Consider the following 131,439-nt stretch of genomic DNA (forward strand, 5'->3'; position numbering starts at 1 on the left):
CGTATGGTACGTATCGTGTGTGCTTGCTGCACAGCATGAGGACCTGACTTCAGATCCCCAACACTCAAGTAAGGGGCCGGGTGTGGTTGTGTGGCTATGACAGCAGTGCTTTAGCTGGAGACACGAGGAACCCAAGGGCTTGCTGGGGCTTGCTGGCCAGCTAATCTAGCCAGCTGTTCCCGGTTCAGTAAAAGATCCTCTGCAAAAAAAAAAAAAAATAAAAATAAATAAATAAAGTGAAGAGTGACAGAGATGAGCACCCAATATTAATTCCAGACTCCAAGTGTGCATATGTGTGTACACCCAGGTACATGTGATATATCATGCACATACACACACTTCTGCCACCACAGCAAAATAATTTGTGTGATTTATTTATTTATATTTTAGATGCTGCATGAGGTTACCTTTTCCTCAGAGTGGAAAATCCTGTTTAGTTTTTGTTTGTTTGTTTGTTTGTTTTTCTTTTCTTTTTTTGTTTTGTTTTGTTTTTGTTTTGTTTTGTTTTTTGTTTTTTTGAGACAAGTGTAGCCTTGACTGTCTTGACTGTCTTTGTAGACCAGGCTGGCCTCAAACTCACATCGATCCACCTGCCTCTGTCTCCCAAGTGCTGGGATTAAAGGCATGCACCACCATGCCTGGCTTTTTTTTTTTTTTTTAATGCTAAAAGATATTTAATTTAATTCCTATTGACCAAATAGAATTTAGATGTTTGAAATAGAATACATACATGTTTTTCCTTTCTGTGAAAAGACTATGTCAGAGTTTTAATTACACTAGGGATTGCTTACACTGTGTTAGGGCAAATGGCCAGCAAGATCAACAGGAAGCAAGCAGCCTTTATTAGGAGCCAATAAAGTGTGAGCATGCAGTTGGCTGGATACAAGGAAATAAAGAAAAGATGGTTTGTAGGCACACGGTTACACCATGGCGGGGAAAGGTCACACTAACATTCTGTAATGTTATTGCACTCAGTAAACAGGAGGGAGGGTGCTTCTAAAACTTTTAATTAAGGTGTGGATGGGAAACGGCCTATCAACACCTTCCTCATGACTCATTTCCACACCCACACCATGCACTGGCACTAACAGGAACAAGTATGACCGAGACAGCACAACTCTAAAATGATCATTCTGATCTTCACAGGGTGAAAGTCGTTTGAAGGAACTAAGTTCTACCAGGCTGGAGGGAAGGTGCAAAAGGAAGAGAGGATGGAAGCCAAGTAATGCTTTGTCTTTAAAGGGTTTAAAACTGGAAACTGCAAAATGGGTGGTGGCAATGGACATGCTGAACACAGCTGCCCAAATTTGCTCCCTGTCTCAACTTGAGATGCCCCTCCTTTCTTTCCAAGGGCAACTCCGTTTCCATCCACCTGGCAGGCAGCATCATTCATCAAGCTGTGCAACCTGAGGCTGTAGAAATGGATAAAGGTCAGTCATGATTCTTGGAGTCTTTAGGTAGCCAGTCCTCGAGCTGTGAGCAGTGGGCAGAATGGGACCAGCTGGGTTGAGACTTAGGAGACGTCAGAGCAGTTGGATAAGGAGAGCAAGCATGTGGGTGGGTTACTGGCACTGAGGGAAAGCCACAGCTGACACTTGGATGGTTCACCAAGAAGGTGACATGTGCTAGTCATCAGGAGAAGAAATGGCAACTATGGTAACAGTCAGGGCTACCAAGTTATGGAAGACAAGGACTGGCATTTTGGAGGGATCAGGGAAGAGCTAATCATACACACACACACACACACACACACACAGCTTGAAAAAAATGAAGCATGTTTAGAGGGTGAGTGCCCCTTTTTAACGTTAGCATATTCTAACTTTGTGTGGGTTGTGTTTTTTATTAATCTATGATCTTTAGGTATAGCCTGCATTCCAAGAACAGCCAGTCTTCTGTGCCCCACCCTTAAATATCACTGTGAAAGCAACCTGACTTAATATTCCAGTTTAGTCTAATCATGGGGAGCTAAAGAAGAGAAAATCATAGATATCAGTAACACCAACTGATGGGAATTTATGAGTGGCATAGTTAAACTGCTTCCAGCATCACGGTATTTAAGTCTCACAATGACTCTGCCAGCTAGGTACCAAACCTCTTTATAAGTGCAAATATGCAGTCCGGAGAGGTTGGGCATCTTGTCCAGAGTTATAGTAGTGAGCTGTACACCTTGGTTCTAACCCAGACAATCTGACTAAAGGATCCTAACTCTCAGACAATGGGCTATCCTTCTTTTTTAAAAAATTTAGTTGGCTTATTCAGATTACATCTCAATTGTTATCCCCTCGCTTGTATCCTCCCATTCCTCCCTCCTTCCCACTTTTACCCTACTCTCCTCCCCTATGTCTGTGACTGAGGGGGACCTCCTCACTCTCTATGTGATCATAGGCTATCAAGTCTCATCTTGGTAGCCTGTTATCCTTCCTCTGAGTGCCATTGGGCCTCCCCATCAAGGGGACGTGTTCAAATATGGGGCACCAGAGTTTGTGTGAGAGTCATTCCCTGCTCTCCATTCAACTGTGGAGAATGTCCTGTCCATTGGCCAAATCTGAGTAGGGGTTCGATGTTTACTGCACATATTGTCCTTGGTTGGTGTAGTAGATTAAGCAGAACCCCTGAGCCCAGATCCGCCAGTTATAATGTTCTTCTTGTAGGTTTCTATTACCCTCTGGATCCTTCTATTTCCCCATTCTCCCATATGTCTCTCATCTAGAGTCCCAATAGGATGTCCTCTCATCTATCCCAATTTCCTGGTACGTGAAGTCTTTCATGGGACATGCCCCTTAGGCTAGTGTCCAATAATAAGTGAGTATATACCATTTTGAATCTTCCTGCTTCTGGGTTAGCTCACTCATTATGATCATTTCTAGTTCCATCCATTGAGAAATGCAAATCAAAATGATTCTGAGATTCCATCTTACACCCATCAAAATGGCCAAGATCAAAAACTCAAGTGACAGCATATCCTGGGGAGGATGTGGAGAAAGGGGAACATTCTTCATTGCTGGTGAGAATGCAAACTTGTACAACCACTTTGGAAATCTATCTGGCATTTTCTCAGAAAACTGGGAATAGGGATTCCTCAAGGCCCAGTTATTCCACTCCTTGGAATGTACCCAGAAGATGCTCCAGCACACAACAAGGACATATGCTCAATCATGTTCATAACGGACTTATTCATAATAGCCAGAACCTGGAAACAGCCTAAGTGTCCCTCAGTAGAAGAATGGATAATGAAACTGTGGTACATTTACACTATGGAATACCAAGTGTCAGCTGTGGCTTTCCCTCAGTGCCAGTGACCCACCCACATGCTTGCTCTCCTTATCCAACTGCTCTGAAATCTCCTAAGTTTCAACCCAGCTGGTCCCATTCCACCCACTGCTCACAGCTGGAGGAGTGGATACCTATAGACTCCAAGAAAAACAAGGAAATCTCTAAATTTGTGGGCTATCCTTCTTGAAGGTGGTGAAGGCATAGTCACAACAGGACATGCTCTGAGCATCTCTCCCTCCCTAATGCTTTGACTGTAGCAATGAGAACATCAAATACCATGTAAGTGGGAGATATTCCCAGGATGGGCTGGGTCTAATGGCTGCTCAGAAGAGTGTCCAAACACCTAGCCACCTAGACCCAGTCATTTTTCTGGGCCTTGCTAGTCAGAAAGCCCCCAGATGGGTAGGCAGTGGCCATTGGGAACACACTAATGCATAACTTCCCCTTCCCCAGTTGCTTCTGGGCCCCTCCACTTACAGGTGCCACCTGGTAAACAGGCCTACAGAACATTCTGGCACTGTGTGTCACACACAGCCTGCTACCTTGGGAACCACTATTGATTTCACTGATGGAGTGTCTATATGCTCCCACTTGGTCTCCTTTGTGGCTTCTGTTTTACCAATTTCTTTTGATTTTTCATGCTCCAGATGAACATCTAAAACAAAGTTTATGAAATTCTCAAAGGTAGTCTACCAAAAACGTCCAACCATTCCTTGTTAACAGTGTTTAGTTTTTAAGTGTAGTTCTAGTTTTACATTAAACCAAGAAGAGGATGGAGACCAGCACCCATTTTCCTTGGTTTGGCAAGGAATGCAGATGGTGGAAAAGCTCTTTACAACCATAACCTCTATTAAAATAGTTTACACAAATTTGTGATGGTTAGTTCTAGCTATGCAGTAGTTGGTCAACTTAATTTTAATACACTTCTGCACAAGCTATTGAAACATTCCTGGTTTGGTGTCACATCTCTAAAACTGGCATAATAACTTCTAGGAGGATTTATATAATATATCTGAGCTCCAAGCAAAGTGCCTGGTGCTTAATAAAGATTCAGAAGAAAGGCATTTTGTATACAGTTGGCACAAGTCAGGATGCAGGGTGCCACAGATTCATAGACCAAAACAACAAATGGATGCCTGCATCTTTAGAGGCCTGACATTTGAACTCAGTTTCACTAGTGTAGTCAGCTTCTAGGGAGGTTTCCTCCTGGGCCCTTCCTGCATCTGGTGTCGCCCTGCCTCCTGCTTGCATTACTCCAGTCATTGGCTCCCTGGTCACATAATGTTCACAACATCATGTTTTACATTTTTTCTCTGCCTTCCTCTCATAAGTGTGATTGCAGTTATGGCTCACCCTGGCAACTCAGAAGAATCTCTCAATCAAGACCTTCATTTTGACCATATCTGCAAAGATGCCATTTCCCTCCCCGGTAGGTTCTGGGATTAGAGTCTTGATATATAGGGCCCCGGCATGTGTGTGATTTGTTAGTGTGGCCTGCCTCTCTTCTTCTTAAAAAAAAAAAAAATTTAAAACATTATTTTATGTGTGTGGGTATTTTGCCTCCATGTATGTCTGTGTACCTACTATTTAGGTCAGAAGAGGGCATTGGGTCATCTGGAACTGGTGTTAGAGCCAGTTGTGAGCTGTCCTGTAATTGCTGGGAATTCAACCTAGATTCTCTGGAAGAGGAGCTGGTATCTCCAGCCCCCTAAAAAGGGGATGGGGATGAAGATGGCAGATAGGTAAAGATTCTGTGACATCTCAGTATTCTGGATGTTTCCAAAGTTTACAGTTTGCAGACACCTCTGACTCCCTCTATAGAGCTTTGTTGGAGGCGTGTGTGTGTGTGTGTGTGTGTGTGTGTGTGTGCGTGTTCCAAGTTTTTCAGGATCTCAGGGGATTCTTATTGGTCCCATCCTGGAAACGTTGATTCAGTTCTTCTATAAAGTCCTGGACCAGACCTTGGAAATAGGGTATTCCCCTTCCTGTCTTATGGTGTGTCATGGGTACATGATTGAATTTTTTACTGGAAGGGTGGAGAAAAGACCCCCCCCCTCAAAAAAAAAAAAGCGAGCCTGAAAAATGAGCAATCCTGTCTGTACAGTATTCATTGAGACAGTTCCCCAGCGGGGACGCTTCCAACTCTGAATTAAATGATAATGACTGTCCGGATTTGGCAATCTTGCATCTGTCATTAGTTCCGGACCTCGTGGGTCTGGCAGATCAAGCTAGGTCATGCCCTTTGCTGCAGGCAAGGCTTTTCCTCTGCGAAAGCAACTTCCTTGAAGGGACCGGGTGGTGGCAAGTTGCTCAAGCCACCCTGCCAGTGTATTTTGGCGTAGGGTGGGCTGAGGATTGGCTTTCAGGGTTGCTTCCCCGCCCCCTGAAAGCTTCAGCCACTCTAGAATAGCGTGGGCAGAAGGCGTGGCCAGACCTAGGTATATTTATTCTGGCGGGTGAGTGGTATGCTGGGGCTGCTCCAAGCTCCCAACCGAACAGTGTGAAGCCAAGAGCACGTTGGCTGCTTCAGCGGGGAGGGCTACGAACCCAACTACTTTGCTGGCCAGGTGGGGGCAGTCGAGGAAGGGTGGGGGACTTGTGGGATATTATTGGTGGTGGGGGGGGGGAGGGAAATAATGCGGTGCCGAGTCAGCTTCATTCGAGAGCGATGAAGGATGTTTAACTCAGCTATTGGGTAATAAAGGAAGAGAGGAGAGCTCAACCTTGGGGTGGGGGTAGGTGGTAATGGGGGTCCAACAGCCTTGTCAGACGGGAGAAGATGCAGGCTCAGTTTTGAGTGATGGGGGCCGCAGGCTCATGCCGGCCTTGTCAAGAGGTGACAGGGATGCAGTATCAGATTCAGCCATGGGTGAAGAGGGCAGAGGAGCCAGCTTAATCCTGGTGGTGATGGGTGTCCTGTAGCGTGCTCAGATTGCTACAGATGATGGGGCTGCAGCCTCAGGTTGGCCGGAGTCGACGGAAAACCGAGTCAGGCTCAGCTAAGGTTCCTGAGGAGTGTAGACTCAGGTTCAGCCCAGCCGGTTCGCGTGAATTCCCAGGTAGTCGCCAGCGGCCAAAGCCCAGGGTGTCGCTAGGGAGCTCTGGCAGTGCGGGCGGGCGCTCTTCCCGCGGCAGGCAGATGGAGGCGCTGGGCAGTCGTCCGCAGCTTTGTGGTAGGAGGAGCCTCCGCTGGTCGCGTCCCTCCGACAACAAGCCCCGCCCACTCGCAGGCCCCGCCCTTGCGCCCGCCTTCCTAGCTTGCGGCCGCCAGCCCAATCCCCAGCACTCTCGGCCCAGCCGAGCCGGCGCTGGTGTGGCCGGTGGCTGCTGAGGGGGACCCTAGCGAGCCGCGGCGCCGGCCGTCCGGGGACCTGCGCGGCTCGGGAACGCGCCCTGTCGCTATTGTCTCGGGGCCGCACGGGCTCGCGCCGTCCGGACGGCGATTCCCCTCCTCTTCCTCCGGGAGGGGAAGGCACCCAAGAGCGCCAAGCCGGGCTGGCTGGAGGAGGTGGCCGCGGAGGCGGAGGGAGGAGCGTTATTCCCCGGTCGCTACTGCTTCTCCTCCGGCGGAGGCTGCCGCTGCCGCTGCATTCAGAGCGGCAGACGGTCGCTGGTTTCTGGCCATGGAGAGGAGATCTACGCGCGGGCACTCCAGGAGCTCCGCTCCTGCTTCTCGAGCTACCGCGTAGACACCTGAGTGTCTCCCGACGCCAGGAGGGGGAGGGGAAGGTAAGGCTCCTCTAGTCGCGAGTCCCCAGCCCCGCCTCCTTGGCGGTCCTTGGAGCGGAGAAGGCGCGGATCCGATTTGTGCACCTTAGTGTCCTGGAGGCCTGGCCGTCCCTGTGCTGGTGTTTTGCACAACATCCTGTGAGTCCCAGAGTCCGTCTTCGTTGGCGCCTTCCCGCCGGGGTTCTCCCAACTCTTCCCGAAACTCAACCTTTTTTTTTTTTTTTTTTAAACCAAAAAGGGTCCTTGGGAATAGGGATTTGCTCCTTTTTCTTTTCTCTCACTTTGCGTCCCCGGGGAGGGTAACAATGGACCTTTTAATGCCGGTGTGAACAGCCCTAAACTTTCTGGAAAGACTGCGTGGGGGACGCGGACCGCAGTGGAAGATTGATGGAATGTGCATTGTGGAGCCTTGGCGTCTGCGAGCGCGGGCGCTTGTGTGAAGTTTCGGGGGCGGGGGATCTTTGTCTCCTACTATTCCCTTGGGTTAGTGTGACCCTGTTCCTTGTGGTGAAACGCGGCGTTAGAATCTGGGCATCTTTAAGTCTGGTGACCAGTTTTAGCACAGGACCCGGTTCCCAACTTCCCCCCCCCCCCGCAGAGTTGGGAGGTCCTGGCAAAGAATGGGGTTTTCATTGCGAGTGCCCTGAGGTGCTGCACTTAATACTACTACTTACTAGGCTCCAGCAATAAAACCAAGGTTCTGACTTGCCTGTGGACCCTCTGCTGAGGGTTGATGTTTGTTGCCAGACTTCTCTCTGGAGGAAACACCTCACTAAAAATCCTTCTCCGAAGGTTAGGAAAACAGACTTTGATATATGTCTGCTTTCATCAGCAGTTGGGGTTAAAGATAGAGTGCCTAGTATTTTAGGAACTTCCGTTCTGCTCCTCAACTACTCTTAGATTCCTGCCGCAGGGTTGCACATGCTGAAGGTGTGCAGAAGTCTTGAGACCTCTTGCCAGTAAAAAGAGAATTTAAAGGAGGGGGGGCAGGGGACGGGGGGGGGGGGAGAAAAGTCTCATCCAAGCTGAGAGAGGCCTCACTCCCCGCTGCAACCAGGCACATGTTGGAAATGGCCACTAACCCCAAATACATAAAACTTATATACACCCCTAAAGATTTCAAGGAAGCTTGAACCTTTAGCACTGGTCTGGGCATCCTGCTCTGGTGTGTCCCTCATTGTTCAGAGGGTTCTTTTGAGTTTGCCTTTCTGGGCAAAGCAGAAAGTGCACCAGGCATGTTGTTCGGTTAGTAAACACAGGGCAGGTTGCGTCTTGTGTCTTCAAAATAACTCGTCTTACTTATGTGTAGGGTGGTGGCTTGGACTGGACATTTGTCTTCTGACTTGAAATTCACTCTGTCCCATACTGTTTATCTAATTTTTGTCCTTACAGGACAGAAAAAATTAAGGCTAGAAGTGAATTCTGAGCCACCACCTGCTCTTTGTTATAGCCTGTGGATCAGTTAGCTGAGAAGTGGTGAGTGTGTCCATCTGTGTGTGTGAATGTGTGTACAGCACATTAGCGTCTAAGTTTTTCACTGGGCTCCTGTCACGTTCTGTGTAATTGCAATAGCACGTCCATGGCTGCTTGTCTGAGGAGGGTCTCCTCTCTTCATCTAGCCTAGAGCCGCTGGGTTTCCTGAGGTGTTAGAATGAATCACAGGAAAGCCGAAGTGGCAACGCCTCAGTTAAGCTCTAGGGGACATAGTTAAGTCTTTCTCCACAACTCCCTAGAAAATGGGCTTGCGGGCCCTTTTGTAACCCAGAGGATGCCACTTACTAGCTGTGTGTCCCTGAGCAAGCTTCTGAAATGGAGATAGATGAGACACATTTCAGAAGAGGAGACCGTTACTGAATGTACAGTTGGAGCCCCACGTTTGTAAATTTCTATGTGTTATAAAGTGCTCTGACGTAGTTACTAGTCATGCACCGGCTGCCATGGCTCCATTGACTGAATACTTATAAATCACTCACCATGTGCCAGACATTCTGGAAGCATGCTCTGCGGTGCTTTCTGTTAGTGGGAGAGGGAAGTGAAGGAGTGGCTGCAGATGGGAAAGCCAGAGGGTGGGAGATCCCAGTGGTTTCCATTGACAAAGATGAGTAAGGCTGCAGCTGAGGAAATGAGTGTTGCTGGGGGACCCAAGCAAACTAACAATACTGAGATCTTATCAGCGTGTGAATGGGAGACCGACTGTGTCTTTGCCTCTTTAGGAGGGCGGCCTTACTGGAGGTTGGGCAGTAGGAACAGTTTCTGACACTATTTGTTAAATCAGGCAAAATAGTAGAGACTGAAAATTGACATAAGAAGTACCACCTTTTTTCTTCTTTCTTTTAGTTATTTATTTATTTAATTTATTTATTTATTTATTTTTTTTGAGACAGAGTCTCACTGCATAGCCTAGGCTGGCCTCCCTTTGCTACAGCCACCATGACTGTTACTGGCCTGAACGTCACTCAGTAAAACTGAAGGTGGGAAGTCAGGCATAGGTTTGAAAGAAGGCTTTGGCAGCTGATAACGGTTTACTACTGGGCAAATCACTACATTTTTCACCTGTGGGATAACTTTTAAAATGCTTGATGAATATACTGGAGTCAATTAAGTTTGCAATTGATATGCAAATTATTGAGTTAACACTGCCAACCCGAAGGTATTTTATACTGTAGTTTGAAACAAGCTATATAAATACATATAAATTATAGCTTAATGAAACTGGCCTGCACCACAGATTTCCATTTATTGGCCCCTTTCAGAATGGAAGCAGGTGTTCTGGACTGCAGCCTGGCTGATGGATGTTCAATGATGTGCCTCGTCAGGGCATCTGCCCACCCCACTCTCGGGAATCTTATCATTGGTTTTGGCTTGGGATCATAGACTGGAGGGATGGGCTGTCTGGTACAAGACATCACTCAAGATGTCTGAGTTTGTCTCCAAAGCCTTTCACTCTGATGTCCCAACAAGGTCAACATAGGAATAGGTGTAGGTGGGGCAGCTGCATGGTTGAGACTATGAAACAAAAATTCACTTTTGTCTTCTCCATTTGTAAAGAGGTATAATTTTCAACGAGACTGTTAAAGGCTATCATCACAGCAGCTGTTGTCAGAGTGAAACGGGAAACCATAAGCCACACTTGTGTTAGTTCCCCCGCTTGAAGTGGACACAAGGTCAGCCGACATTTCAGATATCGCGTTTGATGGAAGTCCAGACTCAGATACTTAAAGCTATAAAGTTAACTCTGGCTTTTGCGGATGATGCGAATGTGAGTCACGGTGTGGACACCGCTGTGCAAGCCAGTCCTGACCTGTCGCTCCAAGGGATTCTAAAAATACTGATAAAGCATGGAAGTGGAGACCCCGAGAGGCTCACTAATTAGGCAAGGTCATGTAGTAAATTAATGACTGAGCAGGGACAAGAACCTCTTTGTCCTTATTTCCAGACAGCAATTACCCCCACTTTCCCCATTTATTCTTTTATTCCACTTTGCTTTCGTTGGCAGTTATTTAAGTGTTTAAGTAGTTTTCACTTAAGCTTAGAAACTTAAGCTGTACCTAAGTTTTAATGGGAGACTCATGTCTTTTCATCTCCCATATTCATTTGCCCATGCTCTTGTGCACGTAGTAGGGTGGTGACTGTGATAAAGGTCTGTCAAATAAGGAACTCCAAGTAAAAAAATGTTAGCTTCACTTGCATTTTGTGTAAACAGGATGCAAATTTGCAATACTGTAGAAGTGTACTTCTTTTTCCTTAAGAAGCAAGTTTCTGGAAACATTCAGATTTCTTTTTTGTGAATTATAGAATCGTTTGTGTGTGTGTGTGTGTTTTTTTTTTTTTTTTCCTCTTTGCTTCTTTTGAGAAACCTTTAATGCTGGTCAAGAACTGTGTTCAGCAAATGTTTTACTGTTTTTATAGTCTAGATAAGGCATAGGCCATCAGATAGATAAATGAGGCATAGAGTCTTCAGTAAAATGTCTCTACAAAAAGTAAAGCAGACTCAGAAAACATAATTACTGTCTCCTTACAAATTAGTCCTTTGATCTATGAGACAAATCTGTTTTGAAATTATCAGTAGATTCTTCTGTAGACAGGTTTGTAACAAGACATTTTCTTCACAAGGAGGGAAATGGTGGACTTTTTACAGGAGGCATACCGGGATTGCCTCTTAGTTCGGATGCAGGTTAAGTTGTGTGTATTAAGAACTTTCCTTGTTGTTTGCCATGTGTTTCATGTAGCTCAGGCTGGCCTTGAACTTTGGGGCATTGTTGTTGGGAAGAGCTGCAATTTGAGACAATTCATAGTGAGTCACTTGAGAAAGGATCTGCCCTTATAGACTCTGAGTTTGATGAAGTATCTTAAAAACAACTTACTGCACCACAAAGCAGATGTCTTCTTGGTCAAGTCTGGACTCTGTGTCTCCTCAGTGAACCAGTTATTGATTTGGAGGCTTTTACCTCATTAGTGGCTTTCACTTGGGAGACAATGCTGTCTGCTGTTGGTTCCAGTACTCTTTCCTGAAGAACGGGTCATCTGGCAAGTTTGAGTAACAAGCAGAAAAACATGCCTGTGTCCCATTTCAAAAGAAATGGGAAAAATTCATTAATTTTTTTCCCCCTTCTTTTGAAAAAGCCACTATTATACAACCAACTTTGTTGACTAGGAAGTCTCCCCACTAAGCTTAAAGGATTTTGTACTCATGAAGTTAAAGGTGTGGCCTTAATTGCTCAAGGGGAATGCATGGATAACCACTTCGCATTGATAATCAAATATAAGTCAGTGGTGAGGAGCTGGTACCTTGAGAGGAAATAGGATGCATTTGAAGGTTGTCTAGGTCACAAAGCCAAATGAAGGATGTGAAGTCTTCCCTGCAAGGTTCCCAGCATCCTTTTGCTTACGAACAGCTGCTGCTCATTTCACAAGTGCCTGGTCCTAATTTATTCACTGCCTGACCTACAGTCATTTTCACCAGTAGCTAACTGTAACCAACTCTTCCTAGTGGTCCAGTGAGCATCTTTTCTTTTCTTTTCTTTTATTTATTTATTTGTTTATTTATTTATTTTAAGACAGGGTTTCTTTGTGTAGCCTTTGCTGTCCTGGACTCACTTTGTAGATCAGGCTGTCCTCGAACTCACAGAGTTCCTCCTGCCTCTGCCTCCTGGGTGCTGCGATTAAAGGTGTGTGCCACCAAGTACCTAGAACCTTTTAGTCTTTTTCCCTTTTGTTGCCATTGTTTTGAAATTATCAGCCACACTTAAATTGATGATGCCTCTCAGGTTTTCACTTCTCCCTGGCTTAGCTACACAAAGCCCAGCCACCATCATAGTGCTGGTAACTGCTTGCTCATCGCCAGTACCCTGTGGTCTTGGTGCATATCAGTGCAACTGCTGACAAGGTGTAATATGGACGCTTGCTTGGCTGAGGTTTCACATGCTCTGGGAGAAGTTGGAGTGTGACCTGTAGCTTGGCTTAGAGCTCTCCTGCAGGTGACATCGTGCCCTGGGTCTGCTGTTTCCCCAACCTCCTTGGTTGTTGGGGAGTGCACTGTCATTCAGAGCTAGAGTTCAGAGGTGTATGTTAGTGTACACTGACAAGGTAAAGGAATTGGCAGGAGTGGTCCTGTGCTCGACATTTGGGTGAGCCAGTTTGATAGGGCTTTTAGGAAATGCACAGTGTGTTATATTCCTGGAAACTGAGTAAGATGGCATAAATTCAGATCCACCAAACTAGTTAACTTTGGCCCACCATGTACTGCAGTTCCGCTTGACTCACACTTGACTCACACGCTCCAGTGCCCTTAGCTTAGCCATGAACTTGGAGCTTCTTGCTTCTTGATTGGAGGGCCATCTATGCTGCACGCGCACGTGTATGTGTGTGTTAAACACCATGTTTCTATTGTGAGGCAGAACCCTCGTGTCAAGAGTTGGTGGCATACCCCTTTAATGCCAGTAGAGAGGCAGGTGGATCTCTGAGTTTCAAGCCACCTGATCTGCATAGTGAGTTCCAGGAGGGCCAAGTTGCATAGCGAAACCCTGTCTCAAAAAACAAACAAACTAGATTTTGTTCTTGCGTGCTCTGATTAGAAAGCTTCCTTTTTAGGGGAAGGACAGTAGTATGTATACTTGGGTTCTGGTCCCATGATTGAGTAGCCTGGATCATTTTTGCTTGGGCGTCTTTGATAACCCTTGGTTTGAAAAACAGTACAGAAGATAGTCTTTATTCTGGGAGTCACAGCATTTCAATGTTAGCGTAAGGCTAGAGCATGACCTTGCGCATCTGCACTATTCAGTCAACCGCTCCTCTGGCTTTAGCCCTTTTCTTACCTTTGAGCGCCACCAACATAATTTCCTGGTGCTTTCTTCTTAAGCAGCATTTTAAAGGGTTGTCCTAGCAGTCTCCAGAGAATGCGGCCAACTAATACAGGCCGCTGACAGCCTTGCCCTTTGCTGTATTAATTAAATCAACCTCCTTCGGGTCAGACCTGGGCTTTGGGTCTCTCTTTGGAAGGTCAGCTGCGAGGATATGACGTGCAGAAGCCTCCATTGTGGGCCTCTGCACAGCCCATCTGTCACTGTCAGCAGGTTGGAAGCCTCTCTTATGTCTTCCTAGCCAATGGGAACCAAGGGGGGGGGGAGTGGGGTTGGGTGTGTGTGTGGGGAGATGGGGGGATGGGAGAGTGGAAGGGTAGGGGGGATGGGAGGGAGGTGGTGGGGGAGTGGCCCAAGGAGCCTTGGAAGGGCTTGGGGGCAGAGCTTTTTTAAGAGAATGAATAAGAGGAGAGGGAAGAAATCTGAGGAAGAGTAACAGGATAAGAAGAAACAGGGCAGAGATGCAAATGACTCTTCCCCCTTTGTCTGATTCTTCAGATTGAGGAACCTTTGAGATCTATCAGGAATAGGAACCACACAGAATACAGTTGTAGATATGTGTGGCTTTTCTCTGGGATCCCTGAATGGGGGCAGCTCTCACTGTGCAGAAAGGCAGAAGCAGGACAGTGGGCTTTGTAAGGTAGGAACAAGGAAGCAGAACCATTTGCTTTTGTGTGCTGCAGCAGACAGCTCTTCCTTCCTATGAGGACTCAGAAAGACTGCAACCCCCTGTATTCAGGGCAAATTTTTGTTTTGAGATCTTTTTCTTTTACTTGCAGTTTAGTTCTGTGGCACTGAGCACAAGTGACCACATCCGGTTTGGTTTGGTGTGGTGTGGCGGTTTGGTCTGTTGCAGGAGCTCATTCTGGAAGAAAGCCAGTCACAACAATTGATGGTTCCACAGACCCACCAGGAGGCCTGTGTGCTCTGCTCCCCTTTGCTTTTTGTTTCTGCTTGGGCAAGTGCTATTAGCTCTACTCATTGCTACCTCAGCCCCTCAGTCCATAGGCAGGCAGTGTTTTCCTGATGCTTTGGCTTCCCTCAGCTCTTGAGGGCTTAGGGTTGTCACCTTGTCCTGCTCCTGGACTTGGTTAGCATAGCTGAAAAGGCGGGGCTGTTCAGTATACTCATTGTCAGACATATGCCTCATCCTGTGTGAAGGACAGAGACGTAAGAATTAACTAGAATGCTTAAAGGTCAACTACTTTACAGTTAGGAAGTATTCACTGACTTTTGGTATCAGATGTTTAAAAATATCCCTTTAAATGTTTTTAAAGGATTTGTTTGCTTTGTGTTGTGACTGTTTTGTTCACGTAGTTATCTGGGCCCCTATGCATGCCTAGTGCCCAGGGAGGTCAGAAGAGGGCGCCATATCCCTAGAACTAGAGTTGTAGATGGTTTTGCGCTACCACGTGGGCGCTGGGACTGGAACTTGGGTGTTCTTTGTGAACAGCTGCCACTCTTAATGCCTGAGCCTCCCCTCCAGCCCCTAAGCATCTTTTCCTTGAGGAGTTGAGGGGTGGGTCTGACAGAAGATTACAGAGTAAGTTGCTAAGGACTTACTTAGTGAAATTGCACCTAAGTTGCTAATTTCCCTAGGAACACTTCCTGTTTGAAGCATAAGCACCTGCTGTTTTATTATCTTCAGGGTAGCCTCTCATTAGTTCTAAATTTTGTTTTTCGAGTGTTTATTATATCATGATTGTATCTTTCTAGGACAGTGTAACTTAATTAAAAAGTGATTTTTGGAGTAGGTTAAAGTAATTTTAAGTAAAAATACTATTCCAATGTAAATGATTGGCAGTGATTCCTTTTTCTTTCTTTTTCTTTTCTTCTCTTTCTTTTTTTTTTTTTTTTTTTTTTTTTTTTTTTTTTTTTTTTAGTGTAGTTAGTCTCTTTAGGTTGTGTATTTGAAAGATTCCTTATAATATTCCTGTATTGTATCTTAATAAACGTAGTATATTTTAGGGGAGTTTTTCTTTTTGAGGAAGAGAATGTGTGTCTACATTGATCAAGTGGAGAAAGCAGATAGGGAGATAGACAATAATTCATATCTTAATCCCCTATCCTTTTAGTTGATGGGAGAGGTTTGTAGTTAGGGCTTAGTGTACCTCTTGTACCCAGAAAGTTGGCTAGGGTATATGGTGCTTCATGAAAGTGAACCGGGGTCAGTATAAATAAACTAGTTTTTAGCAAAAGTCAGCTAGTATGTTAAAGCCACACAGTTGCAGGGATTGTGCCATTGTGCCGCACCCTGATGCTGAGACTGGAAAGAGAGAGATTAAGAGGCGAGGTGTCCTGCTGGAGTACGTGCTTGTAGCAGAGCACATATGGACTAGGCCTTCAGTTCCCTGGGGGCGTGCTTATTCAAATCTCAGATCTGTAAGGAAAGGCCAACTCACTTTCTCAACCTGCTCTTTTCTCCCTTAGCCATTATGTTTGTAGACACAGGATTCGTTCTGAATGCCTCCCAGCAGTTATTTTAGGAAAACATTATATACTATATGCTTTGGGAATGCGGTGTGTAATACATCTCCCTAATCCACGCCCCCCCACCCCGCCCCTACCACACACACCTTCCCAACCTCTTTGTTCCACAGATGTGTACATGTGTTTGCACAAGTTTTTTTTTGACATTGATCACATTTAAGTATTTACTTGAAAGTTTGAAAACAAAAAGGGCCTAAAATGTCCCCAGTTGCTAAGTTTATTTCTTATTGAGCAGTGCTGTGTGTGCAAGCTCCTGCTTATTGCTTATAGCGGACACAGTCTCTCTGTCAAGAAAAACTAAATGGGGCACCTGACATTATCTCTTTAAACCAAACCAAACTACGAACCTGGAAGTCACTTCGATGTTATGCTCTGTTGTGTCTCTCTCTAAAGCAAGAGGTTAAAGATACAGAATCTTGCCTGGAGGTGGTGGTGCACGCCGTTAATCCCAGCACTTGGGAGGCAGAGGCAAGCGGACCTCTGTGAGTGAGTTCGAGACCAGCGTGGTCTACAAAGTGAGTCCAGGACAGCCAGGCTACACACAGAGAAACCCTGCCTAGAAAAACAAAACAAAACAAAATCTTGAAAATTTAAAGGAGCTAGGAGCTAACAGTTCGATTGGGTCAGCTGCTTGGATAACTATAGTAAAATTATTCTTTGCTTTCTTAATTTGTATGCACCTCTTTTCTGCAGTGTCTCGCCTTTTGTTGCATGTTTTTACTTTTTAGACACAATTCTGATCACATTGTGAAGATTTTCTAAGATCTTAACAAAAGAGAAAGCCTCGCCAAATTTTAACCCATTGAACAGAATCCTTAGAAGCAAAGATTTCAAAGTATTCAGTTGATTTTTGTTTCAAAATGTACTACTTTGCTCAAAAAAAAAAAAAAAAATCCGCGATTAGATCATGCTGATATCTTCGCTATTTGTACAAGCCTGAATATTTCCATTTGAGTTCGAGGCCAGCCTGGTCTACAAAGTGAGTCCAGGATGGCCAAGGCTACACAGAGAAACCCTGTCTCAAAAAACCAAAAAAAAAAAAAAAAAAAAAAAACCCAAAAAACCAAAAAAACAGATTCTCATAAAAGGTATAGGAGGACATTGTAAGAGTGTGAATGGGACAGAAGGATTGGGCTCTCGTTGGGTGTTCCGTATGATGTGGAGCTGTGCGTGTCTGAGGAAGGACTGTGGGAGCCCCACAAAGGGTGGTCGGGCTGGGTCATTTGGAAGACTGAGATGCACGACAGGAGCGAGTGGCCTCCGTCGCTCTGTATGTCATAAGCCCCTGTGCTGTAGAGGGCTTTCCCTCTCATCCAGCTCATCCCTTCTCCCTGTCAGCAATATGAAGTGGAGGGGAAGGTTCGCCATGTCTGCGGCGGCATTTCCTCCCGTGCGACTGAAACCGTGACAGCACTGTGTGGAAGGATGAAGTTAGCCAGCTCGCTTGCTGTGCTCTCTGTAAGACTTCCTGCTTGCAGAGGTGACTCAACAGATTGCAGTTTAGAACTATATTTTGTAATAGTTAAACAGGAGCTGACTTTTTAGTTCTAGCTGACTTTTCTGAGAGCCTCTAGAATATTGAAGGGTTAAATGACAAGTTCCCATGGTGAGGTGTGGAGAAAAGGCAGGGCCAGCAGTGGGAAACACAGTGGAGGGTGAAAGAGGAGAGAGAGGAAGAGAGAAAAATGGAGAAATTTTGTAGTTTAACAGTTTCTTTGGGACCCAATTAACACAAAATTACACAGATTTTCACCTGTCTCTGTTTTCCTTCTATTATGTGTGTGTGCACCTGTATATATATGGAGTGAATACGTGCCACATTATACTTAGATCTCTCTCTCTCTCTCTCTCTCTCTCTCTCCCCCTTTGCCCCCCCCCTCACCTCTTAGCATAGCATTTATGATGAATTCTTTTGCAGGAATTTGTGGTCTAAGTACAGCAGCTGCTTATTGAGAAACTACTGTGTATAAAGTCCTGTGAAAAACACCAAGGTGAGGCGGATGGATACATACATAAATTAACTGAAGCATAAGGCTCAAAGCAAGACTTTAAGCAGTACAGCAAGAGCAAACGGAATAGGAGCTTAGGGACTCTTGAAAAGCCTCCTAGACAAGGCAGTGTAGTGTTTGGGAACTGTCAACTATTTAAAAACTATAAGCAATCTTCTCAAAGTCTCACTCCTTCTTATAGGATAAAACCCATGATCCCCTTTAATATTGTCATAATTAAAAATGATTGCATTCTGTATTAATTGGCTGTACTTACACCACATAAATTAATTTGTGGCTCTTTATAAGCTGTATGTGTTCCTCCAGTCTTGCTATTTTTTGGAGCATGCATATGCCTGTTTCTCAAGAAAAATATTTTATTTAAAACAATAGTGAGGTTTTAGGGCTATTTTGGTGGTGGGTAGGGGAAGAGATTGAGAATTGGAAAAAATATTATACATTACATATTTATTTGAATGCTTACTTTTCCTAACATTTGTCAGCATTTGTAAGTCAGGTTTTTATAGTCTTAGACATTTCTTTAGGTACCTTCCTTAAATATTTACTCGTCTTACTGATGTGAGAAATTTACATTATTTGTTGTTTGATTTATAACTAAGTCTTTCGAGCTAATATTTTAAAGGCCTCAGGTATATATTCAAGGACTTTTGAAAAATTATGTTGTAAAAACTGTGGACTGCTTTTCTGATCTGTGTGTGGCTTCAGGCACTCCTTGGTCCCTACCTGCTACAGGGCGTGGTTGGCATACCCTGCCCTCTACCCTGGGTTCCCTAGCCCAGGGGAGGGGCTTTTCCTCTCCTGGGGCCCTTCACTATATAGTCCAGACAGTTTGGTTCCCACCTCCTGCCCCCTGCCCCCGCCTCTGCATTCTCTCCTTTCTCTTTTTGTATCTTTCCTCTAATCCTTCTCTCTCCTCTATTTCAACGGCGACTGAGAGCTGCTTCCAATAAACCTGCATTTGTATATAACTTCATCTTGCAATTAGCTCATTTTACCATTTCCGTCATCTGGTGCCGTGCATGAACAACTTGGCTGTTCCCATTGGATGGCATGTTTATGTCAGGGACTGTGCCGTGCTGTAGTAGCCTTTAAAAGGTGGAGTAACAAGGATGAACCTGTTCATTGTCATCTGATTTCCACTACAAGAGCGACCTTTAAAAAATGACCAGTAGCCAGGCGTGGTGGCGCACGCCTTTAGTCTCAGCACTTGGGAGGCAGAGACAGGTGGATCAGTGTGAGTTCAAGGCCAGCCTGGCCTACGAGAGTCCGGAACAGCCACAGCTACACAGAGAAACCTTGTCTTGAAAAACCAAAACCAAAAAAAAAAAAAAAAAAGGACCGGTAATGCTAGCACACACCATTAAAGTGAAACATGAGGCCCCAGTAAGCCCCAGATTGTACCTGATGTTTGAGTGGAAGCTAGGACTCCAGTACTCTTCCGCTACAGGATTTTCAGGATTAAACAGCTGTTGTTGAGAGCTTGGGAAGCTGAACAACATTTCGGCAGTCTTTCCTTTTCCAAACAAGTGGTTTAAACAGAATTTGGGAGCTAGAGTTCTTGAGGAGGCCTCAAAGCTTTTGTCTGAACCGTGCATGGTTTCTGCTACAGCGCTCTGATGATGCTGAGCACTGCTGCCTCCTCGCTTCATGACACGCCTTCCTCATGAATAATTTAGACCTCTAAGTGGCAATCTATATTTTGAAAGTTATGTGCTCATCCTAACATCTCTAAAGTAAATCCGTCGATGTGAAATAAAACCCATAGGAGGCATGTTTCTGTTTTGCACTTTTAGTGATTTTTATGAATTGAAAATAAGGTGTTTTTTGTTGTTGTTTTGATTTTTTTTTTTTTTTTACAATGTTTACTCTAAAATATCATGGAAGTACTATTTTAGTTTTGAGGACAACAATGGTGGTTCATTTGTCATTTTCAGCCAGTAGGCTAATGGACTCAGAAGGATTCATTTGTGGCAGATGCCTTCTACATTTTCTTGTTAAGTTGCCATTTTGTGACACTGAGTACATTATTCTGTTATTTCCAGTGGATTGGTGGCTCCCTGGAGCCTCTTACTGCTTTTTATTTTATTTTATTTTATTGTGGCTACATCTGGTGTGACACATTATCTCCCCCCCCAAGCCCCTCAGCCTGACAAGTAACACCAACCCTTCTCACCCTGAGACAATGAAGCAAAAAGACTGCAGCTCAAGGGGCATCGATCTCACCCCTGTCACTGCAGAGAGCGACAGTTGTGTCCCCTCCCAGTGAGCCTGGCATTCAGGGACATTCCCTCTACCCCTTCCTTTGTGAATGGACAGCTGTTCTCTGTTGCACTCTGTTTGGCTGTGTCCATTGTTTGGGTCTGCTGCTTGGCGAATACGGCAGTCTCCTCAACAGCACCTTGGTGCTGTTCTTTCTTTGTCTGCAGTCTTAGCTTTATTTAAATAATGACTTTCAGCTTCATCTGAATAATGGCTTTTAGTCATACCCCACAGACCTAGTCATTTTGATAGCCACAGGACTCTGACATTGGTCTGTGCCTCTTGTAAACTCATGATCAGTTCCTGACCACACCCCCTGTGTGTTCTCCATTAATCTCCATGCCATTTGGGCCCGGAAATATTTACCTGTGAGCCATTTTATGTTTCATGGGTTTGCTGATTGTTTAGAGCACTTAGGAGGCCCCTGTACAACTAGATGATTCTTCTTTATTTGGTGGTAGACAAGGGGGAATGTATTGTGAGGGTATTGGATCAAGTCAGGTGACTTGGGACACTCTGGTTATTAAGGAAGGGATATAATGGGAGAGGTGGGATGTCCTGAAGCTGTTGAACACATCATAGTTATCAACAGTCACCCTAGCAGTAGCACATTATGATAGAGCTGGCTGCCTCTTCCGCCATTCTCCCTTCCCGTCTTTATTCTTCCTCTCTACCCTCTCTCTACTAAATTTTATTAAAAAATTGTTCTTTTTAGTGCTGACATTGATGATCATAAAGAGGAGGGTGTGTGTGTGTGTGTGTGTGTGTGTGTGTGTGTGTGTGTGTGTGTGTTTCTTAGTAAATGAAGAATCAGGTATCATTAGCTGAGTGAATTCATTCGTGGAAGATTCCAGAGCTTAACATACTGTTTGAGGCTAGTTAGGTTCCGATTCTGTCCCAGGCTGAAGTGTGGATCTCTTTCTAGGGTTCAACTCTTTCATGAACCAAATGGGAATAATGGTGCCTACATGTAGTTTTGTTGGATTAAATGTATTTTAGCTTAAACAAAAACCAAATAAAAACAACATCCAAAACAATGGAACCGTAGTTTGATGTTTACTTTGAATGTTTCAGGATTTAAAGAAAGAAAAACTTAGATTCTTTTTACCTTTGTGTTTGGCTGGTGGTGGGGATGGAGGGGAGGGTAAAGTGTACTGTAGTTCATGTTGGCCTTGTAGTTGCTATGTGGCTGTGGTTAGCATTGGAGTCCTGATCCTCCTGCCTCCATCTTCCACATGCTGGATTATAGGCACCTGTCACCACATGAGGCTAAACATTCACTACTGAATGCATTCAGCGTCTGTAGGTAAGTGAGGTAACATAGAGAAACGGTTAAACTGCTTAACCACGAGATAGCTCCAGTGGGGGAGATGGAACATCCAAATGTGAATGCCTATGTGTTAGAACATTCTAGGGCTTCTGTGGGGTTCTCCTGTGATATGAGGACTTGCATCTTCAACTAAAGAGTTTAGGGTTGTGAGGCTCAAAATGTGATCGCTTGCTTCGTTGTCACCAAAGCATGTGCCACCAATATATATCTATATATTAGATCACTTGCCCCCTCCTTTCAAAGTATGTTTTTTAAACCATGTGGATCTGGAGCTCTCTTTGCAGCATTTGGGCGAGAATCACAGGGACTAAGGAAGAGCCCAGGAGTCTGTTCCTAACAGGCTTCTCTGATGACTCTCTCCCCTCTTGAAAGCTCCGAACAGTTGGCGGGAGCAGTCGGTTCCAGGCCCTCATTAGATAGACATTTTTTTACCACAGCTTTGGCCCAGACTCACCACCCTAGCTGAATTGTGCTGGGGTGTGGCCCTGCCCCCCCCCCCCCCCCCCCCCCCCCCCCCGCAGCTGTAGGAAGTGATTATGTAGTAATCTGCGGCGGGGTGGAGAGGCAGTGGCTTAGAAGACAGTCGGTGAAGGTGGTCCTGGTGGCGATGGTCTTGCAGTTACTGAATCGAGGATGTAACTGGCGTAGTATTTTCAGTCAGTAGACTGGTACCTGGCTGGGGTGAGGATGGGGAAGTGTGTTAATGGTGCTGATTCTCAGGTCATTGAAGAATTCCTGAAAAAGGATGGTGCTGACAGCCACACAACTGTATGGATATATTTAATGTCACTGGATAAAAACAATAAGACATATCAGATCTGGGCGTAGTGGTGCACACCTGTAATCCCAGCATTCTGGGAGGCAGAGGCAGGAGAATGAATCTCTGTGAGTTCAAGGCCAGCCTGGTCTACAAAGCACGTCCAGGACAGCCAAGGCTACACAGAGACCCTGTCTCAAAACCCCCTCCCCCCAAACAAAAATAAAAACAAAAACAAATTTATGCTTGCCTTAGCATACTCCTCATTGCATGTTTTATAGCTGGGGTGTAGCTTAATGGTATAGTGCTTGCCTCACATGCACAGATGACTAGGTTTTATCGCACTGAAATTTTTTTTTTATAAGCTAGGTTCATGCCTCTAGACTCAGTATTTGGGAGGCAGGGCCATTGTCATGAGTTTGAGGCTAGCCCAGGTTACATAGTAAGTTCTTAGCCCAGCCTGGTCTACAGGACGCTACCTCAAAACAAAGTTTTAAAGCCATTTCAGTATACATGTTCAAAACCTTTTCCTTTTCCCAGTGACAAGATATCATGTATGCCGCTAGTTCCAGGGGACACTCCCCTGCTTTCCTGCCACCTCAGAACGGTAACGGCCATCGCTCACCTGGTTATGTTCCTGGGAAGGTAGTCCCCTTACGTCCCGCTCCTCCTCCAAAGAATCACACTTCAGCCAAACTGACCTCCAGGAACCAAGAAGCCCCAGCAGCAACCTTCGCCTTCTCCCCGGAGGAGCAGCGGCCGCCGCCCAGGGAGAGCCGAAAACAGAAGAGACACAAGAACACCTTCATCTGTTTTGCCATCACCAGCTTCTCCTTTTTCGTGGCGCTTGCAGTCATTTTGGGAATCTCCTCAAAATATGCTCCAGATGGTATGTACTGCATGTGGATGCAAATGTATGCATGTGGGTGTAGTTCAAAAGAGGAGTTATGGGGAGGGCAGAGAATATATTAAAGAAAAAAAAAACCTCTTTTGTTGCCTAGGCTGGCTCTAGCTATCCAATGCACAGGTAGGAGGTGGCGTAACTCTTTATGAGTGAGAGCGGTTATCTGAGGAATCTGTAGCAAGGCATAGTTTTCTTTCTCTTTTTTTCCCATTCTTTCTTCCTCTCACTGTGTTTCAGGGCTCAGGTTGTTCTTGGTGCATCTCTTAAGATGCTTTCCATGGGCTCCGCTAATCCCCGTGGGAGCTGTGGGTTTTGGATCGCAAAAGGTTTATTTGGTCCTATGACTAGTGAGCAAGTAAATTTTATTTAAAAACAAACAAGTGACTTAAAAAGCACTGCTTTGTCCTTGGTGACAGGCTTGATAAACAGTGCAAACATTTTTTAAAAAATGCTTAAGAGTTATGGAGTGTTCCTTAAAGAAAGTCCTGTGCAGGTGCGCACGTTGACCCATTTGGCCGGCCCCACCCATTCTGTTCGTAGCTGAGTATCATGTAGGGAAGCTTTAATTTCTTAAACAATATTTGCTTTTCAGGAAGCCAGGTCAGAAACTTAATGATCGGCGCTGAGGAGATAATTCAGTTGGCGAGCACTGTAGGGTTTAGTCCCTACGTGTGGGGGGGGTGGGGGGGGGGGGTGGGGGGGGGGAATAGTCGCCCAGAACTGTGGGGCCTCCAATGCTCTCCTCTGCTTTCCTCAGACACCTGCGTTCACCAGTCAGACATTCACAAACAATTATATGCAAGTAAAATTTAAAAAGGAAATCTTATAAAACAAAACAAAAACATAGGTAGGTTTGGTCGCATGTGCTTGTGATCCTGGTGCTGGGAAGGTAGGACCAGGCAGATTCCAGAGGCTGAACTGAGCTGGCCTAGCCTGACCGAGGAGTGACTCTCAGGTTGCTCTCTTGCCTCCACATGCTTGTATTACTCACTCCCTACTCCACAGACAGACAGACAGACAGACACACACACACACACACACACACACACACACACAGAGGAGAACTTAATGGTAATAGATTTACTTTGACTGGTTTTGAAGAAACTTGTTGCCCATCAACTTCAGCATGTTTTCAGCAAACAGTAGCTTCGTAGGCTTGCCCATGGATCAGTCAGAGGCCCTGGGGTGTAGAGGACCAGACCATTACCACCTGAGTTGAGCACACCTTTGTCTTTTGCCTTTTTTTGAACAAAGTCTACTACAGATTTTTGTCTGAGTAGATGCCTTTTTAACTGGATATAACAGTGTAGCAGTTATATCCTTTGGCCTTTTGTAAAACTTACAGATGTTGTTTTATTTTGATTTTGGGGGTACTTTAGGGACGTTGTAAATCTTAAAGTCCGGAAGGAAGAAGTTACCAACATTTCTAAGAGAGATGAGCCCGTCCACAGCTTTGTTGACGAGCCAGTTGACCACACCGTGAATTTCTTTGATTTCCCTTGTATGTAGTGCTGACTTTCTCTTCCCAGTTCCAAGCTTAATAACCAAGCTCTGATTCATATTTCCCACATAATCTTTAGGGAAGGGAAGCCAGACTAGTGGGAAATCGGAACTGGGATCTGTGGCTTTCCTGCGTGTTTTCTTCGTCCATCCGAAGCACTGGGCTGCAGATACAGTTCCTTCAGTCAGTCTCCTTCAGTTTCATGTGTTGGCAACACAGGTGCGGATGACCGCTGGAAACATCTGGTGCCCTGAAATGCTTTATGGTCAGCCTCAGTGTGGGGTTTGCTGTTACAATTACAAATGTGCTTTACTCCACAAGTGGGCCAGCCTGGAAGATGGGGCTGGCTGAGTTGATTTTTAATGATTTCTGCACATCAGCCATTTACTTTTTTCTCAGTTAAGTATATTTTACTGGAAGGAACCAGGTTTTTTTGTTGTTATTGTTGTTTGCTTGTTTGTTTTTTGTTTTGTTTTATCTCGTGATGGTTCTAATAAAGTGTGTCTCTCCAGGAATTGATTGCAAGCAATTAAGAGGAATTGCATAGCTATTCCAGTGGGCTCCAGGTCTCCACAGACTGGAATTCCTTCTCAGTAGCCTGTGACATGGGACACACATTTACATCTTGTCTAACACTATGGAGAATTCCAGTTGTATGTTTAATGAGAAAATAGGGAGGTTGAAGAAAAGTCAGTTTATTTTATTTTTTTGTAGTGCTGGCCTTCGAACCCTGGGCTTTGTCTATCCTAAGCAAGATCGTGCCAGTGAGTCACACTACCAGCCCCAAAGATAATGATCGCTTAGTAATGTGAAGAGTTAAATATTAATTATGAATCTGCTTTGAGAAAAATAATCCCCTCAAATAATTTCCAAGGCCTTCATGAGACTAATTTAATTCTAGTTGCTCTCACTTCAAAGTGACAGCTTAGGCTACTTAAGTGCTTAGAAATAGGAAGATGACAGCATTGGGTGTGCAGGTTCAAAATGCAAATATAGAGCGCCTTTCTTCTTTATCACTGCTTCCACATGTGAGCCTTCAACCTAGACACAGTATATCTTCTTATTGTCCTCAAGCTTATGCCACTCATTGCTACCTTTGCTTAATTTAAATACAGGTGCTTAATTTAAAATATAGGTGCCTTGGGTGACAAATGGATGAGGATGACAGGGGATACACATCTTCCTTCTTTTTAAAATAGGTTTAACTTGAGAAGAACAACGGATTAAGAAACAATAAACATTTTCTAGTCTTAAGAAAGACTGGGAATACAAGCTTGTCAGATCCCAGCTAGGGAGACAGAGAGGGCAAGGGGACACAAAGAGGTAGCGAAAATGGCAAACTTCTAGTTTCTTTCTTTCTTTTTTTTTTTTTTTTTTTTTCGAGACAGGGTTTCTCTGTGTAGCCTTGGCCATCCTGGACTCACTTTGTAGACCAGGCTGGCCTCGAACTCACAGCGATCCGCCTGGGATTAGGAGGCCTGGCGGCACTCAGAGGAAGGATAGCAAGTTACCAAGAAGAGACTCGATATTCTAAGAGCATATATAGGGGGAGGAGGTCTCCCTCAATCACAGACATAGGGGAGGGGAGAAGGGGGAAAGTGGGAGGGAGGGAAGAATGGGAGGAAACAGGGGAAGGGCTAACAATCGAGATGTAATATGAATAAAATAATAAAATGGAAAAAAATACAAAAAAAAATAGATTTAACTTTATTGTTTTCACTAATGTGCATGTGTGTGTATCCATGTGAGGGAATGCCTACATGTGTGGATTGATCACAGAGGCCACATGAGGATATTGGATCCCTTGGAGACTGCAGTTACAGGCAGCTGTGAGCTAGATGTGGGGACTGGGAAGCGAATCTGGGTCTTTGACTCCCTCAGTGTCAGCATTTCTTGTATTCTTGTCTCCTCTTCACGCTCCTCTTGGCTATACCGTCCATCCTTTGGGGCCTGAGTCTTTGAAGCTGCCTCAGTTACCCCACCTCTTTCTTCCTTTGCACAGTATTTATCACTTAATGATTTTGTACATGATGGATTTTTCCCAGGATAGTTTATTGACTTGAAGGAAGATACCATGTCCCCACTCATCCTTTACAGAACTCATAGTATCTTTTACAGAGTGGCAATACGGTCTTTGACAAGTCTTGATTTTGCTAGTTGATCAGAAGTGAAGCTATGATTTTTCTCTCCCCTATAAATGTTTCACACACTAACAACAGCTGTCATCTATTATCTACTACTTAAGAGGCAAGCTACAGGAGGATTATACGTAACGGACCTGATTGCTTCAGGCAGAGCTTCCATGTCACTCAGCTTCCTAACTAATCTTTGTGCGGCTTCTCCGCTCTGTCATTTTCTCATCTGAAAATGAGAAGTCATGGTTTTGGCCATGTGTGTTTGGTAGTTTTGTTGGGAAAGTGTATGTGTCGGGAGCAGGGGTGGAGTGCTTTTGCTGCCTACTTTCTGATTCCCTGTGTTTAGGAAGGAACTTGTGATTATCTAACTTGCATGCTAGAAAGTTCTGTAATTTCTGCTTATGATAGTCAAGGTGGGGGTGGGGTGAGAGGTGTGTGTGTGTGTTTGTGTTTGTGTGTGATGGGAATCAAATGCAGGACCTCAGGCATGATAAGTTAGCACTATACCAGTGAGCTACATCGCCAGCTTATTATTTTCTTTTTAAAACAGTCTTTCTAGTGTAGTTCCAAGGGAAATTCACCCTTACTGTTGTTCATTTACAAAATGGATAGTCAGGGAAACTTCATTTTTATCTGGTGAAGTTGGACCTGAATTGAGTGCTGATGACTTAATTTTGTGCTACCTTTTTTTAAAAAAATATGTTGAAGTAAAGAATTGATACCTTTCACATTTGAGAAGGGATGGGATTTTCATCCCAGGGGCAGGAAATCAGTGTCTCTGTAGCTTCCATGCAGATCTGTGTTCGGCGACAGTAATTCTTTGTCTTGGCTGGTCTTGTTGTGTTCTTGCACTTTGTTAGGCTGGATTCTATACCAGGGTTTTGCTGTTTTGTAGAGAATTGTCCAGATCAAAACCCTCGTCTCAGGAACTGGGATCCAGGACAAGATTCTGCGAAGCATGTTGTTATCAAGGAGGGGGATATGTTCCGCCTGACCTCAGATGCTACAGTGAATTCTATAGTCATTCAGGATGGAGGTACGTAATAGTCCCTGTCTGTGGGGGCCACGTGGATGCTCTATAATGTGGGGGGCATTTGCTCTTCCCTGTGTAGAATATCTATAGTAGACTTTGTTCAAAAAAGAAAGACATAAGACAAAGGGGTGCCCGCTTATTTCTTCATTGCTGGGATTGAGAGAGGAATTTATTTTGACTTAGAGTGCCAGAGGGTGTGGACCCCACTGGCAGGGGAGGCAGGGACACTGGTGCATCTTCCTCTGAGGAGCTTGTGGCTTGGTCACACCATGGTGGCAGCCAGGAAGCAGCTGGGATTGGAATCAGAGGGTGCTTATCACAGGCCACCCACAGGGTCTGACCCCTGCTAGCTAGAAGAACACAGTTCCAAAGGTTTAAGTAGTGTTGCTCCTTTCAGGACTGCTTGTGTTTGGGGATGATAAGGATGGATCCAGAAATATAACCTTGAGGACTCGATACATCCTGATCCAGGATGGTGGGGCGCTTCATATTGGAGCAGAAAAATGCCGCTATAGATCCAAAGCGACGATTACCTTGTATGGCAAGTCAGACGAAGGTGAAAGTATGCCAATATTTGGCAAAAAGTTTATTGGTGTAAAGGCTGGCGGGACACTGGAGTTACATGGGGCACAGAGGACATCGTGGACGATGCTGGCGAGGACTCTGCATTCCTCAGGCCTGCCCTTTGGCTCCTATACCTTTGAAAAAGACTTTTCCCGAGGCCTTAATGTGAGAGTCATTGACCAAGACACAGCCAGAGTTTTGGAATATGAGAAGTTTGACACCCACGAATACCACAACGAGAGCAGGAGGCTTCAGGACTTTTTGAGAGCGCAGGATCCCGGCCGGATTGTTGCTATTGCTGTTGGCGATTCAGCAGTCAAGAGCCTATTGCAGACAACCATCCAGACGATCCAGGAGCGCCTGGGAAGTAAGCTGATCCATGGGCTGGGCTACAGGTAGGCGGATTCTTTCTTGTCTTCTCTTTCCAGCTCTGTATTAGAGTCTGTTTTCTGAGAGCCAAGAACCACAGGCTGCGGCTAATTTAGCTGGCTGTATGGCCAGCCTATTAAAGCCTCCCACCCCCCCACCCCTGTTTTTGTTTTTGTTTTTTTCTTATGTTGGTTCATTAGATTGCCTCTTGTTTGAACATGGGTTTAACTACTAGACGGACACAGAGCAGTCTTGGCTTTGATTTATGAAGCCCTTTGTGAATTGTTTCTAAGGCCAGTGGGAAGCACAGAGATGTGCTGCTTCTGAAAAACAATGGGCAGTGTGAAGATAATTTGTCTTTGAATGACTTCTGCCTACCATTATCTTCTGAGCCTAATGAAATGAAGAGTCTGAAGCCTAGGCTAATGGAGGCAGCTGAGGAGCTTGAAAGGCTAGGGCCCAGTTCCACGGAGAGCCTGTCAGGAAAGCCCTAATGGGTAGGCATGCTTAGGTTCTTCTCTTTTCCTTTTGGAATCTTTTGCATGATAATTTGATGATTGGAATCCTCCCGTGCTAGTTTGATTCCATTTGCTTTTCATTGGCTCAGGTCTGGCCCGATTCTGGCATAGGAGAGGCAGCCAAGAGTTGGAGGGCTAAGCTCATCATCCTTACAAAAGTTGTTCTTGCTCTTAGTTTCTCTATGAATCAACCATGATTTCCTAATGCTGTCTGAAAATGGAGGGATGTAACTGGCTCACCATCTAGTTAAAAAGAAGAAGGAGGAGGAGGAAGAAAGGGAAGAGGAGGAGGAGGAGGAGGAGGAGGAAAAGAAAATAGAACCCTGACTTTATAATTTTGCTGGATGTTCATACAAATGGTAGCCGACTAAATAGTTTGTGTCTGGCTATTTTGCTCATATTATGAGTGTTATCCACATTACTGCACATAGGGACAGAGTCTCACTGTTGCTCTGGCCGTCCTGGAACTCTCTATGTAGATCAGACTGGCCTCAAACTCACAGAGATTCACCTGCCTCTGCCTCCGAGTGCTGGGATTAAAGATGTACACCACCAATCCTTGCTTCTACCATTGTTTATTTTGTATTGAGTGAATAAACTGCAGTTTGTTGGCTGTGGACATTAGGATGGCTTACTGGCATAAACCTGTTACAAGCTGTGTTTCTGTAACTCTCACTTTACTCATTCACTGATGTGCATCTGCATGTATTCCTATGATGCAAAGACCGAGGAGTGAGAGCACGTTCTTGGCAAAGTTAGCTGCCTTTTCTGTTAGTCCACTTTCAGTAACATGGTGCCTAGGATGCAGAGCGAGAAGAGGTGGGGTCTGGGGTGCCATTAGCCTTTTCAGGGTATGCCCCTGTGACCCAGTGTCTTTCTCCTAAGCTCAAGTTTTTGTTTTTTGTTTTTAAAAAGGTTTTACTTTGTGTCTGTGCATATGTGTGAGTGTGCCCTCAGAGTCCAGAAGAGGGTGTCAGATCCCATGGAGCTATGTTGTGCCCCACTTCACATAGGTGCAGGGTACTGAAGGCTGGTCCCCAGGAAGAGCAGCCAGTGCTATGAACTTCTCTTCCGCTCTTAACTGGCTGCCCCAACCTCTCTCTCCCTGCTACCTTTTAAAGATGCAGTACCAGTAGCTTACCAGTACCAGATGCTTACCAGTAGCATCATAGGCCTGGAAACAAGCCTTCACTACATGGCCTTTGTGGGGCCATTTAAGATCCACACCCGAGCGCGCCTCCTTTGTTTCCTAGTGCAGCAGGGGCAGCCTCTCTTCCTTGATGCCATCATCTCTCCGATCTTGTGTCACCATTGGCTGTAATTGTTTTGACCGTGCTTCTTCCCTCCGCTGAACTGCTTTCTAGATTCCCCTGAAAACATTGCTACTTCTTTAATGGTGCGATTAGACTGGTGCCCAGCAACCTTCCATGTCCAGGCTTCTTAAACAGTCACCGTTTTGACGACTGCGTTCTAGTGCATTGTAATTTCCCACAAGTGTAAGGGGGGATGTAGGAGTGCTCTTGTGATAACGTGAATAAAACACAGCGTCATTTCATAGTTGCTGAGGCAGTTCTGGTGAGTAAAGGGGCCTCTGCCTTCTTCCTCTGTTCTCTGCTGGGAGATACTGTCGAGCCGCCTTTTGTTTGATCCTTTCTTCTTGCCGTATCAAGGGATAGAAACAGCTTTGACCGGATCTCAGCCCCTAAGCCTCACAGGGGCAGCTGCAGGACTTGGAAGGCTGGAGGTTTGCTTTAATGAACTTTTATGTCTGAGTATCTAGCCATCTGTCTGGCACAGATTATATATAGTTGTTTTTTTCCCCCCTAAGTAGGAAGTTCACATTTTTTTCTTTTCATGTTTTGAACCAGCAGGCTTAAGGCAAATTTCCTGATACACTTTTTTTCTTTGACTAACTTTGGACACAAGCTTGGGCAAGTCCCTGGGATGTGTTATTGTGGAAGTCAGATGGCATTTTTAAGCACATTGCGCTCTGTAGATAATCCATTGTAAAACTGAAAACCTGTTGGAAAGCAATCCTGTGGCTTTAAGGATGTTTAGAAACTTCTACGGTGATTCTCAACCTTGATGAAATTTACAAACATTAAAAACTCTAATGCCTAGGGTGTCTTGGATGAGCTTTTCAAAGGGCAGGAACCCAGTCAAGAGAGTGATAATTGCTACTGCAAACTGTGATCTCTAAGTTAGCCTGTCCTGTCCCCCCCCCTTCTCTCTTTCTGTGTGTGTATGTATCTGTGTCTGTGTATATCTGTGTGTGTGTGTGTATTTGTGTCTGTGTGTATCTGGTTATGTGTGTATGTATCTGTGTCTATGTGTGTGTATATCTGTGTCTGTGTATTTGTGTGTGTGTGTATGTATCTGTGTCTGGGGTGTGCATCTGTGTCTGTGTATCTGTGTGTGTGTATGTGTGTGTGTGTGTATGTATCTGTGTCTGGGGTGTGCATCTGTGGCTGTGTATCTGTGTGTGTGTATGTGTGTGTGTGTGTATCTGTGTCTGTGTGTATCTGTGTGTGTAGGCCCTTGGACAACCTTTAGTGTGTCTTTGAATTGCTCTCCGCCTCATTCTTTGAGACAGGATCTTCCACTGACCTTGGAGCTCCTAGATTTGCCTAGACTAGCTAGGCAGTAAGCTAGTGATCTGCTTGTGTCCACCTCTGGACACTAGGATGTGTGCCACTGGCCCCTGCCTTTTATGAGGTGCTGGGATTCTCAACTAACGTCTTAATGCTTTTCCAGAAGGTTCTTCACTCTCCCTAGACCTTATGATTCTCAGAGTATGTTTAGTAGCATCATTTGGCATCACTGGGGAGTGCGCTAGCCTTGTGGATTCTTTGATCCTGTGACTCTCAGGCCATGGTGGGTGGAGTGGGGCCGCCATCTGACTTAACAGTTCTGCCCTCAAGTCATCCTGATGCTGCACTTTGAGAGCCACTGTTCAGCTCAGTGTTGAGTTGATCTACCTGCACGACCAGGTACCCTCCGGGCCCCCAGCATTTATAGCTAGAATGACACTTGCTTATGTGTGTGATGTGTCCAGGAGTTCTATGATTAACTGGAGCCGTTGTCATCACTGTTTCACCTGTGAGAGAGCTGGAAAAACAAGTGATTGAAAATCAAGTCCACTTGCTTCTGGGCCATCAGCTCGTTTAACAAAAGCCTAAACTGCAATCTCATGGGAAAAGTGAGACATGAAATCCAGATGTGCAACATCAGCCTACCAGCATATCCACGTCTCGGGTTTGGGCCATTTCTATGACAGATAACCAGATGTGCTTGTTGGTTTTTTTTTCTTTATAGGCAAGCCTGGGCTTTAGTTGGTGTCATTGATGGTGGGAGTTCTTCCTGCAACGAATCTGTGAGAAACTATGAAAACCATAGCACTGGAGGGAAGGCCCTGGCTCAAGGAGAATTTTATACCTTGGATGGTCAGAAGTTCTCTGTGACAGCCTATAGTGAATGGATTGAAGGTACGCAAAGGTAGTTTAAACTCTGTGAGACTAGGGTAAGTACTGGCACAGGTGACTGTGGGGCATTACTGTGTCCAAATCATGGTGGATTTGTCGGCTAGTTGAAGTTGAAAGTGATTTCCCAGCTAAACTTATATCTTGTAGACTCAGGAAATCTAGGCTAAGTACTGACCTAATTTAGTTTAGGCAGCCCTACCTGGACTGTGTTCTTGATCCTGAGTCATAGTGTCTGGTTAAGTAGGGCGATCTTGGTTGTTAAGCTTGCTGCATTCTACAACCCCCTGTCTCCTGGGCATGCGAGTGGGTGAGGGATTCCCTTTATTGAGGTGAGAAGACTTTCCCACTGTGGTGGCACCTTCCCCATCCAGTATAAAAAGGAGAAAGTAAACTGAGCCCCCTCTTGTTTCTGCCTACGGGCACAGTGGGACCAGCTGCGTCATGATCCCCCCTGCCTTGACTTCTCCATCACGAGGGATCATACTCTTGAATTGTGAGGGAAAACAAACCCCTCCTCACATTTGTTAGGGTAGTTTATCATAGCAACAGAAAGGTAATTAGGACAAGTAATAGAAATAGCTTTATTTTTTGGCGTGGAGCACCATCCGACCTGCATGGTGTGCTTGTGACTGAGTGTGGTGATATGCTTGGACCCTTTAGACAGATGGCCAGCAAATGCTATGCTTGGTCACATGCAGAGGGGAAAGAATTCCTCACCTTGTTACTTAGTCGTCATTGTCGTGTGGTCATGTCCCCATAATCTACCTAAACATTTATATTGTGGGCAAATGGGCAGTGCTATTCAGAGAATTTTTTTTCAGCTCACAATATCATAGGTACGGTGTTAGAATTTTAATCTGCGGTTCCTCCTTTCTGTTTTTTGATCTGTTTTCCTAAATCAGTTATTTTTAAAATCAAAGCGATGTGTTTGTTTTTATTTCTGTGTATGTGTCAATGCGTGTGTGTATGTATATGCACTACATGTGTGCCTGGTGCTTGAGGAGGCCAGAGGGGCCATCAGGTCCCCTGCAACTGGAGTTACGGGTGGTTGTGAGCTGCCATGTGGGAGTTGGGAACTGGACCCAGGTTTTCTATAAACCAACAAGTGCTTTTAACTGCTGAGCCTCTCTCATGCTCCTAAGACAGTTATCTTAATTATTTTTTAAAAAATTTTTATTTTACCTTTATTTTATGTGCATTGGTGTTTTGCCTGCATGTATGTCTATGTGAATGTGTCAGATCTTGGAGTTACAGGCAGTTGTGAGCTGCCATGTGGGTGCTGGGATTTGAACCTGGGACCTCCGGAAGAGTAGTCATTGCCCTTAACCATAACCACTGAGCCATCTCTCCAGCCCCTTATCTTAATTCTTTAAATTTTTTATTACATACGCTCATTCATTCATTCATGATTGTGTACATGTGTGTGCACAGTGCATGCACAGCATATATGTGCAGTTCAAAAGACAGTTGAGAGTTGGTTCTCTTCTACCATGTGGGACCCAGGGATCAAACTGCAGGCATCAGGTTTTGATGGTAAGTGCTTTTTTTTTTTCCTGCTGAGCCATCTTTCTAGTTCCCCGAGACTTTAAATCTTCTTTAGTATAAGTTTTTATTGTAATCCTTAAAAAATTGTTTTTCTTTAAACAGACTCTTACTCTGTAGCCTTGGCTGGTATAGTTTGTTTGACTCTGACTAGTATCTGACTCTGGCATGTCCTATTTTACCTATTTGCTGCCAGGGCTTTTTTTTTTTTTTTTTCCTTTTCTAACCAAGTGTGATACCCAAATTAATGTGAACTGAGCAAAATTACATACTTTACCATAGCTGAAATGAGCCAACTGTTTATTAATTGCACTGTTGTTGACATAATGCCTGCCTGGTATCCCATCCTGGTCCTTTTATTTCCTTTTTGATCATAGACAGTGAATTCATTAATTTCTTAAACCTCAGTCTTCTCGTTTGAGTAATGAGGATAAGAAGAGAAGCACTAGATAGGGTTGTCTTAGGTATCACATGTGAAGTTTTCATCATGTAGAATGTATATGCCATATGTATACTCATGAATATAGATACTAAATAAATGCCAATACTTCTGTAAGCATGACTTGGGTTATAATGAAATCTTTTGAATGATTGTGATTAAACACAGTGTTCTGCTTTGAAAACTAATAGTTGGGAGGGCAGGAGAGATGGCTCAATGATTAAAAGCAGTGGTCTTCCAGAGGACCTGGGTTCAGTTCCCAGCACCCACATGACAATGTACAATTCTCTGTAAGTTGGGTTTCAGAACATCTGACGCTCTCTTCTTGCCTATGTGGGCACTGCACACACGTGGAGCAGATACACTTGCAGACATAACACCCATACATGTAAAATAAAAATAAATAAAATATTTTTAAAAACACACAAATAAATGGAATCTCTGGGGTGTGTGTGTGTGTGTGTGTGTGTGTGTGTGTGTGTGTGTGTGAAGAACTTTTCATGCATATGTCTAAGCAGTGTGGGTCTAGGAGAGGAAGTGGTGTCTATGATGGATGGTGAAGCCGGCCACACCCTGTTTCCTGCTTCCTTGGTCCTCTCAGGCACAGGCGGTAAGCATGAGTCCTGTGTGTGTTCAGTGGTCTAGTCTCCAGGAACATTCCTGGCAGAGAGTGACTGCCTCTGCGTGTTGAGTCAGCTTTTCCCGTGAGGACCTTCGTTTCCACATCACACTGGCTGCTCATTTCTGGAAGAGGGAACTCTTGCCATCTGACCTGGGCTTCCTGCTTTCTGGAAAGGGTGGAAGTTCTCCGTTGGAAGCAAAAGACTTAAGTTACTTCCTTTCAAACTTGAGTGAGGAGTGCCCGGAGGAGATTAACATTGTAGACAGGATTTTCTCCTGAACCTAGAAAAATGTGAAGAATTATTAAATGCTAAAGTGTTCTCAAGGCCTTTTGACATTTTTTTAAAAAGAGAAATAAATTCTAATGACATTTCAAATAAAAGTTTATGTGTTTATTATCTTGGAAAAATATAGGAATTTAATGTGACAAATTGAGCATTTCCTCATTGCTCCCTTTTGTGGAGTATTTCATTTTACTAAAACCTGAAATTTGGAGTAATGATTTCTTGTCCTAGGATTTCTGATCTTATTTTTAAATTGCCTATTTCTATTTTTAGAAGGTGATTCATAATCTCATTGTAGATGATGAAAATCTATTATAAGCAAAAATTATTATAATTGCCGGAGTTATTTATCTTAGTAAATATGAGCCCAAGAAACATACTTAAGAGATATATAAAGTTTACTAGGTCCGTGCATGTGTGTTTGTGTTTCCATATATACATACACATACATTCTGTGCAAAAAATACACAGGCAGGGCAACTGAGTCTCCAGTAACAGCCCCCATGACTTGGCCAGGTTAGGTTTTATGTGGGCAATTGACTAAGATAAGACTGTGAAGCCACCCGTATTGTTTCTGTTCCTTGCTCCCATTCCCTGTCTTTTTATTTTCCTCCCTCAGGTAGACATGTTCTTCAGTTCACTTGAATCAGTATCACCTTGCTAGTTAGGATGATGCTGGTGAGGCATTTGTTCAGCAGGAACCTTTGAAGAGGATGGTTTTCCTTGGCTACTGATGCTCGTCTAGCCGCTGTCTGGTGTTCTGTTCACATTTCCCTGAGATCAGCTGTTTGCTCAGGGCGTTTTTTGTTTTTGTTTTTGTTTTTGTTTTTTTTAACCACCGCTATTGGTTTGTGCTTGAAGGAGTGCTTCAACACTGCATTGAATCCAACAAACCAACCAAAGTGTGAGCCAGAGGGAATCTGGATTGCCTCTTCATTGATTAGGAACCCAATTAGCCTTTCAAAGGCAATATTTAGAGAGACCCTCTTTTTTTTTTGTTTTTTTTTGTTTTTCGAGACAGGGTTTCTTTGTGTAGCCTTGGCCATCCTGGACTCACTTTGTAGACCAGGCTGGCCTCGAACTCACAGCGATCCGCCTGCCTCTGCCTCCCGAGTGCTGGGATTAAAGGCGTGCGCCACCACGCCGGGCCCCACCTTTTTTTTTTTTTTAAATTCTTTATTGTTAGGATAAAACGCTATGGCCATAGCAACTTCTAAAAGCAAAGCACTTGCTCTGGGGCCCACAGTTCCAGAGGGCTAGAGTCCAGGCCCATCATGGTGGGGAGCATAGTGGCAAGCAGGCAGGCTAGAGCCGTAGCTGAGAGTTCACATCCTGAGATAACCATGAGACAGAGAGGTACACGGGCTCTTGAAACCTGAAAGTCTGTGACATATCTCTCCCACACCTCCTAATCCTTCCCAAACAGTTCCACCAACTCCAGGAACTAAGTACTCAGGTATATGAGCGCTCAGGGGCCATCCTCGTTTGAACCTCCATGCCACCTGTTAGTCATCAGGACTTTCCGGAGTTGATAATACATCACCTTTCAAAGCAGCTGAGGTAGACAGGTCAAATCATGTCCTCGTAGGTCACAGTGCATCACACTAGCTATAATTATGCACTCGGCAGACCCCTGGGACCTACATTGTGAAGAGGAGAAAGAATAGTGAGTACCTGAGAGGTTCTACCCTGCTGTCTTCACAGATGCCCCTTGCAAGGATGAGGAAGGTATAAATACCGTCAGTGCTTGCTCAGGCCCAGAACAGAGGTACAGAGGTTACTCGCTTCCAGCAGGGATGTTGCGGGAGTCTTTAAAGACTTCTGTGGCCTCAGGTTGAGGACCAAATCTTGACACTGATGTCTGGTAGGCTGGTGTTCTACTCACTGAGCTTCTTCCCCAGCACTTTGCTAATATTTTGTAAACACGCAGTCAGTGATTTGTGTGGTGAACAGGAGTGGACACGCATCCCAGGCAAAGAACGCAGACAATGTTTGCTCTTCCACTGCGTAGAACTCAGAGAGAAGGCGGCATCCATGAGACGGCCAGCTGTTAGTGCACACTGACTTTGCAGGTGCCTTGACCTTGGTCCTTCCAGTCTCCAGAACTCTGAAAAATAGATTTCTACTGTTTATACATTAAAAAAAAAAAAAAAGATAAATAAAGCACGCACACAGCGCAGAAATGAAGCATGCTTGGCAGTATGCTTTCATTCCTAGAACAAAGATGCTTTGTGTGCTAATGTGCTGTTGCTCCTGATGTTGACTTGGACCAAATAAAGTCCGTGGGCGTTTATTTCAGACCTATCCTTTGTCTGGCCACTTTGGTTCAAGTGTGATGGGTTCCTGATACATCTGAATATTGGACGGGGCACAGCATTACACTGCTTGTACTGAGATGACATAAGCAAAGGATGCCAGCATTGAGAATTTTCAGAATTGTAAAGACTACTTTATTTTGATGCAACAACTTGTATCATGCCTAGTGGGACATGGGCTCTCTTTCTTTGGGGGCCAGAATCCATATTTTGTTATTATTCAGAGACAAATGACTGGCATATCCTTAGTATTAGGAAGGAATTGCTGAATTGTATTTATTTTAGCTTTTGATTTGCAAATCAGGGATATGTATTCCTTTATTGAAGAAAACACTTTTGCTAATGCCTGTTTGTCTGTCTGTTTGTTCGTTTAGGAATTTCCTTTTCAGGTTTCCGGGTAGAGACTGCGGATGGTGTGAAGCTTCACCTGTTGGATGACGTCAGCAGCTGGGAAGCCGGAGACCAGATTGTGGTTGCAAGCACGGACTATTCCATGTACCAGGCAGAGGAGTTTACCCTTCTCCCCTGCCCCGAGTGCAGCCGTTTTCAGGTCAAAGTTAAAGGTACAGGACTCCTCTCTGTTCTGGGGAAACACATTCTTTTCACTCTTTTCTTGGCATTCCATTTCTGCAGTCTTTTCTCTGATCACCCCCCACCCCCCATCAGCGCGGCTACCACTGACGGTCTTAGTGGTGAGCGCACCGAATGCTAGAACCCAGAGGGTGGTGCACCGAATGCTATCCTTAGAGGCAGTGGTCCTGCCAGTAGTGCGCCATAACAGGTGGTCCCTGCTCCTCTATCTCCATTTCCTTGTTAAAGGAAAAGGCGAGGACTAGGCAAACTGGGTTCCTAAAATCCATTCTAGTTTTTGTTTTTTGTTTTTTTTTTTTACTAAATGTTTAGTGTCAGATAATAGTAAACTTGTCTAACAACTAATGAATCTTTTACTATTAGTCTTTCACAAGTACAGAAAGTATTTTTTGAGTTCTCACTTGGTTAATAAAAGAAAAGAGATCTTCAGTCATATTTAAAATAGAACCAACTAGGATCTTTTCATTAGACTTCCTCTCTTGCTGTAATGGTGAGTAAGGCAGTTTTTGGAAGAGGACAGTTCACAAAGACTCTAACTCTGAGCCGTGAGTAGAAAGAGTGGTGGCCATCTGCCAGGTACTCATGTCTACTCCCAGCTCTGCTCACCGGTCCTGTCCAAAGCCCCCCAGTACGTGTGTCTGTTGTGGGCTTTAGCATACAGTTCCTTTCACAGCGCTTTCTTCCTCTTGTACTCGTGACTGTTCTGTGCTGCCAGGAATCAAAAGCTGCAGACACTTTCCAAGAAGTACTTGCCTCTTTTGAGTAAAGAATGTGGAAGCTTGACATTTTTCTGCTTTAGTAGAACGTTAAGAAGAAGACTTAGATTAGAGTTGTCATTTTTCCCCCTCTATGTTTTATTCAGTTTTCTACTTTTCTTTCTTTTGATGATATCAGGCACATGCAAAAAAAAAAAAGGAAAAGCCCAAGTCACGATGGTACCATCCATCATTACTGTCTGTGGAAAGTCCCACTCTCCCTCCTTCCTAAGTTTAAGAGAAAAGGGAGAAAATACACTTCTTCTAAATTGCTTGCAAACTTCCAGGAAAGAGACATATTTAAAAGACAGTATGTGGTGGCTGTGTGGTGTTGGCACACGCCTTTCAACCCTGCACTGGGGAGGCAGAGGCAGGTGGATCTCTGTGAGTTTGAGGCTGGCCTGGTTATAGAGTGTGTTTCAGGGCAGCTAGGGCTCCACAGAGAAACCCTGTCTTGAAAACCAAACAAGAACCAAAAGCCAACCAAACAACTACAAAAAGACAGTAATAGGGAAGGAAAATACGGAGTTTCCATTGATGAGTGTGCAGATGTTGGTTACCTAGTTTGAAGTCAAAGCCCAGCGTGACAGGCCCTAACAAGAGCTGCAAAAGCATGTGTTTCCAGTGCCCCCTTGCATTTGGTTCTTCATGTGTCATGAGGTGGCCGCAGAATGAAGGCAAGAACTGGGGCGAAGGTGTTAGGCCAGTCCCAGGTCTTTAGTGCTAACTACAGAAGGGTGTTGTGAGAGCGGTGTGACCCCGCCTGGGGAGGTGAGCAGCAGCAGGAAGTTCCAGTGGGTGGGCCATTGGAACAGACAGTCTTTAAGATCCCCGCCCCTGGGCGTCCATCATGCCTGAGGCGTGAGAGCTGTTTGGTAATGTGTTGAGATCGTTGAATGAGGAAGAATGCCCTCACGGATGGTTTCATGCGTTCTTTTCTTTGTTCTCACGTGACCCTTCCTTTATTCACATCACCAGAGACCCCCCAGTACCTGCATGTCGGGGAGATCATAGATGGCATAGACATGAGAGCTGAGGTCGGAGTTCTCACACGGAACGTCGTGATCCAGGGAGAAATGGAGGACTCCTGCTACGCCGAGAATCAGTGCCAGTTCTTCGATTATGACACCTTTGGGGGACATGTCATGGTGGGCAAAGGGGTTTGATGATTTCTTTGAAATCTAGTTGGAGATTTTTAAGTTGCTAAGGAGCTGTTTAGTGATGGAATTAGGTTGTGTGTGTGTGTGTGTGTGTGTGTGAGATCTGTGTATATGGCTATTGAAAAGAAGACATAATTTTTTAATATTAGAAAATGTTTTTAAAAACAAAAACTAAAAGAGATCAAGATGTGATGGCGTACACCTATAATCCCAGAACTTGAGAGGCTGAACCAGGAGCATCAGGGAGTTCAAGGCTAGCCTTGACTACTGTGTTGGGCTGGGTCGTATGAGGCCCTGTTTTACATACACACAAAATTAGAAAGTTGTGCCCTTAAGTCGCCGGGACTGTAGTTCATCCATTGAAGAGTTATTCAGTGAAGAATTACTAGCTTGACACACTGGGAAGAACCCAGTCTCAGAGGGAGCACCATGATGACTTTGATATCCAAACTAAACATCTGCCCACATGTGGTGGAGGATGTAAATAGGAAAGAAGACAAGACCCCGAATGACCAAGATATAGACAACCTCTGATCTGATTTAATAATTACCTTGGCTTCCTTATGATGCAAGAGTAGTGTGCATCGAGAAGTCGCCTTGTACCAAAGTCAGGATCTGGATTCTTCTCCCTGTGGAGGGCTAGTCTCGCGGTGATGGCGACAGAGTGCACCTTCGGATCCTGATGTTTTCCGTTAACAGTGATTTTTATGATGCTGTAACCTTATTTACAGTGTTGAGCCTTATCCGTATTTGAAGGAAACACAGCCAGGTGCACTGGTGCACGCCTGTCATCCAGGGCTTGCAAGGCCGAGGGAGGTGGATTCCTATAAGGATGGCAGTGAGGCCAGCTTGAGCTCCGTATCGAGTACCGGGCCAGTCAGGGCTGTATAGCAAGGACTTGTCTGAGGAACAAAACGTTTCAAACACACCCAATCTGACCCCGTAACCACCTATCCTGCCCTGTTCCTCCTGTGCCCGGAATCCAGCTTGTGATTTTCCTTGTTTTGTTTTTATTTCCGATTAAACGTTAGTTCCGTGGCTCTATGAGGAACATGTGCCCATATAAAGAAGTATTTGCTATTGTTTCCCCCTTTTCACAGTGCTGGGAATCAAACAAGTCAGTCAAATACCATTACGTGCTGAGTTATTAAGTGAGGTTCTGGTACAAAACAAAGGAAAAAAATGTTCTTATTTTATTGGTATGTTTGAGTGGGGTGTTTGAGTGTTTGTGTCGGGGGGTGAAGGTACACATGTGTGTGTGTATGTGTGTGTGTGTGTTTTATGTGTTGCATGTATGAAGTGATCCTCAAGAGTTGCTCTTCAGAAGTTGTTCATCTTGATTTTTGAGACAGGGTCTCAGTGGGACCATCTAGCCAGCAGGCCCCGTGAATCTGCTTGGATCTGCCTCCGTAGTACTGGGATCACAGACATTTTCCTCCCCCCCCTTAGCTCTTTACGTGGGGCTAGAGATTGGACTCAAGTCCTTCTGTTTGCATAGCAGACATTTTATCAACTGACCCATCTCCCCAACTCCTAAAACAATATAGCATTTTCTCTGCAGCTACTGATCTTCTGTTTACATAGTAAATATGCATGCTTGTTGCATCTTTCCTGTCCTGAAAAGATTCACTTTGTCTTGTAGATAGAGAAGAATTTTACTTCCGTCCATCTTTCTTACGTGGAATTGAAGGGCATGGGCCAGCAGCAGCTGGGCCGCTATCCCGTGCACTTCCACCTGTGTGGAGATGTGGATTCTAAAGGAGGGTACATCCAGCCAGCATCCGTGGATGGCCTGTCTGTTCATCACAGCTTCTCAAGGTGCATCACGGTGCATGGGACCAACGGCTTGCTAGTAAGTAGCCTCACACTGTGCTGTCATGCAGCCGTTGTCACTGACGTGTTAGCTCTCCTTCATTCTCATGACTTCTCCATTTTGCACAAGTCAACTGTTTGGCCACATGCCGTGCTTAACCTGTTCTTACTGGAGATTCTAGTTTTCCATCTGTAGAAGCCTAGTCTTTTTTTTTTTTTTTTTCAATTACATAATCACCTCATGGTCATGGAAACTCCAAGCACCCTTGTGTCCAGTGACATGATGCCCCTACATTTCCACAGATCAAAGACACCATTGGATTCGACACACTAGGCCATTGTTTCTTCTTGGAAGACGGTATTGAACAGAGAAATGTTTTGTTCCATAACCTGGGGCTTCTTACCAAGCCGGGCACTCTCCTCCCCACGGACAGGAACAGCTCTGTGTGCACCATCATGCGTGATGGAGTGTATGGAAATTACATCCCTGTGCCTACCACAGACTGCATGTGAGTAATTGGTGGGCAGGGTGCTGTGTGATGGGCAGGGCCTTTGACTTTTTGGAAAGCTGTTGTCGGGGAGATTTTAATGGACAGGTTTGCTTTTTTGTTTTTTGTTTTTTGTTTTTTTGGTGAAGAATGTTTTAAGTCACCTCTGACAATTCCTTGCAGGGCCGTTTCTACTTTCTGGATTGCCCACCCCAACAACCATCTGATCAACAATGCAGCTGCTGGCTCACAGGTAAATCACACCCTCGGGTATCTTCACATTGGCGACCACGCTGATTTATAGGGGCGTGATGCCACATGTGCTTGGAAACCTAAGCCCACTGCTGTTTTCTGGTACTGCTTGTCTCACTGAGACCAGGAGGCAACGGAATGGTTCTTCCATTTCTTCTAAATCCGTGCCAGTTAAGAGCCATGAGTCTAGAGACAGACAACAAATGAAGGACCAGAGGTGAGTGGTCTCTAGGATCATGCCATCCCCATGTTTCCGTCTTCGGTGGACAAGCAACACATCACTTCCATCTCTAGTGCTGAAGAGCAAGGAAAGCCTTCTCATGCTTCTATGGGAATGGGTCCGCGTGTAGACTACTGTGTCATTCTGCCTGAGGACCGCACCATTTTGGTAAGAGCAGGATTAGTTACTTATAGGGACATCTGATAAAGCAGCTAAAACCTCAGGTACGATTTGTTTAAGATAGGTAAATAGGCACATAACCACACAGGAGAACAGTTTCTAAGAGAAACAAAAAGGTTAGTTTTAAATCCTTATAGTTGGATGTAGTTCAAAATTTCCTGATTTATAGGAATGAATTTTTGTTTTGTTTTTTGGAGACAGAGTTTCTCTGCATAGCCTTAGCTGTCCTGGACTTGCTTTGTAGACCAGGCTGGCCTTGAACTCACAGTGATCCACCTGGCTCTGCCTCCTGAGCGCTGGGATTAAAGGCGTGCGCCACTGTGAATTTTTAATGATACCGTCAAGATTGTAACTGGGATGAAAATTACAGTGCAGGTCAGTGACTACGCAGTAACCTAAAATCGCTATATCTACACATCACAGTTGTTAAGAAGGACAGAGATGCAGACCATGATTTCTGAGAATTATGTAAGAGGGCACCTGAGGAGAGCATTTCCTTGAGCAAACCAGAACACAGGCAGCACCCGGTACCTGCTGAGCCAATACCTGTGATTTTCTATAAAACATAGAGCATTGGCCTGACCTTTGAAGGTTGTCATTGACTGGGGAGACAACGGACACTGGATGATTTCAATTTCCATTCATTTGTTCTCTACTGAGTATCTGAGGGGCTTGTGCGGGTTTGTTTTCACGGTTTCTTTTTCTTTTTCTTTTTTAAGGATTTATTTATTTATTATGTTTACAGTGTTCTGCCTGCATGTATGCTTGCAGGCCAGAAGAGGGCACCATATCTCATTACGGATTTTTGTGAGCCACCATGTGGTTGCTGGGAATTGAACTCAGGACCTTTGGAAGAGCAGGCAGTACTCAACCTCTGAGCCATCTCTCCAGCCCTTCACTGTTTCTTACTGGAAATTAGGACAGAGAGGCAACGCTGCCTGCTGCAAACCAGCAGTCAGATCACTGCTTCGCCTGAGCTTTGCCAGAAGCTAGGACCGCAGAGGAGAGCAGACACATATAGATAGTACATAAAAGCCTAGGGCAAAGCTGTGAGACGCCCTCCTGATCCTTAGCAAGAATAATGAGTGTGTCTCATGCATGGTCTTCTGGTCATTTTAGAAGTTTTTTCCTTCTCTCTAGAAAAACTGCTTCAGTAAAGCTAGCATTTGGCAGGGACTTTCCCCAGACTAGGTGAAGCCATCTCATCCCACCTCACCATTGCCTTTTACAAAGCTGCCGTTACCTGTTTAGGCATGACAGTGCCTAACAGCAGACCACTGCTGTTTTCCTGTACATCCCCACCCTGCCAGCCCTTGGCATCTTCTTTGGAGGGCTGGCTTTGGCCTCTGCTTGCAGGGGTGTGGTCTCATGCCTTTTCTCCAGCCCCTTTATATTTTCTTCAGCTGTCTGAATTACATCCAAACTGTTGAGGTGGCCAACAGTTTCTTTCAGAATAGTTCGTTTTATTAAGACCCGTTTGTAAACTTTGATCATAGAAAAATGTTGACATTGCAGTCATTTGGCTGTGTAGGCATGTATATTTGCCACACTTCCTGCTTTCTCTGTGTATCTTAGAACCTTAGTAACAATTAACGGTATACCACATATGTCATATTTTAATTATCTTTTTCTCCATTGGACTGTGAATTACTTGACGGTAGCTTACTACACATAAGCATGTAGTGGGAATATAAACACGTGCTGAATTTGAACCAATAGTCTTTTTTTACACTGTATTTTAAGTTTTAAAAGGCTGCTTTATCAATGTTCCATAGTGTGAAGTTGTCCTTCACAATGAGCTAATTTTTAGTCCAGTTGCCAAATAAAAATGGGAAATGGAGTTAAGAACTGTTATTTCTGTTTTCCTGTCTCACTTGATGTCAGAAACCTCCGAACTGTTCTGTTCCTGTGAGGGCCTGTAGTCCTCCAATCGAACAGACAGTGTCCTCACTGAGAGACAGCACCCTGATTCATACATGTGGCGTTCCCTGGCCCCCGACACCCCCCCCCACACACACACACTTTGGCACAAACTTGCGCGAGAACAGGAAGGGCATTGGAGTTGTTTGAAAGAAGCCAGTGAGCTCTGTGTGCCAGCAGACAGTAGTTTAATAGGCAATGACTCATCTATTGATCAGGTTTGGAGGTAAACACGAAAAACCACATTGCTTAAAGGCTGTGCTGTCCTGGTCACACAGAAGGCAAGCAGGCTTCGCCAGCTGCAGAACATTTTAGACTATACAGTGATGGGAAAGCTGGGTTTGGGCATTTGCCAACTATGCCTTTTGCCCAATCCTGTAAGCAAAATTGTATTTGCTTTGAAAAAAATAACCAGATACAACTGCTTGGGGGATGCTCTATAACGTGGGTTCCCTTTTGCATTCAATTCTGAACTTAAAGCAATGGAAAACATTTGTTGCAGCGTGTTTTATGAGAGTGTTTCACATGGTGGCTTCATGAAAACCGAGGCTTTATATACGTGAAAGGTCAATGTTGCATATTCTCTCTCATACTCAGAATCTGGATATAATACAAATATATGTCTATATCACATGGAAGTAAGAGGGGGTGGAGTCCAAGGAGTTGGGAAGAAGGAGTCTGTGATGGGAGGAAGGAAATGGAGACAAGGAAAGGAAGCAGGGGCAAAGACAAAAATGACACATTTTCTTCGTCGGAAGAATCTAGATTGTAATATATGTATGTGTATGTCCGTGTATATACTATCCAAGCAGAGGGGAGCTGTTTGTGGGGGAAATGGGGAAGAGGAGGCGCTGGCAGGAGGGCCAGAGGTAGATGGGATGAACATGAGCAAGGCGGGTGCTATGTATGTATGAAAGGTCATAATGAAACCCATTTTTTTTTGGGTACGTTTTAATGGCCTTCCCCTTTCTTTTGCAGGACGCTGGAATATGGTATTTATTCCACAAGGAACCAACTGGGGAATCCAGTGGACTGCAGCTCCTGGAGAAACCAGAACTCACTCCACTGGGAATATTTTATAACAACAGAGTTCATTCAAATTTTAAGGTAGGCTTCTGACCTGAAGTGCCCATGGATCACAGGGTGGATTGCACAGCTGTGATCATCCCTTCACACTCTGTGCCCCCGAGACTGAGGAGCGGTTTACAAGGAGCAGATCTTCACTGGGCTCAGGGTTCTGGTGGTTGGTACTCCTGACCTAGGGCCAGCATCTGGTAAGGGCTGGTCTAAGTCACATTATCCCAAGGCACAGCATATGCTTGCATGCATCATCTGTTTAAATGATCACAGACTTGCTGGTCAAGCTTCGTCTCTCTTGTCCTTGCTGCCCACCTGCCCAGCTGTCTGCCCTCCTTCCCTCCTTCTCACCTTCCTGTCTTCAGTGTCAGGTTTGTGGGACTGTGCACACTAGAGGCTACCTGTCTGGAGTCCAGGCCTCCTGCTTTGCTTCCTTGCCTCTCTCCACAGTGCTGGTGGAATACCCTCTGGCCATTCATTACTACCAAGTATTTAAATGGTGAAATACTGTTTAAGAACACTGCACTTAGTTTAAGTCAGAGTGATTCAGAAACTCCTGTTTCTGTGGTATTTGTTACTCACCCCGCCCTTTCTTTTTTTTTTTTCACCCCGCCCTTTCATTGTGATGAATATATTTGGTTTATTTCCTGCTCCTCAGTCACTTTAATCTTTTGTTAAGTATGTGGTCATTTGATCTTTTCCTGTGTTATGAGTCAAATCAGACTTCAATTAACATTTCCATGTATGACCATCGGGGGATCCTTTAAAAACCTAAGTTTTGGGGGTAGAGAGGTGGTTTAGTAGGCAAGATGCTTGTTATGGCAAACACAGGACCTGAGTTAGGATCCAAGCATCTGTGCAAAGAGCTGGACATGGCTGTGTGCGTCTGAGCTCTAGGGCTATTACAAGCAAAGACGGGGTTTGCTGGCTTTTGCTGGCTGCCAGCCTAGTTCCAGGTTCAACGAGAGACCCTGCCTTGAAAGAACATGGTGAGGAGTGAGATAGACAGGACAGCTGGTGCTGTTCTCTCACCTCCATACTTGTGTGTACAGATCATACACCCCCACATTCATGTGCAAATGCAACACTCAGACATGGAAATCTAAGTTAGGAGAAGCTTTGATCATTTGACGAACTGAGACAAGAGCAACACTGCCATGATTGTTCTGAGGTGGGTAATTGACTAAGGCTAATATTTGGAAAGTAGCATCTCAAAAGAGAAAAAAAAAAATCTTTAATTTTTAAAAATTGCATTTGTGATAGGAAAACTATCTCTAATTAATTCTTAGTGTTGTATGCCATGACAACATTCTTTTTTTTTTTTTTTTTTCATGACAACATTCTTAATTATAAGAGTATTACAGGGGCTGGAGAGATGGCTCAGTGGTTAAGAGCACGGTCTGCTTCCCCAGAGGTCCTGAGTTCATCCTAGCAGCTACATGGTGGCTCACAACCATCTATAATAGGATCTGATTTCCTCTTCTGGCCTGCAGTTGTATGTGCAGATAGAGCACTCATACATGCATGAAATAAATAAATAAATAAATAAATAAATAAATAAATAAATCTTTAAACACAAAGAGTACTACAGGATATAATCAGATTGTGATTTGTTAAATTTGGGAATGATTATGCAGTGTACCCTTGGAGTTCTAAAAAGAAATGTGCCATTTTGGGGATCACTCATTACGCGCACGCATATTTTGACCAGCCCCTGTGGCTTTGCTTGTTGAAGCTTCCTGAATCTTAGCCCAAGTTAGTCATGGTCAAGTGGCTACTTAGTGAGTTCTACTTCGATGTCTTATAGACACATTAAAAGCATTCGAAATGGACACCCTTCATTTTATACTTGCCCTATTTCTTCTCTAGTTCTGCTTCAGAGAATTAAACAACTTAACTCCATGTTTGACCTAATCAAAACAACCTAAGCTTCTCTTCTTGGCCCATGTATCTATCTCATCAGCTAGCCTTTGCCATCACTCTCACCCTGCCCGGAGACCTGACTCATTCCAGTCTTCTCCTGAATGGCTGACAGCATTTCTGAGTTCTTCTCTTTTCTGTCCACTTTAACCCAGCCTTAGCTGCAGTATTTTTTCTTGTTTATAGTATTGCATTTGAGGCTTTTTTTTTTCCAGATCCCCAATGTCTTATATCTTCAGCATACTGTTTTAAAAATTATATTTATGATACGAAAACTAACGCTTAAGTAATTCTTGGTGTCAAATGCCGTGACAACATGCTCTTATCTTGTTAGTTGTAGGAGAATTAAGTCTGAGGGTGTTAATCTGCATTGCCTGATGCGCACTCATCCCTTTGCTACGCCCTCCTTTGTTCTTGTTAGTCTGTCTAGGACTTGTTCTCAAATATTTCCTGCCATCTCTTTTCTCTAGACTTTGTTCATATATGCTTTTTCTATGAGTTCTCTTCTCTGGGATTTTCAGCTGCTTCATGCTCAGCCCCAACCCATTCTGCTCAGTCAAATCCTCCATCCTTGAGGATTTGCGTATCATGGAGGAGACGCATCTGGAGTTCTCTCGCAGCCCTGAGGAAGCTTCGCGTCAGTGTCTTCTTGCCACCAGCGTCTCCTACTTCCCTGTTCTTATGCATGTTATATTAGACCTTAGCTGTTTAATTTGCATGCCCTTCACTTACAGTTTTTTATATCAGTAATAGCAGGGAATGTATTTTACTTGTTAATAAACTTGTAACCACCATTAAGCATATAATAAATAAATGTTTGTTGAACGTCCAAAAAGAATAAGCTAAAAATGTGCAGGAAAACTGTTGGCTTTTCATAGCCCCTTTGCTTTGTGCATTCTGCCTCCCCCACCTCCAAATTCCCACCTTTGGGTGAAATGATAAGCTGAAAAGTATTTTCACACTTCGCTGTTCATGTGGATGTGCCTTAGGATCTGTATTTATTTTAGTCCACTGTTGTCTATTTCAGGCTGGCTTATTTGTTGACAAAGGTGTCAAAACAACCAACTCGAGTGCCTCCGACCCAAGGGAATACCTCTGCTTGGATAACAGTGCAAGGTAGGGCCGCCTCTTCAGTTTACAACCAGGCTTGTCTTCCCAGGGCAGAACATTCAGATTCAAGTGCACCGTGTTCTTTTTGACGGTGGCCTATGTAGATGAAGTTCTGCAAACTCATCTCAGAGTTCTGGGAAATCTGTTGTCTCAGTCCTGAGCCTGCGCACTTGTCTTTCTGAAATGCCTTGCCTCTGGAAATCCATGTGAGAGGGAGTCAGAGAGAGAAGCAGAAATAGAAGAGAGAAGTTAACAAAGGTTTCAGATTTTAGACCAAAAACCGACTCCCTGAAAAACAAGCCAGTCCCCTAAACCTAAGCATATGGAATTTATGGAGAGTGCTAAAATGTGATATTGCAAGAATGGTCCCAGATTTGATCATCAGGCTGGCTCTGGTTTTCATTGGTAGCCTTGGGTTAGCCTCCTGGCAGGCTGTGTTACTGTCCCGTGTAAGTACATAATGTGTTTGAGATGTGGATCAGTGTGCAGCTCACTCACTCATGTGCTGCATGCTAGCCAAAGTAAACAAAACGTCTCCGGTGGAAATAAAGTGTTCTAGGTAAGGTGGCAACCTGACGTCATATTCAGTATGGACCGTAGCATACTGTTTTTCTGTACTTCAGATTTATCGGCCAGATTATGAGGTTGAATGGGTGAAAGACTGTAAAGGCTTTCGCTAGACATCTGAAAGAATGACTGGCCCAGTTGGTACAAGCACACAGCCACACTGGAGGTTGGGGACTCTGACTTCATGTGGAAGGCAGGATTCTTGCCATACATTACTAAGATGTGAGGTCAGGAGAAAACTGGGGAAAGTCCGCTTGGTGAATCATGCATCAGGATTCTTCAAACGAAACCGTTGAGAACAGAGATCAGGGAACATTTAAGAAAGCCACAGAGCGAGCACTATGTAAAGGAAACACAAGGAGCTATATGCACCTTGTTGGATGATCATCCCAAAATAGGAAAAAAGGAGAAAAACTTAAGAAAAAGGAGCAGATAGATGAGAATAAAATTATGAACTAGAAATATTGGCTGTTCTAGTTTGCTTCCTGTTGCTGTGGTAAAAACATCATGACCAAAAACATCATGGGCAGGAGAGGGTTTATTTCACTTCCCTCCACACTGAGGGAAGCGGTGACAGGAACTCAGGGCAGGAGCCTGAGGCAGAGCCCTGGAGGAACGCTGTAGCTTACAGGATCTTGCCGCTTGCTTTCTTACACAGCCTCTTACAGGTGTGGGTCTGGGTGATAGTGCCACACACAGTGGGCTGGGCCCTCCGACACCATTTACCAACAAGAAAATGCCCCACAGACAGGCCAACAAGCCAGTCTGATCTAGGAAACCCCTCAGTTGAGGTTTCTTCTTCTCAGGTGACTCTATTTTCTATTGAATTGACAATAAAAACCAATCAGCGTATTGGGTAAGCTAGAAAAACAACAACAAAAAAATTGCTATTGGAAAGTTGTCCCGTTCCGTGCCCTGCCCCTGTGTGTATGAGACTAGTCTCACTGTGGGATTCTGTCTGATCTAGAACTCACAGGGACCTGCTCGCCTCAGCATCCCAAGTGTTGGGATTATAGGCAGGAGCTGTGGAACCTGGCCACACATGCTTTTTAAAAGTCTTTTATGATGGATAGTTTTAGTGAAATGCTGTTTGTCAATTTGGTGTTGCCAGAAAAATTGTTAAGCAATTGGCTCCTTTTTCTACCTCGAAAGAATTTTATATGGGGCTGCAGGGAGCTGGTTCAGTAAGCCCAGTGCTTGCCTCCCAAGTATGAGATGTCAGTTCAGCCTCCGGCTCTCAAAAGCCAGGCGTGGTGGGAGGCAGAGATAAGAGGAGCCCTGGGGATTGCTGAATCTTCAAGCACTGGGTCCAATGAGAGACCCTGACCCAGAAAAATAATGTAAATTGTGAGTGAGGAAACCAGCTGACAAGAACATCTGGCCTCCACATGTATGTGTTCCCTCACACTTGTGTGCATGTCTGCAAAGGCACATTGTATACTTTATGTGTTTGTGTATATATATGTGTGTGTACATGGATAGAAGAGTAAATACGTTTAAGAAGTTTTTGACACTGTTATGGACTACCCACCGTGTTCTTTGTCCATGGGTATGTGCACACTATGAAGACAGCAACTGTTCCTCTGCACTCAAGTGAATCTCTTACCAGCTTTCAAATGCATACGTACCGGTAAGGAGTTAGACTCCTCTAGGAAGCTGTAATTGGAAAGAACTAATTATAGAAGAGTGACAAGATACTTGGCAGCTGTGTATGTGTTTGGTTTTGTGTAAACTGATGTGTAGACGATGCCCACATGTGTTCATGTGACCCAGACAGGAATAAGAATGACAAAGCACAAATGAGTAATAAATCAGGCTAGGAACTGAACACCAGGCTCCGGGGACCCAGCAGATAAACTCATTCTATTCCTCCGAGAGGAAGCTGACTCACTACTTATCAGAGTCTTTTTATGCCTTCAAGATGTGAAATAATGTGAAATAATTCAAAAATGGGGACGCTTAAGAGAACTTTGCTTGACATGCGGGGGGGGGTTCAGACAGAAGTTTTTAAAGGGGTAGCGTGAGGCATCATAACCAATTAGTGCATCTAAGTCAGGGGAGGTGATTGTATGAATTACTTTTGTCATCGTTATGACCAAATATTTCACAAGAAGCATCTTAAGTGTCGGAAGGGTTTATGCTTGCTCACAGTTTAAGGGGCATAATCATGGTGAGGAAGGAAGGCATAGTAGCAGGCATTAGAGGCAGCTGGCCACATGGGATCCACAGTCATTAAGCTGGTGATCAGCTTGCTCTTTTCTTTTAGTTCCATCCAAGACCTCTGCCTGTGGAATGGTACCGCTGACATTTAGGGTGGACTATCTTACTTCAGTTAACGTAGTCTAGAAATTTCCTCAGAGGCATTTCTAGACATGTGTTTCTATAGTGATTGCAAATCCCATCAAATTGCCATCAGTGCTAGCAACCAAGGGACTGGAGAGCTGGCTTAATGACTAAGAGTGTTTGCTGCTCTCGCAGAGGGCTGGCACCTGCTATTCTGTTCACAGCACCTATGTTGGGTGGCTCACAATCACCTGGCCCTCCAGTTCCAGGGAACCCAACTTCTGGCTCTGTGGGCATCTGCACTTAATGTGTTCATACATACATAGAAACATACATACAAAGAAATAAGGTAAAATAAATATTAAAAAATTAACCATTGGGATGATGAAAAATTTATTTAATTAGTTATTTTCTTTCATTTTTTTTTTTGTGTTAAAATATTTTATTATATTTTGTGCCTGGGTGTTTTGCTTATATGTACGCCTGTGTACCATTTTTGTGTATCAAAAGAGGTTATTGGATCCTCTGGGGCTGGAGAGATAGACAGTTGTAAGCCACCATATGGGGCCTGGGAAGCTAACCTAGGTCCTTTAGAAGAACAGTGCTCTTACCTGCTGAGGCATTATTCCAGCCCCTAACTGTATTTTCTAAATACCAGATGAAAAAGCTGAGATCAGGGACACTGCTTTGGTGCAGATGATCAGTGATTGGACTATACGGAGAAGGTCAGAAGAGACGAGGTGGCTGCCATGTTGCTCTATAGTATCTGTGCATCTTCATTTAGAGTAGCAGCCCTCAACCTGTGGGCCATGATCCCTTTTGGGTTCCATATCAGACATGTACACTACAATTTGTTTGTGTGTGTGTGTGTGTGTGTGTGTGTGTGTGTGTGTGTGTGTGTGTGTGTGTATTTGGTTTTTCAAGACAGGGTCTCTCTGTGTAGCCTTGGCTGTCCTGGACTCCCTTTGTAGACCAGGCTGGCCTTGAACTCACAGCGATCCTTCCTGCCTGTGCCTCCTGAGTGCCGGGATTAAAGGCTTGCGCCACAACACCCGGTCCTACACTACAATTTGTAACAGTAGCAACATTACAGTTATGAAGTAGTAATGAAAAAGTTTTATGGTTGTGGGTCACCATGACATGAAGAACTGTATTATGGGATAGTGGTGTTAGGAAGGTTGAGAACTGCTGATTGAGAACGTTGCATCGCTCACTTCCAGAGCTCTCCCAGTTTGACTCTGTGTGACAGCTTTACGCAGAGCTTCTTAACAGTAAGTGCAGTGGGAGAAAAGCTTATATTGGCTCAGTGTGAGGATTCTTTTTACTCCATCGGTCTGAGGTAACTGGGCACTGGCCTTGGGTAGACAGCAGGTCCTTCATCTTGGAAGCCCCTATTCCAGTCTGTGCCACCAGCATCTGCCAGAAATGGACAAGGAGCCTCTGCATGGTCTTACAGTCCATTCACCAGTGATACATTGGGAGGGGTGGAGATCTGATCACGTGGTTTTACTGACTTCCTGTTGTGGTCAATTTATCAGTATGGCCTAATAATGTTTATTATCAGACCTATAATTACTATTATGGTGGTATTTTCTAACCCGCTGGCAGTCAATCAAGGCACAGACACCTATTATATTTTAAAATAGCCTTAGTTAACCTGGGGCAGGGCAGATATTAACCCCCTAAATTACTTCCCATAGTGGGGCAGGTATTCCATACCTGCCCCAATCCCATGCCATCTGCATCTACTAATTTCTTTCAAGCTACCTCCCATCCATAATCCCAAATACTTGCTAATTATTGTCATCTGGGCCAAGTCTCCATCCACGCCAGCCATGTGCTTCTCCTCCACCTAACCCATGCGCAGCCTCCTTCTTTCTCCTCTCCTCTGGTCTCTCCTCCTCCCAAGATTCTCTCTGTCCTCCAAAGCCAGGGAACCTTAGCCACTTTGCCTTGCCCAGGTGTGCTGGCCCTTTATCTGTCAATACAAGAAATTCCTTAGGCAAGGTTACATAACTGGCTTGGGGCTCAGAGACAGCAGTTATTAGCATCAAAATACATCAGACCTCCTACAACCTCCCATTGTGTATTGAGTGAGTGCCTTGAACCTTTGTGTTTCCCTCCTTTCCGCCTCACTAAGTCTAGTGGTTGGTACCAAACATGGAGCTCCCATGCCTGAGGCACCCATCCTGACCTATTTTCCACAAAGATGCTTCTCTCATTGCCATTGTCAGCACCTGCTGCAGGCCGACAGATACAGTAGCAGTGCCCTGCAAAGGATCCTTCCTGTATGATTGAAAAAATTTAGTGCAACGAATTTATTTTAAAACTCCTAATTATCAGTTTAAATATTTAAAAAATATATTTTATTAATTTATTCATATTACATCTCAATTGTTATCCCATCCCTTGTATCCTCCCATTCATCCCTCCCTCCCATTTTCCCCTTACTCCCCTCCCCTATGACTGTGACTGAGGGGGACCTCCTCCCCCTGTATATGCTCATAGGGTATCAAGTCTCTTCTTGGTAGCCTGCTATCCTTCCTCTGAGTGCCACCAGGTCTCCTCATCCAGGGGACGTGGTCAAATATGGGGCACCAGAGTTCATGTGAAAGTCAGACCTTACTCTCAAAATATATATATTTTTACCCTTTCTCCTATCTTTGTAAGGTGGTAGCTTTATGGAAGTGAGTTATTATGTGATCAGTTTTTGACATTTTCATTACGGTCCTTGTAAATGTTGAGTGAAGACAAAAAATTCAGTCTTTGTAATAAATAATTCAGTTGGTTTTGTAGGCTTAGGCATTTCTAAGCTATCTACTGAACTTCGATTAGTCTGTCTAGGTAAACCATCTAAGCAGCATGCAGTTTCTTAATACAATTCATACAGATTTATGTTGAAATATATGATTAATTTTTACAATGAGTTTCCATTAGCAACATGTGATTTAAGAATGTGCAAAGAGACACTGGCATGTGCATATGGCTATCTTTCTGTATGCATGTATTTACAGAAGCCTTCTATACATTGACTTTTAAAAAATTATTTATTTTATGTTTATGAAAGTACATTGTTTTCATGCATACCAGAAGAGGGTGTCAGATCCTATTACAGATGGTTGTGAGCTACCATGTAATTGCTGGGAATTGAACTCAGGACCTCTGGAAGAGCAGCCAGTGCTCTTAACCACTGAGCCATCTCTCTAGCCCTATTGACTTTTTAAGAATACATGAAAGCATTTTTTCCTGGAAACTTACATGTAAATAAATAATTGTTTTGCATATTTGAGCTATAAATAGTTAAGTTGTATCTTAATTTTTGTTTGTTTGCTTATTTTGGCCCAATTTAAATCCTGCCTCTTGACCCATGGCATACAGGGGTCAGTTTCTAATTCATTTGTTCGCTTCACTTTTTAACAAAGCACTTTTTTGCCCCACAGGTTTCGGCCTCACCAGGACGCAGACCCGGAAAAGCCTCGTGTTGCTGCTGTCATTGATAGGCTCATTGCTTTTAAAAACAATGACAACGGTGCCTGGGTCAGAGGAGGAGACATCATCGTTCAGAATTCAGCGTGAGTATTGGCTATAGAGATGATGTCTGCTGACACTGCTGGCTGTTTTCATTTTTTTTTAAAAGACAGGGTATCCCTGTATCCCAAGATGGCCTTGAACTTCATGTGTAACAAGACTTGAACTCCAGATTTTTCTGTATCCACCTTCCTTCCAAGTACTGTTAGAAATGAGTGCCACCACAGCTGGTTGTGTTTTTGTTTTTGTTTTAACTGAGTAGAACGAAGGTACAACTATAGTTCCTGGAGTTATTTATCATGATGATGATGATGGTGGTGGTGGTGGTGGTGGTCGTCATCGTCATCATCATCATTATTATTTGGGCAGGATGAGCTCTGAGGATGAATACTACTGCAAGTGTTTGGAACCCTTTCCTTCTGGAGCTTTTGTTGGAACTGAACTTGTCTGGTGACATGAGAGGGCTTCAGTGGGTCGACCAGAAACCCAGAATTTAGCTTTAAATAACAAACTCTGTGTATGTCTGAGAGCTAAATAAAGATTTTGAAACTACCTGGGGTTTTTAATTTTTACTGTTGTTCTTCTTGGAAACCCTTTAAAGTTTTTCTGGTCTTCTTGCCTTGCTATGCAAAATGAACGTTGTCTAATTTCATCTTAATATGCCTGCTGACTTGGGTCGTACTGTAGTCAGGAAGCACCCCACTTGGTTTTTTTCCACTTGCTTGCTTTTAAGAGAGGCCCGGTACATACTTAGTTAAGTTTTAGTGTTCAGCAGTCTAGCAAAAAATGGTTTGGTTTTCTCTCTCCTACAGACTATTCGTTTTTTGGCTTTTCACCATGGCCTTTGTTTGTTTTCACTCACAAATTTAATACTGTTTTAAATCTGTAGGAATGACATAGGTCTAAGACCGAAAAATTTTGAAGCAAATAGTGTGATAATAATTTTTTCTAAAAGTAATTATTAAAACCACGTTTAAGCTAATACCTTCATATGGTGTTTACTATATTCCAGATACTATTCAAATACTTAAAATGATTTAGTATATTTAGTTCTATTAAGAATTCTTTGAGAACTCTTATATTATTATTTCAACCTATAGATGAGAAAACTGAGAGAAAGGGGTCACAACTGGCAATGCCAGGATTTGAACTCAGCATCCTTGCCTTGGAGTTGATGGCTGTGGTGACTCAGAGGTTTAACTTCTCTGTGGCTGTACAGTGAGCATCAGGATTCAGCATTTCATACTCACACACTGAGGAAATTACCTCGTTCATGTTTTCTGGTGACTTAGACTTACTCTTATTTTTTTCCTTTTACAGATTTGCAGATAATGGGAAGGGACTGACTTTTGCCAGGTTTGTAATAGGTTTAAAACATTTGATTATTTTAAAGCTATAAGGTAAAATCAACCTTAGTGTTTTTATTTGTTGTATGTTTTGGAATGGTGAGTGGAGAGTTACCCAGGGAAGTTTTATAATTTATTAGCATTAAAAAGAAAAAGAAAAAGAAAAAGAAAAAGGGTTACTCTTTTCTTGGTACTACTAGAGGGCCAAAACCATTTTTTTTTAAAATAGACTAATTGCATTTATGCCAAAGTTGTACGCTAATTTAGCTGAAATTCCATAGAAGGGTAGGGTAGTCATTAACTGTGCTGAGAAGAAAACTCTTGAACTTTAGGCCAAAAGTCTTTAAAAATAGGGGATGAAAGAAGATAAACAGGGTGAAGATTAAAAGTTATGACTTTTCTCTTAGTACTTGCTTTAACTTAGAAATAAGCTTTAGGAACTAAGTTGTATGTGTGTGTATGTCTCTCTCTGTGTGTGTGTGTGTATGCATGTATGTATATTTGTGTGTGTGTATGTATGTATGTTTCTGTGTGCGGGCCTCTCTGGGCTATTGTGTGTTTTCCCACAGTGCTGGGGGTCGAACCAGTCTACGCTGATGGTGCACTCTGCAGCTGACCTGCACCTCTAGCCTTTTATGTAACTTGGTTTCTTTCTGTAGATAATGATTATTCTATTGGCCCTGTTACACTTGCTTGTCAGTTAATTGCTGCATTCTGAGAAAATTCGTCGCTTGAGGCTAATCAGCTGTTTCTAATAAATTAAACTTCATGTGTTTATATATAATTTTCAAGTAACTCACTATTTTATAAAAGGAATTTTTTATAGTATAAAAGCAATTTCTGAGAATTTCATAATGTACATTATAAAAAGATATCAGCTTAAGTTTTGTATGCTTTAGTGCTTTAAATTATAGCTTGCTTCTTTTTGGGGGGCAGTTTACAGTTCCAAGAGGATGTCTATAACCACTGTTCTCGTTTTACCAGTGATGGGAGCTTCCCAAGTGATGAAGGTTCGAGCCAGGAGGTGTCAGAGTCCCTCTTTGTTGGGGAAAGTAGGAATTACGGCTTTCAGGGTGGCCAAAACAAGTACATGGGAACCGGGGGGATAGACCAGAAGCCTCGGACACTCCCCAGGAACAGGTGAGTAGGGCTTTGGCAGTAGAGAATTAAACAGTGGAGACATAGACTTTGCTGTAATAAGCCTGGATAGATTGCCTCACGTTGGCTCTTTTCCTCCTTATAACCAGCACTCACTATTACCATTATTATCATTGTCTTTTATCCTTGAGCAATGTTAGAGCATTAATAATTATCCGTGTCATAGGTTTTATTATCAGCTTTATGAGGGAGCTGCTCTTGTTTCTCATCCCTTACATAAGACCTTATATAAGTGGATTTTTCCCCCCCTCTTAATGTTTTTTTCTTTCTTGAGACATAGAAAGTTGCCAAACCATAAACTATGACATTAGGTCAGTTTCCCAGCAATTCACGATGCTGGCTTTTCAGAAATAGCCACTGGAAAAGGGAAATTACTTCTGAAAGGAGTCTTAGAAGATGAGAGTTGGTGGATGCCAAAGCCGACTCAGAACCCTGCAGAGGCTGCGTAATTAGGTGTGTGTGAGGTGGTGAGGGGATGAGGGTAGAATGGGGCAGGCTTTCTGTCTTCACAATCAGAATTCATATGTGTGTGTGTGTGTGTGTGTGTGTGTATGTGTGTGTACTTTTTAAAAATTGAAAATAGATTATTCTCTCATACAATACAACCCAAACACAGTTCCCCCTCCCTCTACTTCTCCTAGCTCCCCTTCACCTCCCCTGGCCCCCCGAATCTACTCCCTTTCCATTTCTTCTTTAGAAAGAAGCAGGTCTCCAAGAGATGACAGCCAGATAGGACAAAACAATATACAGTAAGACAAGGCACTAGCCCTCATCTCGAGGCTGGGCAAGGCAATCCAAAAGGAGGAAGAGTCCCACAAGCAGGCAAAGAGTTAGAGATCTACCCGTTCCCACTGTTAGGAGTCTCAGAAGACCACCGAGCTAACAGCCATAATATATGCATATGACCTGGTATAGGCCCATGTGTGCCCCAGGACTGCTGTTTAGTCTCTGTGAGCACTTGTGAGCTCTGCTTAGGTGACTCATTGGACCCTGTTCTCCATCCCCTCTGACTCCCACAGTCTTTCCTTCCCCCTCTTCTGAGGGGTTTCCTGACCTCCCAGCAGAGGGACCTGATGGAGACCTCCAATTTAGACGTCTCTCTGTACAATGCCTGGCCGTGGGTCTCTGCATGTGCTCCCATCTACTGCTGGAGGAAGCCTCTCTGATGACAACCAGACAAGGCCCTGATCTATGAGTATAGCAGAGTATCATTAGGAATCATTTCATTGACTCCATCCTCCCCCTCAACAGCCAGGCAGTGCAGGCCATGGATTCATTGATTCCATCCTCTCCCCTCAACAGCCGTGGAGGTCATGGGCTCATTGATTCCATCCTCCCCCTCAACAACCAGGCAGTGCAGGTCATGGGCTCATTGATTCCATCCTCTCCCCTCAACAGCCGTGGAGGTCATGGGCTCATTGATTCCATCCTCCCCCTCAACAGCCAGGCAGTGCAGGTCATGGATTCATTGATTCCATCCTCTCCCCTCAATAGCCGTGGAGGTCATGGGCTCATTGACTCCATCCTCCCCCCTCAACAGCCAGTGCAGGTCATGGGACTCATTGATTCCATCCTCCCTCCTCAACAGCCAGTGCAGGTCATGGGACTCATTGATTCCACCATCACCCCTCAACAGCCAGTGCAGGTCATGGCACTCATTGATTCCACCCTCTCCCCTCAACAGCCAGTGCAGATCATGGCACTCATTGATTCCACCCTCTCCCCTCAACAGCCAATGCAGGTCATGGCACTCATTGATTCCACCCTCTCCCCTCAACAGCCAATGCAGGTCATGGCACTCATTGATTCCACCCTCTCCCCTCAACAGCCAATGCAGATCATGGCACTCATTGATTCCACCCTCTCCCCTCAACAGCCAATGCAGGTCATGGCACTCATTGATTCCACCCTCTCCCCTCAACAGCCAATGTAGATCATGGCACTCATTGATTCCACCCTCTCCCCTCAACAGCCAATGCAGATCATGGGCTTCCATGGGCCTCAAGTTAACCAAACAGCTGTCTCTTCCCCACATTCTCTCTCTCCATTCCTTACCCTCACCTAATCCTTCTCACTCCTGTACCTACCCACCTCCAGTCCACCTGAAAAATCTATTTCCCCTTCCTAGGAAGGTCCATGTGCCCTCCCTAGAGCCCTTCTCTTTATCTAACCTCTCTGAGTCTGTGGATTGTAGTTTATCATTTACTTAACAGCTAATGTCCACACATAAGTGAATACATACTATATTTGTCTTTTTGGGTCTGTGTTAATTTGCCTGAAATTTTCATGATTTTTTTTTTTAAACCGCTTAGTAATACTACATGTGTAAATGTACCACAATTTCATTATCCATTCTTCAGTTGAAGGACATCTAGGTTGTTTCCAGTTTCTGTCTATTATTAATAAAGCTGCTATGAACATAGTTGAGCAAGTGTTCCTATGATAGGACATCACAGGGTATATGCACAAGAGTGGTACAGTTGGGTCTTGAGGTCTATTTTTGAGGAACTATCATAGTAACAAGCAGAGTTCTTAAAGCAGCGGTTGGACTAGAACCCCCTTCAAAGTTCATTAACCCAGCACCTGTGTCCAAGGTTTGGAACTGTCTTCATTACAGCTGTGGGAAAACCAGGGAGAGAATAGTCTCGGGCATGGTCTCAAGACCTCACTTCCAAGCTGATGCCATGACCCATTGAGAATCAGCCCATTGTGAGAATGCTTTCTCTGGGTGAGACGTCAGTTTTTCTGGTGTCCTGGGCTGGATCCTGTGTGGGTTCTTCTCCTCGTGAAGTGAGCGTGTCACCCTGTCTGGGTTTCCACTTGGATCATGAATACTACTAGAGAAAGAACTCCCTGTTTTGTATATTGTGGTGCTGAAGACTGGAACCAAGGCTTTGTGTGGTGAAGGAAAGTGCTTTCTGTGCCTGAGTGTATCCCCAGTCACCTTCTGTAGCTCACGCTTATCAAATACTTGCCAAGTCCTGTTCTAGGCAACTCACCTTCACGTATCCCTCACAAAACACAGGCAGGCACGTACTTCGTCCTCCTGCTTTACAAATGAGAGCTTGCTAAGTAGTGGAGGTGGGATTTGAACCCGTTGAGTTTGGCTTCAGCTCTGCATGCTTCGTGGTTATGCTGTGTGCATCTTACAGCAGCATGGGTTGTTGGCTGGCTGGCCTGTAGTATGGTAACCAGCTTTATTTCTGTTTTCATTTAATGCTGACATCTAGTTTCATTTCAAAATGCTTTTTGTTTCTTTGCTAAGGAAGATTAAAGAAACTACAGCATCTTGCTACTGGATTAATGAGCTCAGGTTTTATTTGACTGTCTTTATAGTCTTGTCTGTGAGGGTGAGTCATGTAGATTTTTGTGCCCAGAGTCTAAGCATGAGGTATAGTTTGAATCAGACAGTTTGGCTTTCTTGATAGTTTAAACATTTTTTTTGTTTCAGACTCCGTCAAGGTGCAGGCCAACTACTGTAGAAATCCTTTGAAATGCCGTTAATAAACACTTTACTTGGCAAAGAAACCCAAGGACTTCAAAATATTATGGTTTAGATAAACAACTAAAAAGGTGTTGCCTTTTTACCCTTGTTCTCTGGTTGGATAGCAGGCTTCCTCTGCTTACGTAGATTTGTCTTTTAGAACAGCAGCACAAAGATTTACCAAATAAAACATCCTCCTCCTTGTGGGACCTTAATGGCCCAGGATTGCGGAGGAAGGGTTGAGGAGACCTTCAACCCTGGATACCTCAGATGAGGACAGCAGGAGTTGGCTCCCTTCCATCTCCCAACCTGGCGCCATAAAGTTGGCTGCCCCACCATCAACCCTAGTAAGAATTTATTACCTTAACAGTTATCAGGGTTTATTTCTTGTTTGACCATATAAGGCTCTCCTCCCGACACCTACAGACCCTGAATATACAGATGACATATCCCCCAACAGCCCTGCCCTGGCCTTGTAACAGGGCCACACAAATCTTGCCTCAGAGACCCTGGCCACTTCCCTAGAGGCATAAATACTCCCTTCTTCCCCCAATTAAGCAATCTGTCCCCCTGAAGATGTCTCCCAAGAAGGAAGGCTGTTTTTTTTTTGTGTACACATGAGAAATACAAAGGTTCTGCACGGCACCTACCCACCCTAGCCAAGCTTCCCTCCCTCCAGTCCAGCTCAGTGTGCAACGAGCCTGGACACCCCAAGCTTCTGGAGAAGCAGGAATGGGTGATACCTCCTGCCATCTCCCTCCTCTCTCTTTCCTTCTCTTCCTCTTCTTCCTAATTTTTTTCCTTGGTACCCAGGATCTTGGACTCTTTATATAAGCACTCTACATCTGAGCTACATGCCCAGCCCATACAAAGTATCGCCGCTAAGTTAATTCGGGGAAATTCAAGTCTCTTGTTTGGAGAGATCTCTGTTGTACTCAAAACAAAAACATGTCTCTCCCTACCATGTCTACTGTGTTACTATATCAAATTGTCTCCATGCACTAAGTATATGCAATTATTTTATTTATTTAATCTGTCCTAGGCTATTGTATTTTTCATTCCATCAGGGCTTGTGTCTGGCTTACCACTGTGTCTTGGTTTTATTTGGTGCTTACTGGATACTTAGCAATATTCCTAAAACGTAAATGTTGTAGAAGGGACAGGCTAACTTTTATTAAACACATCTCATATTTTAATAGGACATTCCCAATTCGAGGCTTTCAGATTTATGATGGGCCTATTCATCTCACAAAGAGCACTTTCAAAAAGTATGTGCCAACTCCAGACAGGTACAGCAGTGCAATTGGCTTCCTCATGAAGAATTCCTGGCAGACAACACCCAGGAATAACGTTTCCCTTGTGAAGTTTGGTCCACAGGTAAGCATGTTCTCCTGGCTCCTTCACAGGGACTGGGAGGGGACTAGCACATCCCTAAACCAAGCTGCCACACAAAGGATTTGCACTGAGTGAGTGACAGGAAGGAAAGTGTGCACAGTAGCAACTCCTAATTCATGACTCAATGCCACTGAGTTCAGGGTGGGGGGGACACAAGTCTCATGCCACTGGGGCTATTTTTGACATCAGATGATGTCTTCAACAGGAAAAGGACCTAGAGTGATGATATGGTGAGCTTGTCCAGTTTCATGGGAACCAGATGGGATATGATTTGGAGACATTGAGTAGTAAGTTAGGCCAGTGACAGATTTGGGGTCCTGCCTGGTGGTATGCTTTTTCTCTGGTTTGTATCCCCTTCTGTGAGGAGCAAAAAGTTGGTACACAAGGAGGCGTATTGGGACAGTGTGATAGAAATTGGCGTTGGACGTAAAGAAGATGTGGGATTTCTATTTATGTTTCAGTTGCCCTCAGAATAGTTTTCTTAGCTGTCTCACCATTACCAACCACAGGACAGTCTTCTTAGAACATCAGACCTTCTCCATCTTGCTGGTTCCGTGATAGGAGTGGCCTGAGAGAAACCGAGCCTCCAGCCCCCTGACCCACAGACAGCCAAGACTAGAACGATGCTCACGGTTCTTTTTCATCACATCCACATGAAACCTGGAGTGGCTTGGTATAAAGTAGGGCTTGAGAGGGGCCTTTCAGAAGCCGCAGCATAAGAGACGGTCCTATCCATTCCTCATCCATCCTCCCTATGATGGGGATGCTGTGGGAACAGGAACGCCAAGAACCCGGGGCCAGCCAATCCCAAGAGTGCTGTTCTCCATTGAGGTGCTTCTCACTTAGATGTGCTGTTGATGCACAAGCATCCTTGGTTAGAGCTGCTTTTGTGTGCCATGGAGATGTTAGTGTTTTTTTCCCCTTACAGGAAATAGCTAAAAGCTAGAAAATGGTGTCAACCACAGCCCACTTTCCAAACTGGATGCTATCTATGTGTTTAGTAAAAGATTTATTTCATATCCTGGCAAGAGTCCCACCAATTGAGCTGCAACTCCAGCCTCCTGGGAAAGGCTTTAAAGCGATCGCCTGGCATGGTAGTTACTGAGCCAGGCACGCTCTGTGTTCAGATGAGATACAGCAGCCCTGTACCAGTGAGTTCAACAGAACCTCGCCACCTTCAGCCAGCACTAACACCATGTGTCTGTATCGAACTGTCCTGAGTTTTTGCTGGGCAAGAGTGATAGGAATGGTTAAGTAACTAAATCCTTTGGCATGAAGTACAATGATTATTGGTGTACTTCAAATAGATTTTTATGTAATTCAGATTTAATTTGCATTCAGGGAAATGCGCGGAATCTTAACACGTGCAATTTGTTTGTTTGTTTGTTTGTTTTTGAGACAAGATTTCTCTGTGTAACAGCCCTAGCCATCCTGGAACTCATTTTATAAACTCACTTTATAAAAGCTGGCTTCAAACTCACAGAGATCCACTTGTATCTGCCCGACAAATGCTGGGAGTAAAGGCGTGCATCACCACACCCTGATATACATGGAGTCCATAATAGTTTGCAGACAAATATTACTGGTTCTATTTTTTTTTCTTCCCCTGGCTTCGTCATATGAGTTTAAAAAAAAAAAAAGAATGAAAATGAAGTTGTAGCTTCCCAGTCCAGCGTTTTCTCTCAAGCACGTCATTTTGTGGAACTCAGGTGGAATGGGTACCATGGTTGACATCAGTGACCTGTGACCCTATGCCTCAGCGGGAAAGTTATACAACTATAGTGGGGCCCTATGGCAGGTGCTGTGTGAGCTGTCAGGAACCTCCTTCTATGATGGTCTGCTCTTTTCTGCTGCCAGGTCTCTCTGAACGTCTTCTTTGGAAAGCCCGGCCCCTGGTTTGAGGATTGTGAGCTGGATGGTGACAAGAACTCCATTTTCCATGACATTGATGGCTCTGTGACAGGGTACAAGGATGCCTATGTGGGAAGGATGGACAACTACCTGATCCGCCATCCAAACTGCGTCAATGTCACTAAGTGGAATGCAGTGGTCTGCAGCGGGACCTATGCCCAGGTGGGTCCGGCAGTTGGTGCAGGCCTGCAGTTCCTGGTGGTGCTGCCCCCCTCCTCTTCTGGAGGAGGATGGCAAGTCTGTAGGGATTGGGGTTTCCCAAGCAGGGTGTTTATAGGGGAGGGGAGGAAAGCAATGGACAATGGAAGACAACTAAAAGTTAAAGAAGTGAGTCAGCAGGGGAGGTGATTTAGTTGGACTGTAGCTGAGACTAGAGAAACAAAGCTCCTTTTTTTCTGAGGTAAGGTCTCCCTGTGCAGCCCGGGCTGGCGTGGGATTTGTGGCACTCCTCCATCCTCTGTCTCCACTTGCTGGGGCCCGAGACTGCAGGCAAATACTGTAACAACAGATAGTTAGGTCTGGTGTTTCTTGACCTTTAGGTTTTTCTTACGACATCCCAAGTAAGTCCCCTTGAGTTTTATCCTTTGCTTTCAGGGTTCTTATCTCTGTGAGATCTGACTTTGAGACAGAAGATCAGTGAGTCACTGAAAAGGAAGGAACTGAAGTTTGGAGCTAAATTGACAAGAAGGAATGCAGGGAAGTCCTAATTGTATTAGGTTCGTCTGTGGCGATAGGAATGTGGTAGCACAGCCATTTGGGGAAATAGCTCTTTGAAATCATGAAGCTAGTATGTATCTCAGCAGACGGGAGGCTAATTTGCACTGCGTGCAGAGTTGAGAGCCTAGGCCTGGCGTCAGACTGCCTGGATTTGAATCCTGGATTTGTTACTTGCTGAAATGTGAGGTGGGTAAGTTACAAGGTTTTCTGTGGCCGTGCATAATGAGGAAAGCGAGAGGACGGGATGTTTTCACAGATCGCATTTGGTATGTGGTCCGGCTCCGCAGCTGCAGTGACTGCTGTCATTCCAAGAGCAGGCCTGTAAATCACCAAGCTGGGGTTAACAGTGAGATTTGCAATGAGGAGGCTCTCAGGGAGCTGAGGCATCCGTTACCGTATACTTGGAGAAGGGGGAAAGAACCCTCAGCCCCCGTATTTAGGCCAATAAAAGTGTGGGACTTGATAATAGATTTCTAGGCTAGGCGAGGTCGTGCATGGCTGTGATGCCAGCATTCAAGAGGCCAGTGGAGCTAGATCACTACTTCATGATTAGCTTGGGCTGCACAGTAAGACAGTGTCTCAAAAAAAAAAAAAAAAAAAAAAAAAAAAAAAAAGAGATAAAAGAATAAAAGAGGCTGATTTGAGCACAAAGAGGGAAATTGGAGGGAGAACAAGGAACACTCTAACTCACTGGCTTGTGATGCTGATACCAGATGCCTCTCTTTATCGTGTGGTCTCTCCCTGCCACTGGCCTTGGCTTAAAGCCTCGTAAGCACGAGTGTGTGTGTTTGTGGGTTCCTGCTCAGCACTTCCCCAAGTAGCCCAGGTTTGATGTGGTTTTCATCCTCTCAGCCTTCTGTAGTTGGCATGCCTTAGACTAGAATTCTTCATTATTCTTTCATCTTTGAAGTCATTGTAAAAGACTGTTACTCTTAAATTAAAAAAAAAAAGTGTCTAGATTGTTCTTGGTAGACAAGAAAAAGGTTTAAGAGGGATGAAGACTAGACAGCATTTCCTGTTTATTTTATTAGCGCCTTTGTTATGGGACTTCTCATCCCTTTGAATGGATGGGGAAAAAAGGGTGGTAATAGGCAAGCAAGTCCTGCAGGGAAAAGGAGTGGATGGAGAGTGAACTACAGCATAACAAGAAAGAAAGGAAAGTGGGTGAAGATGGGATCCCCATCCTTCATTCTGTTCTTGTTCCGAATTGCCCCACTCCACATTAAATGTCCCATCAATGCATAGACTCTACAGATACTCTAACATTAAAACAAAAATGAGGAGCATTTATTCCTTTAGTAGTTGCAGTTCTTATTGAATTTAATTTTTGCTATGTGTACACGTGTGCATACGCGTATGTGCTTATATGTGTGTATATCAGACTGATTGAAGATGGTAAACGTCACCAATGAAGACGTTATGACTGTAAAGTATGTGGTATATGGTTATAGTAGCTCATAATTTTCCTAAGTTCCAGTTTTTACTAACTGCTATATATTGTCACTCATTTACTCTGTCAACCATTTTGCCCTTTGGCTCTGTAAGGCTATTTGAGATACGAATCTAACCATTTGACCTTAGGGAGCAGAGCAGGGTAATAATTTTCTTTCTGTTTGTAGCTGAAGGAAGGCTTGAGTCATTTATGCTTACCAGGAGACTAGGAGAACTGTGGGTCAGAACTTCTTTCCTGAAGATTTAAAATTTGGGCAGAAGCCCAAATATATAGCTGTTTTTACTTAGGAGTAAATATACTGTGCATTTATGGCACAAGGTGGAAGCAACAGGATGTCAAGACAGAATTGTTGTTCTTTGTTTTCTGAGCTATGGTTTTTCTATGAATCCCTGGCTGTCCTGGAACTCACTCTGTAGACCAGGCTGGCTTTGAACTCAGAGATCTGCTTGCCTCTTCTTCCCCAGTACTGGCATTAAGGACGTGTGCCACCGTGCCTGGGTTTTTAGAATTGTCATTCTTTAGTTACTTTAAAGTATTTTTAAGTATAATCTCATTTCTGCTCTTAATTAACCTGAAGGACGAGGAAGACCCACAGTGACACGTACTCCCTCAGATTTCCATTTGGCAAAATGCAGAGGATATGTTTATCAGTTTCTCTCTCAAGTATATGCCAAATATGAGTATACTTAGGATGAAAAATTATGTAAGCCATAGTCTGTAATAGGTATGTATTTAAGGGCTGGAAAATAACACAGTAAAGTGGTGCACAATTGTATTTCTGAAGCTGTGAAGACAGAGACAGGTGAATCTCAGGGGTTTGCTGGCTAGCAACCTATCTTAGTTAGGACTTCTTGCTGTAAAGAGGCACCATGACCCTGGCAACTCTTATAAGGAAAACATTTCATTAGGGATGACTCACAGTTTAGTCCATTATCATGGTGGGAAGCATGGCAGCATGGAGGTAGCCATGGTGCTGGAGAGGTGGCTGAGATTTCTACATCGGCATCAGCAGACAGCAGGAAGAGAGAATGACACTGGTCCTGGCTTGAGCATCTGAAACCTCAAAGTCCACTCCCAGTGACACACTTCCTCCAGCAAGGCCACACCCGCCCCCACAAGGCTATACCTCCTAATAGGGCCACTCCCAATGGGCCTATGAGGTTCGTTTTTATTCAACTCACCACAGAGCCTCTCCCTAACTGGTGAGGCCCATGCCAGTAAGAAATCCTGTCTTAGAAAACAAGGTGGACGGTACCTGAGCAGGAATGACACCCGAGGGCATCCTTTGGTCTCTATAATCTCATACACTCATGTGTACATGAGCACCCGCCCCCCCTCCCCCCCCCCCCCGTCCCCACACACACAGAAAATGTATTTAAAGAAAGATAATTGAATTGCTAGTCTTCTGTTTCCTACTTCTTTTTTGAATCTTTAAATAGTGTCAGTACAGGATTAAGATATCCAACAGGAATGAGTGTTGAGAAGACATTCTGACTCCAAGAACATAAAGCGGAAGGCCCAGTGAGAAGAGTCCAATGAATTGTGGATAAAATGTCAGTTTTCTGCATATGATTTCATTCTCCTGGAGAATGTGTTTCTGGATAGTGATTTGTTTTAGGAAAGTGCTCTGAGGCTGTCCTCTGGAGGATGCCCCTGAGGAAGGCTTTAGTTTGGCCTGGAATGTGGTTCAAATGCTACTGGGGAAAAAAAAAATCAGGACTTTCCAATTTATCTAATCTTAACATGTTTTTCCAGATGCTGTTGAGAGCTTTTTGACTTCTATTTTTTGAGTGGGTGAAAAAATGACTTCTTGGGCAGATGGAGGTCATGGAAGACTAAAGCCAGACTCTCAGATAGGAATGTTCCATCCCGTGGACCAGAAGGAAGCCTTAGATTTGCCTGGAGCATTATCAGTTTTCCCCTGCGTTTCCTGATTTGTTTTGGATGTGTGCTCTTCAGATGGAGGGGTTTCTGTGTCAAGCTGTACAAGCCACAGAAGTTCTGTATTCTGATGAATAAGCTGGCCTGCGGTGGTGGAATTAATGACGATGTTGGTTAGCAGAGAGAGAGGGTCTGATTTTAGACATGTCTAGCCTAAGCAGGCTGTTTCATAAGCACAGCGTATACCACTTGGCCACTGCTCACTTGGTCTGGCACTTACCCTTGATGTATATTGAGTAAGTTCTTAGAGCAGTTTAATCTCTTCCTCACGTCCTTTCAATTCTTAACTTTTTCTTAAAGGTGTATGTTCAGACGTGGAACACTCCGAATCTTAGCATGATCATCACACGAGATGAATACCCATCCCACCCCATGGTGCTTCGTGGTATCAACCAGAGGGCCATCTCCCCACAGTACCAGCCTGTCGTCATGCTGGAGAAGGGCTACACCATCCACTGGAATGGGCCGGCGCCACGTACCACTTTCTTGTACCTCGTGAACTTCAACAAGTAATGTTTCTCTTTCCGTTGTTGCGAACAGTTGAGCAGGCAGGCAGTCACACCAGGGAAAAGAATAACATAACGTGAAGCCATTTCATGTAGTTTGCTCTTGTGGAGATGCTGTCGAAGCTGTGTGGTTGGAAGTATCATTGTGCAAACTGGTTATGCACATTGGCTTGGCTTTTAAAGTCATCCCTTTTTCTCTATCCTCAGATACTGCACACGGAAAGGCTGCCCCACAGTGGGGTCTGCTTTGCTTTGCTTTTGTTTTCTGAGGCGGTTGGGACTGAATCCAGGACCTCAAGTATCTTAGCCAGAGTCCTACTCCAAGCTGTATCATCTGCTCAAAAGATAGGTTGTAATGCTATCTGCTGAGCGCTGCAGTTTCCTAAGGCCGGCTCCAGTTTTATGTGGTTTTCTGAGTAAGCATGTGGAAAATTAAATTAAAAGGCTGGCTTGCCTTCTTTTGCTTTTTCCCCCCTCCCCCCACCCAATGGGGCAGGAAAGTGACACAACTTTGTTCTGTAGTCCACACTAGCCTTGAAATTGTGACAGTCACAATTTACTGCCATAGCTCTGCAAGTGCCGGGATTATGGTATGAATCACAGTAGCTGATAAAAATTGTAAGACTTTTGAATCCACGCAGATTGGACAGAAGAAAATGACGTGATTAGTGGTGATGGCTGCTAGGGCAAGAGGAAGGAGTGTTGGAGCATGAACACCAGGTCCCTCCCGCCCCTGCCTTGAAGTCTTATTCTGCCCTGTCTTTTGTCTGATTAAGTGCAATGATAATCTCTTAGTCCCTAAGATGTGTTGATATTGCATCAAGGAAAAGAAATCAAAGCACTTTTCCTTCTAGTGGGTTTACCAAGCCCACTTGAATTCGCACTTCTCTCTTGGTGACTCCTGTCAGTAGCCTGTCTAGTGTAGGCATCTGAATTTCCTTGTCTGTCTGTCCTGCCTGCATCTTGTCTGTGTCCTTATCCAGCAGCTCAATTTTATTTATTGAATAGCACGGAAAGCATCACACAGGGAAGGAATGAGGGACACTTTACAGAAATCTCAAAGACTTTCACAGTCTTTGTGAATGAAGCTTTACTGATTCTCTGAGCCCAGCTGTCCCAGATAACAAACTGTAAGCCCAACCGCACACTATCTGTATCAACTGGTATCCATATTACTTCCCGCATTTATAGTGGCTCACAACCTATATGTGTTTTTCAGCACGTATTGCCATAACGTAAGTACTCTAGGTCAGGGACATGGAGGAACACATAACAGGATTGTAGCTCTGCCTTATCTTAGTTCATCAGACAGGCTGAGAATAGAGTAGGAGAGCAGTCTTAAGTCTTAAGTGACCTCAGGGTATATTCTTAACCTGGCTGTGAGGTCCAGCAAAAGTTCCAGCCCCACGTCTGAGAGTCAGGATTCTTGAGCCAGAGAGTGGCCTTGATACGATGGGGCTTGAAGGTATCATCAAGAGAAACTGGAATGAGATTGTGGATAGATTTGATGACATGAATCTCCCAGAATCCCTCCTCTATAGTATTTACACCTGTGGTTTTGAGATGTTCTCTGCCACCCGGCTGGGAGCCATTCTTCATTGTGTCAAGAGGGTATGAAGGGATTGCTCAAGCTCAGTCTGGGACAAGGAAAATAGCTACATCTGCCATGTCAGTTCTTCAGCAGATTGACCCAGATCTAAAGGCCACTTAGGGCTTTGGCTCTGGCATCCACTCATGAATTGGCTCAGTAGATACAAGACATAGTTAATGGCACTAGGGGACTGCATGGGTAGGGTATCTGCCAGTATACATCAATGTGGAGCTAGCAGAGGGGAAGCTTGACGTGTATGAAATACTGACTCTCACCCAGGCAGTAATCTTTATCAATACCAGAGGAAGGTGGAGCGACTCCCTGAGAAGATGCATGCCTGGGATTTCACGGTTTCTGCCATGTATGGCGGCAATATGAACCAAAAGGAATGAGATGTACTCGTGATGGAGTTCTGGGCTGGTAGAATTAGTTACGACTGCTGGCCAGAGGCTATCAGTTATGACTGCCTCGCCAACAGGGCAAAGTATAGTCACAGAATTGGTCATGGCAGTCAGTTTGACCGTAAGGGTGTGGCTACTAACATGGTGACAGCAGATGACAAGAAGACTCCTCAAGATATTGAGGCTTCCTACAGAGCTCCATTAAAGAGATGCCCCTCAGTGTTGTGGGCTTTCTCTGAGGGGCTGTCCTGCTACCTGGCCCTAGCCAGGGTTCACTGCTGGGAAGCTGAAAAACAGCTAGAGTGGGGAGCCAAGGGATGAACATCTTGCGTTGCTTGTTCTCTCTTTGAATACATGTCAATTTTTCAGGAAAAAAAATTTTTTTTTCCAGTCTCTTAGAATCTTAGAATGTAAGAGAGATTTTCATAATACTGTCTGACAACACTGTCTCAACTAACTAGTGTCACATTACACTGAATCCAGTTTACTGTGGGTTGGTTGATATCAAGGTAAATGAGGTCACATTAGAGACGTGTGGGAAATGTTCAGTAAATATATGTCTGTTTCCTCCTCCACCTCCCACTCCCCACCCCCCCTTCCTCCTCCTCTTCCAAGTCTGCTTTAGTAGACAGAGACTAGGAATACTAATTCTGCACTCTGCCTAGGTCAGTAGAGCCAGGCACAGTCAGGAAGTATTGTTTGTAACTTGTCAGTCTTGTTCAAAAGTCTGGAGTTGAGAAAAGGCCTGCTCTGCTCAGAGTGGTGGATCTGGTGAATAGGAACTTAGGGACCATCAGAGAAAAGGTAGAAGTTTAAACTGGAAAGGAGGAGAGCAGTAATCCCTCTGTCTTTGAGGAGCTGGTTTTAGGGCATCTTGAAAACATTAAACTCTATAGATGTTCACATCCTTCTATGGGGTGGCATGATATTTGCCTGTAGTGCACATGTGCACATCCTGCTGTGTTCTTTGAGCATCTTCATCTGTAGATTATTTTTGATGTTAAGACATCGTAAGCAGTTGTGCCACTTTTGTTTTTGAAACAACGGCGAGGGAAAATACATTTTCAGAACGATGATAGTATCTCTCCTTTCGCATATTCTCAGTGTGCAGTTGGTTTAGTTGAATCTGATTGGAAGCTGCACGGTAGAATAATCTGACATTGTGTTGGCGGCCAGCTCGTGGGATTCCACAGCTGCTCAAGCCTGCACCTGAAAATTGATCAGTTTGTTTCTCTTTTTTTTTGGTCATGCAGCTTTGACTTGTTGGATTTTGTTTAATAGGCAGTTGAAATAAACAAAGGACTGGGAGTTTGGGTACAAGTCGCTCACTTGTGCGGCTGGGTGTTCAGATGGTGGATGCCCTTTGTGTGAGCTTTGTGGGTGCTCCCCATGAGCCATTTCTTTGTTCTCTAAGAGCAGCTTACCGCCGAGCCCCAATGCCCAGCATTCACTCCTTATGCTGACCCCCCCCCCCTCCATCCCCCAGCTAGCATCTTTCTCCCACTCCGATACCTCTAGTTCTGCCTTCAGAGTTTATGACTGAATTTAGGCCTCCAACATCTTTGCCCAGATCCTGGGAGCAACCCGCTACTCATTCAGTCCCTAGTTCCCATTGTGTCAGGCCCAGCCTGATGTTGCCCGTGAGTTGCAGAGAAGCCAAGGAGAAAAGAACCTAGGGAGGGATGCTGAAGAGTAGCCAGTGCTGCTGTTCTGCAAAGTGATGTGGAGCTGGATCGTGGGCTTGAGGTGAAATATTTCAGTGAAATGACGGACAGGTTCTATGAAGTACAGTGCAAACTTTTCACTCAATTCTGGAAAAATGAAGGACTTTTAAAGGGAAAAGGGAGTGAGGCCAGAAGTTTCAAGAATCAACATGAGCTTGAGGTAAAGTCATCTTTTCCTTTCCTGATTAGCTAAAAGTTCATAAAATTACATGATGGGTAGAGGCCAGAGGAAAAGTTGAATAATCTTTCTGAATTTAGTGTAATTACAGAGAGGTCATAGCTCTGCTTCTGAAAATGATACTTTAAACATTTAAATGCTGTACTTAGTAAACATAATAAGAAAAATACAGAGAAACCAAAAAGAAAATGGAGATAATCCTTAATCCTAATTAATGCAAGGCAGATAAACATTACCGTCCCCTTTCCCTTTGCCCTCAGGTTTTTCTGAGCTGTGGATGGATTGTAGCTGTTTAAACAATCATGAACCTGAGGTTTTCTACCCCTTTCTGCTGTTACACATGATACCTCATAGGACAGCTTTGCTTTTAAAGCTTTTTGTCTGCAATCCTATTTATTCTAGTGAGATTGCTCAGGGAAATGTGTGCTACGTATTGAGGCTCAGTGGAACGAGTGGAAGGTTATTGGTATGGGCAGTGAATGGCAGTGGCCGCACAGCCTTGTGAATATGACTAATGCACCAAACTGTGCAAGTGAAAATGCTTAAAATGATACGCTTGAGACTTAAAATGGCACAAAAGAAAATACCAAAAAGAAGGAAGCATTTTAATTTTTAAAAAAGATGATTTTGTAGTTAAGAACATTCAGGAAGAACATTATAGTAGTTTGGTGGTGTGGATACATGGCATGTACCTTCATTTCTCTCAATTGTGCCACTAGAAAATCACTTAACTCCTATTAAAAATATATGTGTATATATGCATATATATGTATATATATTCAAACATTCTCTCAAGTGATTTTACTACGTGACAAATCTGTTTTCAGGATGTTGGTGGTTTTATGTTAGTGTACCCATATCCAACTTGAACTTTATCCATTTAGAGTAAATGTTATCTAATTGTAATTCACAAATAAATTTCAACTTCTCTTAAAGCCAAGTTTTGGTTTTCATGCCTTTTGACAGATCATATTTCTGCTATATATCCATTGACAAGATATTTGGGAACCAGATAAGTGTATCAGGCTCAGGATTCAAAAGGCAGAGAGAAGTCACACTTAAGAGTTCCATATGCTGCTGTGTTCGTCGACAGATAATAGCTCGAGTGTTAATTACTTTTTTCCCTCTGTCTCACCTTTAAAGGGATGACTGGATCCGCGTTGGCCTCTGTTACCCATCCAACACAAGCTTTCAGGTTACCTTTGGCTTTCTGCAACGACAGAATGGCTCGTTATCCAGGAATGAAGAGTATGAGCCTGCACAGTCGATGGCGGAGCTACAGAAGAAGCCCTCAGAGAGAAAATTCTATTTTGACGCTGCCACAGGGTAATTCATGGAAGCAGTGAATGAGAACTAATGCTTTTTTTTTTTTTTTTTTTTCCTTTAAGGATGAAATTGCTGGTTCTCTAGCTTAGCTGAGAGCGGGTGGGATGTTGACGGCTGCTTGGCAGATGTGGTGTGGGCACTTGCTCTCATCACTATTAGGGGTTAGGAGCAGAGCTAAAATGACTTGTAATTATAGTTGGCAGTAGGACTCAAGTGAAGATATTTGCTGTTTACTTATTGAGGCAATTTTGGGAAGAGATTATCATTGTCAGGAGCCGTGAGGCCCGATTGAAAATCCAAATAATTTGTTCTTCTGCAACAACTCTGTAATCGTTATTTATGTAAGATACTGTTTATAGTTCACAGAAAACCCATTTCCTCCTTCTAACTTATGGTTATTTCTCAAGCTGACCAATAGTTTTCAAGCGTCACTGTGTAACCACAGCATATTTGCTTCCAACTTTCTCTAGGCTGCGCCTTTCCACTTTTTAACTCTTATCCTGCTCTCCTGGGGTCCTGGTGGCTTTGTCTGCTTTTGTCCAGTTACAGTCTCTCAGCCTGTGGGTTATGGTAGGCTTCATCTTCTCTTCTCTCCAGCAAGTAGCATGCTCCTTCTGACTCCTTCCGTAGGCTAACAGTCCACCCTCTAGGTATGAAGATGCCCATGTAGCTCGGATCCACTTCTGCAGTAAGTCCAGTCACTGCAGGAAGTTGTTAGTGAGTAAAACGCTTAAGCGCTCTAAGTCCGACAGCTGTGTGGCTACTATGCTAAGTTAGCGGGTATTTAACAGGTTTACTGAGAGTAACCAGTGACATCCTGGAGAGGGTGCCACGCTACCTAGTCCTTGGGCGATTAGGACAAGATAGATCCAGGTGGGTTAAGGAGTAGAAGAAACAGTCCACAGATGCATGGAGGCATGGACTAACATTGGCATGGCATGTTTGGGAAAGACAAGTTCATTGTGGGAAGAAGTGGGAGTAAGCTTGCTTGGGGGAAGAAAGTTGTGGCTCATTTGTTAATTATCTGGTTAGCCTCTGTTTATGAAGCAACTCATTTGGCCTCTAAAGCCCCAGCAGCCAGTGTGGTGAGCTTAAGCGTCTCTACTTTTCAATCTCTCGTTAAATAGAAATTGTCTAACTGGACCTTTGTTGAAGACAGAATTTCCACATTCTCAGCTGAATTTTCACAAAAAATAAACGGAACACCCAAATTTTGAAAGGGCATTCCAGTGGCCACAAATTAGTGATTATGCATGTACAAAGATGGGATATTATTTTCTGGTTTGGTTTTTTTTTTTTTTTTTAAATCTAGTTTCTGAAGATCTATTTCTTTTTAATTCTATTCATTTTGACAATTTATATATTAAGACTCTCGCCCATTTAGGCCCCTGTTATTCTTTAATTCTTTGTGCTAAAATTTCTAAATGTTGGGACATATGTTTTCTTACTTTTTGAGGGGCAGGCGGAGACAGGGTCTCACTATGAACTCTAGCTGGCCCCAGACTCTTTCTGTGTAGACCAGGCTGGCTTTGAACTCACAGAGAGCCACCTGTCCTGCCTTCTGGGTGCTGGAATTAAAAGCATGCACCATCGTGCTTGGCTCTTACCTTTTAAAAAATGATGTATTTATAATGTCTTTATTTATTCTTTGAGAATTTTGTAGTCTATTTTGATTGTATTCTACCTTTTACTTATAACTGCATTGTCTACTGACATCGTCTTACGATGTGAACTCTTGATTTCAGTCCCATTTTATCAAGTACATTGAACCTTGACTTCTTTGGTTTGGAAACACCAGGTTTTCAGATAACGCTGCAGCGTTTCTTAGGACCTGGGTTTCCCTTTTATCTGGGTAAGGAGACTATACTTCACAACTGGTGAAGCTGTTCCCTTTAGCCTGGCCTTGGCCCAGTCGAGAAGGATGGAGCACAGGCCCACGTCTCTTGGAAAGCATCACAGGGCAATGGTTCTTCTTAGCCTTAGTTAAACAAGCCACGGTTGCTGCATTATTATTCCTGTTTCCACAGTGATTTATGAGCAGTTACTACAAAAGGAATAGCTGATATCAGTGTTCCATATTATAAACTCAATATAAATAGAGTTTTCAAGGAGTTTTTGAGACAAGCTAAATTCCTTCCTCTCAGATGATCCCTTGAACTAATTTAAACCAGAAATCAACTTTGATGTCTTTCAGGACATCTGAATGAAAGCTCCCCAAGGCACTTATGTGTTTGACTTGATACACTAGGGGGATAAGGAGGAGAGTGAGGCATTTTATTACTTTTGCAATTTGTTTTTCTTTTAAGGAAAAGTTACTTTATTGGTGAAATATCCCCTTGGCCATGAGTCAAGCTGAGAAGTGTTATGCTTCTGAGAGGAACTAACATCAGTTGGCTTGGTCTCTGTGTTGCAGGTTATTATTCCTTTATCTCAGAGCCCATAGCCACAGAGATGGCCACAATTACTGTTCATCTCAGGGATGTGAAAGAGTCAAGATTCAGGCAGCAACAGATTCCAAAGACATCAGTAACTGCATGGCCAAAGCCTACCCACAGTATTACAAGAAGCCCTCAGCAATCAAGCGCATGCCAGCCATGCTCACAGGGCGCTGCCAAGAGTGTGGCACCCACCAGGTAAGCAATGAAGAGGAGGAGAGGGCCTTAGGGGAGAAGTCAGAGTCTCTTGTCTTGGCAGCAGGAGCACTTGACTTTGAAACATCTTTCTTGCTGACGCCTCTTGAATTTTCATCTGTTCTAGAATGTGTTGCTCATAAGAAGTAAAATGATCCCTATTCATAGCAAAAAGTGTCTTTTCTCTTGATTAATTTACCTTGATTATGACTTATAGTTTAACATTAAAGATTATTAAATTTATTAAAACTATTTATTTCCTAGGTTTAGGATTCTGTCCCAACAGTACTATTGGGTTTATATGTCTAAAAGTGTTATAAAATTGTTTTACTTATATATGCATGCATTTAATATTTTTGGAGACTGATCTCATCAAGAGAAGGATGGCCTTGAACTCCTGATCATCTGACTTTCCCTTTTGAGTGCTGGGACTATAGGCATGTGCCGCCATGCCCCATAATTCTTTGTTTTATTAGTAGTGTGAGATTCCAGCTTGTGTCAAAATTTATTTTCCTTTTTAAGGTGTAAGGTCACTATTTTGAAGCATATGCTATTATATCTTCTTGTAATTGAAAATTCGGACTGACTTTGGTTGGAAGTAAAAGTGTTTCCCTTGATATGCTCTTGCTTAGAGTATATTCCAGTTAGCCTGGAAAAAAAAAAAGGCAGTGGAAGTAAATTGCTAGAATTGCATTCAGATGGGGTTTCAAAAAGTCAGACTGGCTCCAAAGTGAAAAAGAAATATAGAACTAATAACTACCTGACATACTTAGTCTTCAGAGAAACAGATATAGGTGAAAGAAAAGATGATTGACACTGAGTTCTTGGGCCAGCATCCCCTGGGATGCTGTTACTGGGAAATCCTGCTCTACTGCAGTGCTCCCCAGTTTGTGCTCCAGCCTGTGTCCAGCAACCTCCCCTAGCCTGGAGTGGTGCTCATGCTGCCCATATCTAGTGAGCAGTCTAAAAGAGCACAAGCTTTTAAAGAGTGTACACATGTGCGTGCACACACACACATACACACACACAGAGAGAGAGAGAGAGAGAGAGAGAAAGAGAGACAGAGAGAGAGAGAGAGAGAGAGAGAGAGAGAGAAAGAGAGACAGAGAGAGAGACGGGGGGTGGGGAGGGAGAGACAGAAGAAAAATCATTCTGGCTGTCAATGAAGAAAATGCATAAATGCATAGATCTTTGTGTAAGTGATTTGGGAAGACCAGATTTCCTCTTCCACTGCGTAAATCCGAGTTTCTCACCAGGAAGAGGGTGACAGTTATATGCTTCTCATAACATGAACTTTGTTTTTCTCTGTCATGTCCATGTTTTCATTACTTCATGTGATCAATGAAAACAGTGATTTCTTTTATGGCATGTTCATCCATATGTACCATTACACTTTGTATCTATCCCCACCCCTCACCTCCCTCCTCCCCATCCTGATCATATTTTTCCTTTCTCTAGGTAGTCCCCGCTGCTCTCCCATCACTCATGCATTTATATTTAAATTCAGGTTCTGCATATGAGTGAGAACTAGTGTTGTCTCCTCTTCCACCATCCCCTCTGTACCCCCTTCCCTTGTCCCCCATCAGCCCCTCTGCACCCCCTTCCCTTGTCCCCCACCATCCACTCTGTACCCCCTTCCCTTGTCCCCCATCATCCACTCTGTACCCTCTTCCCTTGTTCCCCATCATCTACTCTGAACCCCCTTCCCTTGTCCCTCATCATCCACTTGCCTTGTCCTCTCCACTCTTGACCCCTTCCATGTCCCCCATCATCCACTCTGTACCCCCTTCCCTTGTCCCCCATCATCTACTCTGAACCCCCTTCCCTTGTCCCCCATCATCCACTCTGTACCCCCTTCCCTTGTCCCCCATCATCTACTCTGAACCCCCTTCCCTTGTTCCCAGTCATCACTCTGAACCTCCTTCTTCCCCGTTATTCACTCTTTATCCCTTTTCCTTGCTCGTTTGTTTTGAGCCTGGGTCTCCATAATCAAGCTGGCTGTGAAATTGAGACCCTCCTGCCTCAGCCACTACATGCAGCTGGCAGTATTTTGATGTCGATTCACTGTCACCACCTCCCTCTCTCATATTTATTAATGATCTTTGCTCTCCCTGAAGCCAGACAACAAGCAACAAACCCCGTGTGCATGAAGGGTGCTTGCCTGTGGGTATATGTGTGTAGATAAATTACCTGGCTCATGTAAAAAAAAAAGCTTTTTTCTTTTCCATGCTTTGGATGTAGGGCCTTAAATATGCTATATATATATACTCTCATCATAATATGCACTGCACCACTGAGTGTCCCAGCCCCATGTGATAATTTCACTTTTAGGGAATATTGGGGGTGGGAAACTGAATTCTCTAGCCGAGGGTTCAGAATGCCCTTTATTCCTGAATGACCTGGATAACTAACTTTTCAAAATGACTTGCTCATGCCTGGTGTCCTGGGCTTTTGTTTTTTTTAAACCAAACAGCTTCCTCTCCTACCTTTAGCATTCTTAGTTACTATTCCATAGACATCTAGAAGAATTCATTGAGAATATTATGGATGCCAGGTGTGGTGATATATGCCTGTAATCCCACGTACTTGAGGCTAGGGCAAGAGGATCTTAAGTTTGAGGCCAGTCTGCTCTACAGTAGATAAAACCAATCTCTTAAGGAAAACAGGAAGACAGAAACAGCAAAGAAAGAAACTGCAGTGCAGCTGTAGAGCATTTGAAGTGTTTGGGAGCATCTTGTTTACTTGGAAATTTGAGAAAAGTATTATATCTCAGAGGCAAACACATGTGTCTTAGAAGTAATTAGAAAAATTCACAAAACTCCATCCCAAACAAAGACTCAAAAGAAATATCCAACTTCCAAATGTCGCTTGTGTAGCGATGATTATTCCTGTGTGAAATTGTTGCTCATCTGCCTGCAAATTGTGAATGAGATACACTGGTCAGCGAGGTGGACTTTAGGGACCAAAAGTAAATTGGAGGGAAGGAGGGGGAGGGGAGCATCAGAGAAAGCAGAGAGGCAGGAGAGAACCGCAAGTACCTGGGAAGTAGAGGACTACCCTGACTGTTGGAGGAGACAGAGCAGAGGGAAATGGGGCCCTGCTTGTAGTGACTGATCTGTTTGTGAAGTACTTTGAAGACACTCCTGAGAGGGGCTGAGACCTGGCCATCTTCAGGACACTAGAAATATGTCAACAGTATAGTATAGTATAGTATAGTATAGTATAGGCGTCCCTTGGCCCTAAATTGGTGAGCCCCAGTTTATGATAATTGATCTAAAAAAGATCTTTAAAAAAGATATGTCCCAGGGCTGAAGAGATGCCTCAGCTGTTAAGAGCACTTTCCCCCCAACCCCCAGAAACCAAGAGGCATATACCCCTTGTATTCCATGCATGAGAAAGAATTCCAGGTCATGAAGTGGGTGTAAAAATTTAAGATGAAGAAATGTTTTGGGAGACCTGTGGCACATGGGTACAGCTGCCTTTAAAGATGCAGCGTTGTCTTCTTGTCTAGATGGTGTTCAGCAGTGACCCTCACAAGAGCTACCTCCCTGTACGATTCCAGTCACCCGGTAAAGCAGAAACTCAGCGTGGAGAGCCATCTGTCATTTCCGTAAGTATGGTCTTTTGCAGGTTGCTGTAACAAAATGCCACAGACTCCGTAATTTAGAAGCAACAGAAACTTAACTGCTCACAGTTTTAGAGGTGGGAAATCCGAGATCAAGGCAGCAGTAGAAATAATGTCTAGGGAGGGCTGGCCTGCTGGCTCATAGATTGCATCCCTGCTCTGTCCCAACTTCTCTTGGGTGTAGCTTACAAGGGCCTCCCCCCTCATCCTGCAAAGGCTCAGTCTACCCCCTAGTGCCACCACTTTGGGGATTAGAATCTCAAGATACGAATTTGTGGGAGTACAGATATGGAACCATAACCTCACTTCTTGGCTTATTGGCCACCCCATGCCTGTGAACTGCTATAGCTTCTAGCTTTCATCTTTAATCCGAGTGACATATATTATTTCTGGGATGAGACATGGGTTTGTCATCCCATTTGATTTGCTGGTGGCAAGAATGCAGCTGAGGTATAAATGCCTCTTAAACGGTTGTGTTTTAGAGCTATGGTTTTTCAAGTGGGTTGTTTACTCTTAAGCTACTGTTAACATTTTTGTTTACATTACTTTTCATTCACCATTACGCAGGAAAGGCATCTTTAAGGCATCTTTAGTTTGAGAATAATTCTCACATTTCACTAAATATGGAGAAAACCATATTTAATCTTGCTTTGGGAATTAAAAAAACTCCCAGGCTGTTTTAAGATATGAGAAATGATGGCTTCTAAATTCCTTTGGCCTTTTCTTTGAGGGTTATCTGCCTCTTTTAAGAATGTAGTAAAGAAAGTGTAAGCACAGAGCATTGTTTGTTCTGAGGGCATCAATGGAGGTATACAGATGGAAGTCACAGGGTCCACAGTAGAGCTTGGGCTTGTAGCCCAGTTAGCAGCAAGGAACTAGGACTCAGGGCAGGTCTGTCCATAGTCAGGCTGGTCTGGGACCTCTGTGTAAGCAACTCTTTGCTAATGGGTGCCCATCCATCCAGCCATCTGACAGTCTCCTGTGTTCTCTGTAGGAGCTCAGTTGGTGACAGCAATGAGTAATATAATCACTAGTCTATATGAGTGTGAACAAAATTAGATTTATACTCACTCCACTTTTTTAAGCTAGTAAGATATATGTAACCTGAAAGTCCCTACCTTACCCGGTTTTATGTCTGGTTATATGAAGTGTATTCATGATGGCCTGCTGTCACCCTTAACCTAGCTCTGATTTGCAATGTTCCTTACCAACTCCTGTTGGCATATTTATCTCCATAGCTTTCACATCATGACCTACTTCTGAGGCCTTGGCACTGTGTTAGTCTCTTTTGAAAGCTTCTTTCGCCTTCCTTTCATTGACAAGTGTTTTGTGATCTCTCTCTCTCTCTCTCTCTCTCTCTCTCTCTCTCTCTCTCTCTCTCTCTCTCTCTCTCTCTCTCTCTTTCTCTCTCTCTCTGTGAGTGTGTGTGTGTGTGTGTGTGTGTGTTTGTATAGGGAGGGGCCTGCTTTTTTAAAGCACAGTTTGAATTACTGAAAATCATTATAGATTTTCCTGTCTCTAATGAAGTGTAAGTATACTGAAATTTATAAATAGTGGATCATGTCTAATTTCTTTCACATGAAAAACTCACTTTAATGGGTAGATAAGATGGCTCAGTGACTAAAGGTGCTTGCCACCAAATCTTAACTACCAGAGTTCAGTCCCTGGGACCCACATAGTAGAAGGAGGAAACTGACTCTTATAAGTTGTTCTCTGACTTCCAACAAGCCCCTACGCCTGCCCCAACACATACAGATAAAATGTAATTAAAAGAGAAAAGCTTACCTCAGGAATTTGCTAAGCTATTTCCTAAGTTAGATCAATTTAAACATAGCTAAACAAGTCATTTTGAGTTCTTATGAACTAAGAGAGAACTTAGCTCCTGAGTTAAGTTAGAAATAATATTTCATAACCCATTCCATGGGTTAGAAATAACATTTCAGGCTAGACAGGCAGAGTGAGGCCAGTTGGCCGAGCCCTTGTTGGCTGTCAATGTGGTATGATTTAATAGACAGAAGCAGTCTGTGGTTAATATGTAGTCATTTTTGTTTGGTCCTGTCTTCTTCCACTGAGAAATTAATATTTGGTAATTCTGGATTTCTTCATTAAAGTTTATTACATTATCTTTTGTTTTGCTTTTTGAGTCAAGGTTTTCATTAGTAGCCCAGGCTGGCCTTCGATCCTTCTGCCTCAGCACCCTGAGTGCTGAGATTGCAGGCATGTGCCTTCCTGACCCCGCTTGGCATTCCTCTTTCTTAACAAGATCACAGATCGTGACTTAGGGAAAGTTTTTGTGAAACAGTATGATCCCGTCAATGGAAAGGAGAGGAAGGTCAACGTTGCCACCGGAGGTCGCATGGGGCTTCTCTCAGCAAAGCTGGATCCTTGGCTCCTGTAGAAAAGAATTTCAGGACAGGAGCCAAAACTAATGGATTTATAAAGTAGAGTGTCTAGTTACCTTTCTGGTTCTGTGAAGAAATACCATGGCCAAAGCAACTTAGAGAAGAGTTTTTTGGAGCCCACAGTTTAAAAGGGTTAGGGTCCATGACCATCATGGCAGCAGGCAGGCAGCCATAGCGCTGGAGTGCCAGCGGAGGGGACACGTCTTTAAACAACAACCAAAAGGAAAAGTTCATTGGTAATGGCATAGGCTTTTAAAACCTCAAGCCCACCCCCAAGTGACAGACCTCCTCCAATAAGGCCATCTCCTAATCCTTGCCAAAGAACTCTGCCAACTGTGGACCAAGCATCCAGATATATGATGCTATCAGAGCCGTGCTCGTTCAAAGCACGGTGTAGTGGTAGGGGAGAATCTATGTCTTAGAGGTAAGAGTGAGCACAGGAAAGCGAGGGAGGAGGGGAGGAGGGAGGAGGGTGGAGGGAGCAAACTGAAAAGGAGAGGACACAGCCTTTCTCAGGAGGGTTGTGCTTCGGCATCTGCAATGGGATTTTTTTTTTTTTCAGTTCTGTGGATATCTTACAACTTTCTAACTTTGCTCCAAAAACATCATTTGTGGCAGGGTTCAAAGATTAAACATAAAAGCAGAAGGAAACATACAAGTTAGCGTTTTTAAATTCTTTTTGCAAATGAACCTGTAAGGAGGTATCGTGAGATGCATTTTGAGTGGTTAGGTTTGGTAGGGTGCTGACATGGCAAAACTCAAGGTCACATAACACGGTGACCCTAAGTGACTGTGACTTGTTTTCGTTAACTTCTTTAAGATATCTTTAAGGAAGATAATGCTATCGTAGTGAGCAGTTTTGATTTGTCAATTGTTTTTGCAGTGTCTTGACTCAGCCAGATTCCAGTGCGGGGGGGGGGTGGCAGGGGGGGGGGGGGGGGGGGATGTCTTTCTCTTTCCAAGGTTCCTCTGTCCCCTTCCATTCTGTTTTGCCTCAATAGCTTAGGTGTTACTAGAAGTCCCATGTTACCATTCTGATTTGAGAAGAGAGCTGTGTTTGGAGGAGAAAGAATGCACTCAGTGGATTTGGTGTTCTGGACCAGATGCTGACAGGGGCTTCCGCAGGTTATGTGTTGTATGTGATGCGCGACAACACCTGGGCTCAGACTTCCAGGCCCCTTACCTCAGCGATGTCATAAGGGTTCATGGCTGAGATCCGAACACTTAGAGTCCCCCTCGCGCTGAGTGGGCTACCCTGTCTTGCTTAGAGTATATTCCCTGGCCACCAAGGATCACTGAGGGGAGACTCTATCCAGGGTTCTTAACCTTTTTCCATTCATACCCTCCTTTTTGTAGAGGAATTAAAAAAAAAAAAATCTTGGGCATATAAGTATATATAATACCTACACAAACCAAACACTTGCTCCTGACAAACCATAAAGAAATGTATTTCAAAACAATTCTTTGGTCTGCATGTAATTTTACTAAGTATTATTAAAGATTAAAGTGAATTTGAATAGTAAGATGGATGTGTTTGCTCATTTTCACATAAAAGAATTAAAATTTGGCTGATCTCTGATACTTTAAGACATAGAAAATCTTTAGTGGTTTTTGGAGTTTACCCATATTTTGACATTATAATCATCAATGCTGAGAATTCAATTTCATATAAATACATAGTATAAAATGGCAAAAGGATTTTTAATAACATTTTAGAAATTATTGGGAATTCTGTCCTAATACCAGGTCAAAATTTATTTGCTAATAAAAAAAATGAAACATAGGTCAGCATCTTAAATTTGGGGGCAGGAGCAGTGGGTCTGCACAAACTGTTCCACCAACCAAGGACAATGCACGCAGTAAACCTAGACCCCCTGTTCAGACCTAGCCAATGGACAGTGCATTCTCCACGGTTGAAGGAGAGCAGAGACTGCCTCTGACATGAACTCTGGTGGCCCTGATTTGATCATTTCCTTGTGTGGTGGGGAGGCCCAGAGGAACACAGAGGAAGGGGAAGCAGGCTATCAGGGTGAGACTTGTTGGGGACAAGGTCTCCTTCTGTCAGAGGTCTAGGGGAGGGGAATAGGGCTGAAGAAGGAGGGAGGGTGGGAATGGGAAGGTACAAGTGAGGGGATAACAATCAGGATGTAATCTGAATAAATTATAACGAAGTAAAAAAAAAATCCAAATTAAAAAAAAATCAAGCATTCTAACACAATACATCCCAAAGAGATACCAAGTCGGTACTTACATGCAGAGGATTGATGGTAGGAAAATAGTAAAGGTTTTTCGTTTCTTTAAGTCAACCATTTATTATACCTCAGATAATAGCATGGAGCATCCTTGACTCAGCTGAGTGTTTGAAGAAGCATTTGAGGAAACTATGGGTGAGAACGTGTACAGTGTACAAGTACACATGTGTGTTCAGAGCCAAGGCCTAGTCAGGTCACATGGTGCAGCATGGCTGAGCCCAGCCAGAAATACCCTAGATGCGTTACATGTTTTACTTTTGAATGGAGTTTTGTTATTTGTGCACCCAGAAACCTTTCAATTATGGGACTCTACATGTGGTTATGGTCGACAGTTGTAGAAGCTGAAATCTAGAGGACATTTCAGGGAGGCAGTAAAACATGATATAATTTGAATCCTGGGTTTAGAAGGACGAAAATTCAGCCCTCCCAGGAGTGTTTCTGGAATGGCGATGACAACGTAAGATATTTTTGTATTCTCCAGGTCAATGGTACTGACTTCACCTTTCGGAGTGCAGGGGCCCTCCTCCTCGTTGTGGATGCCTGCAGTGTTCCCTTCCGGTTGACGGACAAACAGACTTTCCTTTCTGCAGATGTCAGTCACATGGAAGAGTATTTAAAAGCTAGCATCCCTCCAAGGTAGGTCAAGCTTGCCTTGCCCACCTTAAGATGTGACTCCTCACCACCATGGCATGTGCCTATTACTCTGTTTACTCCATGAGCATTCCAGGCTCCATGAGATACTCTTTCACACCTCAGGCTGGTGGAGCTTGGATGCTAGATTTTCCAGCTGATAAGAATGCTCCTGAGAAGAGAAAACCTCATTGTTCGGAGATTACCAGTGCTGCTTTTAAGAATTAAGTTATCTACTTCCCAGAAGGGTTAGAGTTTGTTTTGTTTTGGTTTTGGTTTTTTTTTGAGACAGGGTTTCTCTTGTGTAGCCTTGGCTGTCCTAGACTCACTTTGTAGACCGGGCTGGCCTCGAACTCACAGTGATCCACCTCCATCTGCCTCCCAAGTGCTGGGATTGAAGGCGTGCGCCACCACGTTTTGATGTAATTTTTCTGGCAGTTTCTTCAGTGGTCTTTGGTCCCACTGATGGACCCTCACGAAGCACTGTACAGTGCCTAGGATTCAGGATGTCATTTTCTGGATCACCTGGGATCTGGAACAGAGTAACCTGATTTTTAAGTGGTTGTGTGTCCTCGCTCTCTTTTAAGAGCAGGACCTGGTTTTTGTTGCTGTCTTTCTGGGTTGACCAGATCATGTGTGAGGACAGGGAGATGAATTCCAGATCCTTGCTGCTCTCTGGTGGATGTTAAGTACAGCTGAATGAAAAGAGCATAAGCTTCCTATGGAGCAAGACTCACCTGGATTCCCATTGATCTGATGCTGTATGTGGCCTGCAGCACTGCCCCGCACCCCAATAAGTCCCATCAAGTCTTTGGATCATTTTGGTGCAACCTCTGCGTGCATGTGTTTATCATATTTGTATATGTGAGTGGGATATGGTGTGCATGGAGGGGTCACTGCCCAGTATCCACATAGGCTTGGTTAGCGCTCCCCCTCCCCCTGCAGATACCCACATCTGCGGACACCTTGTCCCTTGTTTAAGTTGGTGTAATGTTTGTATTTAAGCTTCATAGTCTTTCTGTACAGTTTAAGTCATCTACATAATGGCAAGATCCATGTACGTGCCATTCAGATACTTGTTACATTGTCTTGTTTAGGGAATAGTGATGAGGGAAGAAGTCTGTTTGTATCCAAAACATGTGCAGGAAACCTTCTCCCCCCCCCGATTTTTCATTATGTTTACTTTGTATATAATGGGAATATGGGTCCATGCATGCCAAGGTACACACGTAGAGACCAGAGAATATCTTGCAGGATGGTTCTCTTTCCACCATGTGGGTTCTGGGAATCGAACCCAGGCTGTTAGGCTTGCACGGCATGCACCTTTATCCACTGAGCCAAGTGCGTGGTGCTTTTCCCCAGATAGCTCTGATGGGTGACTTATTGAATTTATTTATTTATTTATTTTTATCTTTTTTAAAATTTTATTTTATTAATTTATTCATATTACATCTCAATGGTTATCCCCTCACTTGTATCCTCCCGTTCCTCCCTCCCTCCCTCCCATTTTCCCCTTACTCCCCTCCCCTATGACGGTGACTGAGTTTATGTCTGCAGAACCTGCAGATAAGAGGAATGGCTATAAGTCCCTCTTGCGCGTCGCGTCAGGATAATTTTAGAAGATTCCTTTCTGAGATTTCAGTATTCTTTAAGGATTTGTCTTAACCCATATATTCACTTTTCCTCCAACAACCCAGGATATAAATCTCACCATAAATATTAGAAAGCATAGGTTTGCAAGGTACCCCAGACACTGAAGATTTAAAAGCAGTTGCCTAAGGAGAGACTTTTGGAGTAAGCTACTTCTCCACCTGGCTGTGGTCATATTACTGTCTAGCTTGCAGAAGTTTATGCATTGAACCCCAGGATCGCTATTCATATACACTGCCTTTAATACAGTGTTGAGAAGTTACAGGGTGGGGGCCAGGGGTGGTGGGACATGCTTATAATCTCAGCATTCTGGAGACAGAGACAGGAGGATCACCATGTTTCAGCCAGTCATGGCCTCAAAAAGACGAAGAACCTGAAGTTACAGTGCAACAGGCATTGACTTCTTGAGAGCTTGTTGGTGGGCTGCTGTGGGCGTGTGTTGGTGGGCTGCTGTGGCGTGTGTTGGTGGGCTGCTGTGGCGTGTGTTGGTGGGCTGCTGTGGGCGTGTGTTGGTGGGCTGCTGTGGGCGTGTGTGTGCGCGTGCACGTGTGTTAAGGGCTTTTCTGGACTGGTAATTTCATCCTATGAAGAAGTTCAGATCTGTAGCACTGCTGTGTCTCATCCCGTGTAGTAATTCTGTGTCCAGTCACCACTGTTTAAGGAAGACTACAACCAAGAGCCTGCACCATGGTCGCATTCTTAAGCACTTGTCAGATCCCACATCTACACTGCTAATGCATTTGCAACCAGGGTTCAAAGGAGGGATTCTTTTCTGAATGGAAGTTAATACTATAAGATGCTCCTTAACTAAATTAAATCATAAAGGCAGCACATTTTCCATAAGTGAGAGTAAACAGCTTGCTCTCATGTTGTACTTGGCAGCTGGTACTACAGTACACTTCCAAGAGTGGTAAGCTCTTTTGAAAGGAATTATACCAATACCAAGAGCTCGTTGGTCAGATACCAAAATAACCCTGGAAACCATAGCAACTATACCAGGAAGAAAGCAGGAATCTACAAACATCTCTGAGTATTGTGTTGAATTACTGTACATTGAGAGGATGAGTTTTTAAAAACTATTTTATTTTACTTGTATGTGTGTGCCTGGTGCCTGCAGAGACCAGAGGAGGGCATCAGATCCATTAGAACCTGAGTTCCAAGTAGTTGGGAACTGCCATGTAGGTACTGGGAATCCAACCCTGGTCCTGTGGTGAAACAACTGCTCTCACCTGCTAAGCGCTCTCAGCAGCCCTAAAGATGACAATTAAACAACAAAAAAAGAGAGAAACAAATATTTTTTTAAAAAAAACAACACTTTTTTTAAACCATAAAGAATGGCTTGTGTTTGTTTTTATTTCTTTGTAGCCCTGGAGAGTGAGTCCAGGGCTTCCCTGTCCTAGGCCAACACTGTGCCACTGAGCTGCGCTCCAGCTCTTATCTTTTCCTTTAAATTTGTGTTCCTAATAGAGGTAATGACACATAGAATAATAAAGCACCCGAGAGAAACTGAACCCCCTCCTCTGAACAGACCGATGCATGAAAGGCTGGGTTCCAGTCTGTCCTCATGCCCACGTGACTCTTGTTTTCCACACCTTTGGGTTTCCCTGGTATACCAATCTTCTAAGAATGTTAGGTGTTCCCTTTACATCAAGGAGTTGGGACTTGTGTCAGCAGGGGTGAAAAATGTTCGGCCTGTTTTCCTTTCTAAATTTGTTTTTATGTAGTATTCCTCTACCGTCCTTAGTCCACAAAGATCCTCAGTAAATGCATGCTGAATGACACTGGTTCTGATCTTCTAACCTTGACCCTACAGGTCAATTGTTCTGTTGAGCACAAGAGGAGAAATGAAGCAGATGAACATCTCTGACTCATTAGCACTTCTGGGATTGGCCAAACCAGCACATCTTTATAGCAAAGGTTTGTATTTGCAGCATCCTGTGGCGTTCTGGTGACGCTGCAGTGAATGTATTTTTATGGTGGTGTTGGTGTGCTAGAGTGCTCTCATGAGCTCTTCCCAGAGGGAGCGTCATTCAAGCAATTTCTTCATAAGGGACTGCGTCAGGGGAAGTGTGTTGGGATATGGCTTGCCATTTGGGTAGCAAGAGTTCATTGCTGGTGAGGAAGTACTGATCTATCTATCTATCTATCTATCTATCTATCTATCTATCTATCATCTATCTATAATCTATCTACCTATATATCATCTATGTATGTATGTATTTGTCTATCTATATTTACCTACCTATCACCTATCATTTATCTATCTATCTATCTATCTATCTATCTATCTATCTATCTATCTATCATCTGTCTAAACCTGTCTTTCTTTTGCTCAACTCTGACTCTTCTCTCTCACTATCTTGTTGGAACTGTTAGCTGTACACTTCAACTTCTCCCCCTTTCTCTCTTTTTATAGGAAATATTGTATTTTTGGGATTCAGCGGAAACTTTAAGCCATCATGGACTAAGCTGTTCACCAGTTCTCCTGAGCAGGGCCTCGGGGTGCTCGAGCAGTACCTCCCTTTGCAGATGGAGGACTATGGATGCTCCAGGGCCAGCAGTGCCCACAGAAGAGACCTGGAACTGTTACAGCAGGCTTTGAAAGTGCAGTAGAGACGTGACTGTAATTTAAGTGCTGGGAAGAAAAAAAAAATGTGAACTAACTTATTTTAATTTATGGCATTTTAAGGCGACACTGTTAACCCAATGGAACCATTTTCCTGTTTGATAGAAAAGGGAGAGAGAGAAAGAACTCATAAAGCAGTGGCTTGAGTGCCAGCTTGTGCACCTTGGCATTGCACAGATGGTGAAGAACACTTTGTCTTCATGAGGCTGTTCAGTTTCCAGAGCGGTACTCTTGCTCCTTGCATTGATAAGCCCATCAGTGGTGCTTTGCTTTTTGTATAGTGGGGTGCAGGGAGGCCTTCAAAAGCTCCTTGAGCTCCCTAGAGGCCTGGCTGCTGTAGCGTTTTAGATATTTGAAGTCAAATGCCCAGTCGTGTAACCAGCTCCAGTGGCTGACCTGTTCAGTGATGCCTGGGCCTCATGTCTAGATAGCCTGGGAAGGTTTTTATGTGATGCTGGATACTGTTTTACATGGCAACTCAGGCCCAACACGTGCCCTTCTTGCCTGGACATGTGCTCTTTTTGTTTACTTGTTATATTGATTACTTTTGAGGGTTCACCTTTTAAAGAGGGAACCATATTGGGACAAAAGGGCTTTTGAAATCTTTTTTGATCTGTGACCATTGAGCAAAACAAAACAAAGCAAAAACTGTTACTTGCACCCAGGTCTAAAGTTGGTGGGACCTTTTCACAGCTTTAATCTTTAACCTGTCGTGACTGTATATTTGTATTTAAAATGCAGAGCTGGAATGAATTACTTTTCTTTAAAAGAAGCAAGCCACTTTCCAAAGTAAACTCATGTCATTTTAACTTGCAAAGGCAGGTGTGGTGGTGGCGTTACGCCTTTAACCCCAGCATATCAGAAGCAGGTGGATCTCTGGGAGTTCGAGGCCAGCCTGGTCTATGTAGTGAGTTTTAGGCCAGCCATACCTATGTAGAGAAACCCTGTCTTAAACAAAACAAGAAAGACAAAAATCACCCCGTCAAAAAAAAAAAATTAACTTGCAAATGGAAACCTGTTCTTGGTTTTGATCTTGTGCCTGTGTTTTGTTGTGTGGATTTTTTTTTTTTTTAAGCTTCTCTGCTCATTGTCCTACCAGAAAATCCCATAGAGCTTACTGCTTGCTACTCCATAAATCCAACAGGAGGAAGATACCTTTATAGGCCAGATTCATGGAGACAAGAAGAAAGGATGCTATGACGCCCAGTGCCCCTTCTGTTGGCCTTTTCTCCAGCCAGTGGGGACACGTGGCAAAGGAGGCTGGCTCTGCAGACAAGAGGGAAGATGCATCGGAATCCTATAGGCTGAGTGGCCAGGCAAATCCGGGCCAACCTTAGCGATGGATACTGACAACGTCATCTTCCCTGTGGAGGGCTGAGGCTGATGCTTGTACTTTGTGTCCAGGAAGCATTCTAGAACAGCTCTGTGACTTGTGTGACTTTACAGAACATGCTACCTCAAAGTGCTGTGACAAAACATGCCAACTCTAAGTGCTCACAGGATACATGTCTTAATCACAGGATGGGCATGTGTTTTAGTCGAAATCTGGTTATTTGGTTTTTTTTTTTTTTTTTTTTTTAATGTGGTTTTTTTTTGTTTGTTTGTGTGGTTGGTTGGTTTGGTTTGGTTTTCTTTCTTACCTATTAAATGTATTTAGTGGGTCATGGTTCCTGAAGGTAATTGAATTGATTGTGTGTGGGGATGTATGTTGTGACTTAAATATATTTGATGTGTGATTTCTTAAAGTTCTGTTGTTTTTGTTTTTAATATTTGGAGAGGGTATGCAAGTGTCAAGGCGCTCATTTTCTCTGATTTATGTACTAATAATCAGTGCCTAAGTTAAGTAAATAAAAATACATGTGCATGTATTTTGTATATTTGTGTTTGTGAATCTCAGGAGTTGTTGAAATCTGATTCCAGCTTTAAAGAAGTTATTGGCAGAAGTAAAGCATGACCATCCACACAGCAGACTTTGGAAGACTGCGTTGAAGGGCCAGAGAACAAGTTTTACCATGAAGAGGAGCCCAGCTTTGGCTGGATTTTGGAATCACATGTGAACCTTTAAAAAATTCAGAGGTCTGAACCCCACTGGCTTACTGCCAGATTGGAGTGAATTGCTTTGGGGTGTAGCTGGGGCATGAGAGGTTTGTTTTTGTTTTAGTTCAGTTTTTTTTTTTTTTTTTTTTTTTTTAATTTAATACTTTAAACTCTCTGGGTGATTCCAACATTCAGCCATGTTGGAAACACTGGACCTACAACTGTTTGCAAAATTGTGATTAAAAACATCTTCATGTGTCTGTATGTTATTTTGGGATCCCTATGTCACTCACAGGGTTCTCCATCCTAAATGAAGTATTTTACTGCTATTAATTTTTTTTAAGATTTATTATGTATACAATGTTCTGCCTGCACATATACCCGCAGGCTGGAAAAGGACACCGGATCTCATTGTAGATGGTTGGTTGTGAGCCACCATGTGGTTGCTGGGAATTGAACTCAGGACCTTTGGAACAGTAGTCAGTGCTCTAAACCTCAGAGCCATCTCTCCAGTCCACTGCTGTTAATTTTTAAAAGGCCTTTTAAAAAGCAGCATTCAGTGGCTTTCAGATACCAGCCGATGGGTAAAGATCCTGCCTGTGAAGGCCCAGCTGAGCCAAGCGCTGCATAGATTATTTTGAAAGGTGAAGATCGTGTGTCTGAGAAGACAAGGCACAGGTGCATGGCCTCATGGGCGGTAACCTAAAGGGTGATGTTTACTCTCTGGGTGGAGGCAGGCTCAGGGCACCTGTCTTCTCCAATGGCACCACATCCCTCTCAGGTTCGTTTGTGTGGAGGAGGGGAGGGCACAGCAGCCATGGGCGAGGGGCGAGTGCTCCTGATGACTGGGTTTCCATTCCTTAGCAGGTGAAGTGGCGTTGAGAGCAGGCATTCCATAGGAGGGCATGCACTTCACCTCAGTGCACACTCTCTTCTGGCAGACAACTGCTCCCATCCCACTGAGAATACTTAATAGCTCTGTTCGGCAGAGTTGCACTTTGGCCTCTACAATTCTTTTTATTTAGTGTTTTGAGGTGGGCTCTACTTTGTAGCCCAGGCTAGCCTCTTGTTCAACATCTTCCCTCTTTGGCCTTCTGAGGACTGGAATTACAAGAGCCAACACCCAGCTTCTTGTACAGGCCAGGCTTCTAGAGCTTTGTTGACGGTTCAGGTATGTTAGCCATGTTTAATAACCTGAGGAATTCTACAGCGAAGACCTTTGAGAGAGTTACAGATTGTATCATTACTGTTAACAGGGTAACACATTGTGTCGTTTACTCTTAGTCTGATTTGGTGATGTGCCAAGTCAGGGCTGCTGCGAATGGGAGTAGACATTCTGGGCTGGAGCTAGCCTGTGTTTCCTCTCTTTTTCCTCTCCCTCCTACCTTTATCTCTCCTTCTTCTCGCCCACCCCTTCTTTCTCTCCCTTCCATTTCCCCCCTGACCACTTTTTTCCTTTTTCCCTACATACTGGAGGTTGAATACAATAGCCAAAAACTAACTGCTGCTCTGAACCCCATGAAAAAAGTCCTGCAGGTTTCTGTTACTCATGGTTTGCTGGGTAGGTGACTCAAGCCATTTGGAAAAGGCGGCTTTTTGCTTTTATTTAGCTTCAGCATGAAAAAGCCAGCTGATTTAAAGACACTCACCTGGGGCCCAGCACACACGTGCTTGTTAGATGGTATAATTGGAGACTAGCTGACTGAACTTTGCTTTTGAATGGGCAACTCTGCTCCAGACGAGTTCCGAAAACATTAGCCACATGAGGAAATGTTTGACCTGAAAATTCTGTGAGGGTTGGGAGGTATTCATGGATGACTTTTTAAAGAATTACCTTAAATAGACAAAATGGCTGTCACCTATAAAGAAAGTGACACATTTAGAGGTCACTTCCAGAAAAGGTCAGGGGCTATGATCATGATTCCATAATCAAAGTTACCAAACTGACCTGGTAGCTTCTCACTACAAGTTTGAGTTAATTGCCCATGCAAGGTACATTATGAAGGTTTGATATATCCATGTATACGTTAGATACATGATCTGCTTAGGGTAAATACCATATCCTCCACTTGAAGATTCATCACTTATTATGGAGACTACATTTAAACGCATTACTTTGAAATACTTAATATGAATACATTGTTGATGGAGGAGTGAGTTCTGTTGCTCTGTGGCTCTGCTGAGAGCTAAGAATGGTTTTTAGTTTTTGGTATGTTAGGAAAAGGAAGACATTATATTAGGTGAAAATCATATGCAAATTATGTTTCAGTGTCTGTAAATAAGGTCTAGTTGAGCTATCCAAGCTCACTCACTGTCATATTGACTACTGCTAAGTGGATGGTCCTTGGTAATGTAGAAGGAGGCTTTGGCCTACAAGGACCCCAGATCCCTACCGTTAAGCTCCTTACTGGAGAAGCTTGCTGAGACTTGAACTTGGTGAAGGACCAACTGGTCAGGTTCCTTGTTACCTGTTCTTGGAATTTGTCAACATTTAGAGAACCTAAAAACTAGTAAGGAAAACAAACAAACAACCCCCACCCCCCAAAACAGTAAGAGAGTCACATAAGGCATGGAAGGCACAGGTTCTGCCCTTCCCCACCTGGCTGGCATCTCTAGTACGTGGCGCCAGCCATTGGAGTTGCATCACAGACTCTCCAGGTGTTGCTTAGGAAGGCTGCAGTTTGAAAACCCCATAAGACCTAGCGAGCCACTCATTTCTTCCCCACACTTCTACAGTAGGAACACGTCCAACTACATTGGGAGTGCTAGAATTCTGTCTTTCTATATCGTCTCCCACAGAGTTTGCATTGAGTGATTACTGCTCGGCAGATTTATGCATACCAGGATATGTGACAATCACCAAGGCAAACTTTATTTTTCTTATTTTTAAATTTTTTATTACTTATCCTTTTTACATATACATTTATATTATTATATATAAATAAAATAAACTACATACAGCACCTATCTTGGTGAGTCTAAATTCTGAACGAAAATCAGTATCTATCATATCTCATCTCTATTAACTTAAAACATCTATCTAGACCTAAAAACATCTTAACCCCTAAACAACAAAGCTTAATTGAAAGACTAAATTATGTGGTCTTCAACTGCACCAGAGACTTGAGAAGGAATACAACTTAATTACCTGAGTGAACTGGAGGTACAAGTTAGCCACTTCCAAAATAAAAAAATGACAGAGACAGTTTGCTGCCTGAACAGTCACCCAAAACTCTATAAGGTTGGAGCATCATCTTCAGCCTTCTGGCCCAATATATCTGACAGACATATATGTGAGTCAGGAACTATTGAGGACTTGCTTATCTTGCCTTGGCAGAGTGTGGCCTTTGCCTCTGCCTGCATCTAAGCCTTGTTATTTTTAGGCAGAATTCTGTCTGTGGCAGAAATGAGGACATTTTGCCCAGTGCCTTCCTTGCCACATTTGAAGCCATCTCCATAAGGAGGTTCTTTGATGCTCACCATCCAGGTAGGTTGGGTATTGCCAGAAATTATAAGCTAATTGTTAGTTGATCAAATCATGTTCATGTCAATTACTAATCTATATATGTCACAAGAATATATATCCTAGATTTAACAGATAGATATTCTTTTTTAAAGTATATTTTATTAATTTATTCATATTACATCTCAATTGTTATCCCATCCCTTGTATCCTCCCATTCCTCCCTCCCTCCCATTTTCCCCTTACTCCCTTCCCCTATGACTGTGACTGAGGGGGACCTCTTCCCCTGTATATGCTCATAGGGTATCAAGTCTCTTCTTGGTAGCCTGCTATCCTTCCTCTGAGTGCCACCAGGCCTCCCGTGGTCAAATATGGGGCACCAGAGTTCGTGTGAAAGTCAGACCCCATTCTCCACTCAACTGTGAAGAATGTCCTGTCCATTGGGTAGATCTGGGTAGGGGTTCGAAGTTTACTGCACGTATTGTCCTTGGCTGGTGCCATAGTTTGAGCAGGACCCCTGGGCCCAGATCTGCCCATCATAATGTTCTTGTAGGTTTCTAGGACCCTCTGGATTCTTCTATTTCCCCATTTTCCCATGCTTCTCTCACCTAGAGTGCCAGTAGGATGTCCTCCCCTCTGTCCCACTTTCCTGATAAGTGAAGATATTTATGGGACATGCCCCTTAGGCTAGTGTCAAGATATAAGTGAGTATATACCATTTGACTCTTTCTGCTTCTGGGTTAACTCACTCATGATAATTTCTAGTTCAATCCATTTGTCCACAAATTTCGGGAATTCCTTGTTTTTAACAGCTGAGTAGTATTCCATGGTGTAAATGTACCACAGATTCTTTCTCCATTCTTCTACTGAGGGACACGTAGGCTGTTTCCATGTTCTGGCTATTATGAATAAGGCTGCTATGAACATGGTTGAGTAAATTTTCTTGTTGTGTGGTGGAGCATCTTCTGGGTATATTCCGAGGAGTAGAATAGCTTCTATAAACAATAGATAAGGTCTTCAAAAGCCTCAGAGATCTACAGAATATGGCATTTAAAGATCTTTTTATTATTTTAAAGATTATTTGACAACAAGGCAAACTTTTATATGAAGCCCATGAGCAGGTTTCCCTTTTCCTTTAAAGATATCTGAAATTCTCACTGTTAAAATGACTTCTTTGGCTGTGGTTATTCCTACTTAGAAAGCTTAGGCATCCTTTGGATTTTGCAATTCTTTTCTAGTTTTTCTAAGGATTTGAAAGAAAAATATGCAGTTAGCTATGATTAGACTGCAGAATAACAGCACAAGTGTCCTGGCTTTGGAAATAGAATTATTTTCTATGTTAAATGCCGATGTGCTGTATTAAGGTAGACAAACAGTCAAATACAAGCATTTGCTTTGTAAGCTAACACCTTTTACTGCATGAACGTAATGGAAGTTGGCATCAGGTGATTGGTTGGACTTGGGAATAAAAAAAAAACAAGATTTCTTGTCAGGTGAAAGGGTGAGCTCTTGGATAGGCGCATTTAGTGTCTCTTCTCCCATTGCCTCATGAGCCCCTATTTGCTGGAGGAAGCAGCTAGGCCAAGAAGGATTCTGAAAGAGGAGGCGTCCCAGAAGGTAAGGAGCATCAGTAGCTTTCCACATGGGAAAGAGAAGAAAGTTCTGATTCAAAAGGCCAGCAGAAGACAAATCTTGTTGATTCCTTCAAAAATGTGTGTGTGTGTATATTTATATCTATACACACACATGTGGATATACTTTTTTATATATACTTTTTATATAAAATTTTATAAAAATATATATATACACAGAAACATGCACACTGTGTACACACACCTACATACGCACACATATACACATTCATATGTATACTTTTGAAGCCAACTTAAGACAGATTTTAGCAGTTAAGGGCTGGAGGCAGTGAAATGCTTGCTAGTTATTTGCTACAGATGTGGTGGGTGTTCTGGTGAGCAACTTAGATCTGATGCCAGTGAAGGCATTTAGTGATGTTACTGGGAGCAGCTTCCTACTTCTGATGGCTCAGCTTTCTCATCTGCCAAGCAGGACTTTAAACACGTTGTGTAATTATGGGAAGTATTAAAGTGAGAATGGCCTTGGCTCACAGACAGCTGGCAATATGAAATACCTGGTGGGTTTCAGATACTTGTAAATTCTTTAGTATTATGTAACAGTGAAGACTGTGGACCTCAATTTTTAAACACGTTTGCAAGATGGTGGAGACACACTGACGCTGCCCTTACTGAGTGAGCTGCTCACCTTGTATTTGTATCTGGATGGCAGCACCTGGAATCACGCAGTACTTGCTTAAGGAACCGGTTTGAACATTCACAGGAGGATAGCATTTATGCTGGTTGTTGTGAGGGCACCACAGTTGAGGAACCCAGCTGTTACAGACCAAAGCTCTGAAATATGGAAGTGACTCTTCTACATGCGAAAATACGTGGCTGTATCCATTCTACAGCTTGTCTGTATAGTGTTCTGCTCTTGCTGCTCTTGTGAGGGGAAACGAGTCCAGTTAATAGTTTGTCTTTTCCAACACCCCCTTGGCCATAAAGCAGTGGTTTTCAACCTGTGAGTTGTGACCCCTTTGGTGTTGCTTTCACAGGGGTTGCTTAAGACCATTGGAAAATACAGATATTTATGATTCATAACAGTAGCAAAATTAAAGTTATGAAGTAGCAACGGAAGTAATTTTATGGTGGGGGGTTACCACATCAGGAACTGCATTAAAGACTTGCAGCATTAGGGAAGTTGAGAACCACAAAAGCAACCTATGGCTACTCATCTCAGCTTCTCAACCACCAGTGTTTTCTACTCAAGAGGGAAAATCCCTGCCATACAACAGAATGGTTTGGGCTAAGTTTTATATAATAAGCAGAAGCTGGGTTGCAGACTCAGGGAGGAAGGCTGCTGGCAACAAACCTGTTCATGTTTCTGTTTCTGTCCATTTCTTCATGGTCACATATTATACCAACCCCTCTTGCTCTCTGCTCAAGGTTCCAGGTGTGTGTGTGTGTGTGTGTGTGTGTGTGTGTGTGTGTGTGTGTGTGTGTGTTTTACCGGTAAGACTGCATTCCCAGACCCCTTTGTAACTACTCATCCCATTTATGAATTCCCTGTTCAACACTCAGGATTTTTAGTCCTTGCTAAACTAATTTCGAAGCAGGTGTTATGTCTCAAATTCATTCTCCTTTGGGCAGTAATTCCACTCAAATGTCTGCTACAATACCTCCAGTGCTAAAAGGAACGTGTACCTGAAAGTCTTAATTATCTAATCTGCATGGTTTGCAAGGCAATTTTGCCCTCCCACATACTGACCTAAATGCGAAAGCATGGCCATCTAAGTGTGGAGAGAATTATAACCCCGCAAGAGCCACTACTTGGAGAATGAGTCATCGAGTAATTGAGTCAATACCAACAATACCAACAACAGGATGTGAGCACTTGGCTTTGAAAGGTCCTTTCTGTTGATCAGGCCAGGCATGTAGATAATAACCGACTTTCCTCCTGGTTTAGATAATGTTCCAAGAACACAAAGCAAACAAGTCACACTGTCAGTCTCTGAAGAGCACACTCCTTTTGAGTTGGAGCCCAGTGATTTTGCCACAGATGAGTATATTTACCTGGAAATGTTTCCGAAAGTCCGCCTTGTTTGTCGCGCCTTGTATTTCTGTAAGTCACCTAGCTTCAATAGCTAAAAGGAAGAGATTTGATGACTTTTCCCTGTTACAGCTCCATATTTAGAAACACGTGCCAGCGAGTCTAGGTAAGGATCCAAGTGGGGAGACTCTGCAGGATCAGAGACTTCCTGTGTAGGTTATCCGTGGGAGATCAGCTACAAACAGAAAATGGTTCCAGAGGAAGGGTTGCTTCGCTGATGATCTGTAACTTCTAGTTCTTGTAAACTCCTTGGAACAAGTTGACTTTAATTTCAACTAAAAAATGTAATATCTAACATAGTTGAGTCCAAAGTCTCTGGATAACTATTGACTAAGTTAAACACTCTTCTTCTAATACATACGTGTCCTACTTGGCTGAAACAACACAGGATTGTTTACTTTTATTGGGTCTCTTTGGGAAACACAAAGGTAGCCAATTGGAGATTTAAAGGATAAGAACGTTGGAACTTTCATATTCTGTCTGTCTCTGTCTCTGTGTCTCTGTCTCTTTCTCTCTCTCTCTCTCTCTCTCTCTCTCTCTCTCTCTCTCTCTCTCTCACACACACACACCCACACACACACACACACACACACACACACACTGGGGTGGGGGCAGGGGAGCTGGGGTAGAGGTCAGAAGGCAGCTTCCATACTGGTCTTCTCCTTTCACCTTGTTTGAGAAAAGACCTGTTTGTTGTTTGAAATTGCAATGTGTGTGTACTCCAGGCTAGCCGGCCCGCAAGATTCCAGGGAGCATCCTGTCTCCACGTGCCATCTCCTCCAAGAAGCACTGAAACTGTAGACTTTAATGCATCCGCTTCAACATGGGCTCTGGGCATCAAAACTCTGGTCTCTGTGCTTCCCCAGCAAGTGCTTTGCCCACAAAGCAATTACAATACCGGAAGTAAGGAGGGATGGGGAAGAACAGTGAATGGCTCTGACTTTTGCTCGGGGAAAGGACAGTTGTTCCAACATGTCAGATCCCACTTGCCCCCAAAGAAAGCAAACAGAGAGGCTAGAGATAAGCTTAGTTAGTGGTTAAAGCCACTTAAGGTCACACACGGTATGTGAAGGTGGGTAGAGGAGGACTTACAATTGCCTGTAGCTCCATCTGTGGGCATCCCATCTCGTCTTCCTGCCGCTGCAGACACCTGCATTGAGGTGCGCATACCCACATGCATATACATAATTAAAAATAGCACTAAATATTTTTTTTTAAAAAGCAAATGAAAGTACTGGTAAAAAGTAGGAAAGGATTTAAATCAACAAAGCTGTGCTGGGCACACAAGGTTCAGGGTCTCAGCTAGTTACTGACATGAGCCTTAGGTTTTAGAGAGAGGAAAAAAGCATAATTCGGTTGAGCACCATCTCAGTTCTGGTTTTGAAACATAGTTGGAAGAAATAATTGCTTGTGGGGCAAGCTGGTTTGCAGGAGACTGTTGCTTCAGCACACCAGGGGACCAGTCTGCAAGGATTTGCTGTTCCTGGAATCCAAGGTGACTACAGGTTTAGGACAGTGACTAGAGACCTTCAGATACCTTTTGGATGCCTGGGACAGGATAATGTAGAAAGTGTCAGTAACATACCTCTGCTATTTTTATCTTTGTGCCTTTAGCCTGGAAACAGAGTGAGACAGGTAAGGCAGCCATTTGGACAGAGACTCCTGGGGTGACTAATGTACCTATGTGCACAGCTGAGCAAGAATCTGACCCATTTTTAAGACAGGGGAGAGAGATGTAAAATGGAGACAGGGATGGCAAGACTGTCCCCTGCTTTTAGCCACCTGGGGCCCAATGAGTCAGTGTTTTTTAGCAAAAGCAGTTTTCTAAGTAGTTGTTATTTTTACTTTTAAATTAGCAAGAGGGAGCCAGTGGACTAATTGCTTAATTTTTGAGTTTTCTGAGTGTGACGAGACTTTCAAAAGCAAATCCTGCCCCTTGTGGTCACCTCCTGAGTGTGCGATGTGTGTGTGTGTGTGTGCGCGCGCGCGCGTGCACTCGCACACATGTATATATCATATGCCTGGTGATTTATTTCTTGTACTAATGCCATTAGCTGTGAGTACAGAGGGAATGTTACACTGCTGTGTGGGGGAGCTAGAGTCCTGTTTCAAGGGCAGAGGCAAGTCTATTGTTAATTACTATGCTGAAGTTAGCACAGTTTAGATATATGCACCCACTTAGGGTGAGGTTCTAAGTTTAGAGGGATGGATAGTTTAGCCTCTGATTTGATTTCTATGAGCCAAATTGTCTTGAAATGAGCTGTTGACTAGCAGGTGCTAAATTGCCAGGTGCCACATGGGAGAGACTGGACAGTTAAGGGAATACTCTCCTCTGCTACTTTCCTTCGAACTCTTAATGCAGCGTGTTTACCAATGCCTGGGGCCATGTTTCTTTCATGTATGTGGTATGTGCATGTGTATGTGTGTTTACACACATGGGTATATACATGCATACATGCATGTGCTCGTGTGTATGAAGGTTGATGGCAGGTGCCTTCCTCTGTTGCTCTTTACCTTCTGTACTGAAGTTCTCTCACTTGAACCCAAGCTCTCTGACTAGACTTGTAGACCCAGTGATGGTTAGCTCCGTGGATCACATCTCTGCTCCCTGGGTGATATTTATACAAGTTCTGGGGATCCAATGTGTGGTCTTCATGCTGGCATGTCAAGTGCCTTAGCAGCTGAGCTATGTCATAGACACAGGATTGTGTTTCTCAAAGTAAGATGTATAGGCCATTTCCATCTGAACCATAAGTTTTAGCTGAAATTGCAGGTCCGTGGTCTTCATTCTAGTTGGGTTGTATTAGCATCTTGGGTTAAAACTCATAGGTCTGCATTTACACAAGCAACTTGACTAGTGAAGACTCCACAGAACCATCACAGATGTAATGAGGGTGACATTGCTGATGAGTGGATATAGGACAAACCATTCAGCAAATGACATAAGAATAATTGGATTGTTACTGAATGCTTACCTCAAACCACAAGGGAAAATAACCTCCATATACACAAAATTTAGAACTAAAAACCTTTCAGGAGACAATATAGCAGGCTATCATTGGGACATTGAAACAGACAAGGATATTTTCAACACTTCAGGAACAAATCAGAAGGGTTGGAAATGTGGTTCAGAGATTGGCAGAGTGTCCTGTTCTGGCATGGGACCTGAGTTCAATGCCCAGTACCATTGGGGGACATGCAAGCATCTGTAACTCCAGCTCCAGGGATCCAGTGTCCTGGTTGGCCTCCATGGGCACCTCATTCACAGACACATACTCACAGGTATACAGACAAGTATATAGCAAAGTAAAATAATGTTTAGATAAAGAAATAATCATGCACATAGCAATTCTACTACAGTGCTCTCTGTCTCAGCCCATCTGTGCTGCTATAACAAAGTACACACACTCAGTAACTGAAGAAGTTTGTTTCTCGTGGCTCTATAGTTGGGAAGTCTGGGTTTGAGTGAGGATCTACGTCATAATACAGAGACAGCAGCTTCTCACTGCATTCTCACATAAAGGAAGGTGCGCAGGGCCGCTCTTGGATTCCTTTGATAATCCTCCTGCGGGGATTACAGGCTGGTGGTGCCAACACATTGATTCAGGTAGTTCTGGGAAGAGAACCCAGAGCCTCACACAAGCCAGATAAGCACTTGACCTACTAAGCCATTTCTGCTGCCTCATTGTTTTTACTTAATGGATCTTTACTTGTAAGCCTTAGATTCCACCTAGGACAGCACATCTAACTTCTACCCTGTAGGAGCCTCTTGATTATTTGTTAGGCTTTCCTTTGTGTTATTATTTAATTTATTTATTTATTATGACTTTGACAGTGTATGAGATACTTAGTTGTTATTCTGTAAAATGTTCCTCATTAACATTTGACTGGTAGTTTTCATGTGTTGGCACTGGGCTTGAGGAAAAAGTAATTGTAGAGTGCCAGTCTCGTCACATGACAAAGTGTATATATTGTTAACATGACGGCCTGTTCCTGTCCACTTTGGCCAGCTAGTGGAGGGCACCCTGTCAGATCTCAAGGGCAGTTCCACTGTTTTGGCAGCCCTCCTCTCTTTCCCATGCTAAAGTATTTGGAAGGAAAGCATTGTGTGCAACCCGTACCTAGCTCCTTTATGAAAGGGAAAGTTTATTTTAAAAGAATCATGATTTGTCCCAGATCAGAGTTAATCATAGTTCAAAGAATGGTTTGGACCATAGAGGAGTAACCTACCATAATTATATAATTTTTATCTTAATTTGAAAATCAGTACAATTCAAATACTTTTAATTCATTTAATTTTACATATAATTTACATGTGAAATTAAGGCAGTGAATGTACTGAATTTAAAAATCACTTTTCCTGCTCCACAGCCCTTCTAATTTTTAGTCTAGAATTTATATTTACAAGCTGTGATATTTTTAATATTAACATATACACGCACATCCACAGAGCTGACTTCAGAATGAGCAAAGGAAAATTTGTACATATTAGAAAATAGGACAGAACCACTACCAAGTAGTGACGAGGAGATGCTGCTCCATGGGAACCAGAAAACTTTACCAAATGCCTTCCCATAGCATTTACCATCTGGGCTGGAAGTTCCCAGAGTCCCCAATCTGAGGACTATAGTAAGAAAAAGGTCCATGTTCAGCTGGTATGTCTTCTGGGGATCCCAGATGTGTCGATTTCTAGGAGCAGGTGCTTAGATCCTATAACATGCTGGGGATGCTTCCAGAATGTGCCTACCATCTATAAGAGTGTGGGGGCTGGTTGTTTGGACCACAGATCGATGAGAGGTGGCTTACATGATAGTACTGGGCCATAAGTCAGGGGCTCTGCATGCCAACGCCTGTGGATGGCACACTGCCTCCCTACGAGGACTCTGCTGGAGTAGGAATGAAAGTGACTGCAGAGTGAGGTACCGAAACAAAGGAAAGATGCAGAAAAGGAGCAGGAAGAATAACAGGACTATTTACGGTTCAAGAAAAAAAAATAGAAACAAAATACTTTGCAATACTAGGGCAGTCATGAAATAGAAGTGTGGAGGAATTTACAGCATGCTAAGGGCCCTGTCCTTCTCAGTGAAGAAAGGAGATGCCAGTTAGTTTGACTCTGTCAGTTTATTATGAATCTAAGAGTATATGCTAATACTAAAACCAGCTGCGTAAATTCTATACTGGGAAAGAAAGAAGGTTAAGACATCAATCTCTCTAATGCACAATAACATTAGAAACAAGAAAAGCAGAGAGTAAAATACTGAGGTGGATGGTAATAGTTATGAAAATGGACAAGGAATAAATTAACTTCTAGTACTGGATATAAAAACCTCTGATGGCACTGAGAAGTAAAATTACTGTTTGTGCCCCTTCTATACACAAGGTTATACAGAATAACTCAAACCAGCATAATAACTATAAATATTGATAAAACAATATTAAATAATACTAATTAATAAGGCTCTTAGAAAAATAGGAAACACAACCTGGCAAGAGAACACATTAGACGTAGATACCCTTTGCAGAAATCCCTCCATCGATGGTGCCAGGTGAAGGAACTAGCTACCATGGTGGATCTGTAATAGAGAAAGTAAGACCCTCACTTTCCAGTGGGCCAGCCATTGATTCATTTGCAGTGTGTGCCATGTATGTCCCCATGCTCAGCCCTTGAACTTGTCACAAGCTCTTTCACCTTGATCCTTCACATATGTTCCTCTCTACCCAGCGTCTCTCCTCCACCCAATGTGTCCAGATTGATGCTTTGATTTTTTTTCTTGTCTCAGACTTTAGTTTTACTCTGAATTATATCCTTGTGTAATTGTCCCAGTGCCATAGACACGCATAGCACCCGTTTCCCCTGCAGTGGCATTTGCGATCCTGTCTCTGTCTCTTTCTGCCCTATGCTTCCCAGGGCCCCTCACTGCAGCATAATGCCAGGCAGTTGGCTTGCTTTGGAGGTAATCCATCCTCGAAGGGAGTTACTTAAAAATGCTACATGCTCACAGATGGCAGGATTAATACTACCGAGGAAACTGCCTTCAAAGAGGAAGTGACCTTTAAGAAAACACTTGGAGAACAAGGAAGAACAGTGTATTTCAGACAGGAGTGTAAGACAGAAGGGCATGGCATGGCAGGATAGTTTTTCCTTCATCTATTTTTTAATCTGTTGAGAATTTCATGCAGTGTATTTTGGTTATATTTATCCCTCCCCCAACTCCTCCTCCATCCACACAACTCATTGTGTACCCACCCAATATTATGTACCATCTTTCTGACTTTTCTCTCTCTCTCTCTCTTTTTTCTTTCTTTCTTTCTTTCTTTCTTTCTCTCTCTCTTTCTCTTCCTTCCTTCCTTGTTTCCTTCCTTTCTCTCTCTCTTTGTTTCCTTCCTCCTTTCCTTCCCTTCTTTCTTTCCTTCCTTCCTCCCTTCCTTCCTTTTTTAACCCATCAAGTAGCTTGTGTTGTTTTGTACATCTCAATGGAGGAATTGAGTTTGTTGAATCCAGCTGAGCTACAGCATTAACTAATGATGATGGGAGGTCTCTATAGGGGAGCAGTCTCAGGGTCTAAACCCTGGGGCGGGGGAAGCTGCAGCTGATGTTTTCCACACAGGCAACATCCACACACAACCAGGGAAGCCTTTGCCATTGCCCTGAGCCTGAGCTGGGGAAGGATTTGGTAGCCTGTCTGGGGGAACACTGGGACATTCCCATGGGTCTGAATACTGAAGTTCTCGACATGGCCGTGCCTTTGTCAACAATACACATTCACTCAGGACTCCACCTGTTCCCCTCACATGTACACACACACACTCTCACACACACACACACACACACACTCTCACACACACACACACACACACACACTCTCACACACACATACACACACATACACACACACACGCTCTCACACACACACACACGCTCTCACACACACACTTACACACACACTCACACACACACACACGCTCTCACACACACTCACACACACACACACAGATATACACACACGAAAAACACATACACCCCACACACGATCCGAGTAAAATTAAAATAAAAAACAAGAATATATGAAATGAAGAATTACTACTATTATTTATTTTTTTTTTTTTTTGAGACAGGGTCTTGACAGCTTTGCCTGGAATTTGCAAACCTTCTGCCATAGAACCACCACACCACACTGAGGGATTTAAAAAAATGAAATAAAATCAACAAGCTGGGTTGGGATGTAGCTCACTTGCTTAGCATGCATAAGGTCCTACGTTTGATCCCGAAGACCACAGAAGTCAGGCGTAGTGGCATGTTTATGCTGTTTCAGCATTCCTGGAGGTAGAGATGTAGGAACCAGAAGTTAAAAGTCATCCTAGGCTATATGTAATGAGTTTATGGTCAGCCTGGGTTATATAAGACCGTGGGTCAAAAACCAAACCAAAAAACAAGCAAAATCAAATCTCTGTCAAAATAAAGTAGGCTCAAAATTAAGAAAGAAAAATATAGTTACAGCTGAAACCACAGAAATTACAAATGATTATTAAGACTTATCATATATGCTAATGTATTGATAAACCTGGAAGGAATGGATATATATATATATCATGCCAAAGCCAAGGGAGAAGGATTATAAACTCTCTGCTGAACAATAAGCAGAAAGTGATTAAATAAAAAGTCTCCCAACAAAGAAAAGCTCAGAGTCTGGTAGAGTCCCTGCTAAATCATTTCAAAGATGTTGGAAGAGAGAAACCTTTTAAAATTAGTCCCCAAAATTGAAAACGAGAGAATTCTTCCAAAATCATTTCACAAGGCTAGTACTATTCTTGTCCATAAAACGAGACAAGAGCATAGTAAATGGGAAAAAAATGCTACAGGCTACATACTTTATTAACATGGATGCAAAAAAAAAAAAAAAAAAAAAAAGAAAGACAGGAAGAAAGAAAGAAAGAAATGATTAACAAAATATGAGCACCCTGGGCCAGTGAGAAGGCTCAGCAGGTAAGGTATTACTGCTAAGCCAGATGATTGAGTCTGACTCCCAGAGCCCATGAGGTAGAAGGAGGGAACCAACCCCCTCAAGCTGTTCTCTGACCTCCACATGTGCTCCGTAACATACAGCCTTCGTCCCCCCAAAAAATGCAACCCAGATTGGAAAAAGTGTGAGGAAACTGAGCTTGGTGGAACATTGAAAAATCATTTGCCATACAATCTGGAGCTCATGCAAGATGCAAGGATTTTCAACATGTCATCATGATATAATGATTATTTAATATTTTAAGAAAATTATTTGATAAAATCTAATATCTCTTTATGTTAAAAGTTCATCTTGTTAGGTATAAAAGGAATATATTTCAATATAATAAAAAGCAGCGTATACCAGACCCATACTTATCATCACATTGAGCATGAAAAACTGAAGCTCTGTAAAACGGAGCAGAACAAGGTTGCCACTTTCACCACTTTCTTGTTTATGGACTGAAAGTTCCTGCTAGAGTCATTAAGAAAAGTAAATAAAGGACATTAGGTATGAAAGCAGGGTGTCAAATTGTCCCTAGATTACATAAAAGGCTATTATGGCACACACTTTTAATCCCAGCACTCAGGAGGCAGCGGCAGGCAGATCACTGTGTATTTGAGGCCAGCCTGGTCTACAAAGTGAGTCCAAGACAGCCAAGGCTACACAGAGAATCCCTGTCTAAAAGACAAACAAATAAACAGAATAATTCATTTGGTTGTTGATAGGTGTGAAGTACAAAGTCAGCATATAAAAATTGCTTCTATAAGCCAGAGAGATAGTTCAGCAGTTAAGAGCACCTGCTGCCCTTCCAGAGGACTGGAGGTCAGTTTCCTTCACCTGCATCAGGGAGCTCACCACTGCCTGTATGTAACTCCAGTTCTAGAGGATCTGTACTCATACGCTACATGTGCACATAAATAGAAATAGGTAAATTTGTTTGCTACTGTTGTACATAGAAAAGCTACTATCTGAAAAACAATCAGGAAATTAATCCTACTTAAAATAGGTACAAAAATTCAAATTGAGGTTAATGTAACCAACAAGGTAAAAGGTCACTACCGTGAGGGCTGTAAAATAGGACTCAAGGTGTAATTCAGGTAGAACCTTAGCATGCACAAGGTTCTGCCATCTGTGTCCCTACACAAAACCAGTACTAAGCCTACAAAAACACTTGGGAGAGAAATAAAAGAGGACATAAGTAAGTGAAAACACGTTTTCTATGCTCACAGGTTAGAAGACTAAATATTAGAAAATGTCCATATTATCCAAGATGATCTACAAGTTTTATGTAGTCCCTATCAAATATCTATAACATTCTGCCCAGAAACAGAAAAAACAACGCTGAAATTCATGTGAAACAAAAGACTCCTCCCACCTCCTGAAATTGCAATCTTGAACAATAATAACAAAGCTGGGGGAATCATTTTATCTGACTTGAAAATACATCACAAAGCTATGTAAGAGTAACCCAGTGTGGTTCTGACCCTTAGAGATGTACTCAAGGAATTAAGCATAGCAAATAAGAATGAGTTCATATGGGATAGATTTTCAGTAAAATGTACCAAGAATTAAATCTGAACAAAGAACAGGCTCTTCAACAAATGCTTCCACAGAAAACTGGATCTTTACTTGTAAAACAAAAGTAAAATAGACCCTAGAAACTGACCTTCCCAGAAAAAACAAAAGCCAAGCCTGTGTTAGAGATTTTACAAAGCCAAAAGAACTTTTTGATCATGGAAAGTTATACTGTTATAGACCAGAGCCAAGTGATCTTGTGCTATTTTGGTCCCCTTAAGAGCTCTCCAGTCCCACACTTTGAACAAACAGCCCTATGACTATGAAAACCTTGAAAATGAATTTTTCCTAGACCACCAAATTTCCACCAAGCCAAAAGCTAAGAATGTGATCAGACGCAATGTCTGAAACCTATGGCAGTTCCCCCACTTTTTTGTAACCAATATATTTGGTTGTGTATTGAGAGAGGCCAGAACAAGAGTCAGGTAGAGGCATGTATAAACCTTGGAAATAGCCTGAAATTGACAGGAGTGGGGTGGCTCCTGTTCCCTGGCCCCTGTACCAGGCTTCGGTGTCTGCTTCCCTGTGCCCCCCAACTGAGGTCAGAAGATTTCAACATGGATTCCCCACTGATTTATTCACAGAAAAGGCAGTTTTGAGTAGGTGGTGAGAACAGGAACAAGGTTTAAATTCTGTTTTGTAGAAGTTCTCCCCAGATCCCTAAAAGGAAGTTAAAGCTTATTGACAACCTGGAGTATGGATGCAATTGGCGAAGTTCTGTGGGATAGGTGAGGGTGGGGTTGCCCAGAGGAGAGACTTTGGGACCTAGGTGATTGGTCCAGGTGGCAGTGTTGGCTATATTTAGTCCTCCCTTCACTCCACAGTGTTGCTTCCAGAATTGTCTTTAGGGATGACTCAGTGGACATAAATTCTTTTAGCTTGTTTTTATCATGGGTATGTTTCCCCATTTACTATGGCAGATAGCTTTGCTGGGTATTGTAGTCTAGGCTGGCATTCATACTCTTTCATAATTTAAAGTACATTGCTACAGGCTCTTCTAGCTTTGAAAGTTTCCATTGAGAACTTAATTGTTGTTCTGATGGGTTTTCCTTTATATCTGACTTGTGGCTTTGTTTTTTTCTCTCATGTAGCTTCAATACACTTTTTTTATTATGTATATTTGGTGTATTAACTATAATATGCCCTGGGGAATTTCTTTCCTATTTCTATGTTCTGTGTGGTTCTTATATCTATATGGGCATGCCTTTCCTTAATCTGGGGAAGTTTTATTCTATGATCTTGTTGAAGATCTGGTCTCTGCTATTGAGCTGGTTTTCTTCTCCTTCATGTATGCCTATAATTTAAATATTTTGTCTCTTCATTGTCTCACAGACTTCTTGTAGGTTTCTTTAGTGCATTAAGATTTTTTTTTTCATATTTTTTGACTAGTCCAATTCCTCTACTTTATCTTCAAGCCAAGCTCATTCTGGTCTATTCTACTCAGGAGGCTTTTCTTTGAGTTTTTTAGTTCGGGTATGAATGTTTCAATTAGGTCCTAGTTTCAGTCTGATTTTTCTCCAACATTTCTATTTATTGAACTTGTTCTTCAAATCATCTTAATTTCATTCGGCCAGATGTTTGTATTTCTTGGACATCATTCAGGCATTTATTGTTATCCCCTTTCTGCTCAGTGTCAATGTCTTCTACATACACTGCATTGTTTCTTTCCCTCAGATCATGTTTATTCTACTCTGCCCCTTTTCTGTGACTTTCTACATTCTCAAAATCTTTTTATTGAATGTAAAAGTCTGTTGAAATATCTTTAGAAACACCTAAGCAACTGTTAATGTCAATACTATGGAGTTTGTAAAAACTCCATAGAGATGTTAACCTTCCTTGTGACAGTGCAAGATGGTGCAGAGGTTCCTCCATCTTGTTGAGGCCATTTTGGATTTAACTAGAATTTGATCTCTTTGATGGAGAATTCCATGAAAAATGACTCAACTTTATTCTAGGAAGCCAAGATCAGAATGTCCCAGCTTAGCTTCTATAAAACTGACTGTTTGTACAGGACCTCTAGCTAACTGCTTATTTCAGTTTCTGTTAAACTGCTTGCTTCTGCGAATCCCCCTGCATCTGCCAAACAAAATGCCAGGATGTGGATTTTACCTTCACGATACCTGTGCTCTGGATACTCAGGGCTCTGCCTAGGTCCCTGAATACTTGGATGTAGTCCCAGCTGGCTGGAATAGAGAGTCTCAATTATCTGTAAACTGTGTCTAAGTGGTTATCATCTGGTGGCATCATATAAGTGGCCATGGCTCAACATGCTCTGCACACACTAGCAGTAGCAGGTTTCTGACCATGTCTTGATGACATAGACTGTATAACACAACTCTAATTGAAAAATGAAGCTCCAAATCCAGAGATGTTAAAAATCTCTGAACAAAAAAACATATGTATCTTAGTAGTACTAAAATATGAAACATACTTTTTATATAATGTGGTCATTGAAATTTATTAATAAATCATAATTTTGATAAGTTCCCACTTTCTACTTAGCACTTCTAATAGATGCCATATTAGAGTTGATATGAGTCTAAACTTTTTTTATATTCTTTCATCTCTCCCAAAGGAAACATGAAATACCCAAGAGACCAATGCTCTGGGAAAGAGAAAAAATAAATCTTTTATATTTTCTCCCCAATTAATTTTGCACAGGTATATGTCTCACCTGCAGGCAATGTAGATGTCATTTTTTCCTATGCAAAACTGGATCTGATTTAATTTCTGTAAGTTTAACATCTTAGTTATTTTTATATTAAAACATTTATGTATTTTTAGTTGGAGTAGATTATTTTTTCATACACTATATCCTGATTATGGTTTCCCTTCCCTCTGTTTCTACCAGTTCATCCCCACCTGCCCTCCCTACTGGATCTATTTCCTTCCTGTCTCTCATTAGAAAAGAGCAGGCTTCTAAGAGATAACAAGCAAACATGACAAAATATAATAAGGTAAACCCAAAACTTTCATGTTGAACTTGGATATGGCAACCCAACAAGAGGAAAAGAGTCACAAGAGCAGGTAAAAGAGTCAGAGACCCACTCATTCTCATGGTCAGGAATTCCATAAAAATGCTAAGCTAAAAGCAATAATACATATGCAGAGAACTTGATGCAGACGCACATAGGCACTGCACTTGTTGCTTCAGTCTCTGTGATCTCATGTGCACCTTGCTTAGTTGACGCAGAGGGCCATGTTCTCCTGGTGTCCTCCATCCCCTCTGACTCTTACAATCCTTCTGTCTCCTCTTCCAAGGGAGCTCTGAGGGGAGGGCTTTGTTGAAGAACTACAATTTAGACCGTCTCTATGCACAATGTCCTTCTGTGGGTCTCTTCATTTGTTCCCATCTGCTGCCAGAGGAAGCCTCTCTGATGACGATGAGATAAAGTATTGATCTGGGAGTATAGAAGAATATCATTAAGAATCATTTTATTGGGTTTGTTTGTTTTGACCAGTGGTGTTTGGCTTTATCCTAGGTCTTTGGGCTCTCTAGTCTGTGGTTCTTAACTTCTTACTTCTTAGAGAAGGGACAAGAAATCACTTTGTGAACTCCCAAAGATCATAATCATTCCTGGGTCTGGCGGAGGACCAGAAATTGCCTAGTTCTAGAACAGCCTCCTCACAGATGAGCAACTACTGTATACAATTTACATTGGGACAAAGGAGCCATGCTTCCCCAAGTTATTCTCCGATCTGAAGAGAAAAGAATCAAACCCAGGTTAAGCAAGCACACTAGGATTGCCAGTAAGTAAAACCTTGTGCTTAGAAGACATGGTTGTAAATGCCAGTCAAGCGATCTGTACACTGCGCATACTTGAGAACAAACCCTCAGTCCTGTCTCTACTCTGCCTTCCATCAGTCACACCTGTTTCTCTTCCTTTCAGTTGCTTTGCTTTGTTTTTTTTGCCTCTTGTTGTGTCAAGGTTGGTTTGTTCTGTGGAAATAACAAAAGCCTGGATTTCCTGCTTCCCAGAGCTCTGGAGTGAGTTAAATCTACAGATGTTTATTCGTGGTGACAATCCCTGTTGGCGGGTTGTACCAGTGCCTTTGTTTGAAAGCTGGCTTTGCTCCGTGGTGCTAGCTGAAGGGGAATCCTAGGAATTTGCTTTAATTTAGATCAGACAGTTGAACCAATTGAATAATGCTTGCCCACTTCTCTTGGCTCTTATAAGCGGTAGAACCAACTTTTGTTTGTGCAATCTGAGAACTTTTTTTTTTTTGTCTGATCTGGCTGAGGGTAGGGAATCTCTTTGTTCATCTTCTCTGATCTATTTCATAAGAAAATTTCCATAGGAATTCTAGGAAGGGGAACAAATGGCTGAGGCAGAGAGTAGCATTGGTGCTAGCGAGTGGCTGGTTCTGTGGCTAGCAGGGTGGCCAAGCCTGAGGAAGACTCACAGTCCTTGAACTGGAGCCCTATGTCTGGCCACAATGCTAATAGTTTCTCAAGGGAAACTTGGTATTTGGTGCTAGGGGCCTTCACTGGCTCCTTTTTTTCCTGACACAGGCAAACTCCCAAGGCCTATTCAACAGGGTTGCAGTAAGGAAGGAAGGATGGTAGAATCAAGCTGGAGAAGGTAAACATGACTTGGTGTCCCTTTCCTGACAGTTACTTCTCCTTTGCTCTTCTGCTCTCATCAGATGTTACCCAGTGACAGTGACCACTTCTTAGGCTCTCTCTTTCCAGAAAGGGAGAGGCATATATCTGGGAAGCAGATATCAGGAAGCTGTGGTCTACAGAGCTAGTGTAGGAAGCAGGCCTGGAAGTGGAAGCCGAGGTGATCTGAACAAGGCTCAAGCAGTTACAAGAATCAAGAGGACCTGGAACTATCCCAAGGCCTGAAACCTTTGTTCAGGAAGTATTGCAGGATGAAGGCTGGCCAGGTCTCAACAAAGCTTTTCCATCAGAGTTTCAAAACAAAACACTGAAGGAAAAAAAAAGCCTCAAAGAAACAGAGAGCGTCTTTCTTTCCTCTTTGTTGGCCAAGTCTTGAGTTCAGCGGGTGGGGGGGGGGGGGGCTGGTGAGCTGGGTATGGAGATGTGACCAGGATCTAAATAACTGGAGAACCTCCCATTTCGGACCGTGTCAACATAAAAGTGCTGTGTTGACTAAAACGAACTGCTTTATTAGGCATACACCCTGACCCTTGACCTTTCTGTGAACTATGTCGTCTTGCATGTATCTAGAACATTTCTCAAGGTACAAGTTTTCTGAGTTGCCCTCTCTTATTTATAGAAAATATAGATTGATTTTGAATTTTATTGTCAGTTAAATCATTTATATTATTCGTTTTTGCTTTTTTTTTTTTTGTAAGCTAGTGATAGAGCATCGTTCCCTTCACACACACACACACAGACACACATACCCAAACACACACACACACAGACACACAGACACACACACAGACACAGACACAAAGACACACACACACACAGACACCCCCCCCCCACACACACACACACACAGCTTCTTCTGGTAATCATCAAGGCTGTGGTGGATGGCTCCTAATGCTGATTCAAGTTAAAAGCCTCTGGCTATTTTTGCCAGGTTGCAAGTAGAGCCAAAATGGGTGGGGAAACAGAGTGCTTTTCTTGCCTTTCTCTTTCCATTTTGCCTACATTTTCTCTAACACTTGAGGGGTTGGGGTGGGAGTGGGGATGGCACAGAGCAGCAGCCTGAATTGGGAACACTCTCAGGATTTGAGAGGCTTTCTCTGTCACTGCTCAGGCTTGAGAGCTCACTCCTGATTGGTGCCATTCTCTATCTCATTTGAATACACCCAAAGCCAGCCAGAGTCCATCCCACTCTGTATGAACATACCGCACACAGGAGTTTTGCCTGTCCAGATCCCAAGTCTCATCCCGAGCTGGTTCCCAGACCCTCCTGCCCTCTTTAGGAGGGAGAAGCCTGAAGACCAGACCTAGCAGTTATGTTTCTGGCCGGAGTCCTTGGCCAGATCTCAGCTCTGGCCAGGGGTTTGGTTCCTACATGCTCTTGGGAGAAAGAATAGATGTCTTGAAACAAACCCAACATACAGAGGCAAACTCAAGGCCCAAGGCAGGAAGGGAATGGATGCCCCTCAAACAGGAACAAACACCCTGCCTGGGAAGCGGGAGGAAACGGTGGGATCCAGAGTGAGCTTGCCACATTGGCTATCACTGGCTAGCTTCAGATTTACTATGTAGCCCAGGCTGGCCCTCAGCTCATAGTTCTCTTGCTTCAGCTTCCCAAGTGAGAGGCTTACAGATGTATGTCAATATGAGGGATCAGGAATTGATATGATTTGGGTATTTATTTGACACTTAAAAAAAAAAAAGAATTAGTGTTCAACAGAAGGAATTTACCACAGTAACACCTTTAGAAATGTTGCTAAACGAAATTCATTTTTTGTACCATTTCCAAAATATTAGAAGTGCTGATCGTATTATGTTGAGAAGGGTCATGAGGCCCTCTCATGGAACATGCAGTCAGTATACATCAGGGACTTACTTCAGTCAACTATGGCATGTGTGCTGTGATTTCTCTAACAGTTCTTTTAATTTTATTCAAAGTATTTTACATTGATCATATATAGTATGTCAGAATTGCTCAAAGCCAGTGGACTTTCAGGATGCTGTTTAGGTTGGGATTGCACAGAAAATGACAGTATTTTGTTTTGTCTTCCATGGTTTTACTGTGTATCTGTTACATTTTGAGTCTACACTGTCCCTGACAGGCTTGTGTCTTTGAACACTTGGTCCCCTACTAGTGGTGCTGTTATAGGGATGCTGGGCCTGGCTGTTAAAACTAGGCCACTAGGGGTTTTCTCTGGCTCAGATTCTGGCCAGCTCACTCTGATTCTTGGTCTGTGACATTTGGGCAGCCACACCCTCATATTCCTGCTACTGTGAACAGAGATGCTGTTGTTGCTACGAGCTCCCTGCTATGGTTGGCTGAAATCCCTCTAAAACTGTGGATCAAAATAAATGTCTCCCCATATAAAGCTGTTTCAATGAGGTATTTGCTCATAGTAGTAAAGACAGGCGACTAATATTACTATCACTCTTCTTGTAGTCTCATTACACGGCATATTCCCTTTGCACTTACGTCACAGTTCTTCCATACTCCAGCACACCTCTTCCAGTCACTGCTCTTTGCTCCTCAGAAAGTCCTCTTGACATTTCCCCCAAACCCAGACTATGTCTATCAAAAGAAGTCTTTGTTGTTATTACGGATCTTTTAATTTCTAGTATTTTCCTTGGATCCTCAGACTTCCGGTTTCTTTGTTCACATTAGCCATCTGCCCTTCATATTTTAAAATCTTTTTTGTGTGTGTGTGCAAAACCTTTATACATTAGTCCCCTGGTCATATCTGTGTGTTCTCAGAGACTCTGAAGCACGGCAGAGCTGGAGCAGCATCCCTACAGAATTCCTCTTTGTCTACTCACCTAAACAAAAAGCCCTCTTCCTAGCCAATGGAAAGGCCCCACGCCACTCCGCCTTCTTGACATCCTTACCTAGACTTTTCTTGTGTGTAAAGCAGAAGGGGCAAAGAACCTTGTCAGTGATGAATTGAATAGAAGAGAATTTGGAGACCATTAGGCTCTTGTTTTTTTTTTGTTTGTTTGTTTGTCTTCCCAATCCTTGCTTATTGTTAATAGTTTTTTTTCATTAAGAGGAGTGGTTTTTTTTTTTTTTTTTTTTTTTTTTTTTTTTTTTTTTTCTCATGCTTGTTTGAACTCTTCTTTTTATAGTCTTGGTGTTTGCATCATTGTTATCTGGGGTCAGAGCTCAGGGTCTGCAGTTACTTCCTGTCAGGAGCAGTGACTTTGCTGTGCTCTGGCATCTGGGGCAGATGCGAAGTCTGCTGTTTGTCTACTGTGGTCTTGCTAACAGGAATTCTGTCTTCCTCTCTCTGGCTTTGAGAAGTTTTCCCTCTGTGTGAGGTTTCCATCTTCTGCGTGTGTACACGTCTCATTATCCTTTTTCATTTTTGTTTGTGTACTTTGAAAAGGTGAGGATTTGTGAAATCCTTAAACTTGGCTTTTATGTTGGCTCTGGAGGTTTAAACTTGGGCCTTCACACTTGGTGGTAAGGCATTTATTTACCTGTTAAGCCATATCTCCAGCCTAAATCATCTGATAGGCAATACTTGAGCAGAACAGAATGTTCTGGCATGGTTCCAAATAGCTCCAATGTAAGGAAACTATTCCTGGAGGGAAAACTCACAAATGTGTTTGGTTGCAGCAGGGATGCATCCCTGTAGGAATTTTAACTCCCAGACATGTCTACATTGAAGCAACCTGTCAGCTACATTTTAGGGTTTCCTACCCTTTCCCTTGGAGGCTGCTGCTCACTGATTTATGTCATGTAGAATGTTGTTCTCTGAAATCCCCCTTCTGTACTTCCATTTTAGAGGCAGCAGTTTGCTCTCTGACCTCATTTCTCTGGTGGACCTAAGAGGATTTGTTGGTTTTCATTTTGCTTAGTCTTGTACTTATTAGAGGGGGTAATAACTGTCCATCTTACACCTGTTGGTAGAAACTATAAATCAAAACCAGCCTTATACCTTAAGGGCTTTGAGAACAAATCAATGATTCGTGCGTGTGTGTGTGTGTGTGTGTGTGTGTGTGTGTGTGTGTGTGTGTGTAAACATTGTAAATGTGTTCACTGAGAGGCTGGGATGAAGCTCCTTGTTCAAGGGCTTGTCTGGCATACATACACCTCTGGGTTTGATTCTACCACACAGTACTGCACACGACATGGCTTTAGACTTGACCTTACTCAGGTGATGAAAGAACAATGAAATGACAGACACACAGACACATGTACAGAAAAGCTGGGGTTGAGTGAGCAGTTCATGTTGATAGAGACACGCCAGCAGCCCCCAGACTCAGTTTCTTTGTTATATACTGCTGAGCGAGGAGGTGGGATTGTTGTGTGTAGTGGAATGGGGGAAGAGACGGGTTAGCTAAGCTGAATAGGAGGTATCCACAAGTGGGCATTTCAGACTGCAGTCATGGAGGAGGAAGAAGATAATTGATTATTTCTGCGTATATTAGTTTAAGATAAAGATTAACCATTCTTAACATCCATATGTGGACCAGAGGAAGGCTTTACCATTATTTTGAGCCTGACTTGTTGAAGGCTTTGCCATTCTGAGTCAAAGGTATTGGGGTCCGTGACATGGCTGTGCTCCTGTCAATAGTACATGTTAACAGGATTTTATTGGTTCCCTCCATCTTCTTTTTTTTTTTTTTTTTTAAATTTTATTTCTTACATACTCCTGATGCATCCTGACCTCTAGTCCTGCAGGAACTCTGCATTATCTTTGGAACCTGACTGAGTAGAGAAAGAAACAAAACATTATGGCTTCTGGCCTCAGTTATTCAGGTCATCCCACTCAAAAACTGGAAAAACTAAAAAAACAAAAACAAAAACAAAGACAAAACAAAACAAACCCCAATACAACCCTTCCCATGTGACATGCATCTCTCAAGGATGCTTGTAAGAGCTGAGCCATAAAGTCTGGGCACAATTCTTTTGGGACCTGGTGACTCTCAGTGACAAGGCATATTTAGTTATTTATTTTTTAATTTCTTTTTGTTCTGTGGTTGGTGGGCAATTCTTTAAGGTGGGTACATAGATTTGTTTGTAAGATTGCAAAGCATAATTGTTACTGGCCTCTTGATAATCCAGAGGGCATGACCTATGAGGCCAGACTCCCATGGGATCCAATTTGACAGCCAGAGTTTGGTGAGCAAAAGGCTAAGGATCTATGGAAATACAAGACTCCATAAAAATGGGAATAATTTCAGGTTCCTTAGCTCTGTGAACATTCCTCAATCCTTCTTCCATTTATCCTCAAGCAGGAAAAGCATTGTCCCTTCCTCTGGAGACCAAGGGCAAATCTCCCAACCATAATATAGGGGCTAATGAAGCTGCTAAGTTCTCACCCCAGCTCTGTGACTCCTCAAAATCTCCCCCAAAGTATCAACTGATAATTATCTACCTCTAGAGTCTTCTTGTTCCCATGTTTTACACCAACACAAAGAAATTAGCCCCCTCTTATCTTAAACTGCTGCTTCTGACAGGAGAATTAAGACACACAATGCTCCAGACCAACGCAAGCAGCCAAAGACAAAAAGAGTATTAGGAACATCTAAGTTACGATTTACCAAAAATGGAAAAAAAGGCAAGAGAAGAGACAGAAGAGAAAAGAGGCAAACCTGGGAAAGTACAAAGGAGAGAAGACAAGATGCAGATACCCAGATGCATTCGCTCATCAAGAGGCTCAAAAGAAAAGGGGGCAGAATGGACGAAGGCAATGTTCACCCAAACTAGCAACCAAAACTTTGCAGAGTTTTAAAAAGTTCATAAATCTGTACATTGAAAAGGACACAAAAGTGAAAAGGATAGAGAGAAAGAGATGTACACGTGGAGGAGATTGGAACCTCACACAAAGGGGAAACTTCTCAAAGCTGCACACAGGACAGAATTCCTGTTAACAAGTGCTCCTTAGACAAACAACAGACTTCATATCTGCCCCAGATGCCAGAGCACAACAAAGCCATTGCTTCAAGCTGCTGACAGGAAGTAACTGCAACCCTGAGCTCTGAACCGAAAAAGCAATGCCGCAAACATCAAGACTGTAGAAAGAAGGGTTCAAAGGAGCACAAGCAAGCATCACTCCTTTTAAAAGAAGAGCCATTAATGCTAAACATGGATTAGGACGCAACAGAAGGAGTCCAACAGTCCCCAAATTCTGTTGCTATCGCCAAATTCCCTGCTCCTTCCATTTACACACAATAAAAAGTTCTAGATAAGGATGTCAAAGAAGGTGGAGTGCGTGGGGCCCTTTCATTGGCTAGGATAGAGGGCTTCTTGCTTAGTTGGGGAGACAATAAGTAATTCTGCAGGGATGCTGCTTCAACTCTGCCATGCTGCACAGTCACTGAGCACAGACAGGTATGAACTCACCCTAAGAATGGTTGAGTAGCTAGGTTTGGAAAAGCCCAGAAGCATCCAGATTTTGACAGTTCCCAAGAAGGCCACTACTGCTGCTCTGGAGTCTACACTCAGAGGTCCACCCTGCTCCTCTGACAGGAAAACAATGCAGCCAAGCATCATGTGAGAGAGCTAAGAGTGAACACTAAAGAATAGAACCCCAGGGGATGAAGAGATGGCTCATCAGTTAAGCGCCCTGCCTGTTCCACCACAGAACCTGGGTTCAGTTTCTATCACCCACACCATGGCTCATAATTGTAACTCCAGTTCAAGGGGATCTGATGCTTCTGGTCTTTGTAGGCACCAGACACATATGTGGGGTACATAAAACACAAACACATAAAAATAAATATTTTTAAAATATACAAAAAATAAATGGTAAAAATGTATATAAAAATTAACATTTAAAGAAATGTCCAAATTGCTGGGTGGTGGTGGCACATGCCTTTAATCCTAGCACTCAGGAGGCAGAGGCTGGTGGATCTGTGTGAGTTCAAGGCCAGCCTAGTCTACAAAGCGAGTCCAGAACAGCCAAAGCTACACAGAGAAACCCTGTCTTAAAAAAAAAAAAAAAAAAAGAAATGTCCAAATCAAAGAGGAAAAGAATATGCGTATATAAATTGTACCAGACGCAAGAGAGAATATGTGTGAATGGGATGTGAAGAGATGAGCTAGGGCCTCAAACAGATGCACTGAGGGATAGGTTGTTGGAGCACCTGTAGGGAAAATTCATCAATCTCCAGGAAAAATGGGTTTTGTATCATGCTGTGGTAAAGGCACCTACGTTCTTTATCTGGCATTCCAAACCTGCTTCTAGGAAAGCTATAGAAACCTGTTCACTGAGGTCTCTCTGTACTGGTCCACAGCATTGTTTATGATTAGGAAAAACTGCAAATGGACTGACCCTACAACCAAGCAGTGGATTTCAATCCAGGACTTTCAATCAAAATACTACAAATGGAAATGAAAAGTGCTGTGTGATTAGAGTTCATGTATAGTTTCATAACCTGAAATTAATTATGCTTCTTTGTGTGCTGTTATCCCAGACTTATATCTACAAGCTTGTTTTCTTAAAATACAGAGACATTTTTTATCACTGGAAGCCATTTTTATAGTAGTTCTTGTCTCAGTGCTGGTGACTTGTGAATCTTCTGATATTGTATTTTGTTTTAGGAAACATTCCTTGTAGTGTGTGTGTGTGTGTGTGTGTGTGTGTGTGTGTGTGTGTGTGTATGATAGAGATAGAGATAGATAGATAGAGAGTGTTTCATCTGGAAAAAAAAATCAATAATAGTATCTATTTTGTTCTTGTTTCAACCAGAAGATAAAAACAGTTCATTGAAGTTAGAAATGTATAACTTTAGAAAAATCAGCAATTATATTATTGAAATTATGAATGTATAATGAGAAAAATAAGTGATTCTACTAGTAACATAAAAACTATAAGGAATATAATGAATATACTAATTTTCCAGGTATGCATGGTAACATGATACAATAGCCAGAATTAGAATGTAAAACACAAATTATAGACTACATGCAATGAGATAGTGTTTATTCCAATAATGAAATCAATGAAGACCATCCTGAAGATAGTCTATACAAAACTTTTTTTTTTTACCAGAAAGTGAAATGTCAGGTGACTATATCTGTCTATTATGCATAATATAGGTTGGTGATAGATTATGATATGCAAATGAGAATGATGCTGATGACGTTAGGAGAAAGGAATGATCTTTGATAATGTCTGATACACTTCCGAAAAATAGATGATCTATTGGAAAATAGATGCAAATGGCATTCATTGAATGTAGTGTGGATACTTAGATTTTCAAATGGTCATTGTATCCTTACTGGGTTATAGCAGATGCATAAATAAATCTGTAAAAATATATTATTTCTCATACATATTAATAATATATATTATTAACTATTTTTTCACAGCAGATCCCCTCCTTATTTTCAACCCCAAATCAGCTCCCATACAAGTGCTGTGCTATCATATGAAATCATGGCGATGCCACAGTGCTCTTTTGTGACAGCAGTGAGCCAGTGGTGTATTTCTACTGCTCTAGACATGTCTGAACACTTCTAGTGACTTCTTATTTGTCCTTGATGGTACTATAAACCATGACCAATCTCCTGATGCTCCCTCAGCAGCATGCAAAATTGTCAGCTGATGCTATGAAATAGAGACCCATAGGTGTTTCTGTCCAATTCAAACCCAAAGCAACCATTCTAGAGAAACAGCACAAATACCCACCCCTGCTGCTCGTGTGCATGTGTGCGTGCATGTGCGTGTGTGTGTGTGTGTGTGTGTGTGTGTGTGTGTGTTAGAGTTTTGAGGGGCAGGCTCGCACTATGGACATCCTTATGCATTGTGATGCCTGAAGATGTGGAGGGAGACTCTATCTTCTTTGGAGACTTCACCCAGTTGAAAGAAGCTTATTTATAAAAAGGGGAATCTGCAATCTGCCTTATTCACAGTCAAATTTAAGTGTTTACCAGATGCAAAAAAAAAAAAAAAAAAAAAAAAAAAAAATCAAGGCTGGTGTTTGATACATAATAATAGCCAACTCTAGACTTTGTTGTACTCTCTTCCTCTCAGCTCACCAACTGGAATCTTCTGGATTCTCACCATTCTCCTAAATTTATATAAAACAATGGCCTTCAGTCCACTTTATTCAACAATCTGTGTTCTTGATTTTCCTTTTTTATACTTTCTCAGAACATCCTTTGTCAGGGATGTCCACTGACTTCTGTGTCTTTACTTTCACATGTATGTTTTTAATCTTCCTTGGTATACAATTACGAGAAATACTCTGTCTCAAAGGAAGCGACCCTTTGTGCTCCATCCCCCTCCAGTTTTCACTGTATCTCCCCTCTCAGACTAATGCCCACTCAATTCTGTTGCTAAGAGACGAGTCTTTAAGATAAAGGGAATAGTTCCATGTTAATAGAAAAGTTGTCATGGATTCTATCTGAACCCAGTACAGCCAGTTCTCATAGGTCGTAAATACATCTTGAATGATACAAATACATACGGCTTTTGTTTTTGTAGTGGCAGGGGTTGAACCCAAGGGTCAGGCATGCAAGGAAAATACTCTACCACTGATCTGTGTTTGCCAGTCCTCAACACCAGTATTTCCAAGCAATGCATAATGTTTTGAAAGTTGTGCTTTACATATGAAATAGTGAACATTTGTTAAGTTCTGCATTTGCTTTTGTGTGTGTTTTTTTTCTACTGTTTTCAACCTGTTGCAGATGCAAATTAACTGCAAATGAAGTGCAGCTGAGGTGAAGGCACAGCAAGAACACAGTTAGCATAAAATAAAGATGTGAGAGTGCTTAGAAATGCAGAATGCCATGTAAGGCAGAAGACAGAAGAGTTTGCAGTGGCTCCATCTCCTCAGCCTCTTTCTTGGCATCTTTGGATTTATGTAAACATGCGTGCAACTCCAGATTTGATGATATGCTCTCCTAAGAAGCTATTAGGCCAACTAAATTGGCCAGAGTGATTTCTCCTGGAATTATAATATCAAAATATCAATTTTCATAGAGTATTTAATGTTTTAGGTGAAAAGGTCAGTTTACTGTGATCTTTCCTCCTTCCTGCCTCTTCTCTTCTCTCACCCCTTTCTTTCTCTCTCTTCATAGGTCTGTGGTGCTGACTCCCCCTGTGCCCTGCACTGTTGACGTGCAACTGCTAGTTGGGCTAATTGCATTGCCCTTGAACACTTGTGCAAAAGCAATTTAACCTGGGAAATCTCAAATGGATAAACATCTGCATGAGTTACTTTTCTGTAGTAAAACGCTATGACCGAGGCAACTTATAGAAAGATGAGGGTTTGTTGTTGTTTTGTGTTTTGTTTTTGTTTTTGTTTTTTGGCATATAGTTCCAGAGGGATACCAATCTGTCAGGGAGGCATGGCAGTAGGAGCGGGAGGTTGAGAGATCACATTGCCATCTTAAAGCATGAAACAGAGAAGGAACTGAATGTGGGTCAAGGTGTTAAACTCTCAAAGCCCACCCGCAGTGATGAACACCGTTCAACAAGGGTGTAGTGCCCTTAGTCTCTCCAGTCAGTTCACCAACTTGGGATCAAGTGTTCAAATGCCCGAGCTGACAGGGAAGAGTTCTCATTCAAACCACCATAACATCTACTGTAAAACCTGTTCGTCCTGTCATTGAATGCTACAGCAGTCTACGTAGATGCTCAGGCCAAGCACTGGAGACTTGTCAGTGGCTCTTCTTTTCCCTGCCTATGGCAGCCATTTGCTTACTGAAAGCCATGAGTTTTGCTACTCCACACCTCTCAGAGTTATCCACTCATCTGAATTCCACCACTGCATTCTTAGTTTGAGCCTTCTTGTTGCTGGCTTTTGAGCTGCCATCCTTCAATGGTCTCTCCTCATTCAGGCTTGCTCTCTCTTCAGTCTTTTTCCATGCCACCATTGCAGTAACTTCTTAAAGCACATGTCTGGTCACCTCACTCCTTCAACTAAAATCCTCTGGTTTCTTCATTGACATCAGGATGTATATGGCCTTTTCTTGTAATCTCTCCGCCTTCTTCCCAGTTTCCACCAAGTGAAACCACAAACGTTCCTAGCAGATCAGGTCCTCTTGGCTTTTGTGCTTACGCCTATGTTGTCCCCAGTGGCTAAGGTTTCTTTCTTTCTTTCTTTCTTTCTTTCTTTCTTTCTTTCTTTCTTTTTTCCTTTTTTGTTCCTTTTCTGTATTTGAATGACTCAGTCCCTCAGCTGTTACTTTTAAGTAGCATCCTTGTTTTCTCTTTTCTTAATGTAGCTTCCGTTGAGCCAGAGGCTCCCATAGCATCATATAAATGATTGGGTCTAGTATTTACTGCACCATACATTTGTTACTTGTCAGTAGTACCTGGGGCCCATTGGCTGCGGACTATACTTTAGCTTTTAGCTCAAAGACTAGGGCTTGTTCCCAGGCACACAGTTTGCAGTCAACATATACATGCGAGTGAATGAATGGATCTAGACTTCCCTAAGAACTGTGCTGATGGCTGCAATCCAGACTGGTTTCTTTTCAGTCCATGTTGTAAAAATAAATAGAAAGGAAGTAGGAGAAAGAAGATGGATTTCTCAACAAATGCTTAATGTCTGCTGAACAAATGAATCTTATGTAAAGACTTTTTGTAAAGATCTAAACTGAGGGATAAAGTAAAAATGTATAAGAAAAAAACCTATTTCTATCAAGCAAGGTAAAATAAAACATTCTAAAAGTGTTGTTGAGCAACAAATAATAGCTACTTGGTAAAAAACAAGCCCTGACATGAAGCTTGCAATATCCTGAAGGATGCATGTTTCCAGAAAGTCAAAGGTCAAGATCCTCAAAATCTGGAAAGGAGTCCTTAGGTATAGACACTTGATGAAGAGTAGCATAGTCAACATTTATGAGGCAAACTAAGTATTTCACAAGCAGCATCTCAATTTGTGTATGGCAAGGAAAATATAGACTGAGGGCATCTCGCTGCTGCTGCTGTAGAAGCTGAAGTTTTTCTATCAGATCATCTGGATGGGAGCTGAGCGCTCTCCCCTTTCAATGAAGAGGCTTCAGTCAGGATACTGAACTTGGCTCTGCTGACCATGCACAGACAGGATCACACACAGCACATTTCCATCCTGGCTTCCCGGTTGCTCTTGTGGGTTTCTCTTTCAGGAGCCATTGGGGAACAGAGATGGCAAGGACAGATGCAATAGTGGACCAGAGGCTGTGCAGGCTTTTTACTTAATCCCACCTTTCATTTCCTGTGTGGTTTGTGGGTGTGAGTGCTAAGAATGTACTTCCTCTGCATAATGAGGAAGTGGCAGGGCCAGGAGCCAGAATAACTGATAGAAATCCCCCAAGGATCGGAGTTAAAGCAAGAAATGAAACTATTTGCACAAGACACCCAAGCAGTTTAGCTCCTTTCCGTGTGTGTGTGTGTGTGTGTGTGTGTGTGTGTGTGTGTGTGTGTGTGTAAGAGGGAGAGATAGAAAGGGAATGTCATCATGAAGTATAGAAATCTGTCTTCACTTTTTTGGAGTGCCTCGAACTGCATGTCCCTAATGAATTTAGAAGATTTTATGAACTAAATATTATTTTATTTTGTGTTATTGGAAAGTGCTGACCTGTTTACAAAGATGGAGTTGTAGAAAGGCTCAGTCACCTACCACGCTTCTGGAAACGAGAAGCAGAGCTTGAGCTCCAGGGTACCAGCACTAACGGGTCTGGGTGAAGAGTATGGCCTTGGCTGACTTTTGCTGGCTCATAAGAAAGAACCCATTGTAAAATGCCCAGGAGGTTCCAGCTGTTTTTTAAATCGTTGACACTTGAAATTGTACAGTTTTCAGTGAGTGGAAGTTTCAACAGGACCCAACTGACTCGCATCCTAACCACTCAAGGAAATTTTTTGGTCAGGATTTTCTGTTGCAAGCATATGTGAAAGGGTCATGGTGCTGGATAAACAGAAATGAGGAGGGAGAAGGAAGAATGGGATGGAGAGGAGGAGTGGATCTGGAAAAGGAATTTGGAGAAGAAAGGGAGGGAGGGAGGGAGAAGGAAGGCTAGGAAGAAGTTGGGGTAAAGTAGGGGGAAAGAGGAAGGGCCATTAAAGAGAGAAAGGAGGACAGACAGAAAGGGAGGACAAGAGGGACATGCCAGGAAGAGAAACAACTGGTTCAGTCCTTATTACCGTGGGTCTCTTGGCCATAAACAAATTGTGAACAGGAATTCCTTATTGAGAATAATACATAAAATGTATAAAATAAGAATTAGAAGAGACATTGCTAGAAACTAAACTCCCGAGCAAACAGCAGAACAAAATGAAAAAGGAGCTTTCAGAGCTGAGGGAACAACTTAAACCAAGCAACGTCACTATAAAATTTAATTGGAAACATAAATTAGAAAGAACAAAAAGCAGAGCAGGCACAGCTGAAAATTGAATTATTTACATAGAGGAACCGCTGGCGACAATCACAGCAAACTCAGGAAAAATATGAGGGTTGAAAGCTCTTCAGATGGAGGGCCTTGGGGTCACTCCCTACCCTACTGGTACTCCTGCTTGGAGGATCCCCAGTGTGTGCTGTTCAGTGAGCTAGCCTCACTGCCCTCCATCCACTAAAGGGCATTAAGCAGTTCCAGGTGATGCTGTTCTTTCTCCTGGGCATTAATTTTAACTTCATGTTTACTACTAGCCTTACTCTCTTCTACCCAGCTCAAGCAAAAGCTTATCTTGAAGATCGGATTAATAGTTACTATGTATTTGTTTGTTTATTTGCATATTATGCACCCTGGAACAATGATCAGTCAGTCAGGACAGAGCTTGGCAGAGGGTGAGAACCCTTCTACACGGAAGGCTTCCTTCTGCAGTGTCTTCTTGGTAAACAAGGCGGCCTTGGCTATTAACTCTTCTGCCTCCTTTTCACTTCATACTTGACCAAACAAATACGAAACAAGAAAAATAACCCCCTAAACAAAACTACCCGCTATGATTAAGCTTAGCTGTCGCTTTGCTCAGAGTGTCAAAATGGGAACAGATTGATCAATCTAAACTGATGAGACAGTCCCACTTTAAATTGATGTTAATGATTATTACATGAATACCGATACTTCTCAGGCTTTCTATCTTCTCCGTTAATGAACATTCTATTTTCTTGTCTGATTTCTGAAAATAACATTTTCAATTTCTCTCCAACATTTAGCATTACTATGCTCCGTGTTCACTCAACTGTCCACTTCCCTTCTCATGCCAGAGCAAACGGACAGCAATATGCTCAATGTTCCCCTCCGTGGTGCCAATACTTGGCTCTCATCTTTCTTAATCATGTAGCAGCTAAGTGGCAGCCCCTTCATCCTTCAGAAGACACCTTCTGCCTGAGCTTCTAGGACAGCAAGCATGACTTCCCTGTTCTCCTACCTCTGCCTTCAGCTCCCTCACTGCAGTCCCTTTTTTCTGATCTCTGCAGCACATCCATGGACATTGCCCCAGGTTCTCTTCTCTGTCTCTGACTGTTCTGCTCCCACACTCTTCCTCACCTTTGCTGGTTGTTTTTGAGATGGGATCTGGCCATGCATTTTTCTTCAAGCTTTTCAGGTGACTGCAGCACAGTGAGAACTGAAGGTCACCTATGTTCCAGGTGATCCATTAATTCTTCTAGCACTAATTTCACCGCCATTTTCATTGCTTTTAAATCTCCTCACTGAATTCTGGCTTAAGCTCAGATACTTTAGCTTGCTGTCTTTTGAGTAGGTATCTCCAATGTGACATTTCAACCCAATTTGCCTGATCCTGCACCCTAAACCATCTCAGTAAGCTGTGCTAACTTTAACTCCATTGCTTAAATGGAACAAACCCATCCTATCAGCTAAGCAAGCTAAAGACACACTAGAATTTGTTCTTGAATCTGTTTTCTCACATCATTCCTCCCCTCCCCTCCAGTCTATTAGCAAATGCCATTCACTCTCATGATGCGCGCCCTGTTTGCTGTTTGTCTGCCTCCTCATTGTTTTCCCTCTGGTCCAGTGGCTCTCAAGTTTTGGGTGGAGACTCCTCCGGGGCTTGCATATCAAATATCCTGCATATCAGATACTTACATTACAATTCATAACAATGGCAACATTACAGTTTTGAAGCGGCAACAGAATAACTTTATTGTTAGGGGTGCCACAACATGAGGAATCGTATTAAAGGGCCGCAGCATTAGGAAGGTTGAGAACCACTGCCTTGTCCAAGAGAGCATCATCTTTTGCCTGGATCTATAGCCATGTTCTAAACAGACCTTCTAGTTCAGCCTTTCTAAATCACCTCTCCTTTCATTTCACTTTCTAGGCAGAGTTCAGTTTGGTTGTCTAAAATTGGAAATCATCCCATATGCCTCTGCCCCATTCTTCTAAAGGCAAGAAACAGGTGAATTCTATAGGTCTTAAAAGATTCTGATTCTAAGGACTGAACTGTGAAATACATTTCCCTTCCCGCTCTCGTATATTCTTTAAGCTTTGTTAATTCATCTTGAAACCAAAACTTAGGACACTATAAATTTCCCTTAACTGAGCAGGAAGTAAACAGAGAAAGTTACAAAGCCTGCAGCAGGCGCCATGCCCAGCAACGGAAACATGGAGGGTTCTGGTGATGTCTTCAGCTTGCGCCTGCCTGGTGGGGTGACATGTACTGCTATTTCCCAGGCACGGTGTGTCAGATAGGAATGTACTATCAAAGGAAATGACCTGATACACATAGGGACACACGGATCAGGCATGGATGAGACACTGTCACGGCAAGTGACAAGTTAGAAACACTCAGATTGATATCCTTCCGTTACTGTGTCCAAAGGTTTCACTGTATCAGGCTTCCTCTGTGAAAAAGTATAGATTTATGTTGAGCCTTAGGTCTCATTTGTCTGAAGGCCAGTGATTAGCAGAAGATCATCTGGTTCTGAGAGCAGCCCCCTTACACCATTTCCATACTGAAGGCTTCCCATATGTAGCTTTCCATTTCAAAAGGCAGTAGTACAGAGATAGATTTTTTTTTTCCTGTGCTGAACATATTTTTCACAGGCAATAAAGGTATGTTTCAATTGCCAGACAAATAATAAGTGCTTTTGGAGGCTCAATTTAAGGTATACTATCCAAAGGAGCAGTTTTCGTTGCCTGAGATGTGCCCTGGTGATGGTAGGAAGTGCTGATGGGAGTGGTTCCGGTTGCCATTTCCTTTCAGGATGTTTCAAGGGAGGGGGAGATCATTCTGAGAAGAGCTTAAGGCTTGTTATTGCACATGAAACTCCTGAGGCGAGCCCAGAAAAGATTGTGAAAGGCACACTCAGGGGTTAATGTCAGCCTCATCCTGTAGACACCCCACCATTTACAGAGGAAGTGCAGCCACATCCAGGACTAAAGAAGAATTGATATTATCTAATAGTCCCCTCCTAACCCTGTGTATAAAGATGGAGAAACAAATAAACAAACAACCAAAAACAAAAAACAAACAAACAAACAAACAAAAAACAAAACAAAACAAAAACCAAAAAACAAAGAAGGAAAGAAAGAAAGGAAGAAAGAAAGAAAAGGAAATGCTGTTTTATTTAAGGTCTGACTATACATTTCCTTTAAATACCCTGACTGTCCAAGAAAGGTCTTGGGATATGTTTTCCATTGTGCTGAAATCTAAGCCACTGTTATCTTCAGGAAGCGCAGGCCATGTCTCACAAGTGAACGGTTAGGGTGTTTATTGATAGCAGCCATTTGCAATGACGTGAGCAAGCACAGTAACTGAAAAGAATAATAGCAAAAGCCCAGGATGCAGGAAAGGAACACTGTGCCCAGAACACAAACAAACTCCCTGCCTGGCCACCTCCCACTTCCTGCTGTGCCTTCAATATACACTGTCAGAGCCACAGGCCACAAACAGATGACAGTGTATACTAACGAAGCGGGACAGGCATCTGAGGTCACTTTAATTATAAAGCCAGAGCTCATCAACGGGATGAAAGAAATGATGGGAGCAGTCCTGCTGGAAATGTATCCATTTGTTATTTTGCAAAACCGAGACACTCTGAGGGTTGTTGCAAGAGGTGCTATGGAAATGATTTTCCAAGGGGGTGGGCAGAGGGTGTGAACACAGCCTAAGACTGCAAATTGCTTTGACTGAAGTAGCTAGAGATGCTCTTGGGGAAATGGTTTCTACCACACATAGCAAATTAAATCCCAGATGTTCATGACTACAAAATCTCTGCCAGATGTCCAGACTCGTGGTGGCTGGGGATGTTTATTGTGCACGTAAACTACTCAGCACCTGTTCCCTGGAGACCTCCCTTGCTCCTTTGATCTGTACCAGCATGCTCATCATGCAGGATGATGAAATCTTTAGGCCTTGCTTCCTCATTAAAGGGGCTAGGAAGAACGTAAAACTGTTACTTTATTCTTGGGGCCAGTTGAGTAAATGATTATAGTGTGCC

General features: G+C 43.2%; 1 protein-coding gene across 1 annotated transcript; it reads left to right on the top strand.

Moving 5' to 3' along the window:
- Positions 1 to 22,719: 22,719 nt before the first annotated feature.
- Cemip2 (cell migration inducing hyaluronidase 2) lies at positions 22,720 to 91,684 on the top strand. Its single transcript, XM_051146244.1, has 23 exons — positions 22,720 to 23,095; positions 27,642 to 27,782; positions 28,177 to 28,738; positions 32,546 to 32,715; positions 38,288 to 38,476; positions 40,238 to 40,407; positions 42,062 to 42,271; positions 42,535 to 42,740; positions 42,903 to 42,972; positions 46,270 to 46,398; positions 49,316 to 49,404; positions 55,689 to 55,820; positions 57,097 to 57,132; positions 58,107 to 58,262; positions 62,964 to 63,141; positions 65,017 to 65,232; positions 69,482 to 69,690; positions 74,725 to 74,907; positions 77,321 to 77,540; positions 81,049 to 81,147; positions 86,298 to 86,452; positions 89,910 to 90,013; positions 90,513 to 91,684. Exons 1-23 carry the CDS (start codon positions 22,759 to 22,761, stop codon positions 90,707 to 90,709), a joined length of 4,158 nt encoding a protein of 1,385 aa, XP_051002201.1. The 5' UTR covers positions 22,720 to 22,758; the 3' UTR covers positions 90,710 to 91,684.
- Positions 91,685 to 131,439: the final 39,755 nt, after the last annotated feature.

Source organism: Acomys russatus, chromosome 5 (assembly GCF_903995435.1).
Source record: "Acomys russatus chromosome 5, mAcoRus1.1, whole genome shotgun sequence".
Lineage (NCBI taxonomy): Eukaryota > Metazoa > Chordata > Mammalia > Rodentia > Muridae > Acomys > Acomys russatus.

Coding starts and splice junctions, on each gene's coding strand:
- Cemip2 (XM_051146244.1), top strand. CDS start 22,759: ATGTATGCCGCTAGTTCCAGGGGACACTCCCCTGCTTTCCTGCCACCT. Junction 42,973..46,269: donor ATGCAGCTGCTGGCTCACAG/GTAAATCACACC, acceptor TTTCTTTTGCAG/GACGCTGGAATATGGTATTT. Junction 81,148..86,297: donor GAGAGCCATCTGTCATTTCC/GTAAGTATGGTC, acceptor TGTATTCTCCAG/GTCAATGGTACTGACTTCAC.